At 41.3% G+C, this 144,179-nt stretch overlaps 1 protein-coding gene across 1 annotated transcript; it reads left to right on the forward strand.

Annotated features, from left to right (window-relative positions):
- The first annotated feature begins 38,732 nt into the window (after positions 1–38,732).
- On the forward strand, positions 38,733–114,128 carry TNFRSF21 (TNF receptor superfamily member 21). The gene is made up of 6 exons (XM_023212977.1): positions 38,733–39,292; positions 61,366–62,017; positions 63,516–64,010; positions 90,910–91,175; positions 110,372–110,600; positions 112,705–114,128. The coding sequence occupies exons 1-6, from the start codon at positions 39,197–39,199 to the stop codon at positions 112,932–112,934; spliced, it is 1,968 nt and encodes a 655-aa protein (XP_023068745.1). The 5' UTR covers positions 38,733–39,196; the 3' UTR covers positions 112,935–114,128.
- The last annotated feature ends 30,051 nt before the right edge of the window (positions 114,129–144,179 follow it).

Below are 144,179 nucleotides of genomic sequence, written 5' to 3' on the forward strand. Positions count from 1 at the left end.
GTACATGCAAACCCAAAAGAATACTCATTAGAACAGTAGCCTGACTGTATATTACCACAGTGCTGTAAATAGATAAGGACTAGGGGAGTCCTGCATTCCACTTAAAATACTCCACTGGCTATAACTGGCAGCAAAATTCATAAAAAGTCTGAAAATCATCTTCAGAAAAAGGTGCTTTAGGTAAAACAAAATCAAATGAATTTTTTTTTATCCCCAGAGAAGCTACACTTATTTGTCTGTATGTCTTTTAAAATGGACTCCAGCAAGAAGGACTCAGATCCTTAGTTCTGCCCCCCGCAAGTAGAGTAGTGATCTACCCTCACCTTATTCTGATGCCAAAAAGGGAGGTGGACTATTTAGTTTTCCTCATGATAGGTCTAAACTTGTTAAGTTTTATTTTCTCCAAATAATAAGGCAGCACTCACTTTTGGAAGGATTCTCCTTTTCTAGTTCATTTAAACTCATACTTTCACATAGGCCTGTAATGATATGTCACACCACAAAAGATAGGTCAGTTTTATCTTACTACTACCAGTCAGAAAGAAATATGGATTAACTGGCAAGGGGGTGTTGATTGTGAAATCTAATCTCAAACCTTTAAGTCACAGTGGATGATTTCATGGATATATAACCAGTTTGTTTCCCCACAATTCACTGGGAAAAGAGATGCTTTTGATTTTTCTGGGCGCAGGAAGCTGAGTGTCCTGCTTGATAGAAATGGACACTGAGTGCCCTTTCAGCTTCCATGTCATAATGATCCCTAGGAAGCCAATCACTCAACCGGCTTCAGATGTCCAAACTGCTGAGGCTCTTGGGCCAAGGACTTTGCCGTTTTCAATGTAATACGAATGTCTATGAAGAGCTTATAGCCTTCAAAGGAAATTAAAGCAGTTATATTCTGGCTATTATGTAGAGGTCATCGTTCTGCACATTTAAATCAATCTAGTTACATTTAAGTTTGTACAGTTAATATCTGCCAAGCAGCAGCTATGAACAAAACACTATGGCAAACCCTTAAGAAAAGCTGTTTTCACAGAGGGAGGAACATAAGAGACTTGGGGAGCTTCATTTTTCTTCTTTTTAAGAGCTTCGTTGAAGTTTAATTCACATACCATAAATTTGCCCACTTTAAGTGTACAATTCAATGATTTTTTAGTAAGTTTACAGAATTATGCCTTGTCACAATTCAATTTTCGAACATCTTCATCATCCCAGGAGCTTTAAAAATGCTAATGCCCAGGCTTCACCTCAGAACAATTAAGTCAAACATTTTGAGGGTGATTCAAGCAGCTTCCCAAGTGGTTACAGAATGCAGCACATATTGAAAAGGACTGTTGTAGAGGATACAAACACGAGTGGTGCCTAGTTCCTGCCCTTAGGAAATCTGTCATTTATCGGCATGGTTTCTCTACCTCAGCACTATTCACATTCGGAGCTGGATCATTCTTGTGAAGGGCTGTCCTGTGCATTGTGGAATGTTTAGAAGCATCCTTAGCCTCTAGCCACTGAATGCCGGGAACACCTCCCCTACTGCCTTAAACAGTAACAAGAGGGAGGATGAGGAGGAGGAAGAGGAGGAGGAGAAGGAGAAAGAAATCTTGTGTGTGACCCAGTGTGGTATAGTGGCAAGATGGTGGTCTTTGAGGCAATAAAGGTTTTTACTGATAAATCCAGTTCTACCATTGTCTGGTTTTATGATCTTGGACAATGTAGCTATTTTTTTTTTCTTTTGTATGAAGTCTCACTCTGTTATTCAAGTTGGAGTGCCGTGGTGCCATCTCGGCTCACTGCAACCTCTGCCTCCTGGGTTCAAGTGATTCTCCTGCTTCAGCCTCCCGAGTAGCTGGGATTGCAGGCACATGCCACCATGTCCAGCTAATTTTTGTACTTTTAGTAGAGACAGGGTTTCACCATGTTGGCTTTTTGAGACAAGGTCTTGCTTTGTTGCCCAGGCTGGAGTACAACGGTGTAGTCACAGCTCACTGCTGCCTTGACATCCTGAGCTCAAGCGATCCTCCCACCTCAGCCTCTCACGTAGCTGGGACTACAGGTATGCACCACCACACCCAGCTAACTAAAATGGTTTTGTTTTTTTAGCGATGGGGCCTCACTGTGTTGCCCAAGTTGGTCTCAAACTCCTGATCTCAAATGATCCTCCCTCCTTGGTCTCTCCCAAAGTGCTGGGATTATAGACATGAGTCACCACACTCAGTCAAGGCAGTCAAATTTTATGAGCCTGTTTTCTCATAGTAATTATTCAACACATGTTAATTTAGTGTTATCTGTAAAATGAAGATAATGATATTTAGCTTGTACCTTTGGCAGGGGGAAGAGATAATGTGTGTCAAATATTAGCAAACAGTATAATATATTGTGTATACAGGCGGACATTGGGCATTTACTCTGTGCCAGGTATTGTGGTAAACGCATTACACAGTATCTCGTTTCCTCCTCCTAACAATCTGGTTAAATGGATACAGTTATTATATCCACTTTACAGATGAGGAAATTGAGAGTTAGAGAAGTTAAATAAACTTAGCCAGGTCATGGAGCTTGGTAAAGAGATTCAAGAACTTTGCTATGTGGTAATGCTTTCTAAACTTGCTCATCATAATTACCACCTGGCATATTGTTAACAATGCACATCTCAGGATTCAGAAATTCTGGGGTAAGATCACAAATCTGTATTTTCTACAAACATCATAGATGAATCCTATGACTGCCCACGTTTAGAAATGGTTGCTATGGTGCTTCTCATCAATATTGAATCAATATTAAATAAAAAATAAGCTAACTACAAATTTTGGTTTGGAGGATTAGGGAAATGTGTAGGATTTTGACAGAAATGAGAAAGACCAGGCTACTGAAGGAAGGGATAACATGTACAAAGGTAAGAGGCTTAATGTGTGGGTTGTGCTTAGGAGTTTCAGTAACAAGAGCTAACATTTACTTTGCACTTCTTGGAACCAGGTACTATCCTGAGTATGTTACCTATATTATCTTACTTCATCTTTGCACACAGTTTTGCGAGGTGATAGCGTTATTTTTCTCATTTACAGATGCAGAAACTGAAGGGCAAAAAGGGAAAGCAAGTTGTATAAGAGCACACAGGGCCAGGCGCGGTGGCTCAAGCCTGTAATCCCAGCACTTTGGGAGGCTGAGGCGGGCGGATCACGAGGTCAGGAGATCGAGACCATCCTGGCTAACAAGGTGAAACCCCGCTTCTACTAAAAATACAAAAAAAAAAAAAAAAAAAAATTAGCCAGGCGTGGTGGCGGGCGCCTGTAGTCCCAGCTACTCAGGAGGCTGAGGCAAGAGAATCATTTGAAACTGGGAGGCGGAGGTTGCAGTGAGCCGAGATCCCGTCGCTACACTCTAGCCTGGGCGACAGAGTGAGACACCATCTCAAAAAAATAGCACACAGCTAGGAAGAGGTCAGGCCAGGATTTGAAACTATACAACCCAATGCCTAGCCTGCCTCTCCTAACCCACATGCCACATAGCAAGGGGAAACCATGGGAGGAAATTCTGGAAAGGCAAACTTGGACCAAGCTGGTAATATTAGCTGTCTGCTCTGTTAGAGCATGTTCTATGGGCCAGCTTCTCTCTGTGGATTGCATCCCACCCTCATAACAACCAAATTAAAGTACTGAAGCTCAGGGGGTGTATGGAATTTGGCCAACATAGCCACTCTGTCACAAGGATTAGATTGAAACCTTGGTCTGTCTTTACTCTTCAAATCCTTATTTTTCTATTATTTCACAACTGTCTTACTTCAAATTGTGAGGACCTTAAATACTGTAGCTTCATAATTACTTTAAAGATAATTTATTTCATGCTTGTCTGTTCTGTAGGGGGAAAATCTACCCCCAAAGCCTGAGGAAGCTGAGAGGTTGAAGAAGGAGGCTGAGAAGTCTTGTTTCTTAGAAAGAAACACTTAATAGGGATTTACAAACAGAAGCCAGGTCTGAGGGCAAGACAAGATGGTGGATCCCAGCACCATAACCCACTCTAAATCCAGGGCATATATACCACAGGGAAAGACCATGTAGGACAATTGAAGTTGACCTGCTAGGGAAGGGCAAGAATACTATGTCTTAGCATAGAATTTGACTAGGGGCAGGATTTATAGTCAAGGTCATTTTGACCTATGGGCAGGATTTTTGGCAAGTACATGCTCTTACCCAAGGAGCAGTAGATAAAATAGAAATCTTAGAGGCACTCTCAGAACTGAGGTTAATCAGAAGTCATCATGTGGACTAGCATCCAAGATGGAGTCACTTCAGCCTCCACACCATCATTCATTGAATGAATAGTCATGTAGACCATGCACTGGGCTAAAGATACAGAACTAAAGAAAACAAAGGTGTGGTCATGTCCTGGTAGGGGTCACAGCCTTGTGTGGAGATAGACACATAAACAATTAATTCTAATAGCAGGAGAGTATTAAAAAAGCACTCTATCTAGAGAACAGGGAGAACTAAATTTTCCCTGAGAGAGCAGAGAATTAGAGACGGTGTCTGAGCACAGACTTAAAGAATAAGCACAAGAGACATGTTGCTTAAGATTAATGGGGCCGGGCGCGGTGGCTCACACCTATAATCCCAGAACTTTGGGAGTCTGAGGTGGGCAGATCACGAGGTCAGGAGTTCGAGACCAGCCTGATCAACATGGTGAAACCCCATCTCTACTAAAAGTTCAAAAAATTAGCTGGGTGTGGTTGTGCACGCCTGTAATCCCAGCTACTCAGGAGGCTGAGGCAGGAGGTGGAGGTTGCAGTGAGCCAAGATTTGCCACTGCACTCCAGCGTAGCAACAGAGCAAGACTCTGTCTCAAAAAAAAAAAAAAAAAAAAAAAAAAAAAGATTAATGGTAGGATGAAAAGTTGAAGTTGATTGAGAGGAGGCAAACTATTAGTCTAGTCAGCAGGCAGGAAGCTATTCTGCTAGTTCGGGAATAAGATGAGGGAGACACCGAGATCCCAAATTAAGGCTGTGAGACTAAAAGAGAGAGAAGGAGTGGAGAATATTGTGCACGGTGAACACACAGTTATCAGGTCCTTCTCTGTGTTCTCTCCCAAACTGGAGGATTTATAGAGGAAAAGGGTGTGAGGGTGCAAATTTGAATCCTTGTAATTTACTCCCTGATCCAGCAGGTTGACCTCTTGTGCATAAAAGTACTCCACCCAGACTATCTTAATTACTTAATTTACAGGTCTTTTAGGGTTTGAAGGTTCCCCTTTGGCAAGCAAATGCTTTGGGGAGAGTGATTGATGTCTGGGAGGTAATGAATGAGAGGTCAAGACAAATTTTCCCAAATGTTTAGTGTTGCTAAAGCCTCTGACAGCTTATAAATGAAAATTCTTTGAGAAACTCTTTTATTATAAGTATGCTATTTTTATTTCCTTGTTTACATTAAGTAATCAAGACTCAGTTCTGAAAACAAGTACAAATATTTACATCTTTCCCTTTCCTCATTTTTCCCCTTCTCTGTTCCCCTCCCCCAACAAAGTTGTTCAGACTCTTCTATGAGTTAAGCATGAGCTGGGTCATTCCTGGTCACAAATTATAGACATGATTGTCTTGAACCCCTGTTCGCAGTCTGAAACCCACCCTAAGACGACTGCATTCCCAGGAGACTTACAATGTGTTCCAGCTCAAACTCCTGCTTTTCCTCAGTTTGTAGGTTGATTTATCATTGGCAAAACTCGCTTCTTCCTGCTTAATAGGGAGTTCAGTCCCTTTCGCTTCAAGCATGTGGCATAGGACTCACTGAAGACTGAGGGACACAGAAAAGGGTTTATGTTGCAGGAAGACAAATATCTTCAAATCTAAAAAGTCATCCAGCCTTCCCATTAACAGCGACTTTTTACTGTCATATTCTCTCACCCAGAACAGACTGCCAGTCACACCACTTTCTTCTCGACCTCCTAGTGTCTTTTCTCCTCCCTTAAATTCTCCTGTTTGTTTTATGGGAAGGTATCCAGTTTCCAGCAGCCTATTCTCTCAGATCCATTGGATATCAAAATGACCCAAGAGTCCAACAGAACAGCAGGGGCTCTTTATTTAATAGAATCCAGCTTCTTAGATGGGAATTGGCGGTTATAAATAGCTGGTCTGCTACTTCTACCCTGTCTACCCATCATTCTCTGCTTCTGTTATTACATGATATCTTCTCTTTAGGAGATTCTGTCTCTTGGGAATAAGAGATTTGTAATAAAGATTTGTAAAATGTGGTAAATGGACACCAGGAAAGAAGCAATTTGTACCTAAAGGGAGTTGTGGGGGTTAAGAGGAAGTTCTTTCATTCGTCAGTCCGTCCATCCATCCATCCATCCATCCGTCCATCCATCCATCCATCCATCCACCCACCTATCCACCCACCTATCCATTGACAAAAACATTATCTCCTTGGCTAAACTCTACTCAGGCTCTCCTGAGCTCTTTTCTCAACTAGGTCAACTTTTGGGCTTCTGTGTTCATCTCTGTATTTTACAGTTTTACAAGAATTCTGCTAAGTCATTTTAACCACAACTGCCTACCCTCGATATATGATTACCCTCAATATCCCCCAGATGATGTCTGATATCCTGGCCTGCCTTCAGCAAGAATCCTGTTAGGTCAGTTTAGCCAGAATTCTTCCTTACCTCAATGTTTCCTCTCAGTAGATTTCCATTCACTGACCTCTCCGCTTCTTAGCTATAAATTGCCACTTTTCCTTGTTGTATTTGGAGTCAAGCCCAATTTCTCTGTCCTTCTGTAAGACCCCCATGTAGCAGCTCTCCTGTATACTTATTATAATAGCCTCACTTGACTGCAGTTCACCTTACTGTTCTTAACACATGTCAGAATGAACAATTTTTTTCTTTAACACCAGCCATCCATCCAGCTAACAAACACTGACTGAGAGCTGGCTAAGTGCCAGACACTGCTCTAGCTATTGGGTATATCATGATGAACAAAACAGCAAACGTCCTGTCCTATTGGAGTTTATATTCTAGTTGGGGGGATATAAAGCTTGTTTCATGACTTGAGGGAAGGATAGAAGTTCTCTGTGTAGGTAAGAGAATCAGGATTCTCCTAACAGAGAGAAGAGAATACATAGAAGCACAAAGGCAAGAAATAGCAAGAATATAACTAAACTGCCAAAAAATGTAGTATAGTTAGCTCATGCCATGTGCAGTAGGAAGGCAAGGATGAGGGAGATGAGGTAGGGCCAGTCATGCCTGCAGCTGGGAGTTTGGGTATTTTCCCATGGCGAGGGGAAGGTCTGATAATTTGTGCAATATCTCTGCCTTCCTTCTTCCTGCCACTGTGCCCTCTCCTTCTTCTATTTCAGTCAGATGTGTGCTTGTCATCCCCACCAAATGAGTCAGATAAGATGACTGTATTAATTTATTTGAGCAGACATATGTCTACATCATTTGGAGAAAAGGCACCAGACCCACTTTGTACTCTCAAATAATGTGATTAGGGCTAGGTCGAAAGCAGCAAACCTCCGCCCCTCCTAATCAGTTCTGCCTGCTTCAGCCCACTTCACTTCTCAGTTTGTCTTCTCAGCAAATTCTTACTTCCTTAACTCCCCACTCCTCAGGCCCTTTTGCCCATCACACACATACTTTGCCCACCTTATAGATTTATAGGTCTCCTGTTCTTGTTATTTGTTACGGCAAATTACAATATTCGCTGATTTCTATAATGAAGAAGGGATACATTTTTTAGAATCTCTCTCCCTTTATGTGGGGGAAGTTACTGTAATATGAAATATGATCCAATCCTAATCTCCTCACACCTTACATTCGTGGAATTCCAAAGACAAGATTTGGACACGACTTTAGAGACTGTTTTGTCCAAATGCTTCATTTTAGAGAAATCTTTTTCAGAGAAACTTATCTAAAATTAACAAGCTCTGGAGTTAGAAGCAACAGAGGCACATCCTAGTTCCCTTAGTCATGGGTGGGTATGTAGGGGAGTGTGTGTGTGTGTGTGTGTGTGTGTGTGTGTGTGTACATGTTTGGGTGTTAAAGGGGATGTGTGGTGGCAGGTCCTGGTCTAGACGGGGAAGTGAAGAAGGTCAGCCACAATCCCATGTACTGGGATTTGTGGCTGCTGGCACACTCCTGCAGGAGTTGAGACAGCAGAGGATCCAGGCCATCTGGCCACAACCCCAGCAGCAGGGATCCCTTCCTCTCTGCTCAAGGGTTAAGATTTGCCATGTTCCTGCTCCTTTCAGTCTCGGCTTTTACTGCTCCTGCTACTTCTATGGACGCAGAAGGTTAATAACTTGAAAGAAACCAACTAATCAGTGTTTATGGCTTCTGCTGACTCTCACTTTCTTCTGGTTAAGGTTCCTGCCTTCTGGTTCCCTCCGTGGTTCCTTCAGCTTGTGCCCATTGCTAACTCTCTTTCCTTCTGTCTATCCTTCACACCCCTGAAGAGAGAGGGATTGGTTGGTTCATTTAGTTTCACAGTTATTTCTTATGGACAAAGTTCTTGTGCCAGACTCTCCTGAAGGCTGCCACCGGGCCTGTGGATCAGTTGTCCTGGGGCCACCCCATGACCAGGGTGGCCATAGTCTGCCTTCATCAGAAGGGACTATGGAGATGGCAGGCCCTAACACGTGTCAAACCTTCTCTCCAAGCAGACTCTGTTAGTGACTATCAGTGACTATGGTGGAGCCTAAATTCAGGCATTCACAGGCCTCATTCGCCCGCTCCCTAGTTCTGCGTATCTCTTCCTCACCAGTGCCCTGCCTCTTAGCTCCTCATTCCCCTGTGGCACCCTGTTGTTTCTCCTCCACTGCAGAGCAAGGCCCCCTCTCCCAGATTTTGGTATTATTGAACAGGATCTACTTAATTAATTATAACAGAAAGTGGCTCACTCTGTTTCTTTGGGTATTTACATTTTTAATGATACCTTAAGCTGAACAAATTCTCCTCTAATGTGATTATTTCAGACAGCTAGAAGGAAAGAAAGATTTGGGAGGGAGCACATTTCCCCGGACTACTCCAATTATCATGTAAACAAACAGTCATTTATTCTCTGTGTCAATCAATGCAGTTCCAAACTTCTATTAACTGTCTCACTACCACCTATATTTCTTGATGATGATTGAGACATTAATGATTTTTTTTTGTGAGACACACAGAATAGGGATGTTGAGACTGGAAGAAATAATCACATTTTATGCTCTAAAAGAGGCTCAGAAGAAACAAAATAAAGGACAGGAAAATCTTTTTATAAGGGGGAAATGTTTCTAATTTAAGGACTCTCAAACTTGCCATCACCCATTGCACTAAAGCAAAGCTAAGTTGTCATTCACGTATCTGGAATTAGTTCTGTATTCTCAAGGAGTTATTCTTTTTTTTTTTTTTTTTGAGACGGAGTCTCATTCTGTCGCCCAGGCTGGAGTGCAGTGGTCTGATCTCAGCTCACTGCAAACGCCGCCTCCCGGGTTTACACCATTCTCGTGCCTCAGCCTTCCAAGTAGCTGCGACTACAGGCGCCCTCCACCTCGCCCAGCTAGTTTTTGTATTTTTAGTAGAGACGGGGTTTCACCATGTTAGCCAGGATGGTCTCGATCTCCTGACCTCGTGATCCGCCCGTCTCGGCCTCCCAAAGTGCTGGGATTACAGGCTTGAGCCACTGTGCCCGGCCAGGATTTATTCTTTAGTCAATAATTATTATTCTAGTGTCTACTATAGACTGGGTGATATCCAAGAAATGTCAATTAGTATCTTATACTGAATAAGGAGCAGCCATGGAGATACCCATTGTAAATATTTTTATTTTTACATTCATTTGCATTTGTCTTAAATGAAATAGAGAATATGTTTATGTACATGTATGGGTATATATTTATTAATAGTCTATCTTAACTTCAAGTTATATTAGCAAGATTTTTATATAAATAAACATGTAAAAAGATGTCATTCTCAAAAGATAGTATTCTGGTGACTATATAATATTCTATCATTTCAATAGACATGATCATTCCTCCTGTTAATATTAGGGTTGTTTTAATATTTTCACTATCGCAATGACACTACAATTATCCTTCTATATAAATCATTATTTACATTGATTATTATTCCTTAGAATAGATTCTCAGATCTGGAAGTACTGGGCCGAAAAACATGAAGGTTTTTAAAGTAAGAAAGTTATCTTTGATTTTAGTTGTAAAGAAGTTGCAATGGCAGACATAGAAGCAATGCCAGAACCCTTTTCTCAAGTGGAGAAAAATGCATTAGTAGTATTGAGTTTTCTCCATGATGGGAAGGAAGTCTACTTTTAAGAAGTGACTTCCAGCTCATGCCTGTAATCCTGTAATCCCAGCACTTTGGGACTCTGAGGAGGGTGGATCACCTGAAGTCAGGAGTTCAAGACCAGCCAGGGCAACATGGTGAAACCCCATCTCTGCTAAAAATACAAAAATTAGCTGGGCCTGGTGGTAATCCCAGATACTCAGGAGGCCAAAGAATGAGAATGACTTGAACCCAGGAGGCAGAGTTTGCAGTGAGCTGAGATTGTGCCATTGCATTCCAGCCTGGGCTACAGAGTGAGACTCCATTTAAAAAAATAAAATAAAATAAGTGACTTTCACTTTAGCCTACACTTTTTTGTTCAAGAAACATGTAACTGGGGTTTGGAGTACTTTAATATCATTAACCACCTTCCGCTGCCACATTAACAGTATTCTCCTGTAAGTCGACTCTGTCTACTCTTAGGATAAAATCCCGAGGCCTTTCATGACTTGAAACATCCACAAAATCTGGCCCCTGCCTGCCTTTCCAGCCATGTTGTGACATTCTCCCCTTCCTTACTCTGCAACCACACACTCCTCCTTCAGTTCCTGAGTGTGCCAACCTTTCTCAAAGGCCTTAGTCTAGTCATTTCTGTCTGGAATGTTTTCCCCTCATGATCTTTACGTGGTCTAGCTCTTTCTTTTCCTACAGAATTCAAGTACTTTTTTCTCTATTCTTTTTTTTAATTTCAGTAGCTTTTTGGGAACAGGTGGTGTTTGGTTACATGAATAAGTTGTTTGGTGGTGATTCCTGAGATTTTGGTGCACCCATTACCCGAGCAGTATACACCGTACCAAATGTGTAGTCTTTTATCCCTCACCACCCCCATCCTTTCCCCCGGGTTCCCAAATTCCACTGTACCATTCTTATGCCTTTGCATCCGTATAGCTTAGCTCTCACTTATGAGTAAGAACATGTTGGCCGGGCACGGTGGCTCAAGCCTGTAATCCCAGCACTTTGGGAGGCCGAGACGGGCGGATCACGAGGTCAGGAGATCGAGACCATCCTGGCTAACCCGGTGAAACCCCGTCTCTACTAAAAATACAAAAACTAGCTGGGCGAGGTGGCGGGCGCCTGTAGTCTCAGCTACTCGGGAGGCTGAGGCAGGAGAATGGCGTAAACCCGGGAGGTGGAGCTTGCAGTGAGCTGAGATCCGGCCACTGCACTCCAGTCCAGGCGACAGAGCAAGACTCTGCCTCAAAAAAAAAAAAAACAAAAAAAACAACAAAAAAAAAAACAAGAACATGTTTAGTGTTCCATTCCTGAATTACTTCACTTAGAATAATGGTTTCCAACTCCATCCAGGTTGCTGCAAATGCTATTATTTTGCTCGTTTTTAAGGCTGAGTAGTATTCTACTGTATCTGTATATACCACAAGTTATTTACCCACTTGATTGATGGGCATGTGAGCTGGTTCCATATTTTTGCAATTGCAAATTGTGCTGCTATAAACATGCATGTGCAAGTATCCTTTCCGTATAATGACTTCTTTTCCTCTGAGTAGATACTCAGGAGTAGGATTACTGGATCAAATGGAAGTTTTACTTTTAGTTCTTTAAGGAATTTCCAGAGTTTTCCATAGTGGCTGTACTAGTTTACATTCCCACCAGCAGTGTAAAAGTGTTCCCTTTTCACTGCATCCATGCTAATCTCTATTATTATTGTTTGATTTTTGGACTATGGTCATCCTTGCAGGAGTAAGGTGGTATCACATTGTGGTTTTGATTTGCATTTCCCTGATCATTAGTGATATTGAGCATTTTTCATATGTTTGCTGGCCATTTGTATATCTTTTTTAATGCAAATTATCTATTCAGGTCTTAGCTCACTTTTTGATGGAATTGTTTGGTTTTATCTTGCCGATTTGTTTGAGTTCCGTGTAAATTCTGGATATTAGTCCTTTGTCAGATGTATGGATTATGAAGATTTCTCCTAGAGTAAACATGCCTGTTTACTCTGCTGATTGCTTCTTTTGTTATACAGAAGCTTTTAGTTTGGTTAAGTCCCATGTATCTATCTTTGTTTTTGTTGCATTTGCTTTTGGATTCTAGGTCATGAAGTCTTTGCCCAAGCCAATGTCTAGAAGGGTTTTCCCCATGTTATCTTCTAGAATTTTTATGGTTTCAGGTCTTAGATTTAAGTCTTTGATCCATCTTGAATTGATTTTTGTATAAGGTGAGAGATGAGAATCCAGTTTCATTTTTCTACATGTGGCTTGGCAATTATTGCAGCACCATAAACTCTGAAATTCCTGGAGACCAGCAAGGTGACTAGCATGTAGTAGTAGACACTTGATAACTATTTGTCATTACATTTCTAGTGAATTTTACCAGTTGTGGCACTGGGACAAAGTGTCCTATAAGATGAGATATTCAATCTAAAGCCAGATTTTAAAGGGAGAAACTTGGCCTTCAGGCCCAGGGTTGAAGTTGATCTGTGTTACCTGGTGTGGTAGCTAAACAATGTCCCCAAAAAGACTTCCATGTCCTAATTCCTGGAACCTGTGAATATCTCAGAATGAAACACTGAGGTTTGCTTGGCCAAACAGCCAGTCAACAACCCACCTCAGGGGTGGAGTAGCTGTGACCTAGGTGTAAAGGCCTGAACTCCAATTTTCAAGTGCCTGTCTCAGAAGAAGTCTGAACTGCAGAAGGCACAGCATCCACTGAAGCCCAAATAAAACCAGTAGAAGAACCTTTGTGATTACATTTATGGCCCACTGGATAATCCAGGACAGTCCCCCCATCTCAAGGCTCTTTACTCAGTTATACCTGCAAAGTCTCTTTGGCCATATAAGATCAGATGCTCAACTCAAATCTGGGTATAAATCTGAAATGGACTTCAACATGTGCTTTCTGTGAGCTGGTTGTTAGAGAGTGGCCTAGAGTAATTGAAACAACATAGATGATGGCATCAGCCTTTGGTTTGAATCTAAGATTAGGCATTTACTAACTAGCTACGTGGCCTTGGACCAGTCATCTAACCTAGCTGACATATAGTTTTCTTACCTAAAAAATGTCAGTAATATCTACCATGCAAGATAGTTGTGGAGATTGGAAAGTCCATTAATAATGTGCTGAGTACATAGTAGCTTTGCAAAGTAGCGATTATTATTATTACTGGGGTCTCTTCCAGGAAACCATTGCTAGAGTCATGGATCAGGGACTAAGATTTGTCTTAGGTTGGTGTGCCTGCTCCCCAACCCCAAATACCAAAGAAAGAAGCAGATATCAGAAAGGGAGATACTAAGGGATTATGTCCATTACTCTGCCCCCTCCCCTACTCCCGGTCTCAAACCCTGTTCAGCACCATCAGGCAAACCATAAAATAGGAAATATGTGTATTTCCTCACCTGGTAGAAAGCCTATGAAACTTCTGTGCAAAAAGTTACCTTTCAGTCCCATTTTCTTCACCTCGAAAATAAGGTTAATAATGGTACCTCCCATACAAGATTATTGTAAACACAGAAATTAGATAATGCATGTAAAACACGTACCAAGGAACCTGGTATAAGGTAAGTGCTCGATCAATGTTAGCTGTTGCTGTGGTGGTAGTGGCAATGGGATCCTGGAGGTGCTAATAATGAGGAGGAGGATGGTGATGATGGTGATTCAATGAGAGTGGCTAGTTTTCCTGGTTAAATTCAGCAGACACCTTGGCAATTGACAGCTCTCACATGGCCTTAAGGCAGAAAATTCTCTCTCTCTCTCTCCTTAAAACAACACAAATTTATTCTCTTACAGTTTTAGGGGTCAGAAATTCGAAATCAATCTTACTGGGCTACAGTCAAGGCATAGGCTGGGCTGCATTCTGTTGGAGGCTCTAGGGAAGAATCTCTTTCCTTGCTTTTTTCAGCTTCCAGAAGCCACCTACATTCCTGGCTTCATAGCTTTCCTCCTCTGTCCTCAAAGGGCATCAATCTTGTTGCTGCTTCCATCAACAATCTTCTTCTTCCTTTGACCTTCTGTCCCCCGTCTTATAAGAACCCTTGTGATTACATTTATAGTCCACTAGATAACCCAGGATAACCCAGGATAATCTCATCTCAAGATCCTAAGCTCAGTTACACCTGCAAAGTCTCCTCAACTCAGTTACACCTGCAAAGTCTCCTTGGCTATATAAAGTAACATTCATGGGATCTGGTCATTTAAGACTTGAATATTTTAGGGGGAGGTTATTCAGTTTACCTCAACCATCCATGGCCTGTCCCCACTTCCACACTTCCTCAGGTAGACTTCAAAATCTGTCTTTGTGAATCTTCCACTGCATACACCCTTAACACCCTTGCCCTTCCCTCTTTCTGTTGTAAGCTTCACCCCTGGATAACCTAGCCCTCCACCTACTACAGGTCTGCACCCAGGCAGCTCAACAAGTCTGGACTGAAACACAGTTGTGCCAGTGTGTCCCACCTGACATTTTAAACCCCAGATCTCAGGCAGGTTCTCAGTGCTAAGGCAGAATTCTTGACATAGGCAGGGCACAGACAGGCTGGGGTGAGGTAGAATAATTCAGGCTTGAGATAATTCACAAAGCCAATGAATGACAGATAGGAAGTGTTAAACAGGGGTAGGAAAATCCCATGTGGATTTAAAAAATGAATTTTGAGGAACATTTGCTCTGATTGTGAAGACTTTGTGTGTGAAGACTTCTTGGTGATGAAATTCTAAGGCAAAAAAAATTGTGCAGTCAGCCCAAAACAAAGGAATCAATTCTAAGTCTGCTAAGAAGCTTGTGGGAAAAGGTCTTGCAAGTACAGGGCTTAACTTCTTATGGGGGAAGACAGAAAATGATAAGATAAACACAGAAAGAAAAAATGTAATGCCAGGTAGAGAAAAATGCTGATAAAGGCAAAATAGGAAAGTGGATGGAGAATGACACGGATTGCTCTTTTAGAAGGCGGGCCAGAGAGGGCTTCTCTGAAGTGATGACTGTGAGTGCAGAATATAGTGAAGGAGTGAGAAAAGAGGTTGGCAGGCAGAGAGAACAGCAAGCGCAAAATCCTCAAGGCAGGGTTTGTTTGGCAAGTTTAAGGAACAGCACGGAAGTCAGTGTGGCTGGAGCAGAGTGAGCACAGAAGGGAGTGATACATGAAGTTGGAGGGGATTCCAGAGGTCACACCACGGAGGGGCTTTGAGGACTTCACGTCATTGTTTGGCTGCTCCTTTGATGTAGGAGGCAGATGCCCTTCTCCCTGTATCCACTGGAGAGTCATACTGCATTCAGCAATAGCCTGCTCATGTGTCACCTCTGCCGAGAAGCCCTCTGGTATCTCCTAGAGGCATTACTGACAGGCCTCCTGCATTCTCGCCTGGCTCTGGGAGTATGTGATGGAAAACCAAGTGTTTTTCTTACACACCCAATGTAGAATACGTCACCTCTGGTCACCAGAATGTGTGTGGGGATTTTTTTTTTCTCACACACCAAAAGCAATTTTTCAGAGAACACTGCTAAAGCAAACTAACTATGGGCTGAGAAGGACTCCGTAATTTTATATTTGAGACCTGGTGGATGAACTGTAACCTTATTAAGATAAGCAGACAAGACTGAAAACCTAACTTAGGAGTATGTGCCTGTAACAATAGCTGAGTCTTGACCAATCCCAGAGGCCATACTTCAACCACGCATAGACTGCTAAGTGATCAAACTGTGTTCAAATAAGGCAAACACCAACCTGTAACCAATCCAGCTGTTTCCGTACCTCACTTCTGATTTCTGTACGTCACTTCCCTTTTCTGTCTGTAAATTTCTTCTGACCATGAGGCATGCTTGGAGTCTCTGAATCTGCTGAGTCTGAGGGCGGCCCTATTCGCGAATCATTCATTGCTCAATTAAACTCCTTTAAATTTAATTCAGCTGAAGTTTTTCTTTTAACACCACCAACTGAGTGTCTTATAATTTAATTCAATAATGACACTATCTACCTGGAATTAGAATCAGATTTCACAGGTTAAGAGCGCAGTCCCACAAAACTGCCCTCCAACTTCAGATGCCCGTCACAACTAGTAGGTCACCTATACTTCTGACCAAATGGCTGTAAATCAGAGCTCCTCCTCCTTGAGTGTGATTAATTTGCTAGAGGCTTACAGAACTCGGGGAAACATCCTACTTAATCTACCCATTTATTATAAGGGACATTACAAAAGATACAGATGAAGAGCCAGATGGAAGAGATGCATACATAGGGCAAGGCGTGTGGGAAGGGACACAGAGTTTCCAGGCCTTTTCTGGGCAGGAGCCTCTACCTATTCAGCCACCTGGAAGCTCTCTAAACCATGGTCCCTTTGGATTTATATTGAAGCTTCATTACATAGATATAATTGATTATATTTCTGGTCATCGAGGATCCATTCAAACTTCAGCCCCTCTTGCCTCCTCTGAGATCAGGGGATGGGGCTTAAAGTTTCAATCTTTAGTCATATGATTGGTTCCCCTGGCAAACAGCTTCCATCCTGAGGCTATCCAGAAGCCCACCAAAAGTTGCCTGCCTCACTAAAACAGAAGATGCTCCTATTACCCAGGAAGTTCTGAAGGATTTAGGAGCTCTGTATCAGACACTCCTATCACTCAGGAAATTACAAAGGGTTTAGAAGCTCTGCGTCAGGAACTAGGGTCAAAGACCAAATATTAGAACAAAAGATTCTCCTAGCACCTCTATCTATAAGATAGAGCACTTCTATCCAATCAGGAACAGAGACCAAACACATGTTTCTAACTAGATGGCAGTATCGCAAGTCTCTTACCTTGGCGGACGTTAACACTTCTCAAGATCACAGTCTCTGGATAGGACAAAGTTACCTTCCTGTGAGAGTTGAAATGACCCATTCCTCCCCAAGCCCCAGTATCTGAGTCACCACCATGTAATAGGATCTTTTAGAGGATTTGTTTTTTCCTCCTTTATTTGAAAAGCAATTTTGCTTCCTTCTCCATTGTCTGGTTCTGTTTACATCTCATATTTTTGCCTTTTTACATAATTCACATTCTTGGCATTTGGGGTGGTAAGGAGTTCACAAGTATAGGAGGGGTCAGGTAGGAGGAGGAGTGAGAGAAGAGGGAGGAGCTTGGACAAAGAAGCTGAGAGCATAAGATCAAAAGAAGAGTAAAGAAATACAATAGAAAAAAAGAAGGGGCAGTCTGATCCCTGGGAAGTCAGCTCTCACGCCATTGCTGTCTATGGGAGTGGGCCTCCTTGACTCCTGCCTGCTGTAGCTAAAATGCAAGAGGGCTGGGGGGCTCATATTTGAGGATATGAAGGGTGAAAATAAGCCTCATGTTTTAAATGCAGTCATTAAACTGGTTAACATCAAGGACTAAAAAGGCAAAACCCAATGTTAAAAATAATAAAGATAATATATAACTTTTTTTTGGATGGATCTCATCACTCTGATGTATTTTTTTATTATTATTATACTTTAAGTTCTAGGGTACATGTGCACAACATGCAGGTTTGATACATAGGTATACATGTGCCATGTTAATTTGCTGCACCAATAAACTCGTCATTTGCATTAGGTGTTTCTCCTAATGCTATCCCTTCCCAAGCCCTCCACCCCCAACAGGCCTCAGTGTGTGATGTTCCCCGCCCTGTGTCCAAGTGTTCTCATTGTTCAATTCCCACCTATGAGTGAGAACATGCAGTGTTTGGTTTTCTGTTCCTGTGTTAGTTTGCTGAGAATGATGGTTTCCAGCTTCATCCATGTCCCTGCAAAGGACATGAACTCATCCTTTTTTATGGCTGCGTAGTATTCCATGATGTATCTGTGCCACATTTTCTTTTTTTTCTTCCATATCTTGGCTTTTATTAACAATGCTGCAAAGAACATGGGAGTTCAAATATTTTTAAACATATTGATATTGTATTTGCTTTGTATATATACCCATGAGTGGGATTGCTGAATAACATAGTTCTTTTTTTTTTTGTACTTTTAATGTGCAGGTTTGTTACATATGTATACATGTGCCATGTTGGTGTGCTGCACCCATTAACTCGTTATTTACCTTAGTTATATCTCCTAATGCTATCCCTCCCTCTTCCCTGCACTCCACAACAGGCCCTGGTGTGTGATGTTCCCCTTCCTGTGTCCACGTGTTCTCATTGTTCAATTCCCACCTATGAGTGAGAACATGTGGTGTTTGGTTTTTTTGTCCTTGTGATAGTTTGCTGAGAATGATGGTTTCCAGCTTCATCCATGTCCCTACAAAGGACTCGAACTCATCCTTTTTTATGGCTTCATATTATTCCATGGTGCATATGTGCCACATTTTCTTAATCCAGTCTATTACTGATGGGCATTTGAGTTGATTCCAAGTCTTTGCTTTTGTGAACAGTGCTGCAATAAGCATACATGTGCATGTGTGTTTACAGTAGCATGACTTATAATCCTTTGGGTGTATACCCAGTAATGGGATGGCTGGGTCAAATTGTATTTCTAGCTCTAGATCCTTGAGGAATCACCACACTGTCTTCCACAATGGTTGAACTAATTTACACTCCCACTAACAGTGTAAAAGCATTCCTATCTTTCCACATCCTCTCCAGCATCTGTTGTTTCCTCACTTTTTAATGATTGCCATTCTAACTGGCATGAGATGGCATCTCATTGTGGTTTTGATTTGCATTTCTCTGATGACCAGTGATAATGAACATTTTTTCAATATGTCTGTTGACTACATAAATGTCTTCTTTTGAGAAGTGTCTGTTCATATCCTTTGCCCACTTTTTGATGGGGTTGTTTTTCTTGTAATTTGTTTGAATTCTTTGTAGATTCTGGATATTAGCCCTTTGTCAGATGGGTAGATTGCAAAAACTTTCTCCCATTCCGTAGGTTGCCTGTTCACTCTGATGGTAGTTTCTTTTGCCGTGCAGAAGCTCTTTAGTTTAATTAGATCCTATTTGCCAATTTTGGCTTTTGTTGCAATTACTTTTGGTGTTTTAGTCATGAAGTCCTTGCCCGTGCCTATGTCCTGAATGATATTGCCGAGGTTTTCTTCTAGAGTTCTTATGGTTTTAGGTCTAACATTTAAGTCTTTAATCCATCTTGAATTAATTTTTTTTATAAGGTATAAGGAAGGGATCCAGTTTCAGCTTTCTGCATATGGCTAGCTAGTTTTCTCAGCATGATTTATTAAATAGGGAATCCTTTCCCCATTGCTTGTTTTCGTCAGGTTTGTCAAAGATCAGAGGTTGTAGATGTGTGGTGTTATTTCTGAGGCCTCTGTTCTGTTCCATTGGTCTATATATCAGTTTTGGTACCAGTACCATGCTGTTTTGGTTACTGTAGCCTTGTAGTATAGTTTGAAGTCAGGTATTGTGATGCCTCCAGCTTTGTTCTTTTGACTTAGGATTATCTTGGAAATGCGGGCTCTTTTTGGTTCCATATGAACTTTAAAGCAGTTTTTTCCAATTCTGTGAAGAAACTCATTGGTAGCTTAATGGGGATGGCATTGACTCTATAAACTACCTTGGGCAGTATGGCCATTTTCACAGTATGATTCTTCCTATCCATGAGCATGGTATGTTCTTCCATTTGTTTGTGTCTTCTTTTATTTCACTAAGAAGTGGTTTGTAGTTCTCCTTGAAGAGGTCCTTGACATCCCTTGTAAGTTGGATTCCTAGGTATTTTATTTTCTTTGTAGCAATTGTGAATGGGAGTTCACTCATGATTTGGCTCTCTGTTTGTCTGTTATTAGTGTATAGGAATGTTTGTGATTTTTGCACACTGATTTTGTATCCTGAGACTTTGCTGAAGTTGCTTATCTGCTTAAGGAGATTTGGGTCTGAGACAATGGGGTTTTCTAAATATACAATCATGTCATCTGCAAACAGGGACAATTTGACTTCCTCTTTTCCTAATTGAATACCCTTTATTTCTTTATCTTGCCTGTTGCCCTGGCCAGAACTTCTAACATTATGTTGAATAGGCATGGTGAGAGAGGGCATCCTTGTCTTGTGTCAGTTTTCAAAGAGAGTGCTTCCAGTTTTTGCCCATTCAGTGTGATATTGGCTGTGGGTTTTTGACAAATAGCTCTTATTATTTTGAGATACGTTCCATCAATACCTAGTTTATTGAGAGTTTTTAGCATGAAGGTTGTTGAAATTTGTTGTAGGCCTTTTCTGCATCTATTGAGATAATCATGTGGTTTTTGTCATTGGTTCTGTTTATGTGATGGATTACGTTTATTGATTTGCATATGTTGAACCAGCCTTGCATCCCAGGAATAAAGCTGACTTGATTGTGGTGGATGAGCTTTTTGATGTGCTGCTGGATTTGGCTTGCAAGTATTTTACTGAGGATTTTCACATCGATGTTCATCAGGGATATTGGTCTAAAATTATCTTTTTTTTGTTGTGTCTCTGCCAGGCTTTGGTATCAGGATAATGCTGGCCTCATTTTATGAGTTAGGGAGAATTCCCTCTTTTTCTATTGATTGGAATAGTTTCAGAAGGAGTGGTACCAGCTCCTCTTTGTACCTCTGGTAGCATTCGGCTGTGAATCCATCTGGTCCCGCACTGTTTTTGGTTGGTAGGCTATTAATTATTGCCTCAATTTCAAAGCCTGTTATTGTTCTATTCAAAGATTCAACTTCTTTCCGGTTTAATCTTAGGAGGTTGTATGTGTCCAGGAATTTATCCATTTCTTCTAGATTTTTAAATTTATTTGTGTAGAGGTGTTTACAGTATTCTCTGATGGTAGTTTGTATTTCTGTGGGATCAGTGGTGATATCTCATTTATCATTTTTTATTGTGTCTGTTTGATTCTTCTCTCGTTTCTTCTTTATTAGTCTTGCTAGCGGTCTATCAATTTTGTTGATCTTTTCAAAAAACCAGCTCCCAGATTCATTGATTTTTTGAAGAGTTTTTTTTTTGTATCTCTATCTCTTTCAGTTCTGCTCTGATTTTAGTTATTTCTTGCCTTCTGGTAGCTTTTGAATGTGTGCTCTTGCTTCTCTAGTTCTTTTAATTGTGATGTTAGGGTGTCAATTTTAGATGTTTCCTGCTTTCTCTTGTGGGCATTTCATGCTATAAATTTCCCTCTAAACACTGCTTTAAATGTGTCCCAGAAATTCTGATACATTGTGTCTTTGTTCTCATTGGTTTCAAAGAACATCTTTATTTCTGCCTTCATTTTATTATTTATCCAGCAGTCATTCAGGAGCAGGTTGTTCGGTTTCCATGTAGTTGTACAAGGTTTTGAGTGAGTTTCTTAATCCTGAGATCTAATTTGATTGCACTGTGGTCTGAGAGACAGTTTGTCGTGATTTCTGTTCTTTTATATTTGCTGAGGAGTGCTTTACTTCCAATTATGTGGTCAATTTTAAAATAAGTGCAATGTGGTGCTGAGAAGAATGTATATTCTGTTGATTTGGGATGGAGAGTTCAGTAGATATCTATTAGGTCTGCTTGTTGCAGTGCTGAGTTCAAGTCCTAAATAGCCTTGTTAACCTTCCGTCTTAATGATCTGTCTAATATTGACAGTGGGATGCTACAGTCTCTCATTATTATTGTGTGGGAGTCTAAGTCTCTTTATAGGTCTCTAAGGACTTGCTTTGTGAATCTGGGTGCTTCTCTATTGGGTGCATATATATTTAGGATATTTGACTCTTCTTGTTGAATTGATCCCTTTACCATTATGTAACGGCCTTCTTTGTCTCTTTGTTGGTTTAAAGTCTGTTTTGTCAGAGACTAGGATTGCAACCCCTGTTTTTCTTTTTGCTTTCCATTTGCTTGGTAGATCTTCCTCCATCCCCTTATTTTGAGCCTATGTGTGGCTCTGCACATGAGATGGGTCTCCTGAATACGGCATGCTGATGGATCTTGACTCTTTATGCAATTTGCCAGTCTGTGTCTTTTAATTGGGGCATTTAGCCCATTTCCATTTAAGGTTAATATTGTTATGTGTGAATTTGATCCATCATTATGATGTTAGCTGGTTATTTTGTCCATAAATTGGTGCAGTTTCTTCATAGCATCAATGATCTTCACAATCCGGCGTGTTTTTGCAGTGGCTGGTAATGGTTGCTTCTTTTCATCTTTAGTGCTTCCTTCAGGAGCTCTTGTAAGGCAGGCCTGGTGGTGACAAAATCTCTCAGCATTTGCTTGTCTGTAAAGGATTTTATTTCTGCTTCACATATGAAGCTTAGTTTGGCTGGATATGAAATTCTGGGTTGAAAATTGTTTTCTAAGAATGTTGAATAAGAATGTTGAATATTGGCCCCCACTCTCTTCTGGCTTATAGTATTTCTATCAAGAGATCTGCTGTTAGTCTGATAGGCCTCCCTTTGTCGATAACCTGACCTTTCTCTCTGGCTGCCCTTAACATTATTCCTTCATTTCAACCTTGATGAGTCTGACAATTATGTGCCTTTGGGGTTGCTCTTCTTGAGGAGTATCTTTGTGGTGTTCTCCATATTTCCTGAATTTGAATGTTGCCCTGCCTTGCTAGATTAAAGAAATTCTCCTGGATAATATCCTGAAGAGTGTTTTCCAACTCGGTTCCATTCTCCCCATCACTTTCAGGTACACCAATCAAACGTAGATTTTTGTCTTTTCACATAGCCCCATATTTCTTGGAGACATTGTTCATTTCTTTTTACTCTTTTTTCTCTAACCTTGTTGTCTTGCTTTATTTCATTAATTTGATATTCAATCACTGATACCCTTTCTTCCACTTGATCAAATCAGCTCTTGGAGCTTGTGCATGCATTACAAAATTCTCGTGCCATGGTTTTCAGCTCCATCAGGTCATTTAAGGTCTTCTTTACACTGTTTATTCTAGTTAGCCATTCATCTAACCTTTTTTCAAGGTTTTTATCTTCCTTGCAGTGGGTTCAAACATGCTCCTTTAGCTTGGAGAAGTTTGTTATTACTGACCTTCTTAAGCCTACTTCTGTCAACTCGTCAAAGTCATTCTCTGTCTTGCTTTGTTCTGTTGCTGGCGAGGAGCTGTGATCCTTTGGAGGAGAAGAGACACTCTGGTTTTTAGAATTTTCAGCTTTTCTGCTCTCATTTCTCCCCATCTTTGTGGTTTTACCTACCTGTGGTCTTTGATGTTGGTGACCTACAGATGGGGTTTTGGTGTAGATGTCCTTTTTGTTGATGTTGATGCTATTCCATTCTGTTTTTTAGTTTTCCTTCTAACAGTCAAGTCCCTCAGCTGCAGGTCTGTTGGAGTTTGCTGGAGGTCCACTCCAGACCCTGTTTGCCTGAGTATCACCAACGGAGATTGCAGAACAGCAAACATTGCTACCTGATCCTTTCACTGGAAGCTTCGGCCCAGTGGGGCACCTGCCTATATGAGGTGTCTATTGGCCTCTGCTCAGAGGTGTCTCCCAGTTAGGCTACATGGGGATCAGGGACCCACTTGAGGAGGCAGTCTGTCCCTTCTCAGAGCTCAAACACTGTGCTGGGAGAACCACTGCTCTCTTCAGAGCTGTCAGACAGGGACATTTAAGTCTGCAGAAGTTGTCTGTTGCTTTTTGTTCAGCTATGCCCTGCCCATCGAGGTGGAGTCTATAGAGGCAGTAGGCCTTGCTTAGCTGCAGTGCCTCCACCCAGTTCGAGCTTCCTGGCCGCTTTGTTTACCTACTGAAGCCTTAGAAATGGTGGACACCCGTCTCCCAGCCAGGCTGCCGCCTCGTAGTTAGATCTCAGACTGCTGTGCTAGCAGTGAGCAAGGCTCTGTGGGCATGGGACCCACTGAGCCAGGCATGGGGGAGAGTCTCCTTGTCTGCTGGTTGCTAAGACCTTGGGAAAAGTGCAGTATTTGAGTAGAAGTGTCCCATTTTTCCAGGTACAGTCTGTCACAGCTTCCCTTGGCTAGGAAAGGGAAATCCCCTGACCCCTTGCACTTCCCGGGTGAGGTGAAGCCCTGCCCTGATTCAGCTTGCCCTCAGTGGGCTGCACCCACTGTCCAACCAACCAGTCCCACTGAGATGAACCAGGTACCTCAGTTGGAAACGCAGAAATCACTCATCTTCTGCATCGATCATGCTGGGAGTTGCAGACCAGAGCTGTTCCTATTCAGCCATCTTGGGACCAATTGACCCACTCTGGTGTATTTTTAAAAAACAGTATAAGGCCAGGCACAGTGGCTCACACCTGTAATCCCAGTACTTTGGGAGATTGAGGCAGAAGGATCACTTGAGGCCAGGAGTTCAAGACCAGCCTGAGCAACATAGGGAGTCTACATCTCTGCAAAAATTTTTAAAATTTAGCTGAGCATGGTGGCTCACACCTGTGGTCTCAGCTACTGTGGAGGCTGAAGTCAGAGGATTGCTTGGGCCTAGGAGTTTGAGGCTGAAATAAGCTGTGATTGAGCCACTGTACTCCAACCTGGGCAACAGAGCAAGACCCTGACTCAAAACAAAAACAAACAAACAAATGAAGGACACAAATTTGCCAGTCAGGCAGACCTGGCTTCAAGTTTTTTTTTTTCCTTTTAAAAAATTATTTATTTATTTGTAGAGGCAGGGTCTCAATATGTTGACCAGACTGGTTTTCCACTCCTGGCCTCAAGTGATCCCCCTGCCTTGGCCTACCAGAGTGCTAGGATTACAGATTTGAGCCACTGCACTGAGGCTTAAATATATTTGTTATTAAATGACTGATAAAATTGTATGTATTTTTATTTACAACATGATATTTTGAAGTGTATATATATACACAGACACATGTCTGTGTATGTATATACATATATGTATACGTGTACATATAGGTGTGTGTGTATATATATACGCACACAAACACAAACACGCACACATGTATATACACAGTGGAATGGCTAAATCCAGCTAATGGAACATCCATGATCTCACAAAGCTGTCATTTTTGTGAAGAGAATACATTCACACTCAGCATTTTTCAGGAGTGCCATATATTAATAACTGTAGTCACCACGTTGTACAATTGATCTCTTGAACTTATTCCTCCTATCTAAATGAAATTTTGTATTCCTTTACCAACATTCTCCAATCCACCCTCCCCCACTACCCAAGGCCCTGGTAACGTGTATAACTTTCCACTTATATGAGATCAACTTTTAGGTTCCACATATGGGTGAGATCATGCAGTATTTGTCTTTCTGGGCCTGATTTATTTACCATAATGTCCTCCAGCTTCATTTATGTTACTGCAAATGATAAGATTTTCTTCTTTTTTATGACTTAATAGTTTTCCATTATGTGCCTTTATTTTCTTTATGCGTTCATCCACTGATGGACATTTAGGTTGATTCCATATCTTGGCTGTTGTGAATAATACTGCAATAAACATGGGAGGGCAGACATCTCTTCAACACATCGATTTCATTTCCTTTGGATATATACCCAGTAGTGGCATTGCTGGGACATATAGTCATTCTATGTTTAGTTTTTTAGGGAACCTCCGTGCTGTTTTCCATACTGACTGTGCTAATTTACATTCCCTCCAGCAGTGTGCAAGGGTTTCCTTCCTCCACATCTCAGCCAACATTTGTAATCTTTTGTCTTTTTGATGCTAGCCCTTCCAACAGGTGTAAATTGGTGCCTCACTGCAGTTTTAATTTGCATTTTTCTGATGATATGTGATGTTGAGTATTTTTTTCATATGCCTGCTGGTCGTTTGTATGTCTTAAGAAATATCTATTCAGATCTTTTTGACCATTTTTAAATTGGGTTGTTTGTTTTCTTGCTATTGAGTTGTTTGAGGTCCTTAGATATTTTGGATATAAACCCTTATCAGATGCATAGTTTACAAATATTTTCTCTTATTCTGTAGGTTGTTTCTTCACTCTGTCGATTGTTTCCTTGGCTGTGCAGAAGATTTTTAGCTTGATATATCCCATTTGACTATCAATTTTTGCTTTTGTTGCTGTTACTTTTGAGGTCACATCCAAAAAGCCATCACCCAGACCAATGTCATAAGACTTTCCCCTAAGTTTTCTTCTAATAGTTATATAATTTCAGGTCTTACATTTTAGTGTTTCATCCATTTTGAGTCTACTTTTGTATATGATATGGGATAATAATCTAATTTTATTCCTCTGCATAAGGATATTCCATTTTCCCAGCATCATTTATTGAAAAGAGTGTTCTTTCCCCTTGTGTGTTCTTGGTACCTTTGTCAAAAATCAGTTGCCTGTAAATACATGGATTTATTCCTGGGCTCTCTATCCTGTTTCATTGGTCTATATGTCTGTTCTTGTGCCAATACCATGCTCTTTTCATTACTATCTCTTTGTAGTGTAATTTTGAAGTCAGGTAGTGTGATGTCTCCAGCTTAGTTCTTTTCGTTCAAGACTGCTTTGGCTATTTGGGATCTTTTGTGGTTCCATATGAATTTTAGGACTGTTTTTTGCTATTTTAGTGAATAACGTCCTTGCTATTTTGAGAGGGATTGTACTGAATCTGTAGAATGCTTTGGGTAGTGCAGACATTTTAACAATATTAATTCTTCCAGTCCATAGAATATATTTTCATTTATTTATGTCTTCTTCAATTTCTTTTATCAAGGTTTTATAGTTTTCAGTGTAGAAGTCTTCAACCTCTTTTGTTCAACTATTCATAACTTTTCTTGCAGCTATCATAAATGGGATTGTTTTCTTGTTTTTCAGGCAGTTTGCTGTTAGTGTGTAGAAATGCTGTATGTTGATTTCATATACTGCAACTTTACTGAATTCATTTATTGGTTTTAACTTTTTAATGGTGTCCTTAAAATGTTCTATATATAAGATCATGTCATCTCCAAGTGGGGCAATTTAAGTTCTTCCTTTTTAATTTGGATGCCTTTTATTCTTTCTTTTATTTAATTGCTCTGGCCAGGACCTCCAGTAGTAAGTTGAATAGAACTGGCAAGAGTGGCTATCTTTGTCTTATACTGGATCTTAGAGGAAACGCTTTCAACTTTTCCCCACTGAGTACAGTGTTAGCTATGGATTTGTCATAAATGACCCTTGTTTTGTTGAGGTACATTCCATCTAAACCTAATTTGTTGGGTTTTTTTTTTTTTTAATAGTAAAAGGATGTTGAATTTTATCAAATGTCTTTTCTGCATCTATTGAAATGATCATACGGTTTTAGTTCTTCATCCTGTTAATGTATCACATTTGCTGACTTACATATGTTGAACCATTCTTGAATCCCTGGGATGAATCCAACTTGTTCATTACATTTTTATTACTTAAATGACTCTGGATCCAGTTTTTTTTTTTAATTGCTAATAAAGCTGTTTCTTGTTCATTTGTCAGAGGCCTTAACTGATGCCCTTACCAATTACAAAGGCTAACAATAGTGCTCAAGAGGGTAGGTGTAGTACCTGTTTACCCACAGGATCTTCTACAATAACCAACAACCAACAACCTATTACTGTGAGGCAGTTCTCCATGCATTAGCTAAAGAGATGAGCTATATAAAGCCACAAGACTTCGGTTTAAATTTTGTCCCCATCAGTGCCTTATGTTTGTCACAAAATCTCTTTAGGCGTCAATTTGCCCATCTACAAAATGGGAATGATGATACTAATAACACATATTGCAAAAGTTTGCTGTGTGGATCAAATGAGATAATGTATGTAAAGGACTTATATGGTGCCTGATACATAGTAAATGTTTCATATATGTTGTGATTAGTAGCACTTCAAACTATAGTGTCCTAAAGCTTTTTCTAGATCTCATCATAAATGGAGTCAGATTTGTTCATTTGGAGTTAGCAAAAGGGAAAAACTACTCCTTTGTTTTGCAAAATGTCTAATTGAAAGGCACGCTCCATGGTATCAAGACAAAGGAAGCCAAGGAACTCTGTATAACAAAGTAAAACTTTATTTTCTAGTATATGAAGGTTTTTCTATACAAAATAATTTGGAATTTTCTTGGGACAGATCCCAGAAAGGTTTGGCGAAGTCCTGGATGCTGGGAAGAAGAAAGATGTGAGGTAGAATTCTATAGAGAGGGCAGGCTGGAGAAACACTGTGAGAATCTTCAGGAGAGAGAAGGTTGTTTCTTCCAGGCTCTCTTTATCAGGCAGATGGTTTTCAGAACAACAGCATCTAATTTAATTTTCTGTCAAACCTGTGGTCTTAACTACTAGACTGCAGAGCCTCTCTCTGCTGGAAATCTGACTACTTCTTTAGGCTTTCCCAGGTGGTATCTCAGTTGAACGAATCCTTACTTCATGTACACTGGTATTGCACTATTTGCATCTCATAAAATACTTAATTATTTAATCATTCTACAAATCTGTATTGCATAATCTCTGTGCCAGGCTCTATGCTAGACATTCATTACAGAACATGAAAATATGAAGATACTTATATATATGGCTGTCTTCCTAATATTGTTTCCAGTGCTCAAAGGTATGAGCACACCTCTGTATGGCACACATTGCATAGAAAATCCTTAATAAACGTTTGCTGAATTGAATGGAATCAATAATAGAGAAATATTAAAGAGAGAAATGGCCGGGTGCGGTGGCTCAGGCTGTAATCCCAGCACTTTGGGAGGCCAAGACGGGTGGATCATGAGGTCACGAGATCGAGACTATCCTGGCTAACACGGTGAAACCCCGTCTCTACTAAAAATACAAAAAAATTAGCCGGGTGCAGTGGCAGGCGCCTGTAGTCCCAGCTACATGGGTGGCTGAGGCAGGAGAATGGCGTGAACCCGGGAGGTGGAGCTTGCAGTGAGCCGAGATTGCGCCACTGCACTCCAGCCTGGGCAACAGAGCAAGACTCCATCTCAAAAAAAAAAAAAAAAGAGAAATATTAAAATGAGTTTTGCTTGATAATTTTAACTGGTAGAGATTCCACACAGAGAAAATGGACTAAACAAAATCACTTAGTAGGAAAATGCAAGGTATTCTCTGGGGACAGTGAGATGTTCATGGTTTCTGTAGCTGAGAGTGGTGGATAATGAGTTTGAAGCTATATTGTGAAGAGCCTTGAATGCTACCTTGACAATTTCATACATAGTTTTCAATCAATAGGGAGCTATTGAGGGTTCTTGAACAACTGTGAGAAATAATCAAGTCTGTTACTTAGGAAGATTAATTTAGCCATGGTGTTTAAGTGTCTTAGAGGAGAGGGACTAGTGAGGAGTAGCCCACGTATAAAGCTAATGAGTTTAACTAAGCAACGTTGTTCAAAACTTCAATGAGTTTGTTGCTAGAAAGAAATGGAAAGACATATAAAGATGTTAAAGTACAGGTCTTAGCAGCAGAGTAGAGGTAGGAGGTATGAGAAAGCAAAGAAAAGGAGGACTCAGAGACAATTCTGGGAACCAGGCCTATGAGTGGGGAAGAAATGTGTTGTCACTAAAAACAAACAAACCAATGAAAAAACAAAACAAAACAGAAACAGTGATCGCAAAAAGAGCTGTGGGTTTATTTAGAGCTGTGACTTTGTTAACAGGAGAATGGCTTCAGAGATGTTGAGTTTTTTTTTTTTTTTTTTTTTTTTTTTTTGACGTAGTTTCATTCTTGTTGCCAGGCTGGAGTGCAATGGTACAATCTTGGCTCACCGCAACCTCTGCCTCCCAGGTAGGTTCAAGCGATTCTCCTGCCTCAGCCTCCTGAGTAGCTGGAATTACAGGCATGCACCACCATGCCCGGCTAGATTTGTATTTTTTAGTAGAGATGGGGTTTCTCCATGTTGGTCAGGCTGGTCTCAAACTCCCGACCTCAGGTGATCCACCAGCCTCCGCCTCCCAAAGTGCTGGGATTACAGGTGAGAGCCACTGCGCCCGGCTGAGATGTTGAGTTTGAGGGCCATTTCCATATTGCAGAAGTGGCATTGAGCAAACTGCTAGAAATGAAAATGGGTCTTGACTGAATGATAGAGCCAAAGGTGAAGAGTTGAGAGTTAAAGGAATAGAAACAGCTAAAACTGTGATAATAAATACATAACCAAGGAGAAGGCATGGAGAGAAAAGGGCTGAAAAAAGAACATCGGGGGATTTTTAGGGAGAAAGAAAACTGAAACAAATAATAAGGCAGAAACAAAAAGAGAAAATTAGACACCTTAAGGTAATGCTACAACAGCAAAAGCCAATAGGTGGCAATGCATACTCAGGAGGGAAGATGGATTCAGCAGCACAAATGCTGAAGGATCTGTGGAGCAGGAGCACTGGGGACATGACATGACAGGGGGTAGGGGGTGGGGACTGTGATTTGATGAAAGGAAAACCAAATTCAAGAGAGATAAGAAAACTGACTTGGAAGAAAACAGTTACTTTTCCAAAATGTTGATTGCTAAAAAGAAGAGGAAAGACCAAGGAGTAACTTGAAGAGGTTGCAGGGTAAAGTGTAAGGGATCTTACACTTTTATTTGTTTACATGCTTGTTTATTTATTTATTTATTTGAGATGGAGTCTTGCTCTGTCACCCAGGCTGGAGTGCAGTGGTGCAATCTTGGCTTACTGCAACCTCCGCCTCCCGGGTTCAAGCGATTCTCCTGCCTTAGCCCCCTGAGTAGCTGGGATACCAGGTATGTGCCACCATGCCCAGCTAATTTTTTCGTATTTGTAGTAGAGATGGGGTTTCATCGTGTTAGCCAGGGTGGTCTCAATCTCCCCTCCTCCTGATGCACCTGCCTTGGCCTCCCAAACTGCTGGGATTACAGGCATGAGCCACCATTCCAGGCCTACTTAGACTTGTAAAGAAGGAAGTGGAGGGAGCTTACATTATAGAATCATGATCATCAAGATTATCTGATGAGAGTGAAAGGGCAAAGGAGTGTGGGCAGAGGAGTTGAGAAAAACAGAAAGAGGTTGGGGCAATCAGCATAACACAAAAGCTTGATTGTGGCTGGGTGCAGTGGTTCATGCCTATAATCCCAGCACTTTGGGAGGCTGAGGTGGGTGGATCACTTGAGGTCAGGAGTTGGAGATTGGCCTGGCCAACATGGTGAAACCCTGTTGCCGAGAGCAGCTTGGTCAGGGGGACCCTAACCCAGTGGCACTAGAGGAATTAAAGACACACACAGAAATTTAAAAGTGTGAAGTGGGAAATCAGGGGTCTCACAGCCTTCAGAGCTGAGAGCCCTGAACAGAGATTTGCCCACATATTTATTAACAGCAAGCCAGTCATTAGCATTGTTTCTATAGACATTAAATTAACTAAAAGTATCCCTTACCGGAAAACGAAGGGATGAGCTGAATTAAAGGACTAGGTTGGGCTAGTTAACTGCAGCAGGAACACACCCTTAAAGATGCAGATTGCTCATGCTTTTGTTTGTGGCTTAAGAATGTCTTTAAGCGGTTTTCCGCCCTGGGTGGGCCAGGTGTTCCTTGCCTTCATTCCTGTAAACCCACAACCTTCCAGCTTGGGCTGGAAGGCCATTATGGACATACCAGAATGCTGCAGAGATTTTGTTTATGGCCAGTTTTGGGGCCAGTTTATGACCAGATTTTAGGGGGCTTGCTCCCAACACCACTTCTCTACTAAAAATACAAAAATTAGCCAGGTGTGGTGGTGTGCACCTATAATCCCAGTTACTCTGGAGGCTGAAGCAGGAGAATTGCTTGAACCCAGGAGGCAGAGATTGCAGTGAGCCGAGATTGTGCCATTGCACTCCAGCCTGGGTGACACAGCAAGACTCTGTCTAAAAAGAAAAAAAAAACACTTGATTTTCACAGAGCAGTGAGGACCAAGTTCAGTTAAATAGCATGGAGTTCTGTTAGTGTAGACAAGACTTCTTTAACAAGCCTGAATGTTCACAGGGTAAGATCTGAGAAAATAAAGGCAGGGCTATGCCAACCGGGATGAACCTTGTAAGATAGGAATGGTAGGCCACAGGGAGAGGACTTGTAGTATGGCTCTGGGGCAAGTGACTTGACAATAGGAGAAGGGATAACTAACAGGGAAAGCAGAGAGGTAGATAGATCAGAAACCATGATGAGAACACATGTCAGACTCAGCAGGGCTGAAGGACAGAGAAAAGGGCACAGTGTTTGGTTAGATAGGAAACAGCTTAGAGTGTCAAATGGCAATGTCATGTCTTCTTTGTTTCTGCACCTGTGCTTATTTTGCTTCATTGGCTCAGAAACCCAACTGATTTCTTCCAATACAAAATTTCTTCATATTCAAGAATAACTATTCTGCCTTGCCTAAGTACTCCAACCCTCAATAATCTTTTTTTTTTTAAATCCTTCTCTATGCATATAACTTGGGTCACATATCTCGGTACTAAATTATGGGTCTGTACCATATGCTTTCATGTATGTTAATCTCATCAATCTGGTTTTGTTGAAAGCTTCTGGAAGGCAAAGACCTTGCCTGATATTCTGCTTGCAACTCTGCCTCTTAGCACAGCACTCGGCCAAAGCAAGCCCTCAGTAACTACTTGGCGATTGAGCAGATGAAAGGAGATCAGAGAGAGATAACAAGTAAAAAGTTTGGAGAAGACTTGATAACTCCTGAACTGGACAAACAGCTCCTGAACAGAAGCTAATTATGTTCCATGATCCCTCTAAACTTCAAAGCATCTGCTTGGACCTCCCACTCCCCAAATAATTCCTTCTTCAATCTACTCTTTTCCTACTTCAAACAGCCCACAATTCTCATAACCAAGAGAAATATACCACATGATCCAATTAGTATCCTAGCACTTCAGTGACAGAAAAGGATCATAAAAGATCATTTAGTCCACTTTTATCATTTTTCACACAAGAAAGCTTAAAAATCCAAGCAGGTACAGTGAAGTGCAGCGACTTGTCCAAAATCACACCACTGGTTAATGCCAGAGCCAAGACCAGAAGTGAGATCTCCTGGCTATTACACCTTTTATGACACCACATTGCATCAATATCAAAGTAAGCAATTTTTCTATTTATCATAACCCTAAATTCTAATGTGAAGAAGTTTCTAACTTTCCAACCCAATGTTTCTTCTTTAATCAGAGTAGTTTATAAAAGACTATACTTTCAAAAAGGGATTCCAGAAAGGAAGGTTAATTTATTGAGTAAATACTAAGGGACAAGTCTTGTGCTGGAAATTTTATAGATTTTGTCTCATTTATTCCTCATATCTCCACTATGAGATAGTTAACTGCCTTACAAGTGAAGAGATGCAAAAAGATTAAGATACTTGCTTAAATTTACACAGTTACTAAGTAGTATAATGGAGATTTGATCCAATACCTGGTGGCTCCCCAAGTCCACTGCCTTTTGAGTAAACTGTTAAAATTTCTTTTAGCTAGAGCAGGGAAGGGTGAAGAACAAGGTCTATTTTCACACCAACTCTTGCAGTAAGGGACAAATTATTTAGGACTGCGAGAAAAGCTTATGGCAAAAGGAAAACATTACACATATGGACTCCAAAGCAGATGGGGAATGGGCAATTCCAGATGAGCTCCCTTTTCCACAGTGCTTTATATTTTGCAGCTTCTTTCCTAAGAGAAGGGAAATAAATGGCCCCACTGTTCTTGGGAGTGGGACAGAAGTATCTTATCCTCAAGGGACTGGCCATCTTAGTTTTCAAATTATTCCTTTCTTATCATCCAAGAGAGAAGGAAGCTTCTGGAACTGTGCCTGCTTTGCAATTCTATCCCCATTTTATCTTATCCAAGAGTGCCATCTTTGTAGCATGTCACCATGGAGACTTGATCAAACGCATGCTCATGCACTTAATCTTGCAATCTGTTGCTCACTGACTGATGTTCCTTCTTAGGCCAAAGAACAGCAGGTTCTTAAATGAATTCTTTTAAAGAACCAGACTGCTGACAAATGTTTAACCCAAGTCTTGTACATAGCACTTTAGTAATACACAATATTAAATCTGTTATTGTTTGGATAGCACAATTCAGGATGTTTGAATTAAGACTTGGAAAAAGAAAAGGCACATCATGTGTGTTAACTCTTACGCTGCTTGTCAAACTTTCCAAGTTTGTTTCATTCAGCAAACATGTATTGAGCTAGGTAACTATCTCAAACTTGAGTATGGATATATGAAGATAACTAAGACATGAACTTTGACCCCAAAGAGCTCAAAGTCTGGCTTGTGACACACAGAAATAAAGTAACTATAGTATAATATCACATATGCTATAACAGACACACATGGAACTCACGAGAGGAACAGCTAGTTCCAAATGGAGGTAGAATAGGTGAAGAGAGAGCATTAGGAACGGTTTCTCAGATGAGGTGCCATTTGAGTTTGATCTTAAAGGGTTGATTCATGCGAAGGGAAATGAAAAGAAAACAACTCCAACAAAGGCTTGGAAGCACAACAGGAAAAACGTACTTAGGAAACAGAATAATCAAATCAGATTAGTGTGAAGAATTTGGGGTAGGGATCCCCGGAGACTGGCAGGCAGTGGGGATGGAAAACTAAACTGGATATAGTAGGTAAAGGCTCTATGTGCCATATTGTAGCAATGCGGACGGTTGAATCATAAGCAGTGATCAGAATATGGGTAGTTTTATTAGGACTTTGAACTTCATATTGAGAATAATGAGGACTCTGCTGGATTTTTGGTGAGAGAAGAACATGATCAGTTTTGGATTCTGAAAAGCTCATTTTCCTTAGCATATGAAGAAGAGATTTTTGCAGGACTAAGAGGTCCAGACAACACTAGAGGCAGGGAGAACAATCATGAGGTTTGTGTACTCATCTAGGAAAAAGACCTAGGGCAGAAGGGATATTGTGAAGGGGCAGGGGACGCAACTGGTAGAGATATAATTAAATTAGAATCGATTGACATAAAATTATCAGGTCTCGGTGACACATGGAATGAGAGGGATAACGGATAATTAAGTCTTAGCCAATGAGAAGGCTTCCCAGAAGGCACATATGACAATTCAGCTTGACCAGAACTTCAGTCACATGGCCATGCATAGCACAATTGGAAGCTGGGAAATGTAGTCTTTTTTTCTGGGGAGTCATGGGATCAGCTGAAAATAGGTATACACTTACCAAGTGGGATAAGGGCAATCTCTGCCACCCGTATCTGTATTATAGCTGCAGTATTTGAATCATCCTTTTATTTTCTCTCCTCTGGAGATGTTGAAGATGAGACTCTTCAAGGGGAGATATTGTATCTGCAGTAGCCAATAGTGCCCGGCACACAGCAGATACATAGATACTTAGTATGCTTTGCAATGAAACAATCTTGCCACTGCCTAGATACATATCTTTTTCTTTTCTCTTTTCTTTTTTCTTTCCCTCCTTCCCTCCCTTCCTCTCTTTCTTTCTTTCCTTTTCTTTTCTTTTCTTTTTTTGACAGAGTTTCACTCTTGTCGCCAGGCTGGAGTGCAGTGGCACAATCTCGGCTCACTGCAACTTCTGCCTCCTGGGTTCAAGCAGTTCTCCTGCCTCAGCCTCCTGAGCAACTGGAATTACAGCTGCTTGCCAGGATGCCTGGCTAATTTTCGTATTTTTAGTAGAGATGGGGTTTCACCATGTTGGCCAGGCTGGTCTCGAACTCCTGACCTTCCAAAGTGCTGGGATTACAGGTGTGAGCCACCATGTCCAGCCTTGCTTAAATTTGAGCTTAAATTCAGCTAATTAATGCACCTTTTGTATGCTCACACCTTTTCCCGTCAACTTTCTGTCATTCCTTCATAGATCGGCTCAGGATGTTTGTCATGCAGCAGTCACTTCTCAAAATGTGGACAACTGTTGTTTTCATGATAAAGAATGAGTACTTAGATTTTTTAAAAATGAAATTTTACTAGCGCCTCTGAAAGTGTGCAGGATAAGTTAAAAAAAAAATAAAAAGGTAAGATGGTAAATCTGGTGATTTCTTCAGTATCCAGATGTATATATCAGGTTTTTAACAAGAAAGACAGATAAAATAGAAAAAAAAATGAAAGGTTAGAAGAGCGTTACTTGGAATGCACTAAGGAAGAGGAAAGAATTAGCAATGATTTTTGGCCGGGCACGGTGGCTCAAGCCTGTAATCCCAGCACTTTGGGAGGCCGAGACGGGCAGATCACGAGGTCAGGAGATGGAGACCATCCTGGCTAACACGGTGAAACCCCGTCTCTACTAAAAATACAAAAAACTAGCCGGGCGAGGTGGCGGGCGCCTGTAGTCTCAGCTACTCGGGAGGCTGAGGCAGGAGAATGGCGTGAACCCGGGAGGCGGAGCTTGCAGTGAGCTGAGATCCGGCCACAGCACTCCAGCCTGGGCGACAGAGCAAGACTCTGTCTCAAAAAAAAAAAAAAAAAAAAGAATTAGCAATGATTTTTAAGGCTGGAAAGCTAGGAAAATTGTACAACATTGGCAGAAAGACAGAAAGTCCACAGTTAGGATGGAGGGTGGAGACAGAGTCATTTTTATGGCAAAGATGACATTGGATTAACTCGCTTAGGCCTTACTTTAAAATTTAGCTATAATTATGATTTATCAACACATATCTCCTCCTTCCTTGGAACTTGGGAAGGAACTTCCTTACGTATCACTGAATTTTTATCCTTTCCCAGAAAACAGACATGTTAAGTTACCATATCGAAAATGTGGTAGTGAGTTATTCAATGGTTGCAGCATTGTTACTTCAAAATGGAAGGCATTTATACATTTCAGTTCAAAATAATAAAATTTCACACTGCATCTACATTCAAATTATCTATAATCTGTCACTCTATAGAGGGACACGTATTTAAATGTTAGTAGTAAACAGAATTGAGTTTTTTCATCTCTCAAAATGTATATTAAATTTCAACTTGATGTGATCAATGGAACACCAGGAATTCATGAAGTTTCAAAGTGGTCCAAGCACAAGTAAACCATTTTTTTTTTTAGTTTTAGGAAGATAAATAGTTGAGAACTTCTTATACCTGCATAGTAACCCAGACACTAAACTCTAAACTTGCTCAACATTTTAGAGCAAATTCACCAGATATTACCATGAAAAATGTGAGTTTGGATGCAAGGAGTAAAATGGACTAAATAAAAACGTATTTGAAACTCCTCCTCCTCTTTAATACCTATGTAACTTCTTAAAAAAAAAAAACAACCTTTTAATAGTATTGGCCAGTCATTTGAATCTTTGGAGAAAAAATTGATACTGTTATGCATGAAAACACAGCACCTATCCCTCACTCTTTCAACTTCTGAAAATAGCTAGAGAGTGGCAAGTGCAAGCATCATCCTCTCCCCCAAACTCCATATTTAGTGGTAATATTTTCTAAAACTTCTTTGAATTTCACTACAGGTTATATATTGTAGCTTTTTTCCCACTCGAACATTTATAGACAATACTGACACATGTTTGAAATAATAGATTGGAATTAACACTCATATTAATTTTAGTTTCTTCCAAAGTGTGCATAGAACAAAGAACCAAAGGACAACATGCTAACTAATAAAGTAAATCGTTGGTACTTACGACTTAGCAAGTTACCTTCAGAAGCACTGGGTGTTGGATCTTGAAGCTGATAGCTTAAAGAGTGTGATTCTTTTGAAATGGGACCAAAGAAGGCTAAGATAAGCCCAGCACCATAGGGCTCCCAACTTAGGGGTGTCGACTGGACGGCTGAAGAGGTAATATCAATACAGTGTGCCGTGCTGTCAGTACCTAGATGATGGATAACACTATACTAGAAATGGTGGCCACAGTCAGGAGACTCGGCCTTCCTGAGGTGAAACAAAGAAAGGGATAATAAGTGCTCTCTCACATTCAGAAGTGTGTGAGATGCCAAGATCCACGAGAATATTCCATTTCTCCTTCTGAAGCAGAGTGCTACCTCTTCTACCATCCACATCCTGACAAGGCCTTTGGAAATCAACTCAAAAATTTTTAGCATTATTTTTTGGGGGAAGTTTGATTTAAAAAAATCTCAGTGATAATCCAATTCTAAATTCTTGATTTTTAAATTAGGAACATGCATCTTTTGACACATTTCAAGGAGCCTCTCCAAGACCATCCATGGACCCAAAACCACTGACTCTGGGTTTTAAATCCTGGTAGTTTGGATTTCTTTAATTGCATTCATAAGCCCAGAGGTTCTCAAACTTTGCCCCATATTAAAATCACCTTGAAAACTTAAAAGACAAACCAACAACAGCAACAAACCTCAATGCCCAGGCCAGGTCATGTCCTGTTCCAATTAAATCAGAGTCTCTAGAGGTGGGGCCCAGGAATAAATATACATGTTTTAAACTCTCCAGGTGATTCCGCAGCGCAGCAAAGTTGGGGAAGCAACGCACAGGTCTCCTTTTTTGTCACGCAGTTGATGTAAGTGCTCTGTGGTCTATTCACCATCGCTGTCTGATTTAGTCATCGTGTCCGAAACAATGGAAAGGCGTCTGCAGCTGAAATAATTTAGTTGGAATTATCTTGGAAAAAAAGAAGTAAAGTTAGATTAGGGATGTAATGCTTTCTCAGCGCTTTCCCTGGGCCAACAGGCGAGTGCAATTCCCTCAGCGAACGCCAAGGGGCACCCTCTCCCTCCCCGCTGTACCTGGAACGCCTTCCTCTTTCCAACCGCACAAAGAGCCCGGCCTCCTCCCGGGTGACATCACAAAGGGCCGGTCCCCCGCCCCTTCGGCGCCACCACGTGTGTCCCTGCGCCCGGTGGCCACCGACTCAGTCCTCGCCGGCCAGTCTGGGCAGCGGAGGAGGGTGGTTGGCAGTGGCTGGAAGCTTCGCTATGGGAAGTTGTTTCTTTGATCTCTCGCGCCCAGCCCTCCTCCCTGGTTCTCCACAGCCGCTGTCGGAGGACAGCACCCGGAGGCGCGGGCTGCAGTCGCGGCGGCTTCTCCCCGCCTGGGCGGCCGCGCCGCTGGGCAGGTGCTGAGCGCCCCTAGAGCCTCCCTTGCCGCCTCCCTCCTCTGCCCGGCTGCAGCAGTGCACATGGGGTGTTGGAGGTAGATGGGCTCCCGGCCCGGGAGGCGGCGGTGGATGCGGCGCTGGGCAGAAGCAGCCGCCGATTCCAGCTGCCGTGGGGCCGCGCGCCCCGGGCGCCCCTGCGAGTCCCCGGCTCAGCCATGGGGACCTCTGCGAGCAGCAGCACCGCCCTCGCCTCCTGCAGCCGCATCGCCCGCCGAGCCAGAGCCACGATGATCGCGGGCTCCCTTCTGCTGGTGAGCGCTTGCGGGAACCGGGGGTGGCGGCGGCGCCGGAGCAGAAGGAACCGCTCTCCGGGAGCAGGGCGGATCTCCGGGCCGCGGCTTCGGGAGGCGCGGGGCCGGGCCGACTGGGTTACGGGCACTGAGGGGTTTGCAAGGGAAAGCAACATACCGGAGGGCCTCGACTAGGTTATTTGGGGGAATCGCAGGGCTCAGCCGGGGCTGGGGAATGAAGACGAATTGTTTTCCTTGCAGTCTGGCTTTGCTGGAGGAGGCGCTAGAGGTGGCCGCCCGGCTTCTGCGCATTTGAGGGCTTTTCCCCCTACTTGGCCTACCTCGAGCTCCCCACGCCCGCAGCCACAGCCCTCCACCCATCGGCCACTGCCCCTCTGCGTGGTGTGGGGCCGAGGCCGCGGTGTGGGGCTCCGGGGGCCGGCCGAGCCCGGCGCTTTGTTGCAGCTGCAATGTCATGTCGGGATGCTACCGCAGTGGAAGAGAGTGGTACCGGTGCGCGCCGGACACCGGAGACCTCCGGGTGCTGCCTCGCGGTGCATTCCCAAGCAGGGCGCAAGCAGCCCCCTCCTCCATCCCTTTACCCTCTCTCTTCCCTCTTGGCTTGGGTGGGGTCTCAGGTTCTGCAGGCCGAAATATCACCCTTAGACCCACTCTCCGGCGCCTCCGAAGAGCCGACTTCCAGCCAGCCAGCGCGCTGGCACTCGAATGGGGGGAGGGGGAAGGAGATGTGTGTAAAGGAAGATGAATTTTCTGCGGTCTTTCCGATCCCTCGTTTACCTGTGGCTAGGCAGGTGACCCTGCAGGGTGGTGCAGTCTCCCTCATCGCCCAAGCTGCATCCATATCTCGGGTCAATCATGTTGACCAAAAACTTACCCTCAACTTCCCCCAAATTCCCTCCTTTGATTGCCAACTATTGGGGTGAAGGGGCAAGTTAGATGAAAGAAAATTTGAGATCAAACCCTTAAGCTTCCCTTGCCTATCTTTTATCCCTGCGGGAAGGATGGAGATTCTTAGCTAAAAACCAAACAAAAACAAAAAACAAGAGCTTGTTTTCATGGCAGGGCTGTGTAAGGGAAAAGCAGGCTTGATGTCTCCTTCCTAAAAAGGGCTTAACGCCTGGCCAGCCAAGAACTGCTTAGATCTCAGGGCATTGCAGTTGCTATGGCCTGGGAATTCATCCTACAGACACTCTGGTTCCTTGTGTGTGTGTTTTAAGAGGAAGAGAGAGACTAAAGAAAAGTTTGTTACTCTTAGCATTTATAAAGAAGCAAGTCACAGTCTCCCTTCAGAAACTCTTTTCTGCCCATTTATTAATGGCATGGCCAAGGTTTAGATCTTTGAAACGAGTGTGGTGGATGGTAAGCAGTAGTGGGGGAGTCTCTTGGGACAATGAACCTGAATTGACAGTCTTGGTGTGGAGAGAAACACATCTAGGTCCATGGGAACACTGATCCTAGTTCAGTGGAGTGAGAATTATCATCGGTTCCTTTTTCACGGCCTTAGATCCACTACTATGCACTACTATGTTTCGGGTGCTTCCAACACATCTGATTATTATATGCCTCATAGAGTCCATTCCCAGATTAAATCTTAAGTCATTGTGCAATACTCCATTTATTTTACCTTTTAGCATGAGGTAGGTAATTAAACAAAGGTCTTGATGTAATCAAACGGTAGGTTGCTTTAACTGAGAAAGGGCCCAGCTCCTTTTTTTGAATCATCAGGCTAGGCGCCCTGGCTCACGCCTGTAACCCCAGCATTTTGGGAGGCCAAGGTGGGAGGATTGCTTGAGTTCAGGAGTTCGAGATTTTCCTGGGCAACATAGTGAGACCCCATCTGTACAAGAAGTCAGGTGGGTGTGGTAGTGGTGTACCCCTGTATGCCCAGCTCCTCAGAAGGCTGAGGTGGGAGGATTGCTTGAACCTAGGATGTTGAGGCTGCAGTGAGCTGCGATCATGCCATGGCGCTTCAGCCTGAGTCACAAAGTGAGACCTTGTCTCAAAAACCAAAATAAAAAATAAGTCATCAAACTCAACCTATCCTAAAAATTTTGCACTGGATTTGCAACTAAAGACCTGACAATTTAAGTTTGGCTGCTTTGAAAAAAATAAAATTTATAATGGGGATTAAGAGCAGTCTCAAGATGATAACCAATACAGGATTCCTTATTCTTCTGCTAGCTATGCTAAAAAGACTTCAGTTAAATTCATAGAATGGCATGAGGTTGAGCCCTTCATCCTGAAGGGTGACTGGAGGGTGTGCCAGGAATCAGCAGAGACTATGTTATAATCCCCATCCAGGGTGGGGAGGAAATGCCTTTTGTCTTTCACATTCTTACTCTGCATGCCCAAGTCCACAGGACAGACTTTGCTAATGTGTAAAATGATGATCTCATGATACTGTTCCAAGAAGTATTTATCCCATTGGGATCATTGGCCATGTGAACGTGATGGACACCAGGTACTGGAGCCTGGGTACACATGGCAGGGTACTCAGAACACTACTGGGGGAGGTGGGCAAGTTAGTGGCATGCCCACATATTGCAGTTAGATTTAAAAAGTAATAATCCAAATAAAGTGTTCTGTTTATTGTGTCTTCTAACACTCTTCTTTCAAATACTTCCGTTTTTGTGTGACAGTATTTATTGTCGTCATTTTTGTGTTGTGACTTTTTGTTTGTCATGACTGGCTAACTGCATGAAAGATAGCTTACTATGAGCTTATAAAAATACAAATATACATGCACACAATATGATATAATATAATATATAAACACACATATATAGCAATTGTATATGTATAGAGAGAGCAATTGCTACATGCCAGGTGCTTTGTATATGATATCTCACTTATTCATAGCATCTTTGTGAAGCAGGTGATATTATCTCCATTTTATAGTTGAGAAAATGGAAGCTCCCGGAATTTCATTGTTTTGTCCCAGGCCACACAGTTTGCATGTGATATTGCTGGGGCCAGAACTCAGGACTGCCCGGCTCTTCAGCTCATGTCCTCCTTTAGCCCTGTGCTACACTGCATGTTTCTCAAGTCCAAATTGCTTGGTAATAAAACGTAACAACAGAGAAGTTGTTGTTGGGGAACAGTTAAGATGGCGGTTTAGTTCATTACAGAACATGAATGAGAATTACAGGAATGCTTTTGGAAGGAAGTAGTCTTGCTGCTTGTACTTCTACTTCTGATGAGTGTCTGCATGGTAATAGGAAATAAAACATACACTGAAAGACAAGAGCTGGGTTCAAAAGTCTGGGGCTCAGGTGGACAAAACGTTCTTGTTGCTCAACACCCAGTAAGTCTAATGTGCATGGATATGCTTTGTCTTCAGAATCTAAGATTACCTTCCACCATCTTGACTTTACCAATTGTACTTTCCTGCCTGAGACACTCACCCTTGCTATATCCTATCTCTGTAAGGCAGAGACAAGACCTTTAGGTTTGTTCCACTGGTAAGGAATGCTCTAGAATGGCTTGCCAAGCATGACAATACATAGTCAGAGACGCCTCTTGCCCTCAGGGAGCTCGCTTTAACTGCATAGATAGGATGTTTGCAGTGAGGCAGTCAGAAGAGAAGGGAGCCATAACTGGTAAGGGTATCAGGTGTGAAGTTCTAGAAAACACTCTTTTGCAAGCATTATGAATTCCAGATAGAGGACTATTTGCTGTTATAGCCTGTCTAGCTGTGTGTTTGCCTAGAAAGTGCCAAGTAATAGTGTTTTTCTGTTACTGAAACTAGACATGTAGCTTAGTGCTACCTCCTGATCTTCATTTATCAAAGTACATTACCTGGCACATTGGCAATTCACTTTGACTGTTTAGGCAGGCGTGGAGTGGTCTGGTGGGGGCTGAAGTTCTGAATCACGTCAAGACTTGGTGGCAAATTCAAGCAGAACTTTAAATTAGAGCTGATATTATATCCAAAAGATTTTCTCCCTCCTATATATCTTAGCTCTACAATCCTAGAATGAGAAAGCTGGAAGGGAGCATAAAAAATACTGATTTAACACCCTATATTTTTTGGTTGAGAGAAAAAAAAATATTCTATTGGGGAAGTGACTCATTTTTCATGTTTACAAATGAACCTGCATGGAGCACCCTTTCTAAGCGAGGCACTATCCTGGGCAGTGGGAACCCAGGGATGAACTGGGGTTTGGATCTTGCCATGAAGGTACAATTTATATGGTATATAAAATGAACATGGCCATCACTAGTGCTGGTTGGGTTTTACTTGCTCATATGGAATCAGTGGATGAAGGTACTATACTTACCGTAATACACAAGATATGATTGATGTTAAAATCTTTAAAATACCTGAAGTAACTTTGGCTGTTAGTCTGAGAATCAGAGAGAAAAAAAAAAAAAAACACTTTCAGATCTGAGAATGACATACATTAGCCTCAGTAGAGAAAGCAACTTCTAATCAGAGGAATGGGGAGTGCAAAACCTGTGCTGGAATGCAGGAGTCCTGACCGACCCCATGAGTTATCATTACATTCAAAATGTGTATAACGGAGTTGAGCTCTCTCATCTGAACTGTTTCTGAAGACACGTGTTTGAATCTTCTTGAAGTCCAGTCCAAAACAAACAAACCTCTAGTGTAAAGTAAATAAACTACACAAGTAAATCAAATCAGCAATAAAAAAAAGTTCCTTGTAAATGGGATTTAAGGACTACCTTAAGTTGGGAAGGAAAAAAAGGGAGACTTGAAAAGGCATATATCCACCTAATGCCTGTTTGACATGTTTTAGTGTGGCTAAATGTTGACAAAGTCTATCAAGCAGGATATGGTAAGCACAGTTAATGCTATATTTTCTGGGGCAGTTTGCAGACAGTCCTTTTCTCCAGGTATGCTCTCATTGGGTCGGAACAAATAGGTGTGAGCTTCTGGGCTGGCTCTGGCAGATGGTCTTTGTCCTTTCTGCATTGTAGACCAGAATGTGGAGACATCACACTTTAACTTTTCAGGCAACTATATCCACAAAGATGAGAGGTAAAGCCTCTTTGGAGGCTGCATAGACAGTTTACAAATTAATTTTGTGCTCAGCTGGTCCTTCATAAAGCAGGTAAACTCTAATTGCCTTAAATAAACATGTTTTTTTTTTTTTTTTTTGGTTTGGTTTTTGGTGACACAAAATGGTCAGGTGTATTATCGGACCATTACTATTCAGGGGCTGGTATGAATTGAGTGACTTTTCCTCATGCTTATTTTCCAGTAAGCACTAATATTCTGTTGGCTTTCTTTCCCCAAGCAGGCCTGGCAAATTCCGATGATACCAGGTCATCAGCAACTTCTTGGCAAACTCAGGTGCTTCTTTTCTGTGACAGGAAGAGCCCAGGTTATCTCTGAGCTTTGGGCTTGTGTCCAGTGATCACTTGGAGCTGACTCAGTGTGGACCATTAGACAAAGATATGTCTGTTTGACAGAATGACAATAGGAGCCATAATAGGAATCAATTTGGTCCCCAAAGTTGGATCCTCATTTAGCATTAGCAGAAGGCTGGGTTTTGTGGCTGTAGCAGCAACAGCTGCTGAGCTTTGATTATTTAGGATGGGGCAAGATCATGAATAAATATTGGCCTTGCCCCAGTGTTTGTGTTTGTCAAATACCAAAAAATAAAATAGGAATCCTAAATTGACTTGCACGCTGCCACCTGGTTTTCTTACCACCTTCATTTCTAGCCTGAATCCAAGAGGGGAGGAGCTTGGGCAGAGGTTATAACCTGAGAGGAACCTGGCAGATATCAGTGAGTACAGGCAGGACTGAGGGCTATCTAGAGGTGGGGTTCACTGATATTTAGGCTGCTGACTCAAAGCAATAGTGAGCAATAGTGATCTCAGTGAGATCAGTGGGCAATAGCAATCTCACTGTTCTTGAGAGGTGTTAAAAGCCACCAGAAGATTTTCTTGTCAGTATCCTGGCTTTGAGATGACAGATGTGTGGGGTGGTGGGAAAGTTGCACTCAGAGAGATCTCAGGCAGGTGTGGGGCTGAGCGGGGTGTGGGTGGGGATCAGGACGTTGCCCTGTGGCTTCATATTTAAAAATTATACCTAAGACTTTGTGCTAAACCAAAATAAAAACAAGAAAAGTAACGGGGGCACTTAGTAAGCTAAGTCATAGCAAGGCTCATTATCTAATCTTTATATACTTTTCTATTTGTTCCGCTGCTCTCAATATTGCTGTGTGGCTCTGTTGCTTGGCTCCCTTGCAAATCTATCTGTTTTGGGAAAAGGAGCATGAGCTTAATGGATTCAGGAGAGAGGAGAGGAGTGAGTCCATGAGTCCTGGAATCAAATGAGAGCAGCTGTGGATTCAATAGGGCTTCAGCTCTGAGAGCCCAGAGGGGAGGAATGAGCAAGTGGGTGTTCATATTAATCATTGATATTACTATCACTTATTTATTGAGTACTTATCTTTGATATTGTGTTGAATACCTTCTACAAATGATCTCAATACATCTGACAAGTCTATGAGGTAGTAGCATTAGCCCCATTTTACAGATAAGCGAATGGAGTTTGAAAAATCTTATGGTCATGCAGTTGGCAACTGCAGGAGAGAGGATTTAAATCTAGGTCAGTGTGGCTTTGTGCACACTGCTTTTTCTGAAAGTTGTTGGTAGGAGAGAGGTCACCTTAATTTACCAGAATTTTGTTTTCTGTAAAGAGAATGACTTTACCCTAGAGTTGAACATTCTCTTTCCAGAAATTTAATGAGCAGTTCTGCTCCATGATGGTACTTGGAAGTTTTAACTAAAACTGCTGGTCATAAAGTGAGAGCAACGATTGAAAGGGGAGGGTATGCAGTCATTGGTAAGCTTTTTCCAGCATTTTCCTATGGTGTGACTCTGACAGGCAATGGTGCCATGGCTAAGATGGAAAGATACTCCTGTAAATTGAAATGTTATAAATAGGGAATGAATGCTTTGCTTTCCTGCTACTTGGGTCATTTTGAAAAATATTTGTTTAGTGAGTAACGGTGTGACATGGGTTCTGCTTAGCAATGTAGTTTCAACTCACTTATCCTGAGAACTTGAGGACCTTTTAGGGTTTTCTTTGCTGCCAGCCTAGTTATTTGTATAGAATAAGTGCACGGGCTTGTACCATCTGTTATTAGTATTTCCTTTTTTCACTTTTCATTTCAGGTCTCTTAGAAACCGGTTTAACTCCATGATTTGAGGGGTGTCAGAGGTCATGTGTTTGTGTGTGGCTTATCATACTGACTGGTAGCACTCACTTAAGTAAGCTTTTAAACATCGCTTTGTAGGTTGTAGAGACTGAGTAAACTAGGAAAAGGTAAAGGGTGAGAGGAAATTATTTAATCATTTGTCCTGGAAAACAGGTTGGAATTCTGGTCTCTCAAATAACCTTTGGGACAAGACCATTGTTTGATTTCATCCTATATATGGCCAGCTCAGCTTACCCAGGATGAGGAGAGGTGGGAGTGTTGGGAAGGAAGAAAGAGATTCCAAGGCAAATGGTAACAGGTCCCCAGAATAATTTAGCTGGATATTTTTGTTAATCCGTTTTGTGATGCTATAAAGGAATATACAAGACTGGGTCATTTATAAAGAAAAGAAGTTTATTTCACTCATGGTTCTCTGCAGGCTGTACAAGAAGCATGGAGTTAGCATCTGGTTGGCTTCTGGTAAGACCTCAGGAAGCTTTTAGTCATGGCAGAAGGGAAGGGCGGCTGGTGTGTCACATGGTGAGAGAGGGAGCAGAAGAGAGGGAAGGAAGTGCTAGGCTCTTTAAATAACCAGGTCTGGTAGGAATTAAAAGAACTCAGTTATCACCAATGGGACAATGCTAAGCCATTCATGACAGATCCACCTCATGACCCAAACATCTGCCGTAACACTCCCTCCAACATTGGGGATCACATGTCAACATGAGATTTGGAGAGGACGTACATCCTAACTATATCATGATTCAATCTTTGCTGTTCCTTTATGTGTAGAAGTCCATGACTCCACTCTCCTCTTGGGTTTAAACCTTGCTGACCTGGTCAAGGAAAAATAACAAAATAGACAAGGTTTGTGTGTGTTTCCTCATTTGAAAAGCTCAGGGCTAATACTGTTTTTCAGCTTCTCAAAGATAATATGCTCTTCATCTTTGTGTTTCTGGCTCAATGTCCTGAGACATAGCAGTTAAGCAATAAATGATTAATGAATTTCAGAAGGATCTTGATTTAAACTAACTGTTCATTCATTCTAGACAATTTAGAGGTTAGTTGGAGCTAGAGTTACATCTCAGTCCTTTGAACTACAACTGAAGAATAGTTGACTTATTAAGAAAGAACAATTTAAACTTATGTAAGTTGGCAGACTAGAAGAACCTACTGGGTGTAGAATTCTCTTTATGTGTCATTTCAATTCAATTCCCTTTGTTTACAGTATTTATGTATAGTTAAAACTAATGTGTATGTACCTGCTTGTGTTCTGCTTTTCTTAGTGTAGATATTTTCTGTTATCTTAGAGAGATATATTTATATTTTATCCATTTAATAAAATTTATGGGGCATCTATTAAATGTCAAGCATTGCTAGACTTTGGGTATATGATAGTGAAAGGCTATTCATGGGCTTTCTTTCTTGGATGCCATAAAAGCGGTGATGCTTAATAAGAACAAGCCATTTAAAGAACAGAAGGAAGAATATGCCAGGAGGAAGGACGGTATGTGGGATGGCCCAGAGGGAGGAAAGAGCCTACATGTTCAGAGAATAGAAAGAAGATTACGGTGGTTGGTGCTCAGTGAATGGGGACAATGGATCGAGCTTGAAAAGGCAGGCAGAGGCAAAATCACACAAGATCCTTTAAGGGATCACGACATCACACAGAGTGCAGTGGGAAGCAGGGTAATAATATGACTTGAATGCAATTAAAAAAAAAAAACTCACTGGCAGCTCTGTGGAGAATGAATTAGAGAAGGGGAGCATAGAAGCTGGAGGCCAGTTAGCACCTTTTACAGTAATTCAGGGCAGAGATGATGGTGCTGGGGCAGTGACAATGAAGATGGGGATTACTGGATAGAAATTTTGGAGAGATTTGCTGATGGCGAGATAGGAAGGAGCAGGTGATATTGAAACACAGCAGTGATCAAGGCTGATTCCTAGGTTCCCACATTGAGCAGTCTATGGTGGTCTGATTACTTTGAAAGGGAAGGCTTGGGGAGCAGTGGGTGAAACTGAGAGGCCTTAAGTTTGGATACATATTGAATAAGTTTGAGGTGCCTGTGATTCACTCATTTCAAGCCTTTATGGCTGCCACTTTTTAATAGCTCTATCCCCTCCAGTTGGCACTGTGTTGAGCCATTCTACGGTTGTTGGATGCTTGGCTTGCTGTCTCTTTGGTCTTCCAGTACAAGCAGCACTAATGAAGTTGTCCCTGTATAAACCAATGGCTCTTTTTCCTTTTTGGTTTTTCCCCAAGCTGTGTTCCTCAAAGTGGAATTGCTGGGTCAAAGGAAATGAATGAACAGTTTTATGGCTTTTGCTGCACATTGCCAGACTGTAGTCCAGAAGAACTGAATTAATTTAGAATGCCACCAGCCACCTATAAATGTGCTTTCTAGCCCACAAGACTGCCAGTATTGGAGTTTATAACTATAATTTATTTACACTGCTTTAATTATAGATATATGAGGGTCCTTGGTTGTGCAAATTTGAATTTCAATAGCTCCTAGGGATATCAGACATTTATCCATAGGATGATCACCTTTGTAATTATGTACTCATGTAGCCCTCTGTCGTAACGATTGAGTAGGAGTTATGTTAGCCACATTTGCATGAATTCTTTATATACATTTTCAGTTTTATAAGCTTTTATTAGCAGTGTATGTCATATTTTTACATTCTACTTTTAATATTCTTATATTTAATAACATAAAAGTTGAGATTTATGTTTTTATTTTTGAGATAGAGTCTTATTCTGTCCCCCAGGCTGGAGTGAAGGTGGCACGATCTCGGCTCACTGCAACCTCTTCCTCCCGGGTTCAAGCGATTTTCCTGCCTCAGCCTCCTGAGTAGCTGAGATTACAGCGTGCACCACCCTGCCTGACTAATTTTTGTATTTTTGGTAGAGGCGGAGTTTCACCATGTTGGCCATGTTGGCTGGTCTCAAACTCCTGACCTCAAGTGATCCTCCTGCCTCAGCCTCCCAAAGTGCTGGGATTACAGGTGTGAGCCACTGCACCCAGCTGAGACTTATATTTTTAAACCTTTTTCTTTGTTTGTGTCTGAAAATATTTTGTGTCTGAGAATATTTTCATTTTATTGGTGCTGTTCATTTTAACAGAAATTGATCTCTTTGCAGGTGCAATGAACTATTCTGATAACTTTGAATTTTCTATGTGATGTTTCAAATGTTGGGTTTATTGACTTTTTGGACTTCAGTGTCATATTTGTGGTAAGAACTACATTAGTATGTTCTGCAAGACAGTAATACTCATTGCATGAGGAAAGGGTTTTATGGTCAACTATGTTTAGGGAGTGCTAGGTTCAACTAAGTCACCATTGCTGGCAGCTCTCCTGCAGGGCCTGCTGGCGCCGTCAATAGGTTAATATTAATTGCGGCTTTCTGAGAGAAGGCTCTAATCAGGAGCACTTTCTAAAGTTTTAGGCCAGGGGCTGGTAAACTTTGTCTGTGAAGGACCAGATAATATATATTTGCAGCTTTATGGGCCATGTGATTTCTGCTCTAACTACTTAATTCTGTGTTTGAATGGTGAGAGCAGCCCTAGGCAATACCTAAGAGATTGGGTGTGGCTGTGTTCCAATAAAGTTTTATTTGTGGACACTACAATTTGATTGTCACATCATTGTTATATGTCACAAAATATGATTATTTGTTGGATTTTTAAAACACTATTTAAAATGTAAAAACCAATCTTAGATTGTGAGCAGAAACAGGCAGGTACTGGAACTTACTCACTCTTTTAAAATTTTTATTTATTTATTTTAATTTGGGACAGGGTCTTGCTCTGTCACCCAGGCTGGAGTTCAGTGGTGTGATCACAGCTTACTGTAGCCTCAACCTCCTGGGCTCGAGTGATCCTCCTACCTCACTCAGCTTCCTGAGTAGCTGGAACACCACCATACCTGGCTTTTTTTTTTTTTTTTTTAATTTTTTGTAGTGACGGGGTCTCCCTGTGTTGCCAGACTGGTCTCAAGCTCTTGGGTTAAAGCGATCCTCTCCCCTTGCCCTCCCATGCTCACTCTTTTTTAAGACCATAGAATCATTAATATCGCATGGGACTAGATCAGGGAAACTCACTGTGGGAAATGCTTACTTAAATTCTTCTCCAGTTATCTAAAGTACTTATTAACAGTAAATCCTTTCTGCTCTCTTGTGTTTTCTCATTTGCTGTATACCAAGTTTTTATTGTAAATGTTTTGAAAATGCTAGTGGACCCATGTTTCTCTTTTAACTCTTTGCTGTGCAGTCTGTATTTTTTGTTTTGTTACTTGCTCTTAGTCCGGGATGGTTTGTTTCAGGATTATAGCTTTTAAAAATCTAAAGTATTTGATACACTTCTCAGGAATTGAATACTTGCATTTTAATTGGGGTGTTTTAAAAGATTGTCTTGGCCAGGTGCAGTGGCTTACATCTGTGATCCAGCACTTTGGGAGACCGAGGCAGGCAGATCACTTGAGGTCAGGAGTTCAAGACCAGCCTGGTCAATATGGTGAAGTCCCATCTCTACTAAAAATGCAAACATTAGCTGGGCATGGTGGCACACGCCTGTAATCCCAGCTACTGGGGAGGCTGAGGCAGGAAAATTGCGTGATCCCAGGAGGGAGAAGTTGCAGTGAGCCCAGATCGTGCCATTGCAATCCAGCCTGGGTGACAGAGCGAGACTCCGTCTCAAAAAACTCAAAAAAAAAAAAAGTAAAAAGAGAAAGGATTTTCCATCACTGGTTAGAAAATTTGAAAAATAAAAGTAAAAAACTAAAAGATTGTTAAAATATAGTACATCGTTAAGTTGGCGGGATTGATAATTAAAATAACATTTATGGAATGCTTACTATGTGTCAGACACGTTTTGCCTGCTTTATCTGTATTAACAATTCTCAAAACAGTCTTTGAAGAGTAGGTATTGCTAATTAACTCCTTTATACTAATGAGGAAGCAGAGACACAGAAGTGAGTCATTTGCCAAGACCACCCAGAATTAAGGATAAAAAAAATCCAACATGTTTTTCTACTCGCACACAAGGCTAAATACAACACCTTTGACACCAAATTCTCCAGCAGACACCAATTGAGTGCCCTCTAATTCAATTGAGTTCTGACCTGTCTACCTGGAGGTAGGGTCGGATCCCACAGTTTAAAGACTCAGTCCCAGGGGACTGCCCCCAACATCTGATGTCAAGCACAAGCCGCAGATTATTTTGCCTGTGCTTTGGCCTGACCAGCTGTAAATCAAGGTTCCCACAAACCCTTCCTCAGGTTTGATTAATGTGCGAGAGCGGCTCACAGAACTCAGGGAAACACTTTACTTAGCCTCCTGAGTTGCTGGGACCACAGGCATGTACCACCATGCCCAACTCCAGTTTCTTAATAAAGGATACAAATGAACAGCCAGATGGAGGAAATGCGTAGGGCAAGGTGTGTGGGAAGGGGCATGGAGCTTTCATGCCCTCTCTGGGTGCGCCATCCTCCAGGAATCTCCAGGATTCGGCACCATCTGTCTTGTTTTTCTAAGACCACCAGAGCGAGCACAAAAGAACCAGCAAGTAGGCAAAGGTCAGGCGCAAAACTGCACGTTTATTTTGGTAACCTAAGGTGTGCGGGAGAAGTCTGTCGGCCTCCGGCAAAGGAGGCCGGCAGAGTCCCCCCGCGGTGGGGCTCTCGGACAGACTTCCCACAGTCCCGACATCCCGACAGGAGTGGGGCTGCAAGAAGGCCGCGCGGCTCAATGGCGGAGAGCGGCTTTTCTAGGAGTGGGAGGGCAATAGGCAGGGCACAGGCGTGTCAGGGGCGTTCCGCAGGTGCGACCAGGTAAATCTTGGTTTCTTCGGATTGACGTCACCTGGCGCATGCCCAGTTGGTCTGCACCTTCCCGGGCACCGGCTGCATTCTCGCGCGCGCGGGAAGAGTTGGTGGTGAAGAAGAACCCGGAAGTGCACCATCTTGCCTCCATTCGTCCAGGAATCTCCAGGTGTTCAGGTGTTCAGAAGCTCTCCAAACCCCAGTCCTTTTGGGCTTTTATGGAGACTTCATTACTTAGACATGATTGATTGTATCACTAGCCTTTGGTGATCAGCTCAACCTTCAGTCCTTCTCCCCTTCCCTGAGGTTGGAGGTGGAGTTGAAAGTCCCAACCCTTCAATCATACCTTGGTCTTTCTTATGACCAGCCCCTATCCTGAAGCTACTTAGCAGCCCCCAGCCACCAATCATCTCATTAGCATACAAAAGACACTATTATGACTGGAGATTTTAAGGTTTTAGGAGTTGTGCACCAGAAACCAGGGACAGAGACCAAATATATAGTTATTAGATCACACTATCACACCTAGCTAGTACCTGGTAGATCTGGGCTGCTCAGCACGCTATAGGCTAAAATATTAATAGGTTTTGTTTATGTGTGCTTTTATGCTGGAGTTGCTGCACTGGCTGGAGTCATTGGTTTTGCCTTGGTTCATATGCTTTTCTTTAAATCCTTAGTGAGCACAGAGTAACATTCCTTCTGCATCTTTCCTCCTGTCTTGCATGAAATGCCAATTCATTTACTACTTAGTAACTAAATAAATGGGTAGCCTACTCTTGGCTTCTTCATGTATGCAGAAGTCTTAGAAATAGTTATTTCTAAGGACATGGAAGGAGATGAGGTTCTGTGGCCCCAGGACTGAGTGCTGCTGAGTGTACACTCTCCTGCATTGCAGGTTCCAGGGAAAACAGCACCTGGGTTAACTCTCTCATGGCTTTTCCTTTTTCCAGTGTCCCCTGAGCTTGCCTCCTTCCAGTCCTGCAGTCAGCACATTCTAGCCTTGGCATCCTCTATATTCGCCAGCTTTAAAAACGGTCCCTGCTTTTGTCTTAGCAACAGAAGACTTTTTTTTAAATCAGAGAGGATAGTAGCAAATGCAAGAGTTGACCAAATGTATATAACATAACTGGGAACAGTTCTGTCTGGGATTTGTGGAAGCTCTGTCCTTGAAGCCTTCCTCTTTGAGCGTTCCTTTTCCCCCACTTCAAATCTACAGAATTCTAAGCAGCCAGTGTCTTGATATTACACATTTAATATGATGCTCAAAATAAAATGATAAGAAATTCTGAAAGGTCTAGCTCTGCCTGGCTTTTGCCTTTTGATCATCTGTTATCATGTTTTAGATTCACCATCTCAGGAATAACTTGGTTGCATCATCTCTATGGTAACAGGTTTCCTCTTCAAAATATTAGTTTTATGCAGCATTAAAAAAATTCTACAACAAACTCCTAGGCAGTCTCTCTGCCTGTCCTTTATGAGTAGAAGAAAAGTGTATCGCTGCCTTGACTTTGCTGATTTTCCACTAAAAATTATTAGAGTTTGATAGGGAACAAGAATGACAAAAATATATTGTAACCATCAGCTGTGAGGAATCTTTTGTTTGTTTGAAGGATGAGGTCATGGAGTAAGAATTGTTAAAGAATAAATAGGCATCAACATTCTGACATGTCTTTGCAGATCTGGGTGCTTCCTGTCCTTAGTCAGGCCCATCTCTGTGTCCTAGAATAGAAGTGACAACAGGAGATGTGTGATGTGGCTCACCAGGGTGAATGCTGAGACCCTGGGAGTCTTTACAGTTGGTTATTTAGAGCTACCTCCTCCCTTTTTTGAAATTTGTGTTGTTCTGGGTTTACTTTTTAATCAATCATTCAGTAGGCATTTTATAGTGCTCATAAATCCTGTACAGTTTGGAATGGCACACTGATATTTAACTCATGTATCCATTGTTGGTGAAATAAATGTCTTGGATAAATGAAATTTTCCAAATAACTAAAGTTTAAACTAGGATAGGGCATAGATAACTTCCAGAGGATAATCTTATTATGCTGTTTATAATTCTAATCACCAAGTTAGTATTACCTTTTGTGAAGAAATAAGAGGGGTGGCTCATGCCTATAATTCCAGCACTTTTGGGGACTGAGGTGGCAGGAATGCTTGAGGCCAGGAGTTTGAGATCAGCCTGAGCAACATAGTGAGACCCCCTGGCCCCCCTCAAAAAAAAAGAAAGAAATGAGGAGGGAATGTTTTAACTCTTTGATACATTTGCTTGTCACCTTAAGTACCCTGCAGAGTGTAATTCCTGTAAGCCATTTGTCGTTCTGTTAAAACAGAGTGATGTCCTCAGGGTCTTTGGAGATGAAATGAAGTATCTGTCCTTGTACTGAAGGGTATAAGGCCAGACTGCTTTATCTCTTGAGTTATTGTGGCTACATTGTGGAGGCTTTGGGTTTTCTCCTGCTTGCTTTTAAACCTGCACTCGGCCGGGCATGTTGGCTCACGCCTGTAATCCCAGCACTTTGGGAGGCCGAGGGAGGCGGATCACGAGGTCAAGAGATGGAGACCATCCTAGCCAACATGGGGAAACCCTGTCTCTACTAAAATACAAAAAATTAGCTGGGTGTGGTGGGGGGCGCTTGTAGTCCCAGCTACTCGGGACTCTGAGGCAGGGGAATAGCTTGAACCCAGGAGGCGGAGGTTGCAGACAGCCTGGAGACAGAGCAAGACTCTGTCTCAAAAAAAAAAAAAAAAAAAACACAACAGCAACAACAACAACAAAAAAAACCTGCACTCATCTTTAGCAACCTCCTCTACCACCACTTCTAATATGCTTGTTCTAATTATTTATGGTCTGTAAGTCCATTCATTCATTTATGCAACTAACACTTGTCAGATGTTACCATGAGTCGGGTCCTTGAGGGCATGGATAGCACCAGTAAATGAAATACACTTGATCCTTGTCCACATGGAGCTTGTGATCCATAGGGGAAGACATGCTAAACAGAAAAATGGGTAAGTACAAAAATGTGGTAGCCATACTGGGGGAAAAAATGGGAATGAGGGGATCTTGTGAAACTTGTTTTTATTAGTGGAGAGGTGGTCGGGGTGGCATTCCAGAGAAAGTCCTATCTTTGTTAAAGACTTTGCCTTTCATCCTAAGTCATGTGGGAAGTGATTGAGAGTTTTAAGCAGGGGATGAAAGGATGAGATTTGGTGTGTGAGTTGGAGTGGGTGTCAAGAAAGGAAGCCAAGATCTCAGTACTCATTGCTAAACTCTCAGAGGTCTGACGATTCCTGTGAATGAGCTTCTGCTCTCTGTATTTTTTGACATTTCTTTTGACTGCCCTGTGCAGGTGTTGACAGACTTTCTCTATAAAGGGCTGGATAGTATATTATCCAGCATATAGTATATATGGTGTATTCTGTAAAGGGCTGGATAATATTTTAAGTTTGCAGAACATAAGGTATCTTTTGGAACTATTCAACTCTGCCACTGTAGTATGAAAGCAGCCATAGTCAATACCTACATAAATGGCTGAATTCCAATAAACGTGTTTATAAGAACAATTGGCCTGTGGGATTTAGTTTGCTGACCCCTGGCTTGGAGAATGCTTTGCTTCTTATTCCCATGATCTTCATTATTGAGGTAGTTGTGCAAGGGAGGAAATGCAATCTATGTGGTCGTCCCTGGCCTTGAGCTGCTTGTAATCATTATGGGAAGATAAGTATATATACTTAAGTGGCCATCAGCAAACATCACAAGACAATATATAATTAAGGACCAATATGATGAACAGAAACAGGAAATGTGATGAAGAGTTCATTCATCTGCTTGGAATCTGGGTGTCTAGGAATAATTTTAAAGGCTTTACAGGGAAGGTGGAACTTGACAGAAATAATTGTAAACACTTAGAGGGTTAGAGGTGAATACAACCTAGTCCAACTTGCAAATTTTAGTGATGCAGTGTTAGAAGATGAACAAAAGCAAACCACAGAACACTATGTATCGACAGTCCCCTTGGATATGTAAGACAAAACAAAACAAAAATCAATGGGAACAGCCAATTTAAGGTATGCATGCATGTGCGTATGTATTATGTGTAAATGCTCAGAAAAGGGTCTGGAAAGATGTGCACCAAAATTAACAGTGAGTCTCTCTGGAAATGAGTGGATTTGAGCAGAGACTTAAGTGTTTTACTTTATAGTTCCTAATTGTTAGAATTATTACATGAATGTTTATTTTCATCATAAAAATATTAATTAATACAGGGCAATATTAAAACAATTAAAAGTGCCAGATTGGTTAAGAGAGTGGTGCTGAGAGTGCGATTGGGCTGTCTCCAAAATGTGTCTCAGAACCAGAGATTAGAGCCCTTAGTTCAGGGTATCCACAACTTGGATGGGCATCAGAATCACTTGGAAAGCTTAAAAAGAAAATGTACCAAAGCTAAAAACAAATAAATTCCTGGCCCCATTGCAGACTCGTAGTGATCTCAGATGATGGGGCTGGGATGTGATTTTTTTAAAAAAGCTTCCCAGGTAATTTTGATGCTACCTTTGAGACCTGAGGCTTTGGTGAGCCTCTGATCTAGTTTATCCAACTCTGTACAAATGAAGGAATTAAGGATCTTGACCAGGTAGGACTCAACCTCAGATCTTTTGGCTCCCACTCTCTTGTACTTTTCAATGATTGCGTCCCCTAATTCAGGTGTTTTCCTAGCATTAGCTTTGGGTGGCATCTCAACTTGTTGTCGTGTTATACAGAAAACATTCTTAAATGCCACTTTTGAATGGGGTCCACCTCATCCCCATTTCCCATTGCTTCACTCCCAGATCATCATTGGGAATAATTTCTGCAGTGTTTTAATTTTCTTAGAAAGCAGAGGGTTGCCACCAGGCTAGTGGGAAAAGCCCAGTTTTAGATCATGAGTTGACTAAAAGGCCTTAGGAATATGGCTTTTCTCAGGTGCCATCTGAGTCTCTATAAAGAGAAAGGGATATTGCCAAGTCTTCCTCTCAGCAGGGTTTCACTCAGGCAAAACAGTCCATGGAACGGTCCCTCCAGCTTTGTAGCACGGTTAACTGTTTACTTCAGAATTGGAAGAGGCCTTCGAGGTCCCTCTAGTTCAGTGATTTTCAGACTTGTTTTAGGAATAAACCCCCTGCAAATGAATTCTTACTTGGAAAGCCATATTAGCAAATTGGTAAAGTGGAGATGGTTGGTTTAGGCAGAGATGGGGGGCTTGGAGCTTACCTCCCCTCCTCCCTGGTCTAAGGGGCATCCTGAGAGCTGTGTTCTGTCCAGTGCTCTCTTAAGTCCTATTTGAAAACCACTGATTTCTTCCTCTTTCCCCTTCCATAAGTAATCGTTCACCAACTTCAGCTAACCTGAGCGCTCAAATCTGTTACTTTCTCTCCATTTCCACATCCACCACCCTAGTCTGAGTCACTACCACCTTCCATGTTGGTTTTCACCCTCTAACTGGGTTTTCTCGTCTACTTTCCCATATACCCCTTTCACCCTCTGCTCTGAAGCAGATAGCTTTTTTATTCACAGGTGCAATTATATGCCTCCTCCCCCCACCTATCATGTAAACATTTAATGACTTCTCATTGCATTTTGAATTAAGATCAGCATGTGGAGGCTCTTCAGATGTAACTCTGGCCCCTCTGTTGCATCTTGAGATAGAGCCACGAGCTTTTTAGTTCCTGTACTGAACTTCCTTCTGCTTCACACTTTTGCTCTGGTGTTCCCTCTGTCTAACCCCCTTTCACTGCTTCTTACCTGGAGTTAATTTCTGCCTCTCCATCCTTAAGAGCTATATCAAAATGTTTCTCTAACTTCCCTGAGCTGGGAAGCACCTGTTAAATTCCCTGTCATAGGATTCTATATTTCTCTCTCTCAGCAGTGATCTCAATTCTAATTGAGTAATTACTTTTTCTTGAGGTCAGGAGTTGAGAATTGAGTATATTCTTTTTCTATTCATTCCAACCTAGAATGTAAACTTCATAAGGGCTGGAATAGAGTTCTCAAGGTTCTATTCGCAGCCCATGGCATGGTGTCTTGCACACACCTATTAGATCTTCAGTAAGCATTTGTCCAATGAATTCATAGTGTCTAGTTTTTGCCATATCTCATTTCTAGTGTTCAGCCCGCACACGACTGCGGAAGGATCATTGTTTGTTGGCTCTGCTTGTGGGAACTGGAATTGTCTCTTGTTGTGTGAGGTAATTTAAAGGTTCTTTTTTAGAGACACATTGTGTAAAGTGGGTTACCCAGTATGATACAGTTTAAACAGGGCCGAGTTTTGCTTTAATTAGAAACTTGATCTATTATTCCAAATGAACAAAGAACTCTAAAATCCACTTAAAGTCTGAGAAAGAGTGTGGAGGCTGTGGCGTTGGGAGGTGGGTTTTATGTACAGCTGGGAAAACCTCTTTGGTAACTCAGTAATCAGGGTTCCTTACTTTAGATTTAGAAGTGCATATCTGGGGGGAAATATAGAGAGCTGTAGGAAGCCTACCCCAGCTCCATACCCAAATCCACACATGCTTGCTATTCATGACCTCCTGTGCTCGTTCTGCAGAGCCACCCTGGTGAGTGTGTGTGGGTGTATCTGACCGCCCATCCTCCCACATAGGTAGGGAGGCTGACTTAGATCACACAACGCATCAGAGTGATAATTCATCGTCGACCACCACTCCCTGCCCAGATCTTGGGTTCAGTTCTCTTCTTTCATTAATTGAAGCGTAATAAGCTGCCATTTGGGTTACTAATACAGCTTTCAAACTTTCAGAACACCGCAGCTATCTAAAACTGCTTTTGCATGTAGACACGCCAGGAAGTACAGAGCAGAGCCACTTTTGCAACCTCTTGGGTTGGGTCTTTAGTGGGGAGATAGGGTCTAATCCCGTCGTTGGTATTCTTTTATTTCTTCTTCTTCTTTTTTTTTTTTTTTTTTTGAGACAGAGTCTGAGTCTGTCGCCCAGGGTGGAGTAATGTGGTGCAGTCTCGGCTCACTGCAACCTCTGCCTCCCAGGCTCAAGCAATTATCCGTCCTCAGCCTCCTGAGTAGCTGGGATTACAGGAATGCGCCACCACATCTGGCTAATTTTTGCATTTTTAGTAGAGACAGGGTTTCACTATGTTGATCAGGCTGGTCTCGAACTCCTGACCTCAAATGATCTACCCACCTTGGCCTCCCAAAGTGCTGGGATTACAGGCGTGAGCCACTGTGCCCGGCTGGTATTCTTGACAAATGTAACTTGGGCTCCACAGGATGGTTCCTTTTATCCGGTGCATCTGCTGTGCTCGGAAAAAGGTGACTGGGGCTTATTTTGCAAATAGAAGGGACAAGAAAACAAAAGGTAAAGTCAGAAGGGAAAAGGGAAGACATTACAGATTTTATCATCAAGCAGGAGGTTTTTTCCAGGCTCTAAGATGAGGTTAAGCTTGTTCACAAGAGAATCAACAACTGTCCCTTTTTTTTTTTTTTGGCGGAGGGGAGGGTCTTGACAGAAAAAATGAATATACCGTCATAAGCTGAAAATTAGTTTTCAATATTGTCATTTAACTAGATGGGCAGCTCTGGGATAGGGGAAAGGGACTTCAGGGAAATACTTTTGATTCAAATAGTTAAATTTTGGGGTGGGAGAGAATTGAACCTTGAATTAAGTGTCAAGGTGCTAAAAAGACAGAAACTGATCACTATGAAAAAAATTTTTGATTTATTCTCTTAGTCACTGCTGTAGCAGCCAATTTAGAGGGAATTTGCCCTGCTGGGTAGCTGGTAGTTTGGGGCAGCCATTATTGCCCTGACACATAAACTTTGTGCATTTCATAAAGGATAGTGAAAACTGTTGGAACTTCTCAATATTGATTAATGCAGAAAAACTTCCTCTTAATATTCTTATTCTCCCCCACTGTCTTCTCAGAAGGACCTCAGGATTTAGTCCCACAAATATAATTTCCTTTCCCCTAAGTGCCTGTTGACTCCCTCTTGCTGGGTCTAGCTTTGTGCTTCCTCTCCTGGGTGGCTGCAGGCCCATACTTTCGTAGCTATGGTCTTCAAAGGCTGAACAAACAGGGTGTGAATGTGAATCTAAAAGCATCAACTCTGTTGTTTAAAGCACATCACAAAAATGCCAAAGGCCCGCCTCTGTTTTGACAAATAAATAAAAGTTTAGCTTCACGTAGGCAAACCGTCTGAAAAAATCATGCCGTGACTGTCAGGTAATGCCAAGCAGTCAATCTGGTGCTGTGGAAGTGGCAGCTTGAATGCATGCCTTCCTGGTTCTCAGCTGCCTTGTCCTCCCACCATGAAATGACAGCTTAACATTGGGGTTGGAGAAAGGAAGAGAACTATTTAGCAAGTTATTTTCCTTTTGCATTTGGATTTTGTCTAGCATATAACTTTTTTTTTTTCTTTTTTTTGAGACAGAGTCTCTTGTCGCCCAGGCTGGAGTGCAATGGTGCGATCTCGGCTCATTGCAACCTCCGCCTCCCGGGTTCAAGCGATTCTCATGCCTCAGCCTCCCGAGTAGCTGGGATTACAGGCATGTGCCACCACGCCTGGTTAATTTCGTATTTTTAGTAGAGACAGGGGTTCACCATGTCAGCTAGGCTGGTCTCGAACTCGTGATCTCAGGTGATCCGCGTGCCTTGGCCTTCGAAAATGCTGGGATTACAGGTGTGAGCCACTGCGCCCAGCCGTATATAACATTTTAAATCTCAGCTACGAAGTGTTTTCACATCCATATTCTCAACTGATTTTTATAATCAATTTGAGATGCATTGTAAGTTTCATTTTACAAATGGTAAAAAAGGAAGCTGAGGCAAAAGTCAGGCAATGAAACCAAAGCATCACAGCAAGTAGATCAAGCTGTAGGATGGGATCCACGTCTTCGTTTCTGTAGTTCTACTGTGTTGCAGCACGCTATCAAGAGGATGCAGTCCTGGTCGGATCTTTAACAGGAATGATGATGGTGGTGCTGGAATTGTTGACCCTTTTTCTCCTCTGCTCCTATGTAACATCTTCTTGCTTTTTGTTCCTTTCCCTCCCCTTCTGTTTCTTTCAGCTTGGATTCCTTAGCACCACCACAGCTCAGCCAGAACAGAAGGCCTTGAATCTCATTGGCACATACCGCCATGTTGACCGTGCCACTGGCCAGGTGCTAACCTGTGACAAGTGTCCAGCAGGAACCTATGTCTCTGAGCATTGTACCAACACAAGCCTGCGCGTCTGCAGCAGTTGCCCTGCAGGGACTTTTACCAGGCATGAGAATGGCATAGAGAAATGCCATGACTGTAGTCAGCCATGCCCGTGGCCAATGATTGAGAAATTACCTTGTGCTGCCTTGACTGACCGAGAATGCACTTGCCCACCTGGCATGTTCCAGTCTAACGCAACCTGTGCCCCCCATACGGTGTGTCCTGTGGGTTGGGGCGTGCGGAAGAAAGGGACAGAGACTGAGGATGTGCGGTGTAAGCAGTGTGCTCGGGGTACCTTCTCAGATGTGCCTTCTAGTGTGATGAAATGCAAAGCATACACAGACTGTCTGAGTCAGAACCTGGTGGTGATCAAGCCGGGGACCAAGGAGGCAGACAACGTCTGTGGCACACTTCCGTCCTTCTCCAGCTCCACCTCACCTTCCCCTGGCACAGCCATCTTTTCACGCCCAGAGCACATGGATTCCCACGAAGTCCCTTCCTCCACTTATATTCCCAAAGGTAACTTAACCTCATGAATTATTTATTTGAGGAAGGCTTTGAGCCCAGTGGCGGTACCAAGAGTGGGCTTGTACCAAAGATGTTTTCTCCACTTTGTGTATTCCAAAGTCACCCCTTGGAGAAGAGGCCTTCAAATGGTGGCTAATTAAATCTGGCTTCTTTGGACTTATTAGAAACATGTAGACTCAGAATTTTTCTATTAGGGGAGATCAAATATCTAAAAACCAGGTCACATCAAGCTATAAAATATGAACCAAGAGAAACAAGGACAGCGTGTGACCTTATGTAAGTCACTTAACCTCTTCAGGTCTCGGTTTCAAACTTGTCAAACAAATGAATGATTTAGATGTTTCAGGTTCCTTCCAGATTAAAAGTTTTCCAACATGGAGTCAGTCCCAGGCAGACACAGGCAGGAGCAGAGAAAGAGGGAGAAAGGGAGAAAATATCATTACATCTGGAAGTGAGGGACGAATTTTGAATCCAGGTGGGGCAAAGAATGGGTAGGAAAGTTAGGAGCATCAGGAAATAGGCAAATTTGTATCAGATTGAAGGTAACTAGCAGTCATGTCTGGAAAATAATAACTTTATTTTTTCCCAATGATTTTAACTTTACTCCTTGTATGAATTATTCAAGTTTTCCATCAGAACCTCTAGCAAAATATAAAATTTATCCTTTATTTTCAAATTCTTTTTGATTGAATGTAATTTTCATGAGATGATGACCCACTTTAGTTGTTCCTCCTAGTGTCCTCTCATGCATGATTACAACCTTCATGATAACCCTGTGGAGACAGCCATCTTACAACTGCCAATTGAAATGAAGAAACAGCCTCCAAGAGCTCAGATGGCCACTCCAGCTTTTCTTAGGCCAAGTCCTGTCTCTAGGGACTCAAAATTCCCATCTCTCATACTTCTTAATGAGGATTACTTGTGGAGACTTCTCTGAGAGAAGTCCGCTAAGCTGCCAGCCCAAATCTTGTTTAATCTCTTGATAACAGATGCTCTTAATCACTGACCTGTCCCACCAAGTCTTTCACTAGTCAAATTTGCATTTGATTTCTTTTCTTTATCTTAGTCATATTCTCAGTTTTACCACTGCATCATAAAATAGTCGAAAGGTGGGAGAAGGAAGATGGACCAAAGAATTAAATTTGAACTGGTTCTCTGAAAACTGAAAATAAGAATTGATTAGATCTCTGCACATGTATGTGCCTGCTCAGTATATGAAGTACAGGAGAAGCAGTTGTCAAGCTCAGCTGTTGGATCCTTAAGGATGCCCTTGGTTTTGGAGTAAGAAAGTGAGTTCAGTGGTTCAGTTCCATTTTTGCCTTCCACATAGGGTCTTTATGAAAATGTGCAACATAATTTATTCTTAAGCCCCAAAGGTCATCTCATCTTTGATTATCTGGCCTAGCTTGGAGATGACCTGGGAAAGGAGGGAATGTGTAGATCCCCAAATATGGAAAAGCTCTTCCCCCCTCCTTACTCTTTTTTCTAGGCATGAACTCAACAGAATCCAACTCTTCTGCCTCTGTTAGACCAAAGGTACTGAGTAGCATCCAGGAAGGGACAGTCCCTGACAACACAAGCTCAGCAAGGGGGAAGGAAGATGTGAACAAGACCCTCCCAAACCTTCAGGTAGTCAACCACCAGCAAGGCCCCCACCATAGACACATCCTGAAGCTGCTGCCGTCCATGGAGGCCACTGGGGGCGAGAAGTCCAGCACACCCATCAAGGGCCCCAAGAGGGGACATCCTAGACAGAACCTACACAAGCATTTTGACATCAATGAGCATTTGCCCTGGATGATTGTGCTTTTCCTGCTGCTGGTGCTTGTGGTGATTGTGGTGTGCAGTATCCGGAAAAGCTCGAGGACTCTGAAAAAGGGGCCCCGGCAGGATCCCAGTGCCATTGTGGAAAAGGCAGGGCTGAAGAAATCCATGACTCCAACCCAGAACCGGGAGAAATGGATCTACTACTGCAATGGTCATGGTGAGCCTTCTGTCTTTTCTCCTTGCTCCCAGATCTCTCTGCTGCTTTTTCCCTAGTCCCTGTTTTCTGAAGGAATGGGAATGCATAGTTTGTGGAATCTCTTTTGTAGACCAAACACTACTTGATCTAGTCGTGTTATAGAAAAAGAGATTGACTGTCTTATTAGAAGTAATACATTCAGAGAGAATAATCTCTCTTCCTCCTTTTCCCCTGGTACCTTTAAAACAGAAGAATGTTGCAGAATCAGAGACCTGAGTGACCCCTAGGGACTTTGTTTGACCTTGTCATTTAACAAATGAGGAATTTGAGTTCAGAGAGTTTTGGCAACATTGATCCAAACAAGAGGCTAGTTGTTTCTGAGGACAGATAGGACGAGACTCCTGACTGTTGGAGCACTTGCTTTTTCTATATGATTAGGCTGTGAAGCAAGTGAAGGGGACAAAACCCAACTTGTCATAAGTTTGCCTCCTTCAATCAGAGCCTTGCTTTTAGATTCCTAACAATTTCCTCACATATATGTTTTCCTCACTTAACTTTTTAGGATCCCATGTCTGTCAGGAGGGTAGGATGGTCTTTTGGATTGTAGACCCCAGAAGCATAATAGGTCGGTCATCATCTGAGGCTCAGTATTACTTTCCTGGTAGTCAGCATGTGTTGCATACAGGCTGGAATATTTTGGCCTTTCCTCTTTTAAGGGCAAAAAAATAGCTTACAGAACTTGTCCCAGAGCTCAGTTTGATCTGAAGACTGCGGTTTTCATACTGTGCAGTAACTTCCCTTTCTTTAAATCCTAAATGAAACTTCAGTCCAGTTTTGATAACCCCATTCAGGTGTGTCCTCTCCCCTCAAAGAGAAAGGGGTGTATCTACTTTTCTAAAAAGCAGTTTGGCTTTTTGTAGTGTTACAAATATTGATACCATTTGGCATGGCAATTCCATTCTTGTGACTCTATCATAAAGGTATAATCAGAAATATTGAAACAAAGTTATAAGCACAAAGATCTTAAACTTTTAAACCAACATCATGTCTCATAGAAATTGAAAACAACAGAAGGACAGTTTTAGGGAAATAACTAAATGAATTATGGTGTATTCATAGAATGGAATATTATGTTGACATTCAAGATTTTATGAAGTTTTTGATTTTAGCCAGGAAAGTGTTTATACTAGGTTAAAGGAAAAAAACAAACACCAAACTGCATACTTTATAGAATACATTCCCAACTCTCATAAAACTTGAAAATAAGACTGAATGGAAATATGCCAAAGTGACATTTTTTTCCCCCAGTGTGGTGGGATTTATGTGTGGGTTTCTTTTTTCTTTATTAGTTTTCTGTACTTTCCCCAAGTTGTCTGTACTAAGTACATGCTACTTCTATAATGAAAAATTTAGGAAAAGTTAAAGTCTTGCAACTCATTTTGCTTCCTCTTGTTGATTTGTGCAAATCAAGTTTGTCCAATCCCTGACCCAGGACAGCTTTAAGCTTTAGCTTTGAATGCGGCCCGACACAAATTCATAAACTTTCTGAAATCATTATGAGGGTTTTTTTGTTTGTTTGTTTTGTTTTTTGACAGAATTTAGCTCTTGTTACCCAGGCTAGAGTGCAATGGCATGATCTCGGCTCACTGCAACCTCCGCCTCCAGGTTCAAGCAATTCTCCTGTCTCAGCCTCCCGAGTAGCTGGGATGACAGGCATGTGCTACCATGCCCAGCTAATTTTGTATTTTTAGTAGAGATGGGGTTTCTCCGTGTTGGTCATGCTGGTCTTGAACTCCCAACCTCAGGTGATCTGCCTGCTTCGGCCTCCCAAAGTGCTGGGATTACAGTCATGAGCCACCTCCCCCAGCATTTTTTTTTTAAAGCTTATCAGTTATTGTTGGTGTATTTTATGTGGCCCAAGACGATTCTTCTCCCAGTGTGGCTTAGGGAAGCCAAAAGATTGGACACCTATGATGTAAATGGTCAAAAGTCAAGTGAAAGTCGGACAGAAGCAAATATCCTAGTTGGGTCTTAGCAGTCTAATCCTGCATAAACTTGAATAAGACAACTATTTACTGGAAGCCTGTCTGGGGAAAGCTTCAATTGCCCCCTTCTTTTTAATTAAAAAAAAAATCTTTTTATTTGTACATATTTCCAAACTTTTGAAAAGTTGCAACAACAGTACAAAGAATACCTATTTACCCATGCCAACGTTTACCTATAATTAACATGTTGCTCTTTTGCTTTATCGTTTGCTCTCTCTACATAAAAAATACACCTATAGGGCCAGGTGTGGTGGCTCATGCCTGTAATCCCAGCACTTTGGGAGGCTGAGGCACGCAGATCACCTGAGGTCAGGAGTTTGAGACTAGCCTGGCCAGCATGGCGAAACTCCGTATCTATTAAAAATACAATGATTAGCCAGGTGTGGTGGCACACGTCTATAGTCCCAGCTCTTCAGGAGGCTGGGGCAGGAGAATCACTTAAACCTGGGAGGCAGAGGTTGCAGTGAGCCAAGATCACGCCATGCACTCCAGCTGGGCCACAAAGTGAGACTTCATCTCAAAAAAAAAAAAAAAAAAAAATTCACACATAGATTTTACATTATAAAATATGTATTATAGAATAGCTTATTATACATTATATAACATGTAATATATAATTATGTGCATATATACACATACATACATGGGAGAAATATTTTTTCTTAATTATTTTATGGCCTTTTATCCCCTGATACTTTAGCATGTATTTCCCGACAATAAGACTATTCTCTGCAGAAAACATACTACAGTTTTCAACCTTAATAAATTTAGCAGGGTTACAATCCTTTGCCTTTCATTTGCCAATATTGTATGTTGACGCAATAAGGCCCTTGGTAGATAATATACTTTTTTTCTCTAGCATAGGATCCAGTCTAGGATCAGAATTGCATTAAACTGCCCTGTAAGTGGCTAGTCAGGATATTTGTTCTGTTGCAGATTTACCCAATTAGTAGAAAACAATGTGAACATCCTGGTAGATAATTAAATATCTGGAACTGTCCTCTCATTATTCACTTTATTACAAAAGCAACTCCATTCCTTTAGTAGTTGCTTTTATAGATTAGATTATGATCAGCTACATTTTAAAACTCTCTTTTGCAGTCTGGTTTTTAAAATTCTTGAGAACACAGCAAGTGGTAGAGTAAAAACTGGTCCAGCAGCAGAAAGCAATTTAATATAATAATCTTAGACGTTCTTATGACCATGGTAACCTTATAAACTACTATGCCTGTGTCCTTAAAACAATATCCTACTTTGTAAAAATAATGGAAGTGCCAAATCAAACAAAGCCCGATCCTACCCTTCTGTGAAAGCAGTACCTCAGCAATGTGCTTTTCAAACTAAATTACAGTAGTTTCATTGAGGCATAACTATCTCTTCCAATAGTTTAGGCTTGTTCCTCAGATTTTTGCATTGGGATATTTATATTTAAGGTATTTTTCTAAGGAAAGTCTTTTCTTTCCAAATTGCTAGTCTCAAACATGGAACTGGGTAAAATCCTATTACAAAGAGAGGTTCTGTTTAGTAAAGCCATTCCAGGTGCTCGGAGTGGCTTCTAGAAACAGGGCTTTGTTGGTCTGATTGCACTGAGTTCTGGCCAGCAGATAATCCTGTATAATAAGATCTTTTCCTGGTCCTTGTCTATTTCACACTGAATTGTTCATGAGGATAAGGTGGGAAGGAAATGGCTTAGCCTTGGGTTGTTTTCTATCAGAGGTCTTCTAAAATCTCACTTATCCCTGCCTACCCTCAGTAGAACAAGTCATGCTCCTGGATGCCATATAGATCCTCCGAACTCTGAAGCTAGGCCATTGGTTTCTGTCTTTCTTGCGAACAGAAACCTCTTTTATTATTCAGCTCTACTCATCCATCTTCATCTACCATGGACTTATAGTTTTTAAAGTTGAACTCCAGAAAGCTACAATCGTACTTCCATGGAGTCCTAGTATTGGAAACATAAGATGAGGCCTCACATGGCTAGGAGATGGAAGAATGAGGGTGCTGTGGTATTTTGTATGCTTTCTTCCTTTCTGAAGTCAGAGCAATTTTATGTTTGGTAGATTTTGGTATGCGTTTCGGGACTGGACTGTGGTTTCATGTAGTGTATCTACTTCAGCAACAGGAATTGGAAGTACTTCAGAATGTTTATATACAAAATTGTAGTTAAGAGATTGAAGTGTCAGCAAGATAAGAATATTGTTAATACTCAATTTGTCATGATTTTATCATTTTTTAAAGATGTATTTCTTTATGTTGTATAACCTCAACGTAATGGGGTAAGTGACGGGGAAGTGTCCAAAAAGTTCAATTTAATTAAAAATTAAGGATGTATGTGGATTCACATTAACCACCAGGTTACATGGACAACATTTTTTTTTTTTTTTTTTTTTTTTTTGAGGCGGAGTCTCGCTCTGTCGCCCGGGCTGGAGTGCAGTGGCCGGATCTCAGCTCACTGCAAGCTCCGCCTCCCGGATTTACCCCATTCTCCTGCCTCAGCCTCCCGAGTAGCTGGGACTACAGGCGCCCGCCACCTCGCCCGGCTAGTTTTTGTATTTTTAGTAGAGACGAGGTTTCACCGTGTTAGCCAGGATGGTCTCGATCTCCTAACCTCGTGATCCGCCCATCTTGGCCTCCCAAAGTCATTTTTTTTTTTATTTGATCTGTTTTGTCACAAAAGAACAAAAGTAAAGATAGTAGAACTTAATCCCTATACAATTGGCCATACATGGCACTGAGAAAAGTCACCAATGATCTAAAAACACTTTGTTCATTTCCTTATAGCTATGGAGGCTACAAAACTGTATTCCAGTCCCAAGTGAAAAACAGCATAGCTGAGAAGAGAAACCAATTGCTGTTCGCTCATTGCTGTTTTTAATTTGTGCCCTTACTATTTCCCTTTTCCTTCTTTCTTCCTCTTCTTCCTCCCTTCCCTCCCCATTCTTCCTCCCTCCTTAACTATTTGCAAAAAGTAGGAAGTCTTGTTCTCAGCAACGAATTGGCCTGGAAATTTAGAGGGAAAGTTTGAAAAGCAGGTGAGCAGTAGGAATTGTCCTGAAAGTACTTATGGACAAAGAAGCTCTGCAAAGTGACAAAAGGAACAAAACATCGGCAGTTTCTGGCTTGGATCATATTTCCTTTTTCCTTCGGACTGTGAAGAAAAGTGAGGGAAAAAAGGTGAGAGACAAAGGAATTGGATATACCTAGTTTAAACCTGCTCAGTTTCTGATTAGCACATTCTTCAGTGCTCTGCCTTGAGGAGACACTGCAGTAAGCATTTGTTAGAAACAGTGATCCCTCTCCACTTAGTTACATGAGGCACATGCTGTAGATAGGCAGCATCTCCTTTAAATCAGCTGCAACAGGGATTATGAAATCAGTCGGGGCAGGCACTGTTTCTCAAGCAGATTGTTTTGTACCCACTACAGCAAAAGGGCAAAGGTCTTATCCTGTAGAACTGGATTCTAAGATGCAATTTCTTCATTCCTTTAGCTCTCGCCATCTGTCACTGTTTAACTCTTTGTGGCTATGTGGTTTGTCTCCCCACATAGCTTCTAAGTTCTTAGAGAGAAGACATTGGGTCTTACTGTGTGTTTCCCTATGCCTAGAACAGGGCTCGAGGAGGGGTGGTCCAGAGCTGAGCTGGCACATATGGTAACCACTAGCGTCATGAGCTATTTAATTTAAAACTAAAATTAACTAAAGTTAAAAATTCAGCTCCTCAGTTGCACCAGCCACATCTTAAGTACTCAGTAGCCACACAGAGCTTGTGGTTACCATATTGGATAGGACAGATAGAGAACACTGCCATCATCATACAAAGTTCTCTTGGATAGCACTGGTGTAAAGCACCCATAAACTAACTAATCTACATATACTTTTTAAGGCCGGATTGTTTCAAAGGCATTGCATTGGTTGTTTTCTTGTTGACTTATACTGATGTTGGTGTTAGGGATTTAAACATAGAGACCTTCAGGTGGGTTCTTTATACTAAATTGCCATAGATGATAAGAATTATTTTTCAGAGCTAAAGGAGGCTTCCATAACAGCACTGCTTTAAAATACGCAAAAACTGACTAGGAAAAGATTGCTGACATCCCTTATCTGATTTGCTTATTTCAAAGTGAAACACATCAGCCAGTGGACACTGGAGAGCAGCGTGATGCCAAGAGAGAGAACCCTGCTAATTCAAAGGCCAAGGCAGCTTTGTAAATGCTTGGGTGCTTACGTTTAACTAGTGTGGAAATGGATTAACCTTCAGTGACTTTAGACTTGGATGTAAATATATGCCGTCCAAAACAATATTTTCCCTAAGCTATCTATACCACAGGTCAGCAAGGTATTTTACCAGGTATTTTAAGAGAATCTAGGAGATTTTTAGGATTACAGGTTGCAACTACTCCACTCTGTTTGAAAGTGAGTAGTATGAAGTGGCCAGAGACACCATGTAAATGATGGGTGTGGCTCTGTTCCAGCAAAGCTCTATTTGCAAGAACAGGTGGTTTGTCCTGCAGGCTGTTGTGTACCAGCATCTGGTCTACACCATAGACTGGTCATCTTTTAGCAGCTTCTTCTCTTTCACCTTCTGCTGGTTTGCACAGCTTGGATAAACAGTCTGATTCTTGGAGCCTTTCTCGAATTTCAACAGTTCGAGCTCAGTTTTTCCTCTAGCAGTAACTGTTTCTAAGTCTGCTGAAGGGTTAAGTAACAAAGGAGAACCATCAGCTATGAGTGGGAGCGAGGAAAAGGTGGCAGCTGTCCTTGCATTTTCCCTTAAAAATTGTTCTGTGCTTCCTCCATCTCCTAACAGATGTTAGCTTTCACCAGAAGAGCTCCATCTTCTGTATGGGTCCACCTCACAGGTGTACCTGCCATGTACCTGCTACAACTCATCTCTTTGCCAAACTGGAGCCATAGAGAAGAGAGAGGGGGTCTGGGAGAGCTGAGGTTCAAATCTATTCTGCTACTAAAAGGTTGGATGATCTCAGGCAAGGCACTTCCTCTCTTTGGATCTCATCTTTCTTTGCAAAATCAGGAGACTCGAACCCATCACAAAAGGGCCACCAGATTTTGATCAGTGTGACAATTTATTTGTGCCTTACCTGAGTGTGCCTACTGTCTTGCTGGTTTCTATCAGGAAAAACATTGGCCTGAGGGGTCCTGCAATGTGCTGTAGGGTGGGGAACACCGCGCTGCTAGTCAGAGGGAAGAGACCAGGCTCAATGCCAACCTGATGCCACAGAAGGATTGTGTGCTCACTGCAACATGAAAGAGCTTTCCCCCAGGTTTATAAGAGTGTGAGGGCAGGTTAGTGAAAATTTCTATTTAAATTAGGTCACAAGGTTGGGGGAAAACCAAGAGAATGTGTAATAACTCTGTGTGCTTTTATGGAGAATGTGAGATATTTTTTTTTCTTTTTTTAAAATTATACTTTAAGTTCTGGGGTACATGTGCACAAAGTGCAGATTTGATACATAGGTATACATGTGTCATGTTGGTTTGCTGCATCTATCAACTCATCATTTACATTAGGTATTTCTCCTAAAGCTATCCCTCCCCCAGTCCCCCACCCCCCAACAGACGCCAGTGCGCAATGTTCCCCTTCCTGTGTCCAAGTGTTCTCATTGTTCATTTCCCATTTGTGAGTGAGAACATGCAGTGTTTGGTTTTCTGTCCTTGTGATAGTTTGCTGAGAATGATGGTTTCCAACTTCATCCATGTCCCTACAAAGGACACAAACTCATCTTTTTTTATGGCTACATAGTATTCCATGGTGTATATGTGCCACATTTTCTTAATCCAGTCTATCACTGATGGACATTTGGGTTGGTTCCAAGTCTTTGCTATTGTGAATAGTGCTGCAGTAAACATATGTGTACATGTGTCTTTATAGTAGCATGATTTATAATCCTTTGGGTATATACCCAGTAATGGGACTGCTGGGTCAAATGATAATTCTAGTTCTAGATCCTTGAGGAATCGCTACACTGTCTTCCACAATGGTTAAACTAATTTACACTCCCACATTAGGAGTGGGAATATAGGAATGTAAAAGCATTCCTATTTCTCCACATCCTCTCCGGTATCTGTTGTTTCCTGACTTTTTAATGATTGCCAATTAAAAGACACAGACTGAGAAATTGGATAAAGAGTCAAGACCCATTGTTGTGCTATATTCAGGAGACCCATCTCATGTGCAGAGACACACATAGGCTCAAAATAAGGGGATGGAGGAAGATCTACCAAACAAATGGAAAGCAAAAAAAAGCAGGGGTTGCAATCCTAGTCTCTGACAAAACAGGCTTTAAACCAACAAAGATCCAAAGAGACAAAGAAGGCAATCATTAAAAAGTCAGGCAACAACAGATACTGGAGATGATGTGGAGAAATAGGAATGCTTTTACGTACACCAATCAAACGTAGATTTCGTCTTTTCAAACGTAGATTTCGTCATTTCTTTTTACTCTTTTTTCTCTAACCTTGTCATCTCACTTTATTTCATTAATTTGATCTTCAATCACTGATACCCTTTCTTCCACTTGATCAAATCAGCTATTAAAGCTTGTGCATGTGTCACAAAGTTCTTGTGACATGGTTTTCAGCTCCATCAGGTCATTTAAGGTCTTCTCTACACTGTTTATTCTAGTTAGCCATTTGTCTAATCTTTTTTCAAGGTTTTTAGCTTCCTTGCAATGGGTTCGAACATGCTCCTTTAGCTCAGAGAAGTTTATTATTACTGACCTCCTGAAGCCTACTTCTGTCAGCTCATCAAAGTAATTCTCCATCTAGCTCTGTTCCATTGCTGGCGAGGAGCTGTGATCCTTTGGAGGAGAAGAGGTGCTCTGATTTTTATAATTTTCAGCTTTTCTGCTCTTGTTTCTCCCCATCTTTGTGGTTTTATCTACCTTTTGCCTTTGATGTTGGTGACCTACAGATGGGGTTTTGGTGTAAACGATCTTTTTGTTGGTATTCATTTCTGTTTGTTAGTTTTCCTTCTAACAGTCAGGTCCCTCAGCTGCAAGTCTGTTGGAGTTTGCTGGAGGTCCACTCCAGACCCTGTTTGCCTGGGTATCACCAGCGGAAGTTGCAGAACAGCAAATATTGCAGAACAGCAAATATTGCTGCCTGATCCTTCCTCTGGAAGCTTCATCCTAGGGGGCAGCTGCCTTTATGAGGTGTCTGTTGGCCTCTACTGGGAGGTGACTCCCAGTTAGGCTACATGGGGGTCAGGGACCCTCTTGAGAAGGCAGTCTGTCCCTTCTCAGAGCTCAAATGCCATGCTAGGAGAACCACTTCTCTCTTCAGAGCTGTCAGACAGGGACGTTTAAGTCTGCAGAAGTTGTCTGTGGCCTTTTGTTCAGCTATGCCCTGCCCACAGAGGTGGAGTCTAGAGGAAGCAGACTTTTTGAGCTGTGGTGGGGTCTGCCCAGTTTGAGCTTACTGGCTGCTTTGTTTACCTACTCAAGCCTCAGCAATGGCAGATGTCCCTCCCCCAGCCAGGCTGCCACCTCGCAGTTCGATCTCAGATTGCTGCAGTAGCAGTGAGCAAGGCTCCATGGGTGTGGCACCTGCTGAGCCAGGCACAGGAGAGAATCTCGTCTGCCGGTTGCTAAGACCTTGGGAAAAGTGCAGTATTTGGGCAGAAGTGTCCCGTTTTTCCAGGTTGTCTGTCAGGGCCTTCCGTTGGCTAGGAAAGGGAAATCCCCTGACCCCTTGTGCTTCCCAGGCGAGGCAACACCCCGCCCTGCTTCAGCTTGCCCTTTATGGGCTGCATCCACTGCCCAACCAGTCCCAGTGAGATGAACCAGGTACCTCAGTAGGAAATGCAGAGATCACCCATCTTCTGCATGGATCACTCTGGGAACTGCAAACCGGAGCTGTTCCTATTCGGCCATCTTGATCCCACTTCCGAATGTGAGATATTTTTGTAGTGATTGAAATTGAGCAGTTATTATAGAACTAGTAATGTCTTGAGTCTTTCATTCCCTTCAAGTGTGTAACCAAAAATTATAATATTCCAGCATGCAGCCTGATTGTAAAGGAATGGAAAAGTTCTATCCAAAGGTTTCATCTGTCTCTGAATATTTATGATGAGGGACACTTTGGTTTCACATGAGCCAAGGAGCCCTAGCCATAAACAGAACTCCTGAGAACAACCTTGCATTGGTCACAAGGGGGGTCACGAGGTATTTACATACCTAGTAAATGCTTTACTTGCTTTGGAAAAGTTGCTCAACTCTTGTATGGGCTGGGAAGAGGTCAGCAGGTCATATCCACCTGTAGAGAGTAGCCAGCTTCTGGGATACACATGTCCTGGAAGTAAAACCCTCCCAGTCTATTAAGTATTAATAAATAGGTGCAGGTTTTGGCTATACTGAAAATCCTTCTTAACTTTAGTATTTCTGATCATGGCTTATTAGTGTGAACATGACTCTCCCCAGTAAAAACTCTCTTAAATTACATGTTTACCACAGATCAGTGAATCTTTGTAATTTGTTGGGACTACGTGCTTAAATTTTACAAGATAACATAAAAATGATCTTGCGAATGGAGAAAACTGTCACTCAGTTTTCTGGGTGGAGGCTGGGGGTATAGAAATAATTTATTTCACTTCTAGAAAGGCAATGTCCACGTCTGGTTTCATATGCAGGTTACAGGCTAAGTGCTCTGCTGGGAAGAAGGTGGCTTCCAGGGACCCAGGCAGACCTCTTGTCCACAGGATATATTTTTAGCTATGACAACCAAATTTCTTCCTGGAAAAATGCTTATGAGAGATATTAAATAAGAGAGGAATTATTCTCTGTCTTAGATGATATTTCTCCCTCTTTGTTCTGCTTTTTGGTATATTATCTCTTGATTGAGAGTTATTGTTATCTATATGTTGCATTATTTGCCTAAATAGAAGCTAAATGGTCAGTCTTCCCAATTCTGAATTAGTTGGAATTTGGCTAAAGCAGGGAAATACATTATATGAAGTAAACATGCTATCCTACTCTGAAATGATGGAGGGAAGTTTGGGATAAGTTTGTAACCAGGTTCACTCTTAAGGGATCTCAAGGCAAAGGAAAAACTAGAAAATAATCTTTAAAAAGACTTGTTATTCAACTGCTTAACTTGTGATGTTTTTATTTAGTTATATACATTTGAACACCATGTTCAAGGCACTGTTCCAGGACTAGGGCTTACTAGGCTTTAGTAACATAGTGTTTGTTTTCATTTTATTTTTTGGAAAATTTACAAGTTGGAGAGCAATGAAGATCATGGGGAATGTGTGTGTGTGTGTGTGTGTGTCTGTGTGTGTGTGTTTGTATGTAAGTCAAGGTTAGAAGAGATTCACTTAGTCCAGTCCTCTCATTATACTGAGGATGAAGCTGAGGCACAGGAAGAAAGGGTGACTTGCCCAAAGTCACATGGCCAGTAGGGTTAGAGGGAAGCCAAGGCCTGGCTCTCTAATTCCCGAGACAGTGCTCTTTATATTTGACATGTTGCTTTCCTGGTCAAAGGACTGCAGGGTTCTTCTGCTCAGTGCAGAGGACATTCTGGTTTGTAAACAATTACTCAAGTTTCCTGAATGAGAAAACACACAGGTGATGCAAAAACCTAGAAGATAAATGAGGATACTGGAGACTGAGGTTGGGGAAGCAAAGGAATGAAGGAACATAGCCCTTTGGCCCTTATCAGGGCCATAGGGTAGATGAGGAGGCAGGGATGGAAGGCGTGTCTCAGAGCCTGACCTGCTGTCTCCCCCTGGATAACCTGGGTGACACTGGTAATGGTTCCCAGATGATAATCAAGCCGGAAGGGGAAGCGGTATGTGTCTACCTTTGATGAGCATCTTTTACCTGGATGATATCAGGCTGCGGGAGGTGAAGGAACTGGTAGCTGTGAGATAAATTAGGCGATCTTCGCTCCAGGTGAAAGCAACTTAAAGAAATTCTTAAACTCTTTCAACATGCATGAAACCTTCCCACCTTTCTCTTGAAGAGACAAAGGTATTCTTCTTCATGTCTCCTTTCCTTGAACCCTCTTAGAGACTTGAGCACCTTTCTGGCTGCTTTTGACATTCTCTGACTTTAACTCAGTTTTACTTGAAAATCTATAAGAAAGTTCCTCTAGGAGAGTCTTATTATTGGTGACGGAAGGGAGAGAATAATACTTCTTGTTTGCTGAATGCTTATGATGTGCCAGGCACGGTTCTGTGGGATTTATATATATATTCTTGTTGAATTCTCAGAATAACCTTATGATGTCAGGATCATGCCAATTTTACACATGAGGAGCAGTGGCACAGAAAGATAAAGTAAGTTGACTAAGGCCACACCACGAGTCAGTGGTGAGCCAGGACTGGCTCTCAGGCATATGGCTTTGGATCTGGAGCTGGGAACTAGTGCATACACTGCATCTCACTCTTACCCTTCCATCCTTTGGTGAAGGAGGAGGGGAGGTGTGGACAGACACTTGAAATCTAGACCATCACAAATACACTGTTGCAACATATTTCTCCTCAATTTCTACTTGTTTGCCTTTCTAGGACCCCATGATGAGGAGTGGGGGTTGATGGAGAGACATATTCAAGAGATTTATATTCAAAGAAGCAACCAAGATTCAGAAAGATGGGGTTGATAATTGTTTACTTCACCCTGGGAGGCAGCATAGTGCAGTGAAAGGTGAGGGCTCATACGTCAGATATACTTGGGTTTTGAATATCAGTCCTGTCTATGCCATGGTACCAAGCCTGTGTCTCACCTGTAATGTGGGTGTGACTCCTATCTCATGGGATGTCTATGCAGATTGATTGATATAATATGTAGTATTGATAACATTGCCAGGTTGGTTGCCCCTTTTTCTTCCCCACAAGGTCAGGGAGATGAGCCATACTGAAGCATTCATGGAGAGCTGAGGTCAGGCAGAGGGACATTATATCTGATTTTCAACCCAAGTAGAAATCTGTCTAGGGTCAAAATTTATAATGAGTCACATAGGCCAGAAAAAGTGGTTGCAGAGGCAACAACTGCACTAGGAACTTTTACTGTAAAATGCCTTAAAGATTGACCAGTATAAGAGTGGAAAAGAAAATCAGAGTGTGAGGCCAGGTGTGGTGACTCACGCCTATAATCCCAGCACTTTGGGAGGCTGGGGCCTGATCACTTGAGGTCAGGAGTTCGAGAACAGCCTGACCAACATGGTGAAACCCCATCTCTACTAAAAAATCCAAAAATTAGCTGGGCGTGATGGTGCGTGCCTCTAGTCCCAGCTACTCAGGAGGCTGAGGCGGGAGAACCACTGGAACCTGGGAGGCGGAGGTTACAGTGAGCCGAGATCTCACTACTGCACTCCAGCCTGGGTGACAGAATGAGACTTCATCTCAACAAAAAAAAAAAAGAAAAAAGAAAATCAGACTGTGGCATGGGTAGTCTAACTCTAACAATATTAGAGGCTGGAAGGAAGGAAATTTACTCACACTGGTCTGCTCTTGTAGGATGGGTGGCACCTGCTAAGTTGATGGGTGCAGCCTTGGGAGGCAATAGAAGGGAATATTCTGTGTACCAGTGAAAAAGCAAACCTGCTCATTGGGAGATGTGTGGAGTGGGGCAGCATTGGCTCGGGAGGGAAGCTGTGCAGAGGGAAGGACCCCGTAGGCCTGATTTTGCTCACCTTAATGATAAAGGTCTTGGATTCAAATATTTGTAATGTCTCTTTTCATCTTAAAATCCTTCTCTTCGGAGATGCAAAAACTGAAACTTGCCGTTGAAAACAGCCTACAACCAAGCCCTTCTGTATTTTAGGATTGAAATTCAAATACTAAGTTAAAGTACAGACCAGCTGGCTTGGTGGTCGAACCTCTTATTAGCATAACTTTGATGTCTCAATTTGAATGTAAAGACTGTTCTTTGGGGAAATAACACTGCTTAACAACCAAGACATAATTTGCTTAGCATACTTATTTATATACTGAATTAAGTTATATTTTAGGACTTGAGTTTCTGGTTATAACATTTTTTATTTCTTCCATTCTATCCCTGATCCACAATGTACTACTCAAGCAAAGCAAATCATAACATCCCTCTTTCCCTAGCAAACCAGCAAAAATGGTTTTACTCAGTAACAGCCCAGTTCAGAGTTCTAAGTTCCTATGAATCCCAACCACAGGCTTAGAAAAAAAATGTTTCCTTCCTTCCCCAAGTGTGATTCCTCTTTTAGGATTGGTCAAATGTGGGAGAATTTGTCTTTATTGGGGGTTGTGAACAAAACCCATCTCCCAGACTCAGAACCCTGCAGACTTCTTCCTCTTTCTAGGGTAAGTAGTAAGGGCCAGTCCAATAGTGGGAGTACATTGGCAATGCAGTGCAATTGTAGGAGTGGAATTGCATGGTTCTTATACAAAGATTTCCTAGAGGTTTCAGTGGTTAGGTGACAGAAGTCAATCAACTGTAAGCTGTGCTGTGGATATATTTGAACAATATTAATAAACTCTTCAATCAAGTATCAGGAATAGCTTAAGAAAACTTTCATCTGAATCATTAAAACCACCATATGCAGTGTTTGGAAATGAACGAATCAAGTGTGTTAGGGATGATATGTTATGTTAGCACTTTGCCACTTTGGTTTTGCTTAAAATGAAGTTATGGGGTGTTTGTTACCACCGGCATAGGCAAGATCAGGAGGTGATTTGGAATGCAAAGATGACATAAAATGTGATTACTATGATATACATTTTTAACCTTTATAGGAAAGGCTCCTTCTGCTACATTGTTTTCACATTCTACTTTTCTTTAACAAAGATTGATATGCTTCCTGAGTGCCATGTCCTGTTCTAAGTTTTTATAAATATCAACTCCATTTTCATAACCCTATAAGGAAGGCCACTACTATTCCTGTTTTAACAGATGGGGAAACTGAGGTTTGAAGAGTAACTTCTGCAAGGTCACATAGCTAGGAAGTAGCAGTGCCAGGTTTTAAAGTCAGGCACTGATCTGACGCTAGACACTGTCCCTTAATGATCAGAATCTGCATTTTCCCATAAATTACTTGGTGCTAGAAAGGTCTAACCTTTTGTGGTTGATTTAGAAAACAAAACAAAACAAAAAAAACCAAAACTGTGCTCAATCAAGAAAAAAATTATTTACCTTAGCAAAGCCCAGCTTGTTCTGAAATAAAACGCCTACAAAATTGTCATCAGCAGTACATTTTCCTCTGTAGAAATCACTCAGATTTCCTACTTGTTCATAAATTGCTTGAAAAAGAAAAATTCTAAAGCCAGACACCCAGTGGCTGAAGGCTCTACAAGGCTGTTTTAAGAAATAGAGGCTGTTTCAAGTCAGAGGTAATGGAATCCTTCTAATCTGAACTCACTTCTATTGAACTTGATGTTTTTCTCAGCACCAGACAGCAGTGGCAACAGCAGCAGCAGTTGCTGCAACCAAAGAAGCTTTCCCTCCTTTGCCAGGTAGACTTTTTGACTAAAAATTCCAGACAGTCATCCTGTCTGTCAGCCCGAATTTCCTATGGGAAGTAGGCTTGAAGTGTAAACAGCAGGAAGCCAGGCTGAAAGGAGCAGGTTATTCCCTTTAAGAGGCTGCTGTGTCCTAGTGTTCCAGCTCCAGGCTGACGGCCGCAGTCATTTTCCAGAGGCGGGGTTGGACTGTTCTCACCCCCACCCCCATCCCACTGCCTTTTCCACCTCTGAGTCCAGGAATGCCATTTCCAGAAGACAGCACCTTTCTCTTTAACCTCTTAGGGTGTTTGAGGATTATAAAGCACACAAAACTGTTGGCAGGAAGAAAAGCCTCTTATGGTTGTATCCTAAAAAGCATTATCTTATGCACAAGGTGGCCAGAGGCATGGCCTTTGACTTTGGGAGTCAGAGACTGTTATTCTCCTCAGACCCGCCCTCTAGTGACTTTGTTCTCTAGCCTTTAGGGTGAAGCTATTAATTTATTTATTTATTATTTTTTGAGATGGAGTCTTGCTGTATCGCCTAGGCTGGAGTGCAGTGGCGTGATCTCGGCTCACTGCAACCTCTGCCTCCCAGGTTCAAGTGATTCTCCTACCTCAACCTCCTGAGTATCTGGGACCACCATGCCCGGCTAATTTTTGTATTTTTAGTAGAGACGGGGTTTTGCCATGTTAGCCAGACTGGTCTCAAACTCCTGACCTCTTGGTCTCCCAAAGTGCTGGGATTACAGGTGTGAACCACTGTGCCCGACCTAAGGTATTTATTTTTAAAATGTATATTTCACTCTCTGTTTTAACTAACAGCTCTTAAATTTAAGCTGTTTGGGATATTGAAAAGCAAATCAGCATTTCCCCCACATAGGACTCAAATACAAATAGAAAAATTACTTCTAAAAATGTATGTCCTTGAGTCAACCTGGTCAGGTATTACATAAGCAGATTTTGCAGAAGAAGAGGAATTTCTGGAATTCTGCTGATGTTCTTCATGAGTAATTGGTGGTTAACATTGCAATGTATGTATAGAATTTGACATATTAGGCTTATTGATGATGTGTCAAATTTTAACGAATAGGTGAATTCAAATGTATAAGTAAAAAAAACCTCTTACTATATTTCACCAAATCTGAGACACAGTTAATTGTGAGACATACCACTCTTTTATACACCACTAAGGAGAAAAAGGAAACACTACAAACAAATTGTGAAAAGGCATTGATTAAAATATACATTCAGGTGTCTTAGAATTAGTAAATATGGCGATCTTTCAGCCGCAGTCTCACCTTTTTTCCATAGTCTGACAACATGGTTCTAACGCCACTTTTCCTCTGCTTGGCCTATTGGGCAGCAATTGACACTCTTACCTCCCTTTTCCTTGAAACACTTTCTTCCTTTTGCCTCCAAAACACCACATTGTCCTGGTTTTCCTCCTCCATCTGGGGCTGTTTCTTCTCTGTCTCCATGGCAAGTTCCTCCTCATTTTCCTGACCTCTAAACAGTGGAGAGCTCCAGGACTCAGTGCTTGCACCTCTTTTCAATGTACACACTCTCTCCCTTGGTGACCCACAACTTTAAATACCATCTATCTGCTGGTAATTCCCAAGTGCATATTCCAGCCTGGATCTTTTACCTGAACTTACTATAGAAATATGCTCCTGCCTGCTTGACAGACCCAGATGTTTAACGGGCACCTCATGCTTAAGATGTCTAACACCAAATTCCAAACGATACCTCCACATCAATTGCCCATCACAGAAAGTGGTCCCCTGCCTTCCACTTGCTCAGGCCGAAACCTTAGCATCCTTGATTCCCTTATTACATTCTCGCCCCATATTTGACTCATTAGCAAATCCTGTCTGTCAGCTCTACCTTCAAAATACATGCAGAAGTCCACCATCTCCCATCACCTCCATGGACACCACTTTGGCCCAGACCATTATTACCTCTGCTGGATTACTGCTGTGGCCTCTAACTGGTTGCTCCATTTTTATCTGGGCCCCCTTCAGTGTATTCTTGACCCAACACCTGGAATGATATCATTTAAATGTAAAGTCAGATTGAGTCATTTCTCTCCCCAAGGTCTCTAGTGACTTTCTATTGAATGCAGAGTAGCAGCTTAAAGGCCAGATGTGATCTGCACTCTCCCAACTCCAATTTTTTCTCTCTCTATGACTCCTACTGGTCCCTCTGCCTGGCCCACTTGCTCCAGCCATGCCAGCCTTCCTGCTCCATCTTGTCCATGCCAATACCCTTCCTGCCATTGCACCTGCTGCTCCCTTTGCCCAGAACCCTCTTTCCGCAGATAATCTGCACAGCTTTCTCTATTAAGGGCTTGATGCTACCTCTATGAGGCTTCTCTTAGATGTGACAGCCCCATCACCTTCTACCCTATCCTCTTTCCCTGCTTTGTTGTTCTCCTTAGCTCTCCTCCCTATCTAACACAGTTTATGTTTTATTACTTCCCCACAATGGAACGTAGCCTTCACAAAGAAAGGGATTTTGTTTCACTTGGCATTTGTTCACTGCCATGAAAAGTGCCTGTACCTAGAAAAGTGTCCGGCACAAAGTAGATAGATGCTCAAGAAATTTTTGTTGAGTGAATAAGTTAACAGCTTCAGGTATTTGGGATAGCTTCAAAAACAGACTAAGATAAAGAGGAAGGAGGGATGTTTTTGTTCTGTTTTTTGCCCAGTGGAATGAAATAAAAGATTATTCATTTTCCTCGCAGTATCAGTGATATTTCTTCCATTTGGAAAATTGTCTACTGTTTTGATAGTCTATCATTGGAAAACACGTTGTCCATTTACTTCAAGAGATCTTTGCACAGTGTTTTTTGTTTTTTCTTTTTCTTTTTCTTTCTTAATAGTCGCCAAGGTTCATCTGAGCTTACGGTTATTGTCTATTAAACCTTCAATCAGATAGTGATAAATTCTGCTTCAGAAATAATTTTTTTGCAGCTAAAGTAAAATCTAAACAGATCTTCTAACTTTTACACCTCAATTAGGAAAGGACTATTTTTAACCTGGGGCATACATAGTTCCCAGCACTAATAAAGCAGTTTCCTCTGTAGTGGACGTACTGGAAGTTACTGCTGTTGGTACACAAATTTTTAACCACGCTATATGGTATACTGGTTACTATGAATCACAGGTACATGTGGGTATGTTGCTTTTAGGAACACTTACTCTGTTATTAGGCCGGAGAGACCACAGCTTGGACAGCTGATCTCAGCAGAAGGATTCTGCTGCAGTGGGAGAATCTGGGAGAACTTTCCCGCTTGTGAGCTTTGACCACTCAAGTGGACGCAGTGGATCACTCTCAATGGGAAGAGGGCACTGGCAGAGGGAGAGGCCCTTGTATAAGAACGCGGTTCCTGGGAGCCCAAGTTTCACCCATTGGTGAGCACAGAACACCATAGAACCGTTGTCCTTTCTTCTCATTATTGTAGAGGCTGGAGATCTGGCAGGGCCACAAGGCTAGCGTGTGTGTGGGCCTGGGGCCACTCAGGTTCTCAGTGGCTTAGGTTACAGAAGCTGATGAGATGACAGATGGTGAGGAAACTCAGTTAAGAGGATAGAGATGACAAAAAAAAAAAGAGGCTGTCATTCATTCATCCAAAGATATTTGTGGTATTCCTCTGATAAGTTCTGGGGATACTGCTAGTCAAAGCAGTGTGGACTTGGGCTTGGCCTCAAAGGCACCTTTGAGGACATGACCATTGTATGTGGAACATCAATTCCAGTAATGTTAAAGCCAGGCTTTTATTCCAATTTCTGACTTTGACATATGTTGCTTTGTGTATTTGCTGTATGTGCTGTGGCCATCTTTGTCCCTGTATCTGCAGCTTGTAAGGTTATGGACACAGTGCTTGCCTACGAGGAGCATGTCTTTTGAGGAGGTTCGGGGGGATGTTAGAAGGGAGGTTGTCTTGAGTTCATGTCTCCCATCTTCCATGTGTACATCTCAGGAGACTGCTGTGTGTGTGTTGAGAAACTGGCACAGGGATAACTGTGGAGTCATCTGTCCTGGGAGGAGGTTGTGTATTAATTGCCTCCCTGGGAATTTTCTCATTATTTAACCCTTTACAACTCTCTTTCTAGAAGAATAATGAGAACTGATATTACATGTAACAAAATGTATTGGGGGTGCTTGAATCTTTTTATAGGATGAGTTTGATACCATCAAAACGTTTATAAACCTATCTCTTAGATGCACCCATTCTGTGTGAAGCATGGTTGTGCAGCATGAAACTGAGTGCTATGTTGTGTAGTTCTGGGCAGCCTTTGCTTCCTCCGGCTTTGTCTTCACTGTCCTTTATACTTCTTCCAAGGAAGGCTTTGATATGGGTTCTCAGTGATGACATTCATTTCAGATATTTATCTCCACAAGGAAAACAGCCTTCATATTTTCTCTAGTTATAAAGGTCAATTTGGGTTTTTATTAAAAGAGAAGGAACCCATTTTTGCATCCTGAAGCTGATATTCAGCTTTTAAAACATGAGCTTCAAATTAGGATTGTCCCCCAGATAATGTGTAATTCAAGATTTTGTACTGCACTGGAAATTGCCATTTCTTCCATAATAGCCCAGTTTATCAGCCCATACCTCAGTTCTTGAGCTCTCCTGCTGAGGATCAGGTCAGTACCAGCTCGCTTGGAAGAAGCCATTGAGTATGGCTGTGATGGCCTGCATGTGGCAGAGGGGGTAGCAGCAGCATGTTTCCTTCCACATTTCCCCTCCTGTGGATGACTTCAGTGATCTCCTAACGTGTACGTGTGAGGTTCCAAGAAATACAGGATGCCCGGAGCCTGGTGCTTGGCTCCATTGTTTAGCACCAGTAATCCCAGTGCTAAAACCTGTGTTTGTACAGAACCCTTCCCATCTTTTAGGTTCATTGGCCCAATGACACTTGTCCAGGCAGAAATGGAGGGTCAGGGGAAGGAGAGCTGAACTGTACTGACGTGCCACCCTAGGAGTCTTTAATGCTTGATCGCATAAATCTCCTTAACCACTCTACCAGATAAGAGGTGGTGTTTCTATTTCACTTAAGTGAAAAGTGAAATCTGAGAGGTTGCCATTTGCCCAGGGTCATGCAACCAACAAGTCACAAAGCTGGAGTTTGAAACCATGTCTTGCAACTACTACCGATGATCTTCCCACTACCTGATCCTTCCCATCCTCATACTTTTCTCCTGGGGCCAGGGCCACCTTCTCAGACAGTTCCTGACTAGTACAGCCTCGGATGTATAGGGCTTGACTCCTTTGATGACCTCCCCAGAAACTTCATCCATTCTCCAGAACTCCAGGATCTGGCACTAAGGGAAAAGGCAATGTTGGCAGGGCACGGTGGCTCACACCCGTAATCCCAGCATTTTAGGAAGCCTAGGCAGGTGGATCACTTGGGGCCAGGAGATCGAGACCAGTCTGGCCAACATGATAAAACCCTGTCTCTACTAAAAATACAAAAATTAGCTGGGCGTGGTGGTGCACACCAGTAGTTCTAGCTACTCGGGAGCCTGAGGCTGGAGAATCTCTTGAACCCAGGAGGTGGGGGTTGCAGTGAGCCAAGATTGCACCACTGCACTCCAGTCCAGCCTGGGTGACTGAGTGAGACTCTGTCTCACAAAAAAAAAAAAAAAAAAAAAAAAAAAAAAAAAAAAAGGCAGCATGGTGTTCTATGCCCCTGTCTATCAGCCCTTCAGTGGGTTGAGGGTTGTGCTATTTTTCAACATAAGGAAAAAGACACTTGGCACCACATCCAGTTAAACAATTTAGATCAGTTCAACACAGCAACTGTCACCAATTTTGATGAAAACCCTGGGAACTCCAATGGGACAGATGACTGGGCATCCTGCCAAGCAGAGAGTGGTCTCCATGTCACTGTCATTTCACATTGAGGTTAATAATTGGGGTGGGAACTTTCATTGTCTTCTGAGTGTGGTTTCTTTTCTTTTAATGAAATGCTTTTCTAAATCTTTATGCTATTTGACAGTCCTACCCAAGGTCTCTTTAAATTGCTGTAATTGCAGGGGCTGGAGAACTACAGCCCGTGGGCCATATCCAGCCTACTTTTTTTGTGAATCGAGTTTTATTAGAACACAGCCACATTCATTTGTGGTGTTGGTGGCTGCTTTCATGCTCCAACAGAGATGGGGAGTCATGACAGAGACTGTATGGTTTTCAAAGCCTCAAATATTTACTGCTGTCCTTACAGGAAAAGTTTGCTGACTTCTCTCTTTCTCTCTCTTTTTCTCTTTCTTTTAGGGTATCATAGATTTAAAGAAAGGAAATAAAAGGTGCGGTGGCTCACGCCTGTAGTCCCAGCACTTTGGGAGGCTGAGGTGGGCAGATCACTTGAGGTCAGGAGTTTGAGAGCAGCCTGGCCAACATGGCGAAACCCCGTCTCTACTAAAAATAACAAAAATTATCTGGGTATGGTGGTGCGCACCTGTAGTCCCAGGTACTAGGGAGGCTGAGGTGGGAGAATCTCTTGAACCCAGGAGGCAGAGGCTGCAGTGAGCCAAGATCACAAGAAAAGAAATAAAGTCCCTGGGGAAGCTGTTCCAGTGTCTATTAGGTGGTGCGAAAGTTACTGTGGTCTTTGCCATTTTGGTGACCAAAAAAAAAAAAACACAATTACTTTTTTTTGAGACAGAGTTTTACTCTGTTGCTTAAGCTGGAGTGCAGTGGTACAATCCTGGCTCACTACAACCTCTGTCTGTCAGGTTCAAGCGATTCTCCTGCCTCAGCCTCCTGAGTAGCTGGGATTACAGGTGTGCACCACCACACCTGGCTAATTTTTTGTATTTTTAGTCGAGACAGGGTTTCGCTATGTTGGCCAGGTTGGTCACGAACTCCTGAATCAAGGGATCCACTCACCTTATCCTCCCAAAGAATTACAGGCATAAGCCACCCGCCCAGCCCGCGATTGCTTTTGCACCAACATATACTTGGTCAATAATAACAGATCAGGAGGCAACACACACACTGTAGCCAGCCTTGAGTGCATTCATCCTAGGCTGGATGGCCATTCCTAAGTAGAGTAATTCCAGCAAATAATAATGTTCCTCCACTACATCATATTCCCTGTTAACCATATTGAGGCACCACTAACTGGGTGGGTGACCTGGACTAGTCACCAACCCCTCTGCATGCAATTTCCTTGCCAACAAAATTGAACACTTAATCGTGTGTATTTATAAAGTATATATAAACACATCTTATATATGTGTATGTTATATAGACAGTTTAAAAAGGAATAGTAAAATAAATCTCAAATAAAAGTAATAACACAAAAAGAAAACCCATTTCTCCACTGTCTAGCCTAGGAAGCAGAACTTTATGAATACCTTTGAAATCCCTTCTGTGCTCCTTCCCCTCCCCAAAGAGGTAACTGTCTCTATTTGGCAAATGATCCTCCTGTTTTTCTGTGTGGTTGATTGTTTTCTTTTGCCTAACACTTTTTCCTAAACAAAGAAGGCATTCAAAGCCCCAATCTGGTCTCCTCACTGGGGTTTTGTGATCATGTGCTAGACTAAAAGGTTGGTATCCCCTGAGGGAGTCATTGATTTATCTTTGATTTATCAACTCCATGGAGGGAGAGGACAGCAGTAAAGAACATTGGCGACCCCAGTCAGGTCATAGAGTTGACCTCATGTTTTCATAGTAGAGAATCTAGTTGAGAGAGAGAACAAGATGAAACCTGATTTGTAGACCTTAAATTTAGCTTCCAGTCCATTTTAGTTTATGGGAAATCTCATTGTATCTATTCTTTGTGGGTTTTTTTTTCTTTCTTTCCTTATTTTGTGCCTTAAAAAAAGGATAAATACAGTACTGGGTTTTGGAAGAAGGAGTGGTTGTTAAACTTAAACCTTTTAAACTCTGTAATTACTTCGTAAAGGCCATGTATTTGCATCTGAAATGTATTGAGCCTTAAGTTTAGTGCTCCGTATATGGAGCTTTCATAATGATGGGCGCACTTCCAAAAATAAATTAACTCTATAGAAAATGTTAATCAGCTTATCCCCAGTGACTCTAGTGAGTTTCTCCATTGTACACATGAGGAAATGGACATGACAGTTAGAGGTTTGCCCAAAGCCACTGTCATTGGCATTATGAAGATTTAAGCAATGGTCCTACTTACCAGAAAACGCGGTCATGTTTTCATGTAAGACACTGTGGGCCTTAGTCAAATTGATCTAAATTAAGATTCAGGGACTAACAAGACTTTTGGTGTTTGGAAGAGTCTACCACATCAAACACAAAGAGCTGGCTTATTCCTTAAAGCTACCTGCAGGGTTTTAAATCGGATATGGGTTTTCTGAGGAGTCTATTTGCTTGAAATCAAAAACTCTGTATCTGACTAAACATTGCTCAGAAAACTGAAAAGCAATTGGTTCAAGTAACGTCACACTGCCAAGGAAAACTGTGAGAAATACAGTAATGACTCAATTTGTGGCGTCCTTTTTTTATTTTTTGTGGCATTCTATTTTTTTTTTTTTTTAAGATAGAGTCTCCCTCTCTTGCCCAGACTGGAGTGCAATTGTGTAATCTTGGCTCACTGCAACCTCCATCTCTGGGGCTCAAGCAATCCTCCCACCTCAGTCTCCCAAGTAGCTGGGACTATAGGCCTATGCCACCACACCTGGCTAATTTTTGTATTTTTTGTAGAAATGGATTTTCACCATGTTGCCCAGGATGGTCTCAAACTCCTGGACTCAAGTGATCCACCTGCCTCAACCTCCCAAAGTGCTGCATTACAGGTGTGAGCCACCCTACCCAGCCAGCATTCTACTTTTATAGTTGACAAGAAAACAGCCTTCTACTAGGAACTTATTTTTGAAAACCATTTTCAGTGGATTGATTCAGGATGTATATACAGTCTTCCACATCATCTGCCTCAACAGGATTGCTTGGCAGAGTAAGAATGCATGTTGAGGAGCCACAGTGTCCTTCGTTTTTATAGAAACTTTTATAATTATTATTGTTTTTACTGGCAATAATTGATAGCTCATTTTATAAATATTTTCCTGAACAACTGATGGATGCAAAAAAATTTCTTTTTCTAGGAAACCTTTGATTCAGAAATCAGAACAGTAAGCCCCTCTTTATTCTTCTTTTTTCCTTTCTCTCCTAAGCCTCACTTGGGAATGTGACCATATTTTTTTACTAAGTAGTAAATATTTTTAAGATATTGTTAACTATAACAGCTATGTTATCAGGGCAAGTGAGCATGGCCTCATTCAAAGACATGATATTGGCCAGGTACGGTGGATCACACCTGTAATCCCAGCACTTTGGGAGGCCAAGGCAGGCAGATCACCTGAGGTCAAGAGTTTGAGACCAGCCTGGCCAACACGATGAAACCTCATTTCTACCAAAAATACAAAAATTAGCTAGGTGTGGTGGCAGGTGTCTGTAATCCCAGCTACTTGGGAGGGTGATGCAGGAGAATCCCTTGAACTCAGGAGGCCTATGGTTGCAATGAGCTGAGATTGCGCCATTGCACTCCAGCCTAGGTGGCAAGAGGAAAACTTCATCTAAAAAAAAAAAAAAAAAAAAACAAAGACATGACATTGATTCAGAGGACTTACTCACCCATTGTAGTAAAATACCAGAGGCCTTACTATAAGGGTGATATTTGCACCCCACATATAAATCCTGGCAAAGCCGATGGTAATTGTAGAGAGAAGATGCCGTAAAGAGAGAGACACCAAAGTGAGCTCCTCAGGGAGAGCCTCACCTCACGAAGGGTTGGTGCCAGGTGCTTATCCTGAGTTTTTGGATCTTGAGATTTGATTTTTGCAATTCACCAGTTTCATCATCACCATTTCATCTGTTCATCAGATCTGGGGACCACAAATGCACACTCACTGGGGTGACTGCTGAGCCAGAATAACAATATATTGAATCACTGGGGACAGCTGTCTGTCAGAATAACCAGTCATGGTCATTTATAAGCCAAGGCATTTCCTTCCTCTTGGAATGTGCCATCAGTATTGTCACATTTCATAGGGGTTACACATACAGGATTTCAATCGCAAACCTGGTGAGTTGGGTTCAATAACCAACTCAACTACCTTTGTGATATTGGGCCAGTAGCCTAACTTTTCTAAGTGTATTTTTTTTTCTTACCTGTGTAATTGAAATATTAATGCCTTATAAAGATGTTCAGTGAGCTAATGCCTTAACATAATACCTAGAAGATAACAGCTATTGTTATTACACTGTCCCTTTGGCTGCTGTCTTCATTATAACTATGCAAGTCAAGTTGGGAGACTGAATAATGAATTAGAAAATTGCTTGTTGAACATGACTTTGAGCACAAGTTAGGAATGCTTCCATTGGCCTGGAACAGGTGAGCACACTGTCAGTTGATATAAAGGACACCATTCCCAGAATTTGAACACCTTTTACCTAGACAGTGCTGGTTAAAGTCCATTGCAGTTTTAATTTGCGGCTTCCCTTTTTCTAAATGCCATGAAGTCACCATGTTATTTAGATGGGAGCCTCTAACTTACTTGGTTACTGTTGTATTTAGTACAGTAGTTAAGTTTTAGATTATGCACTATTCTGAGTAATGTGATCAAATCTCACGGTCCTGTACCATCCTGCTCTGTCCTTCTGGGGAAGGGAATCATCCCTTTGTCCAGCATATCCATGATGGAGACCTCACTTGCCTGTGAGTCACTTAGTAGCCGTCTAGATTATCAGATTGACTGTATCGGTACTGGTACCACAGTGCCTATGTTCAAGTCACCCTTATTTTACTTAATAATGGCCCAAAGCTGGAGAGGAATGATGCTGACAATTTGGATATGCCAGCGGCCATAAAGTGCTTCCTTTAAGTGAAAATGTGAAAGTTCCCCACTTAATAAGAAAGGAACTTAAAGTATAATAATAATAATAATAAAAAGGAAAAAAAAAGCCAATTGTATGCTGAGGTTGCTAAGATCTACAAGAAGAAGGAATCTTCTATCCATGACATCGTGAAGAAGGAAAAAGAAATCCATGCATAGTGTGTAAAGGGCTGTGTACCATCCATGGCTTCAGGCATCCACTGGGAATCTTGGAACTTATCCACTCCTCTCCTTCAACAAGGGTGGATTACTACAGTAACAGAGAAATCACTGTGAATACCTTATTTGGGTTTGGCTTTCAAAACATCTTTTTGGGTCTGATTTATTATAATTCCATGATCGCTCTTTCTTCTGATTCCGCACTCACGAAGTGAAATTTGTATGAGGGTACCAGCTAGTCCACAAGATGAGCTGCTTGTGCCAAGTGCTTAAGGGAGGCAATGCATTCCTTTGACATAGGGCGATAGGAAAGTGTGCCTCTTCTAGTTCATTCATTAAAACAGAGCTGCCTTAGATAAGAAGCTTTCCTTACAAGCCCTCATTTGTTTTTTATTTTTTCTCTGGTGTAGGTATCGACATCCTGAAGCTTGTAGCAGCCCAAGTGGGAAGCCAGTGGAAAGATATTTATCAGTTTCTCTGCAATGCCAGTGAGAGGGAGGTTGCTGCTTTCTCCAACGGGTACACAGCCGACCACGAGCGGGCCTACGCAGCTCTGCAGCACTGGACCATCCGGGGACCCGAGGCCAGCCTCGCCCAGCTAATTAGCGCCCTGCGTCAGCACCGGAGAAATGATGTTGTGGAGAAGATTCGTGGGCTGATGGAAGACACCACCCAGGTAATGGAGCCCTAGTTGTGTGTCTTTACCACTGACCTATTGCCCCTATGCTTCAAATTTTATCAGTTGTATGGGAACAGAGAAAAATAACATTTGGTGGATAGGCGCACACACACACACACACACACACCCTAACTTCTACGATGGGGGTTCTCAGTGGCCGTCCATTGGAATCATCTAGAAAACTTAAAAAAAAAAATACTGATGCTTGGACCCTACCTGCAGAGCACACACATCAGAATCTCCAGGGGGCAGAGTATGAATCAGTGTTTTTAAAAGTTCTCTTTGTTACCCCATTTACCATATCCTTTTGCGTGGCACACTTTGAACAAAACCAAGAAAATACGCTTTTTACGACACCCGCCTCTCCTCCAGAGGGTGTTTTTGTGAAGTGGCTTATGAAGGCAGCATTCTCGCGTCCTGAGGATGCAGGTGGTGCTAGCAGCAGTTGATGACAGAACTGATTCTCCTCCTTGGGTTATTCCGTGGAGCACATCAGATGGGAACTGAGGGGACCCAGGAGTGTGATTTCTTTCTAGCCAATGAACCCTGGCTTTGGAGCCAGACAACACTGGATTTGACTCCTGGCTCTGGTACATATTAGCTTGGGTGACGAAGGGTAAGTTACTTCAACTTTCCTTGCCTCTGTTATTCACGTTTTCAAGCCTGCTATAGAAGATTAAGATGAGAAATAAAGCATATAAAATGCCTGACTCATTGCAAGTGTTCTACAAATGGTAGTTACAACCATGATGCAACTCATTTTACTTAACCTTTCTTTAATTGTATGTACTTCCCTGAAAGGCCATGAATAAAGATTTGGATATTGAATCATATTTTCCACAGACTTCGATTCAGGTTTCAGAACATATTCCCAAAGTAAAGAAAGTGCTACCACTAAGACTTGATAAAACCCACTTAAGATTTAAAGGGCCAGGCCGGGCGCGGTGGCTCAAGCCTGTAATCCCAGCACTTTGGGAGGCCGAGATGCGCGGATCACGAGGTCAGGAGATCGAGACCATCCTGGCTAACACGGTGAAACCCCCATCTCTACTAAAAAATACAAAACACTAGGCGGACGAGGTGGCAGACGCCTGTAGTCCCAGCTACTAGAGGCTGAGGCAGGAGAGTGGCCTAAACCCAGGAGGCGGAGCTTGCAGTGAGCTGAGATCCGGCCACTGCACTCCAGCCTGGGCCACAGAGCAAGACTCTGTCTCAAAAAAAAAAAAAAAAAAAAAAAGAAGAAGAAGATTTAAAGGGCCGGTCTGTGTTATTATTCCGGTGGTCCAAATTTGTTACCTAAAAGAGCTAGGTAGAGGTTTTTTATGACATCAATTCAATTTACTATCATTCTATATCACATTTTGTGTATCAAAGGATTCCATTTTACATACTTTATACTTATGCATAAGTATACTTTATGTACTTAAGAAGTCCAAATACTTTTATCTTTTTATACTGATAGCCCAATACTTCTTGACAATTGATGTAACCATTTATCAGGTGAATCTTTTATCCAAGTAACTGGATGATAATAATTTATAGGTGCTAATTGACTTTGAAGGTGGTCTTTTAAAGCTCCTGGCATATTTTTAACTTCTTTGAAATGTGGAATTTCAGAAAAAATGCTTATTAATAGACCCAAGTGATAAACATTCAAAGGCATACACCAGTGTCTTACGACTTTCTAAGAAATAATTTAGGTGTGAAATATTATTCAAAACTAAAACTAGGCTTTATGTAGCTGGATTTGGGGAAAAGTAAGGGAGATGTTAACCCTCCAATTAGGTAAAATGGCTGCAGTTTGAATACAGGGAGTTTAGAGGCAAAGCATTGCCATGCATTCTTAGAGACTGGGTTTAAGGAGAGAGCTGGAAGACAAGCCTAAGGTTCAAAGAAGGATTTAGATATGTGAGAATAAGTCACCTAATGTCCTTGATGATGCCTAAAAGAAAGCTAACACGGCCAGGCACGGTAGCTCACGCCTGTAATCCCAGCACTTTGGGAGGCCGAAGTGGGCAGATCATGAGGTCAGAAGATCGAGACCATCCTGGCTAACATGATGAAACCCCGTCTCTACTAAAAATACAAAAAATTAGCCAGGTGCAGTAGCGGGCACCTGTAGTACCAGCTACTCGGGAGGCTGAGGCAAGAGAATGGTGTGAACCCGGGAGGCGGAGCTTGCAATGAGCCGAGGTCGCACCACTGCACTCCAGCCTGGGCAACAGAGCAAGACTCCGTCTCAAAAAAAAATAAGAAAGATAACATACGACTGATGCAGGTTAGGATTTGGTTAACACAAACCTATGGTGGGCCCATGGAAAAATAAAAAGGGGAGAGTGCGTGTCAAAAAGAGTGATTCATAATAAAATCATTAGGTCAACAAATAAGAGAACAAAGCACCTTCTTCTTAAGTGCCAAATTCTTGTCACTTTAATCCTTTCCTTCCCCTTATCTCTTCTATAATACCAAAAGATTCTAATAGTAGCTATTTTTTGTTATTTATTTTTTGAAAACAGTAATGTCAAAGCACTGTACAGCTTTCTCTGTGGTTCTGCTATAGCCTGTGAGTTATGATGGAGGCTGAGAAGGCAATATTAAGTTTTTTATTTCATGTTTTAATAATGTCTAGCAGCATTTTGGATCCAGCTCTAACTCTAATTTTAATAGCCAATGAACATGGATTTCTGGCTGCCAGTTCTTATTACAGGTTGACTATCCTTTATCTGATATGCTTGAGACTGGAAGCGTTTTAGATTTTGGATTTTTTCAGACTTCAGAATATTTGCATATACATAATGAGATAGCTTGGGGATGGGACCCAAGTCTAAACATGAAATTCCTTTATGTTTCACATATACCTTATATACATAGACTGAAGGTAAGTTTATACAAAATTAGAAAAAGTGTGTGCATGAAGCAAAGTTTGTGTTAAGTACTCATGTGTGGAATTTTCCACTTGTGGCATTATGTTGGCGCTCAAAAAGTTTTGGATTTTGAATTTGGGGGTTAGGGATACTCAAGTGGTAATTGCACAGTATGTTACTCTCTGTCCATAGTTTATTTCTGAAATTTGTCCCGTCTAACAAGAGCATCAGAAGGCAGGGGGCTTAATTGAGACTTCTTATTCTCATCCTGTGATGGGCTTGTACTCCCTCTGCATGGTGGTACTGCTGGGGATTTGGGCTTTGCCCCAGGAGTTAATGATCTTTTAATGGGTAAAAATGACTATTTTTTTTTTTAATGGTCAATGTTTTTTCTCTTCATAAGCCTGAAAGTGCCTGTGTTATGTTTCACTCAAAGGATTAACCCTGGTGTGGCTTTTAGTTGCCTCTGTCAAGAACAGCCAGTTCATTATTAACCATGGTGGCCAAATTACACCCATTCAGAGTCTGACTCTTTATCTGAGGTATGAGCTGTATTTTTCAGCACTCTCTTCTTTCAAATTCAACATCTAAACTGAACCCAGCCTTCCAGAATCATAGCTATTCTTCCTTTCTGGGACATGAGCATTTGGAAGAAGCAGCAAAGCAGTGGGATGATAGTTGGAAGTTATTGCAATTTTGCCAAATCTATTAAAAAACAAAACACTGCCCTAATACAGTATTCCAATTTGTATGTTATCTCTTTTTCCATCCTTTTACTTTGATTTTTTTTCTCTATCTTTATTTAAAGAGTGTCTCTTGTAAGAAGCATATATTTCAGATTTTTTCCTTGAATCTAGTCTGATAGCTTTTAACAATTAGAGAATTTCAGTGTGTTTACATTTTTATGTAATTATATAATTGCTTTTTAAATGTAATTTTACAAATGTAATTACTGAAATATTTGGGTTTAAATCTGCCATATCTTTGTTTTCAATGTGTCCTGTCCTCTTTGTTTCCTCTCTCTCTCTCCATCTTTTCTTGCTTTCTCTTGAAATAATCAAGTATTTTTTTCTTATTCCATTTTTCCTCATCTGTTAGCTTGTTAATTTCACATTTTTACTTCACTTTTAATGAATACCCAAGGGATTACAACACACGTACTTAAATTATGACATATAGGTAATAAATGTACTTCTTACGATTTTACAGATACTACAACAACCTTAGAAGGCTTGAATCCTATTTATCCTCCTCTTACACTTTGCTTTTGTTTTCATGAATTTTCATGTTACACTTTTAATACTGCTAAAAGGCAGAGTTGTTACGGTTTTACACAGTCAGGAGTCACACGGATTTATCCGCATATTGATCTTTTCTGTTCTTAATACCTTCCTCCTGGAGCTTCAACTTCTACTTGAGATAATTTTTCTTTTGCCTAAAGAATACTTCTCTGTATAGGTTTCCAGCAGTAAACTCTGTTTTTCTTGGTCTGAAAAGTGCCCTCTAAATAAATAAATAAATTGCATTATTTCCCCTTAGTTTTTTGAAGGATAGCTGGAAATAAATTTCTAGCTTGCCAGTTATTTTCCTTTAGTCCTTTAATGCCTGCGTTTAAGTTTCCCCTGCTAACCAGCAAAGGAGAGGATGTGATTTTATTTTTAAATCTATATTACATAACAAATTTTGTGCACAATATTATAACAGGCACTTTGGGCAATGCAAAGATGAGTAAGACAAAGTCAATTGCCATCAAGGAAGCTTACATTTGGATGGAAGGAAGAAATTTACACATACTTAGATAATCTAAAGGAGTAAATCCAAGAGGTCAGGAGGAGGAATGTGCTGGATCCCCATCTAACCAGCCAGTAAGGCTCTGATCAAAACATCAGTATGGAGACGTGTGCAGGGTTAAATTCCTGTCCTGGCAACATAGTCACTTTGGGGACCTGAGTAAATTACTTGACCTCTCTGCCTCAGTTTCTTCATGAAGAAATAGGAACAACATGAGAGCCTGTCCTATGGGTTACTCTGAGAATGAGGTGATTGTGTCCCACTGTAAGCACTTGTCAGATGTTGACTATTAATATTGCAATTGTTTCCAGGCTCTGGAGGCAAAAGAGATGGAAGAATGTTCCTAACTAGTTAAAACTCATACACATAATGGGTCTTTTAGATGCTGAATACTGAGGGTCACTTAGTGTTGGGTGGGGATGTTCACCCAATTCCAGGACTGCTGAAAGCAGATGGCCGAGCAGGAAGGCTGCTATCTGGGTTCAGTGCCCCAGAGCTGGAAATCCCAGCTAACTGTAGGTATGTGTTGCTTACTGCCTGAGCACATGTTCCTAGGCTGGCTGGGATGTTTTCTCTAGCAAGGGAGATAATGGTCTGCTTCCTCAATAGCTGGCAGAAAAAGAGAAACGAAATTGAGCAAGTGAATTTCTGGTTTTCCTTATGATTTGGTTTTCCAATTTTTTTTTTTTTTTTAGCTCCCTTCTTTTATTTTACAGCCTTTGTATGTGCAGAGAGACTTAACCAGTACACTCTTTCCCTGAGCTTTGGACAAGGTGGGAGGAAGGGAGTCTGTTTCTTCTCCATAGGAAACCCTGGGCAAACAATTTCTCTAACTCTGAGATTTTTCCTTTTAAAATGGAAATTACAGGACCTGCCCTTCACACTCGGAGTGGTTATCAAAATTAATTTTAATAATCAAATTACTGTGGGCCGTACTAGAGTGAGATATTAAGGTGATGTTTAGCAGCTAGGTTCAGAAGTATTATATCTGTGGTTAGAGTTTCAGCATCCCTTCATTGCTTCATGAGAGAAAGGGGCAGAAAAAGAAGTTTTATAGATACTTAAAAAATGATGATATTAAAAACAACCACAACAATTTAAAATATATAAATTGTTCCTTTAGCTGTCTGCTTTGATCAGAGATTCACAAATATAAAGGACTGATGTTAACCAGGCCATGGAGTGGAGAATCCATGCTCTACTTCTTATCTCTCCTTCCATAAGATTCAGTAGATTTTAACTACACTATAATTTAACAGCCAGTGGACCCACCGCCAGTGTTTTGTGGTAGTTGTTGTTGATTTCTATATAATAGAATGATTCTTTGTTAGGGTATTTTAGTACTTTCCAGAACCACATAGGAGACCTATGTCTCAGGAACAGAGCATTTGTGCACTTAGGCACTCTCTCTCTCTCTCTACTATAGTAGACTCTGTGTTGGAGCCTGGATGGCTTTGCTCTGTATAATCAACTCGGAGAATCCCAACAGCTAGAGAAGTACTGGCCCTTCTATTTTGGTGAGAACAGCACGCCTGCCTCTGCTGCAGAGGGAACTACAGTTACTGATTTTTTGCTTACCAGCTGCAGGATGCAGCTGTCCTTATCTACGGGTCTGACTGAGACCAGCTATTTTCAGAAATTTAATACAGTGAGGGCGAGTTGAAGCCACTACCAGCTGTACATTAACTGTTGACTTTTTGCTTGTTCAAATTAGTCTTTGTCATTAATTTTCCTATTTGTCATCTCTTAGAAAATAGGGATTCTTGTCCTAAGACCTGAGGACCTAAAGTAACAGCTAAACTTGCATGTTACCTAGCAGCTGCCCTCTGCCATGTTACTACAGCTTGGAGGGTTATTTAAGGTCAAGTTACTTAATTCGTAGGGTGTGATTGTGGGCTCTAGGGAACTTCTGGGGTGGTGGTGAGAAGAGGACGTTATAAAGGGATTGCTGACTGACACACTTAGAACCAGGAACATTTAGTGATGCTTGTGTTTAAAGTTGTCATTGTGCACAAAAGAGCAATGCTTATAAATAGCCATTAGATTTTTTATGACATTTCAGGCTGTTCTATTTATTATCATAGTCCAAGGTTTCATTCAGTTAGTCGACAACCTTTTGTCAGACACCAGCTGTGTGCCTGGTACTGGGTAAAGAAGAAAAGTGGTCAGTGCCTTTCAATAACTCACTTGTGGCAATGGAGATGCATGTGCAAATAATTATCATTGAAGTGTGCATGAGGAATTATAAGCATCAGAGTGAAAGAGTACTCAACCTGCCAAAAAAATATGTAGAAAGCTAGAGCAGATATATATTTGTCCATTTGAAAGTCATTTAAAAAAAATCAGACTAGTTTTTTTTCAAGACTATATTTTGGCCTTCTTTCCTGAAACGTTCACATTTGGTTTCCACCTAGGAAGCCCCACCTGCTTTTTCATATTAAGGACTTCTCAAATCTTTGACTCTGCAAAGAACATCTGTTTTACTTATATCCTTGTTTTGCTCAGTAGCAAGCTTTTTAGAAACCCTTAACAGTTCTGTAATATTTAAGGCATAGAAGTAAGGTTTTCATATCCCATTTCACGTCACGTGCTAGAGATCGCACTTTGAATCTCCAGGAACTACTAGAAGGAACTGATAAATTCAAGAATTTGACTTTGTCCCTCTGAATTGGGTTTGAATTTTGCTTTTGCCACTCACTATGTGACCTTGGGCAAGTCCTATAAAGTCTCCAAGCCTCAGTTTCTTTGTAAGTGTCTTGGAAAGATCTTGCTGAGAACTAGAGGTGAGTGTAAATGCCCAGTCCTGCACTTGACATAGAGTAGAGGGCTCAGTAAATCTTAGCAACTATTTTCTGTGTTGGAATTTGAATTCTACATCGTCCTTTTTTTGACTTAACAGCAAATGCATCGTGTTTTCAATAAGTGCACATTAAGTTGAAAGTGGACCAGCATTTGCTAAGTATCTGTTTCGTCCCAAACACTGTCGGGGTGCTCTATAACTGGTTTATTTAGCAAGCGTCATGGTCCTGAGAAGTACAGGTGAAATGGTTTGCATCTGTGTCCCTGCCCAAACCTCATGTTGAATTGTAATTACCAGTGTTGGAGGTTGGGCCTGGTGGGAAGTGACTGGATCATGGGGGCAGATTTCCCGCTTTGGCACTGTTCTTGCAATAGAGTTCTCACGAGATCTGATTGTATAAAAGCGAGGGGCGGCCGGGCGCGGTGGCTCAAGCTTGTAATCCCAGCACTTTGGGAGGCCGAGACGGGCGGATCACGAGGTCAGGAGATCGAGACCATCCTGGCTAACACCGTGAAACCCCGTCTCTACTAAAAAATACAAAAAAAAAACCTAGCCGGGCGAGGTGGCGGGCACCTGTAGTCCCAGCTACTAGGAGGCTGAGGCAGGAGAATGGCGTAAACCCGGGAGGCGGAGCTTGCAGTGAGCTGAGAACTGGCCACTGCACTCCAGCCCAGGCAACAGAGCGAGACTCCGTCTCAAAAAAAAAAAAAAACAAACAAACAAAAAAAACGAGGGGCACCTCCCCCTGTCACCACTGCTCTGCTGCTCTGACCATGTAAGACATGCCTGCTTCCCCTTTGCCTTCTGCCATAAGTTTCCTGAGGCATCCCCAATCATGCTTCCTGTACAGCTTGCAGAACCGTGAGCTTATGAAACCTCATTTCCTTATAAATTATCCAATTTCAGGTATTTCTTTATAGCAGTATGAAAACTGACTAATACAGATATATTACTATATTTCATTGAATCCCATGTCAATTGTAAGATGTACCATTGTCATTATGTATTACTGAGAAAGAAATAAAATACTGCTAATTATAATTGTAAGAGACATCCCCATTTCAGAGATGTTAAAATATGAAAAAAAATACGCATCATAGAATTAAAAAAATGTAGTAGTTGAGCTTGCTGTATGCAGATCGTAAGGAGAAAAATCTAGGAAACAGATTCTTGGGGTCTTTATATTAATGTACACTCCCTCCCCAACACACACACACACACACACACACACACACACACACACACACATTCTTATTAGTATTGCTTTTAAGGTTGAGATAATTTAACACAGACAATTTATTTGATAGATTAACAGAGCACCCATTATGTATTGAGCCCTGTACCAGGCACTGAGATACTAAATGAAACAAAACAAAATACAAAACAGAATCATCCCTTAGGATTCTGACAGTTTTATAGGAGGGATAGATATGTGAGCCAGACTTGAGAATATATTCTGTGAAGCTGCTATACAGAGGGATTGAAGTGGGCTTTAATTTTTTTCTGAGACAGAGGGTCTCACCATTCAGAAAAGGCTGGGTCTGTTAGTGGATGACATTTCCCACCCCTTTAATCTACACCCTTACTGCCTTTCTCATTGTGAGGAAATCAGAAACAATACTGTGAAAAGAAACTTATTTTCTCCATCAATTACCAGTGCAGGAGAGCACATTTTCATTTTTTCTTTTTAAAGCCAAAGCACCAATTTGGATAAAGTTGAATAGCTTCCAGCTTTGGCCTAGCTTCTCTGCTCTGTGTTTGTGAAAGTGTCCCTTATTCTGTTATAACCCAAGTGTCAATAACAGATACACTTGCTGATGAGGAATTGCATCATGGTCAGCAGTAGGTTTTATTTTATATCAGTTAATTTCAAGGTTTTCATCATTTATTTGTCACCATTTTCTTGGGAGAAACTAATGTCATTCCTGATTTTTTAATAAACAGTTGCCAGAGAGGAAACTTTGATTGATCTACAGTTGGACTTTCAGAGGATGACTGAAATTAAATGCCCAACAACTAAAATAACTTATCACCAAAAAAGTATTAGAAAAAAAAACTTGAGGGAAATGTTTTGTTTTTATAATCACAACAGTAGAGAATAACATAAAACACAGAAGTCGTACAAGAACAATGCAACTACTTAACAATAAATACACAAGCCAGAAAACACTATATGCAAATCAAAAGACAAAATAATCACAGGTAGAAATTGTTTGAAACATTGGGTTAAGTTTCTTGAAAAATAAGGAGTTTTTACAAATTAAGAAAAACATGTGCAGTCTTGTGAACAAGACAGTTCACAGAGAAGGAAAACTGAAGACTTTTTAAACATGCAGATTTTTAACCTCTCAGGCTGGCACAGAGACCTATGATTCCACATCTAGGAAGATACCTTACACAGGTTCACATGCATTCCGAATGATGCAAGTACACGTGTATTCATTGTAGTGTCATGTGTAATAGCAAAAGAATGAGGAGATCTACAAATGCCCTTCACTAGAGGACTGGTTATGTAAGCTATTGAACATCCATACAGTGGAACAGCATGCACTTGTCCGAAGAAGTGAGTCAGCTCTTCATGTGCTAACCTCAAGAAGGGTTAAGCGAGAAAAGGCAAGGTGAAGAGTAGTATGTAGGATGGGGCACAGTGGCTCACACCTGTAATCCCAGCACTTTGGGAGGCCCGGGTGGGTGGATCACTTGAAGTCAGGAGTTCGAGAACAGCCTGGCCAACATGGTGAAACCCCATCTCTACTAAAAATACAAAAATTATCTGGGCCTGGTGGCGCATGCCTGTAATCCCAGCTACTCAGGAGGCTGAGGCACAAAAATCAATTGAATACGGGATGTGGAGGCTGCAGTGAGCTGAGATTGCACCACTGCACTCCTACCTGGGAGACACACAAAAACAAAACAAAACAAAAAAAACAACAGTATGTACATTGTGCCACCATATTGCAAATATATATACACACACAGTATATACATAGATGTTAAAAATTGTTTTAAAAAATAAGGGGGGTGGAGAATATATGTAGTTATTTGTTGGTATAAGTATAGACTATCTCTGGACGAGTATATTGTGACTTGGTAACAGTAGTTACCACCATGGAGGGAAACTGAGTTGCCGAGTCTTGGAAGTCAGAGGTTAAAGTCAAAGGTAACTTGGACTTGTAGACCATATGCATTGTAATTCTAATGGCATGAATCTAATTAATGGACTTATGCAATGCTAATTTAATCAGATTTGTTGAGTTCAAAATGCCTGAGTCATAAAGATGAACTTAAGCCTTCTTACTTCAAGGTCTTGAGTTTCCTTTGAAATTACTTTCCATCCTCCACAGTGTCTTATGGCAAACTTTAAAAAGGTTTGTGAAACTTTTTCTCATGGATAGGATTATCGAAAGGCTTTTTTGTGGGAAAGATTTTCCAATAGAAGTTTAGGGAAACGTAAGGAATTTCCAACGGAGCATGATCTCCTCATGTTCTGATGGTGCTGAGCTCTCAGAAGGCTTGGCAACATATTCTAACGTGAGTGGGCTCCAGCTCTGAACCAAGAGAACCCACTTATTCACTGTCCTCACTTCCTCTTTTTGAGAAAGCTAGTCAGTGAGTCAGCTCAGGGCTGCAACACCATTACCGTTGATGTCAGCAGCCTGGACAGCTTGCAGACACCCACGCCGGCAGCGGGGCGGGGCCGCTCCCCCCTTTTCCCTCCCTCTGGAGCCAGCTGGTTCTTACCAGCTTTGGCAGCTTTGTGCAGCACTATTCGTTGTGGCTTTTCTCCTGTACATACAGGAAAGGCACAGCTCTCTTGCTTAGGGCAAGGATTGGCTATTGATACTTCGACTTAAATGGGGGTGGATTTATAGACTTTGGAGCTCAATTTTGAAATTAACTCTTAGAAATGAGAATTCTAAGACAAGGTAGATACAGACAATTATAGCCAACTACCTCGATTTGAGTTTGGGGTATTTAAGCAAGAAACCAACCGTGACCAGCTAACCTAGGCTAACTTCATATGCCTTAAGTAAGGTTGCAGTTGAAACAAAACCTTTTCATTATTTTGTGTTGAACAGATCTAGGGTGAGTGGGAGTTTTTAAAAATAATTCCCCAGTAGTTTTGGCATTTTTTTGGCCAGGTTAATCTTGAGATTCCCCTGATGGTGGGTGAGTTTGTTCTGCAGGCTCTGCATTGGCTTCCAGCTTAAGGTTCACTCACCTATGCCATCTCTGTGGTCTGGCTTGAGGGCTCCCAAGGAAGTTGAGCAGAACATCTTGGTGTTGTACTGTTCCTTCTTCCATCCCATGACATCCAGTGATCCCAGGGAGCTCTAGACAGCAGATGGCCCTCGCTGTCCACTTGGCAATTGACAATTTAGATTTAAGTGTTGGTGCTGTTCCCTACTTATGCAGTGGAAGCACCTCCTTGCTTCATGTACTAAAGTCTGTGCTGCACAGGAGAAGAAGAAAGAAGGAAAGAAAACAAGAGGTTTTAACTCAACGATCAGAAGCTCAGGAAAAGTTTGGGGAATTTTTGTTTTAAAGTTACTTGACTCTTGGCCCTTCTCTTTAATTTTTTAAAATAACGTTTTAAGAGAAGACTTACAAAGCAAAGAAAATTTGGAAGCACATTACCACGAATAATAAATCTACCATCTAGATTCAATAGTTATTCACATTTTGGCATATTTGCTTTATCTATGTATGTATACGTTTCCAGTCCATATTCCCGTTTCGGAGACTTTCCCTAAATTTCTTATAACTGATAATCCTTCTTTCAAGCATTTAGAAATCAGCATTTTTCCATTTGCCTCTTAAGATTTTTGTTTGCAAAAAAATTTGAGTATATTTGGGTTCTACTTGCCAAGATCCCTTACTCGGGATTGAATTGAACAAGAATTCACACTCAGAAGATTAAAATCATTGTCTCTCATCATTTGAAACTTTTTCTTTTTAGAGTGATGTATTTGTTTTTATTTTTTTAAGGGAGAAACCATTATATACAAGTATTCTACAGTGTTGGGACTTAGGAATTGAATAGATTCAGATAAATTGTTTTGTGATCAGGCTGGTAACCCTCATTGTATGAACCCTCATTTATATCTGAAATCCTGGAACCACATAGATTTGAATTAGAAAGCATTTCTTATTATCTGAATTCCTCTTCTCTAAAGACCACATAGATTCAGATACCAAGAAATACTTTTCTGGCAAAGGAAATATGCCTTTTTTGTCCTCCCAGAGCCCAATCTTATATGCCTATATAGGCCTATAGAAGGTCTTGAAATCTAATTTGATTTTGATTATGTGGGCAGCTGGGAAAGCAGGGGAAACAGGCTTGAGATAATATCATGATTCTTAGATAGTTGTAATTTTATATTTATTTGTGACTATAATTCCTTTGAGATAAACTTTTCGTAGAAATTGAATTTTTTCTTATTTTTTTTAACCAGCCACTGGTCTGTTGGGATCTGAAATATTTTCAATAGAAAACAAAGTTATTGACTACTGTTGAGGTATCTGGTATTTACAGAATCTTTCATATTTATCTCAGGGCAGTCATCCAGCTGGAGTGTAAATCTGGCATTGAGTCCCAGGTACTTACAGATCTCACCTGTACCCCCTTCACTCTGGCAGAGGGGCTCAGGCAATGCCTTGTGGTCATGTGATTGCTTGTAATCAGATTACACGGTTTGTCAATTTTCTCTAAATGCTGTGGGATCCAGACAGGGAAGTGACTTGGCAGCAAAGAGGGTAACTTTGAAATTAGACAGACCTGGTGTAAGAATCCTGGTTCTATGGCTCGGGGCAAATTATTACCTCTTAGAGCCTCAGTGTCCTCATCTATAAAATGGGGCTGATACAGCTTCCTTAGCAGCAAATGAATCACAGCTATTTTCTGCTGAGTCACCTAGCACAGTTCTGGCAATGGCTTATTTCTTCGGGTCTCTTTTTGTTACCTCATGTGGAATAGCAATAAGTTTCAGTTAGATTTAGCAAAGGGCTTTTAAAAACCATTATTAAAGTGATAGAGATTTTCACAAATGTAACATAGAACTCTTCTTTCTAAGTGTTGAATGAGATCTGGAGGGAAAAGTAAATCAAAACAGTGACTTTACTGTAAGGAGCTTTCTGCTGGGGACAGTCAGGCATATCTGGTTATATTACGGAAAGGGGGCCTGGTGTTATTGAATTGGGTAGTGTCAGGAGCCAAGGGGTTCAATTGAACCATGTTAGCAGGCTGGCAAAGAGCATCCATGCTGGGTAATTAATACTTCATTTCAGGGGGTTACTGATGCATCAAAGTCATTAATTAGTTTTATGAAAACAGATTGTGCAACCACAGGGAGATAGTAATTGGGTAGTAATTAAAAATAACTTTGTGGTAAACTTTAGTTGAGTAGGTAGTTCAGTTGGGGGTAACTTGGAAGGGGAAAGAGAATTGGAGTGGGGAATTAGGGTATGAGGAGAATGAAGTAGCAACAGTAAAAGGAGCAATAAATAAGACATAATTTGAATGGAAGGAACACAAAAGTGACCTGGTCTAACCTGTTTAGGTTAGAAATGAGACCACAGGTCTGATGAGGGAAGTGGTTTTCCTAGCACCACACAGCTAGTTAGTGTTATGTCTTCTCTCTTTTCTTGCAATGCTTTTTCCAGTATTTTCATGACTTTGATTTTTAGGAGCTGACTATGGGGAACATGAAGTGCATGCCACACAGATGGTAGCTGAGGCTGGAGTTCTCGCCCATTCCTGCTCTCAGAGTCTACTCAGGAATGCTGCCAGATCTTGCTGCCTCGAAATCTTATTTCATTTCTCTACCACCCTTGTCATGAATAAAACTTGGAAGGATTTTCCTTTACCATCCATGGCTCTGCCATCCCCAGGGCCTAGGGGAATACTGCAACCTTCACCAGTGTGTCATCTCAGGAAAGGCCAGTCAACAGGGAAGTGATTTTTCAGTTTGTTATTAGAAGTGGAGAATTATTTTTGAGCTAAAGTTTCTATTTCTTTTTCTTTTCTTTCTTTCTTTCTTTTTTTTTTTTTTTTTTTTTTTTTTGAGATGGAGTCTTGCTCTGTCGCCCAGGCTGGAGTGCAGTACGATCATGCCTCACTGCAACCTCTGCCTCCCGGGTTCAAGTGATCCTCTTGCCTCAGCCTCCTGAGTAGCCAGGATTACAGGCATGTGCCACCACGCCCGGCTAATTTTTGTAGTTTTAGTAGAGACAGAGTTTCACTATGTTAGCCAGGCTGGTCTTGGACTCCTGACCTACAGTGATCTGCCCATTCAGCCTCCCAAAGTGTTGGGATTACAGGTGTAAGCCACTGCGCCCGGCCTCAGTTTCTGATTTGGTTGAGCACCCAGAGTGAGTACTTCAGTTTTTTAGAATTCTGGTTGGTGCGGGAATGTAGGGTTGGCAAGGACACAGCTGGAAATGGGGAAGGGCAATGATGACAGTCATGGCTCATTGCGGTACAATCCAGATGTAAGTTAAATCATTATTCTCATAAACACTGCTACCAAACTCAGTAGCCCAGAGATGTTCAGATGCCCAAATTTCCAGCAGCAGTCTGTTTACCTAATCCGTTTGGATGGTTCCTTGTACTCAGTGGTAGGGATGCTCGGAAAGGAAAATTGTTAGGTCAGCAGCAGAGCTTTAGGTGTGACTCAGCCTTGAGTAAGTTGAACCATTTATCTTTCTTCCCTTATCAGTTTGGACTAATAAGTACCTGGAAGGACTAAGTGTGTTTGCATGGAAACTAATCAGAAGGACATTTGGGACTTGTTTGGCCAAAAGAAATGCCACGTTCTTGAAGTTCACAAAATACAATTGTTCTCTTTTGGGCTGCTTTGGGAGCCCTCCATGCCTCCTGCCATTCTGGTCTATTTACTGTCCCCACCTCACTTCTCATGTGAGTCTTCCAAGTTAGGATTACGTCAACGGCAGTAAGCAAAAAGAACTGTAGTTTTCAAGTTTCTCCAAAGGAGCTTCAAAAAAGTGACAGATACGTTGCCTTTACAGGACACATTTTCTTAATATCTGCCTCATTGAAATAAGTTGGGGCATGTATGAATGCCAAGTCCATGAACATTTCACAAAAGTATAGAGAGGAGCTCAGCCACATTGATAATCTTCCTGCTACCCTGTTTCTTGGCTACCCATATAAATAAGAGCTGCTGCGGTCACAACATTTTCAAGGTAGTGGAAGGAAAATATACTTATCAGTGGTGACTGCTTTTAAAAGCATTTATTGATTGTCTAGCTGTAAAAGTTAGTAAGTTTATATATCTGTTTTTCTTTTTTCTTTTCTTTCTTTCTTTCTTCTTTTTTTTTTTTTTTTTTGTTTGAGACAGAGTCTCCCTCTGTCACCCGGGCTGGAGTGCACTGGCACGAGCTTGGCTCACTGCAACCTCCACCTCCCGGGTTTAAGTGATTCTCCTGCCTCAGACTCCCAAGTAGTTGGGATTACAGGCGCATGCCACCACACCCGGCTCATTTTTGTATTTTTAGTAGAGACAGGGTTTCACCATGTTGCCCAGGCTGGTCTTGAACTCCTGACCTCAAGTGATCCACCCATCTCGGCCTCCCAAAGTGCTGGGATTACAGGCGTGAGTCACCGTGCTCAGCCTAATATATCTTGACAGAGAATTTGGAAAGCTCAAAGAACCTTAGAATATAAATTATTTTATTTTATGAGTATCTTGGTAAGTTTATGCTCAAAGTTTTTATAAGCGGATCCTCTTCTCTGGAAATACGGCTTTCTTGTTTAGAGTATTTGTCTTCTCTTTAGTATCTAAATCTTATTATAGGTGTTCTTCATTGGCTGTAAACTCAGAATACTGAACCATGAACTTTCAGAATTAATAAAACAAGGAATTAATTTATTCCATGTATTCTGATGACTCAGTGTTCTGATTAGAAAGCAGAAGTAACACAATGCTTAGTACAGTAGCAGTACTGCCAACCGGCTTTGATGGATATTGTATATATTATGGTAAAGCGAGGAAAGAAATTTCTATGAGCATTATTTTTTCTTTTGGGAAAGAATGAAAACAACTTAAATGAAGTCAGAATGCAACCAGCTACCGTTGCACAAATTAAGAGGTACTTATACTTCGTAACTGAGTAGATTTTCTAGAAAGATGATTTTTAAATGGTCTCTGACTTTGGCAATGCTTGTGAGCTCTGTTGTGATGCTAATATCATTTGTAGGGGCATTTTCATATTTACCTGATTCATTGCTAATTACAGGAGAGCATCAGTTCAGCATTCTGTCTTTCCAATTATGTTGTCATGTGCTTAATTTTTGCTTTTGGACCTTTTGGCAAAATTAGGGGGAAAATTAAACATTTAAAGTTTTCAAATGAATTTAGGAAATAGGTGGGTGGACTTTTTGGTTTGTTGGCATGTGATTTGTGGGTGGGAATTTCCTTTTTAAGCAAGAACAGTGTACTATGTTGACCGACCATGTCTTCCAGTGTATTGTCCCCGAGAACCAGAATGTAGACAAGTGTTCTTTGTCTAACTGAATGAATTTAAAAAGTGTGTTGGAGGTCAGGAGATTGAGACCATCCTTGGCTAACTCAGTGAAACCCCGTCTCTACTAAAAATACAAAAAATTTAGCCAGGCGTGGTGGCGGTCGCCTATAGTCCCAGCTATTGGGGATGCTGAGGCAGGAGAATGGCGTGAACTCAGGAGGCGGAGCTTGCAGTGAGCTGAGATCGCGCCACTGCACAACAGCCTGGGGATGAGAGTGAGACTCTGTCTCAAAACAAAACAAACAAACAAACAAACAAACAAAAAACATAAAAAATGTTGGCGTAAATGGCCATGTGCATTTTCAAGGAGGAGGGGCACGTGCCAGGGTCAATGGAATTAAAATTTTACAAGCGTATACATAACGTTTGTCTGTAGATCAGAAAGGGACGGCTAGGTATGCATGTTTCTCAAGTCTGAAACTTGCACTGGAAGCAGCAGCAGGGCGTGGGTGGTGGTTCAGAGGAAAAACGCTGTTGGAACATTAGACATGTGCAGTCATCAGTTGTCTTTCACAATCTGAAATCAGTTGCAAGAATTTCTCAGGCCTTAAAATTTGTAAAAGAAGCAGTTGTGTTTGGTTTGTGCTTTACATAACTATTCCATGTAATACTCTTGAAATATCAATATCTTCGTCGAAGAGCTTGAAAACATTTTACTTGAAGTGTGTGAGTGAAGGGCTGAGGATTCTGAGTGGTGATTAACAGCTTGGGGAGACTGCCCATCATTCCCTGAACCCTGCTCTGTGTGATCGGGCCAGCTGGCTCCCAGGATTTTTAATCCATGTCGGAAGAGCCAATAAAAAGATAAAAAGATAAAGTCAATTACTAGGAGAGGCCACAAGTGCCTGCCAGAGTTCTGATGTATTTTCTCAAATGAAAGGGAAAATCATCAGAGTAATCATCAGAGTTCTGATGTATTTTCTCAAATGAAAGATATGTCAAGCAGGCCTGAGTTGCTTGCTTTCTCCCAGTAGCTGTGTGCTCTCTTTGGGCCTCAGTCACTTCACTGGTAAAATGAGGTCACATCACCTATCACTCCCCGCTATCTCCACTGCACGCCCCAGTACAAGTCATAGTCATACTGTATGTAGCCACAGTAGGAGCGTCCTAACTGCTCTCCCTACTTTGATTGTTGCCTCCCTAAAATCCATTCTCTACCCACCAGCCAGAGTGGTGGTGAAGCTCACCATCTTTATCTGAAACCATCGTGTGTGTTTGCTGTTGTCTCTCTGACCTCCCCACTCCAGAATGCAATCTTCACAGTCTCTGTTCTGTCCTTTCAGTCATTACTCTCTCCTCCCAGCCACTGGCACCTCTCATTTTCTCCTGTTCTCTTTCTTAATTTTAGCAGTTTTTTTTCCTGAGCTAGTTTGAAATGAGAGTCAGAAAACCTGGGGTCTAGTTTTAGTTCTGTGACTTCCCTGTGGCCCTTAGTTAAGAAAGTCACTTCACTTCTCCAGGCCCCAGTTTCATTCCCTGTGAAGCTGAGCGTAAGAGTCAGCGAGCGCTGTGGTAACAAAGGACCGCAGACTGAGGGCTTAAACAACAGAAACTGATCTTCTCACAATTCTGGAACCTTAGAAAGCTGTCTTCTGAGGTCTCTCTCTTGCCTTGTAGACGGCTGCCTTCTCACCAAGTCTTCACTGTGTCTTCCCTCTGTGTGCATTTGTGTCCTCATCTCTTCTTTGTATTAAAGACACCAGTTATAGGAGTGTAGCCAACCCTAATGACCTCATTTACCGTAATTACCTCTTTAAAGGCCCTCTCTCCCAATAGTCACATTCTGAGGTACTGGGGGTCAGGGCTTCAACATGGAGGGGCATAATTCATCCAGCTCATAATACTAAATTATATCTAAGACTCCTTTCAGCTCTACAAAATTATATTTTAAATTGGGGATCTTTCCCCTTACACTCATGTTCCCTTCTACCCCCCTGAAATAATAGCTTGGTTCATATGCCTCCCAGTTTTTAGTACTCATGTATATCCTCACTGTAGTTTTGAAGGGTTTAAAAGTCTGTGTGTATGTCTAGTAATCATATAAATAAGTTATGGTCAACTGAAATGGGAGGATGTATATATAAAATATTAAATGGGAAAAAAATAACCTCTGAGGAGGGATTTTAATTTTACTGGTTTTTTTTTTTTGGTCTATATATAATTAAAAAAAAAAAAAATGTTCCCTCCTACAGCTGGAAACTGACAAACTGGCTCTCCCAATGAGCCCCAGCCCGCTTAGCCCGAGCCCCATCCCCAGCCCCAACGCGAAACTTGAGAATTCTGCTCTCCTGACGGTGGAGCCTTCCCCCCAGGACAAGAACAAGGGCTTCTTCGTGGATGAGTCGGAGCCCCTTCTCCGCTGTGACTCTACATCCAGCGGCTCCTCCGCGCTGAGCAGGAATGGTTCCTTTATTACCAAAGGTACAGGCATCTCAGCAGACCTCACACACGCACTTTAAACCCCCCAAAGAGCCCCTGGGATTTGTCCCTCCCCTTCCACAGTTCAGCTGTAGTTGAGAGGTGAGTCATCTGAATTACCTGCCCAGGAAGACCAGTCCAAAACTTCAAGACACGCTGGCCCGAGAAAAACCTCGCGATTGGCTGGCGAAGACACGCCTCCGAAATCTTCACAGCTCACACTGCCTGGTGGAGAGCTATGGGCCACCCTTTGGCCTCATGATGCTATCAAATGTGTGTTTCGGGGAAGGCCTGATAAAATGTAGTCTGGCAAGATTTTTGAAAATTATTTACCAAGCTTGCTGTATCCAAAGATTTAAAGTTGAACTTATCTGAAGAGTCAGAAGTACAGGTTTTAGGCCGAGCACAGCAGCTCATGCCTGTAATACCCGCACTTTGGAAGGCCGAGGTGGGCCAATCACTTGATGCCAGGAGTTCGAGACCAACCTAGGCAACAAAGCAAGGCGTGGTCTCTACAAAAAATTAAAAATTAACCTGTAGTCCCAGCTGCTCCAGAGGCTCCCTTGAGCCCAGGAGTTTGTGCCACTCTGTTACCTGGTAACAGAGCAAGACCCTGTCTCAAAAGCAAACAAAAAACCCCTAAACCAAAAAAACCTATTTCGTTGAAATTTAACTTGACTACTGAGTTTTTTGGTGCCACCTTAAATTTTGTACCAGGGGCAAGTGCCTCATTTGCCTCTTTATAAGTCCAGGCTCTGGCTGTCACCATATCCAGATGGTAGGCACAATGTCCAAGCTTGAGCATCTTTGATAAAGTGGTTCTAGCCGGGTGCGGTGGCTCACGCCTGTAATCCCAGCACTTTGGGAAGCCGAGGTTGGGGGATCGCTTGAGGGCAGGAGCTAGACATCAGTCTGGTCAACATGGTGAAACCCCATCTCTACTAAAAAATAGAAAAATTAGCCCGCTGTAGTTCCAGCTACTCGGAGGCTGAGGCAAAAGAATCACTTCAACCCGAGAGGCAGAGGTTGCAGCGAGCTGAGATCGTGCCACTGCACTCCAGACTGGGTGACAGGAGCAAAACTTTGTCTCAAACAAAAAAAAGAAAACTACAGGTTTTAGTGACTTAAAAATACCCTAAAATTCACTTTGTTAAACTACATTGCAAATACTAATATTTTAAACATTATGGATTGGTAGTTTTGGCAAAGAATTTGCAACTTTTAATTTTTAATATCGGTTAGGGAATTAGCATACACTATGACAGTTTTTAAAGAAATTTTCTAGTTTTGGGTAATTCCAGTTATATTTTAATGAAAGGGTTATATTTGATATTTTATGTATTTATTAAATGTTTTATTTACATATTTATAATTTATATAATTTATATACTTTATATATTTATATTAATCTCTTTTACATTTACATAAAATATTTATATTTTAGTTTATATTTTATGTTATATATTATATTTTAGAAAAAGTGCTTTATAATAGTAATAAAAGTTATAGTTCCTCATCCCAATGTAAGGTATGACCTGAGAAGAAATAATGTTTTCTTATTTATGTGCTTTTACTCTCTCAGCAGTTTAGTTCTAAAGTAACACAATGTAATCGGAAAGTCAGATAAGTAGACTACTTTGTCTTAGAATTTTTGATCATTTTGATTGAGGGCCTATGTATATCTTAGTTTAGTAAACACATTACAGATAGGGAAAGTAGTAAAGGTTTTTTAGTTTTGTGTTTTGTTTCTTTGGTTTCTTTATGTATCTCACCATTCACCTTCTGAATTCCAAAATAATTTAGAAGTTAGTTAAGTCTAGGCAAATGTCACATTAATGATACCTCAGCAAGCCATTCAAGCAAGACCTTGTCTGATCTCTATCAGGCAAATCTTGTTTGCTATCTTACACCTGCAATGCCAGGAAAAACTCTTGTGTTGTTTCGAATGTGCCAGAGGGTCACTCACTCCCTCACTGTAATGGAGGAAGGAGAATAATAGGCTGGGGAGGAAATAGATATATCTCTCTCTAGGACCCCGTCTCCTTCCCCCAGGCCTTGCCAGTACAGTCACCTTACAGCTCTCTTTGCTTCCCTCTCTTCTCTGCAGAAAAGAAGGACACAGTGTTGCGGCAGGTACGCCTGGACCCCTGTGACTTGCAGCCTATCTTTGATGACATGCTCCATATTCTAAATCCTGAGGAGCTGCGGGTGATTGAAGAGATTCCCCAGGCTGAGGACAAACTGGACCGGCTATTCGAAATTATTGGAGTCAAGAGCCAGGAAGCCAGCCAGACCCTCCTGGACTCTGTTTATAGCCATCTTCCTGACCTGCTGTAGAACATAGGGTTACTGCATTCTGGAAATTACTCAATTTAGTGGCAGGGTGGTTTTTTTAATTTTCTTCTGTTTCTGATTTTTGTTGTTTGGGGTGTGTGTGTGTGTGTGTTTAACAGAGTATATGGCCAGTGCTTGAGTTATTTCTTTCTCTCTTTTTTTTCAAATAACTCTTCTGGGAAGTTGGTTTATAAGACTTTGCAAGGTGTAACTGTTGTGAAATACCCACCACTAAAGTTTTTTAAGTTCCGTATTTTCTCCATTTTGCCTTCTTACGTATTTTCAAGATTGTTCTGTGCACTTTAAATTTACTTAACTTACCATAAATGCAGTGTGACTTTTCCCACACACTGGATTGTGAGGCTCTTAACTTCTTAAAAGTATAATGGCATCTTGTGAATCCTATAAGCAGTCTTTATGTCTCTTAACTTTCACACCTACTTTTTAAAAACAAATATTATTACTATTTTTATTATTATTTGTCCTTTATAAATTTTCTTAAAGATTAAGAAAATTTAAGACCCCATTTGAGTTACTGTAATGCAATTCAACTTTGAGTTATCGTTTAAATATGTCTTGTATAGTTCATATTCATGGCTGAAACTTGACCACACTGTTGCTGATTGTATGGTTTTCACCTGGACACTGTGTAGAATGCTTGATTACTTGTACTCTTCTTATGCTAATATGCTCTGGGCTGGAGAAATGATATCCTCAAGCCATCAGGATTTGCTATTTAAGTGGCTTGACAACTGGGCCACCAAAGAACTTGAACTTCACCTTTTAAGAATTGAGCTGTTCTGGAACACATTGCTGCACTTTGGAAAGTCAAAATCAAGTGCCAGTGGCTCCCTTTCCATAGAGAATTTGCCCAGCTTTGCTTTAACATATGTCTTGTTTTTTATATACATATAGTCAATAGGTCCAATCTGCTCTCAAGGCCTTGGTCTTGGTGGGATACCTTCACCAATTACTTTAATTAAAAATGGCTGCAGCTATAAGAACCCTTGTCTGATATATTTGCAACTATGCTCCCATTTACAAATGTACCTTCTAATGCTCAGTTGCCAGATTCCAATGCAGAGGTGGCGTGGACTCCCTTTTTGTGGGCGGGGTTTGTGGGTAGTGGTGAAGGACCGATATCAGAAAAATGCCTTCAAGTGTACTAATTTATTAATAAACATTAGGTGTTTGTTACTTAAGTAGTCCGAGTGTATTTAATCGTTAAATCTCTTGCTTTGTACATTTCCTCTAGTTGTGTGTTGATTAGTCTTTTGCAAAAGTATGTGTCTTCTAAAAACCTCAGTCATTCTAATCTGTAAATCATGGAAATTTGCAAAGGTTTGTGTTTGGAAAGGTACCTGGAGTTTTGTAGGGAGAGACTTCAGTGAAAACTACCAAGCATGAAAACTACCTAGTCTTTTGGGTTAAATCTGAGAATTCAGTTTTTGAGATTGTCCTTATTATAGGAAATGGGTAGATACCTCATTGTTCCTCAATAAGTTCAGAGGACTCTTATGGTCTTGAGGCAGGGTGAGATCTCACCTTGGTATTCATTGCATGTCTCCCTTTTCTTGGGAACCATGGCTCTACAGAATTCCAACAATCAGAACCTCAGCAATTTTAAGTTCCTCTTTCCATGAGAAACTGGAAGTGGATGCCTTGCTTGAACATTTGGACACCCACGTCAACGACATTAAAGGGTTTTTCTGGTTTCATCCACTTCCACATGGTTGGTTTCTAGAGAACTATCCTGGTATTTAATTACACTGGTTCTTACACCAGCTTTCCCCTTCTTTTGTCGATAAAAGACACAAACTCTGTCAGGAAGGAAAGCAAACTAGAATCGGTCACAGATGGTAGTGGAGGAGACAGAGTTTGCATTTCAGAGGATTTCAGAACTGCCACTAATTTCATGTGGGGGTAGAAAACACAAAGAATGAACAAATTGTTATTATGGTTAAGTTTGTGGATTATTTGTACCTTGTATCTTGTGATGCTTTCATTAATAACTCACATTTACACAGGTTTATACTTTACAAAGTAATTTTTATATTACTTTATTGAATCCTCACAACTATAGGATAGGTACTATTGTTGTGTCCATTTTATAGATTGAAAAACAGGCTTATAAAGGCCAAATAACTTGTCTAGGGCCTATAGCAAAGTTGTAGAGATCAGACTTGAATCCATGTCTTCTGACTGTCTGTATCCAAGACTGAGTGTTCCATGTATATAGGACCAGTGACCAGAAATTCCTTATTGGCTGAAATAGTGGGCGGAGACCACAGTGATGAAATTTATTTGGGTTATAAGTAAAGCCCTATATGCAAGTTCAGTCGGTACTTGTGAAATTGTTGGAATGAGGTGACATCAGTTGATGACCCATAGGGAAGGAACATAGGACATGCGGTTAAATGAAAGCTTAATATTGAACTAACATGACATATATCTTTTCTAAAAAGAATGCAACCTCCAGCTGCATTATTAAAAAATAAAAAGTTCTGATCAGAGCCGATGATAGTGTCATTTTTATACTGTGTGACTCACTTCAGAGCTTTCCTCTAGCTTTGGGCTGTCTTACTTTGAGGAGTATGGCTGAAGTGAAAGGTTTCCAGTGTGTCAGGGGGATATAGTGGGATACCAAGAAGAGTAAGAAACAGAATCAGGAGCAACTGTCAGCAAATCTAAGCCTGACAATGAAGACCAGGCAGCAGGAGAAAGATGAGCTTCAGTTATTTGAAGGTCTAAGGAAGGGATGATGTAGTTTTCTCCAGAGGGTAATATACTTTCCTCTAGGCTGATGTAGGCTAAGTGCAATTAGACTGAGCTGCTTTTCAAATAAGAGAATGATTCCTGCTCTGGGAAAAAGTTGGGCCTGCATCAGTGGTTCTCAAACTTTCATGTAACTAATCACCTGGGAATAAGCAGTCAATTAAAAAGGCAGTTTCGGAGAGAATTCGATTCAGGTTTGTGGTGAATTCCAGAATGAGTTTCCCACACTTAGAGAAAGTGCTTTAGATCCTTGCCACTGTGGATGAGGACGGCAGTATCCATAATACTAGGAAGCATTGTGTTAGGAATGCAGAATTTGAGGCCACTATGTTGTGCTCCCTAAACTTGAATATGCAAATGAAACACCTAGGTATCTCAAAGGTGGGACTGGGCTGAAGCTGCATTTCTTTTTTTTTTTTTTTTTTTTTTTTTTTTGAGATGGAGTCTCACTCTGTCACTCTGTCACCCAGGCTGGAGTGCAGTGGCACAATCTCAGCTCACTGCAGCCTCTGCCTCCCAGGTTCAAGCAATTCTGCCTTAGCCTCCCAAGTAGCTGGGACTACAGGTGCCCGCCACCATGCCCGGCTACTTTTTTTTGTATTTTTAGTAGAGACAGGGTTTCACTATGTTGGCTAGGCTGGTCTCGAACTCCTGACCTCGTGATTCGCCCACCTCGGCCTCCCAAAGTGCTGGGATTGCAGGTGTGAGCCACTGCAGTCGGCCTGAGGCTGGATTTCTAACAAGCTCCTGGGTGATGTGGATGCTCCTGGTTGTCAGATAACACTGGGTAGCCTGAAACAGGCCAATTATGCCTCAGTTTCATGCAAAGGGTAGCACTAATATGGGAGATTATACCACTTCCATGTGAGAGAAGTAAACAAATTCTGATGATCCAAAGAGATTTCCAGAACCAGACAATCTTGGGCAAATTCTACAGTAGTGGGTCTTAATTCTGACTGCACATTGAAATCAGTGGGAACACTTTGAGAGACCCAATGCCCAGGTCATACACAAAACCAACAATGTCAGAATCACAGGAGATACGACTCAGGCAGCAGCACTTTTATTTCATTTTAAATTTTTTAATTTTTTTTATGTGCAGGGGGAGCTTTAAAAAAAAAAGGTTTACTTTAGGTTCAGGAGTCCATGGGTGGGTTGTATATATATATATGTGTGTGTGTGTGTGTGTGTGTGTGTGTGGTATAAACTCTTGTCACAGGAGTTTATTGTACAGATTATTTTGTCACCCAAATAATATACTAAGCCTAGTATCTGTTATTTTTCTGATCCTCTCCCCCCGCCACTATCCAACCTCAAATAGGCCCCAGTGTCTTGTTCCCCTCTTCGTGTCCATGTATTCTCATCATTTAACTTCCACTTATAAGTGAGAACATGCAGTATTTGGCTTTCTGTTCCTGCATTAGTTTACAAAGGATGGTGGCCTCCAGCTCCGTCTGTGTTCCTGCAAAGGACATGATCTCATCCTTTTTTATGGCTGTGTAGTATTCCATGGTACCACATTCCACACGTACTACTTTTTCTTTATCCAGTTTACCATACATGGACATTTAGGTGATTCCATGTCTTTGCTACTGTGAGTAGTGCTGCAATGAACATATGTATGCATGTGTCTTTATGGTAGAATGGTTTATATTCCTTTGGGTATATACCCAGTAATGGGATTGAGTAGCATTTTTTAAAGCTCTCCAGGAGATCCCAATGTATAGTCAGCTAAGAGAGCTCAGAAAGAGAGCCTTTCTCAAGCTTCACCCAAGATCTGATGAACAAACCTCCCAGGGAGTTAACCTGAAATCTGTAACTGAAAAGTGATTTTGCTATAGCCTACTTGACTCTGCATGTTTGCTTTAGGACCCATAACCTTACTGTAAGATTTATATGATTATGCTAAGAATTGATACACACCAAGCACTGATGAGGCAACACCTTCAAGCTCAATTGCGTTGATGAACCTACCTGCAAGTACAGTAATCAATTCTTCACGGTTTTTAGCAAAATGTGTAGGATATCATTAGTCAAGAATATTTGGGAAATGATGTTATTATGATTTAAGTTACTGTATTTATATTTGATAGAATGACAATTTTCAAAGAGATATAGTGAAATATAATGAGTCATGAAACTGCCCTGACTACATTAGAGTCTCAGATTGGGCCATTTGGAGCAGCAATCCATTGTACAATACTACAGATGCAACAGGTACCTATACTGGCCTTTGACTGGAGAAAAAAGATGTGATCTCTTGTTGAGCAGAATTGAGGTCCTTACATTGGAAGGAGCTGTGGACATCACCTGGAGAGCCCTGTGGTTTTCTGGTGGAGGAGCTAGACTCACATCTGCTAGTTAGTGGTGGAGCCTGGTCACCTTAGCCCCTGTCAGCACTCTTTTATTATTCCAAGCTATCTCTTTTTGCTTCTTTCTTACTACCTTTCTTGAAAGTAAGTAGAAAACAAAATCCACTCATCTGAGTAAGGATTGAGTTTTAAAAAGGCTTTTATTGTACTTGACTTTGAAGTAGCTGTTTACATGAAACACATTTGGATTCTGGAGTCTTGGATTTCCAATATAGATATTCATAGAATAACTTGCCAGGATTCATAAGAAACATGCCAATGGGTGCCTCTAGGAAGGAAAATGGGCTAGCAAGGAGACAGGAGGCAAAGAAGGACATGTTCTTGTCGTGATTTGTTATTTTGAGCAATTTGAATTGTACAATATTTTTATATATTATTGAATTCAAAAAGTTGCAAATAAAAACTGTAGAATGTTTCTATGCCTTCCAGGAAATGTGCACTGATGAAGCCCAAGGTAAGAGTCATATGCACTAGACTTAAAATGCTAGCAATAGCTTTCTGAGGAGCATTTTAGTAAAATCTGCAAAGGGAATCAGCCTCTTGCCCTGCTCTCCAGGAGAAGTGGCCACCTTCCCCACCCCTCCACATCCTCTTCGTGAGAATTTGACATCCTTTTCTTGGGCTTAGATCACAAACACAAAAGTAATACAAAGTTCAAATGGAGAGAATTCAAAATTTGAAATTTAGGGAGATGGGACAGAGTAGCTAATTTCTGGCTAAAACATCTTTTTATATTTCTTATCACAGAAATCTCTCATAATCAGGCCGGGCGCGGTGGCTCACGCCTGTAATCCCAGCACTTTGGGAGGCCGGGGTGGGTGGATTACCTGAGGTCGAGAGTTTGAGACCTGCCTGACCAATATGGGGAAACTCTGTCTCCACTAAAAATACAAAATTAGCTGGGCCTGGTGGTGCATGCCTGTAATCCCAGCTACTTGGGTGGCTGAGGTGGGAGAATTGCTTGAACCTGGGAGGCAGGAGGTTACGGTGAGCCTAGGTCGTGCCATTGCACTCCAGCCTGGGCAACAAGAGTGAAACTCCATCTCAAAAAAAGAAAAAAGAAAAAAGATATCAATCATAATCAATGTCTCTGTGAGGAAAAATATCAAAGATTTCTTAAGGATCCTTTAGCAGTTCATCTCTCCAAAGAAGATACTTCTGTTCTGCACTGGCACTGTCTCATTGTCACTCATCTACTGCTTTATCCACAACAACATGCCAAACAGGAAATTTCATGGGAAAGGAAGAGGCAGAAAGACAGCTCATTTCCAAGAATCCTATGACAATTGTTTCTCACTGCTTCCAGAAACTTAGAACAATTTCATAGCATGGGTTTTTTGTTGTTGTTGTTGCTGTTTAAATATAGTACACTCTCCCACAGAAGCATTCATTCCATCACTCTACTCATCTATCCATGAAACATTTGAGCAACTACAAGGCACTATGTTAGAAGCTATAAGTACAAAGAGGAATGTGATACAAGATGGTAACTACCAATGAGAACAAGGCATTAGTTCACTGCTGTATTCTCAGCATCTAGACCCATGCCTGGAACATGGTAGGTGTTCAGTCACTATAATGTTGAATAAATAAATGAATGCATGATCCTGGCTGCAAGAATTCACAGCTTAGAAAGAGAAATAGACTTATGAACATCATCAAATGTATCCGAGTGAAGTGATAGTAATATGAAGAGGATATTAGGAAAGCAAGAAACTAAAATATGAATCAAGGAAAAATATTGCAAGATCCCCTACTGTAAACCTTCTTTCTTATTAATTTTAAAGAAAATTGTGTCAAAAACAAAGGACTGACAATTGCAGTTCCATGCATTTCAAAACTTGAGGAAAGAAGATGAAAGGCGGAAGAAAACAAAGGGAAAAATATAAGAATACGGTAGACATGATTTTATAAGCAAGGATTTCGTATCGTTTATAAATTGGTTGTTCCACCATTTCCTGGACTTATAGCTTACCATCACTACAAGATAAGACGTGAGGCCCAGTCATTCTATTCCTTTGCGCATATCACACACTCAGAGGATAGAAAGGATATATGTCCCCTCATGGACAGACTCTTCCTATAAAGTATTGAAAGCACTTGGCATTATTCACTCTTCAATCCTAACCTGCATCTTATGATGTGGGGTCTGTTATTTCCATTCTACTAATGAGGAATCTGAGGCGAAGAGAGACAGTGACTTTCCTAAAGTCACATAGCTAGTAAAGGCTATAGCCAGGAAGGCTTGTTGTAGAAATGAGTGAGCCAGGCATGGTGGTAAATCCTGGAGACAAAATGGCAAATAAAGTGGATCTGATCCCTGTTTTCCTGTTTTCCTAGAGCCTTTCACCTGGACTCAACTGAAATTGAATTTTGGAGTAGAGGGCTTTTTCCTTAGTAAAACATTTTGTACTTTCAAATAATTTAAGGCATACAAGTTTCTTTCTTTTTTTTTTTGAGATGGAGTTTCGCTCTTTCTGTCCAGGCTGGAGTGCAAAGGTGCCATCTCGGCTCACTGCAACCTCCGCCTCCCGGGTTCAAGTGATTCTCCTGCCTCAGCCTCCCTAGTAGCTGGGATTACAGGCACATGCTACCACGCCCAGCTAATTTTGTATTTTTAGTAGAGATGGGGGTTTCTCCATATTGGTCAGGCTGGTCTCGAACTCCCGACCTCAGGTGATCTGCCCGCCTCTGCCTCCCAAAGCGCTGGGATTATAGGCATGAGCCACCGCACCTGGCCAACACACAAGTTTCAAAAATACCACAGTGAGTTTCTATTTCCTTCACCTAGGTTTTTATTTTAATAGTTTCTCTATTCTTCACACAGATTTCTCTAAGAATAATATCTTGTGTAGCCATAGACATTATCAAATTCAGAAAACTGACATTGATACAAAATTACTAACTAAAACTACAGATCAGAGTTCATGTTAGCTTTTAACCTGCACTTTCTTGGGGGTGGACATGAAATGTTATCACATCTATTGATTCACTTGGTAACCACCACCATAACCAGGATATAGAACTATTTCTTCACACAAAGAAACTTCCTTCTGCTAACTTTATACTCATACCTCACTTTCCACTGTAAACCCTGGCAACCATGTCCATTACTATAGTTTTGTGGTTTAGAGAATGTTAAATAAATGGAATCATACAGGATATAGCCTTCTGAGATTGACCTTATTTCACTCAGCATAATCCCCTTGAGATCTGACTACAATTGTTTTGCATATCAGTACTCCTTATTCATGATTTTGAAATTCTTCACCTGGATGGGGCTGGAAACAACTTGATGCTTTCCCCAGAATGAAGAGTCCCAATTTGTATATCAGTGTTAAGAAGAAAACAAAACAAACACCTAAGGTGAGATTTTCGTGGACTTAAAACAAACAAACAAACAAAAGCTTAACTTTTAAGTTCAGGGGTACATGTGCAGGTTTGTTATATAGGTAAACTTGTGTCATAGGAGTATGTTGTACAGATTATTTTGTCACCCAGGTATTAAGCCTGTTACCCATTAGTTATTTTTCCTGATTCTCTCCCTCCTCCCACCCTTCAACCTCCAATCAGCCCCAGTGTGTGTTGTTCTCCTCTATGCATCCATGTGTTCTTATCATTTAGCTCCACTTATAAGTGAGATCATGTGGTATTTAGTTTTCTGTTCCCGAATTCGTTTGCTAAGGATAATGGCATCCAGCTCCATCTATGTTCCTGAAAAGGAGATTATCTTGTTCTTTTTTGTGGCTGAATAGTATTCCATGGTGCACATGTACCACATTTTCTTTTTGTTGTTGTTGTTTTCTATTGAGATGGAGTCTTGCTCTGTTGCCCAGGCTGGAGTGCAGTGGCATGATCTCGGCTCACTGCAACCTCCACCTCCCAGGTTCAAGTGATTCTGCTGTCTCAGCCTCCCCCAAATAGCTGAAATTACAGGTGTGTGCCACCATGCCTGGCTAATTTTTGTGTTTTTAGTAGAGATGGGGTTTCACCATTTTGCCCAGGCTGGCCTCAAACTCCTGACCTCAAGTGATCTGCCCACTTTGGTCTCCCAAAGTGCTGGGATTACAGGCATGAGCTACTGTGCCTGGCCTTTATCATAGAATGATTTGTATTCCTTGGGGTGTATACTCAAGTTATGGTGTTACTGGGTCGAATTGTATTTCTGCTTTTAAGTCTTTTAGGAATCACCACACCAATTTCTACAATGGTTGAACTAATTTACTCCAACCAACAATGTATAAGCATTCCTTTTTCTCCACAATCTCACCAGCATCTGTTATTTTTTAACTTTTTAGTAATAGCCATTCTGACTGGTGGGAGATAGTATTTCATTGTGGTTTTGATTAGTATTTCTCTAACGATTGGTTATGTTGTTGAACTTTTTGTTCATATGATTGTTGGCTGCATGTATGTCTTCTTTTGAAAATGATCTGTTCATATCCTTTGCCCACTTCATAATGGGGTTGTCTGTTTTTCTCTTGTAAATTTACAAAAACAAAAGCATAGATCAATGGAACAGAAGAGAGAACTGAGAAATAAGGCCACACACCTATGACCATCTGATCTTGGACAAAGCTGACAAAAACAAGCAATGGCAAAAAGACTCCCGATCCAGTAGATGGTGCTGGGATAACTGACTAGCCATATGCAGAATATTGAAGATAGACCCCTTCCCCACACCATATACAAAAATCAACTCGACCTGATTAAACACTTAAATGTGAAACCCAAAACTATAAAAACCCTAGAAGACAACCCAGGCAATACCATTTTGGACATAAGAACCGGCAAAGATTGCATGGTAAAGACAAAAAAGGTAATTGCAACAAAAGCGAAAATTGACAAATGGGATCTAATTAAACTAAAGAGCATCCATACAGCAAAGGAAACTATCAACAGAGTAAAGAGACAACCTACAGAATGGCAGAAAATGTTTGCAAACTATGAATTTGAAAAAGGTCTAATTTCCAGCATCCATAAAGAACTTGAACAAATTCCACATACTATTTTAAAAAGTGTGTCATTAATATAAAAACTATTTATATTAGCAGTATGTAATCATATGTAATCATTATCACCTGTAAAGAAAAAGAAAAATAGAAGGTAAATGTTCTTACAGAGAGAGCAGAGCTTTAAGATTCATTTTCATTTTAAGTCTATTTTATTTTGCCAGTGTATTAACATTTATAGGTCTGTTACACTAACATTAATTATTAATTTTTTCATTTCCATAATGGTTAAGAGCTTTTTCAAGCACTCATGTCTGTAAAAAATATTTTAAAGTTTCTTTTGTTGTAGCAGGAAAAAAACAGAAAAACAAAGTTTGTTCTTTTTAATTGCTGAGTAGCATTCCATGGTATAGATGTACCATAGTTTGCTTGACCATTCAAACTTTGAAGGACATTTGGACTGTTTCCAGTTTCTGGCTATTATAAATAAAGCTATGAACATTCACATACAGGTTTTTGTGCAGACCTAAGTTTTCATTTCTTTAGGGTAAATACATTAGAGTAGGATTGTTGGGGAATATGGTAAGTGTATGTTTAACTTTATAATAGACTGTCAAGCTGTTTTCACAGTAGTGGTACTATTGATACGGCTCTGATCAGCGGAGGAACACCAGGGGTCTTGTCTCCAGTCTAATTGGAAAAAACAACACAGACACACTGCGGAGTGGTTTTAAGGAGCGTAGAGTTCAACAGGCAAGAAAGAAGGGGGAAGAAAGAAAGAAGACTGTTGCCCTGTAAAGAGACAGAGGGAGGGGGGCTCCAAAGCTGAGAGAGGCAACCCTAAGTGCCACTGCTACCAGTCAGTTTTATGAGTAGGCTGGAGGAGGCGGTGTCTGATTTGCATAGGGCTCAGGGGATTGGTTTGACCAGGCATGTTATTCACGTAGCCAGTGAAAAAGCTGGCACTCCCACTCTAGCCTTTTAATATGCAAATTGAGGGCGTAATGATCTTCTACACACGTGGGGGTATGTGGGGTTGGGCATGTTGCTAGGAACACGTGGGGCAAGGGCAAGAAGGCGGCGGCAATTGCCATGTTTGGGTGGACCCAGTTTCTAATGGCCTGTATTTGCATAACAAAGGTTGCTGGCCTGGCTCTAAGAGCTGATTTAAAAACGAAAACTTCCCTAGGATCCCTTTTCCTCTCTATCTGGCTAAAATAATTTCTGAATAACTACTACAACACTATCATGTAATATAATTCCCATATTGATGTATAAGAGATTCACTTGCGCTGTATCCATGCTAGTCCTTGGTATTGTCAATGTTCTTTATTATTGTCATTCAACTAAGTGTCTAGTGGTACAAACTTAAATTTATAAAGTTATGGGCTTGGTGCAGTGTCTCACACCTGTAATCCCAGCACTTTGGGAGGCCGAAGCTGGATGATTGCTCGAGTCTAGGAGTTCAAGACCAGCCAGCGCAAGATGGCGAAATCTTGTCTTAACTAAAAATACAAAAAATTAGCCAGGCATGGTGGCGCACGCCTGTAGTCCCAGCTACTTGGAGGACAGAGGTTCAAGGATCCCTGAACGTGGGAGGTCGAGGCTGCAGTGAGCGGAGATTGTGCCCCTGTATAACAGCCTGGGCAACTGGAGTGAGCCCTTGCCTCAAAAAATAAAAAATAAAAAAGTTATGAAGACATGCAACTAAGTAAGAATTTAAAATTGAAAAGTACTATCTCAGCCGGGTGTGGTGGCTCACATCTGTAATCCCAGCGCTTTGAGAAGCTGAGGCAGGCGGATCACCTGAGGTCAGCAGTTTGAGACCAGACTGGCCAACATGGTAAAACCTCATCTCTACTGAAAACACAAAAATTAACTGGGCGTGGTGGTGGATTGAGGCATGAGAATCGCTTGAACCTGGGAGGCAGAGCTTGCAGTGAGGCGAGATTCTGCCACTACACTCCAGCCTAGGCGACAGAGCCAGACTCTGTCTCAAAAAAAAAAAAAAAAAAAAAAGAAAGAAAGAAAAGAAAGAAAAGGAAAGTGCTCTGATGCTTACTTCTATTTACTTACTACAATTTCATTCTTCTTTATTTTCTTAAAAAAATTCACTTATGTGTGTTAAGAACACTTAACGTGAATCTACCCCCTTAAAATTTCAAGTTTACAATATAGCATTGTTGACCATAGGCACAATGTTGTACTGTAGGGTCTCTAGAACTTATTCATCTTGCTTAACTAAAAATTTAGACCTGTTGATTATTAATTCCCCATTTCCCCTTGGAAACACTATTCCAGTCTTTGCTTTTATGAATTTGACTGTTTTAGAGTCCTCATATAAATGGAATCATGCAGTATTTGTCTTTCTGTGACTATTTCACTTATCATAATGTCTGCAGGGTTTATCCAGGTTGTCACACATTACAGAATTTTCTTTTAAGGCTGAATAATATTCCATTGTCTACATATGCATTTTCTTTATCTATTCATGTATTGATGGACATTTAGGTTGTTTCTATATCCTGGCTATTGTGTGAATAGTGCTGCAATAAATATGGGAGCACTAATATCTCTTCAAGATCCTGATTTCAATTCTTTTGGATAGAGACCCAGAGGTGGGATTGTTGGATCACACAATAGTTCTATTTTTAATTTTTGAACCTCCATACTGTTTTCTATAGGGTTTGCATCATTTTGCATTCCTATCAATAGTGTGAAAGGGTTCCAATTTCTCCACATCCTCCTCAACAATTACCTTAAAATTTTCCGTAGCAGTCATCTTGACAGATGCAAAGTGATATTTCATTGTGGTTTTGATTTGCATTTTTCTAATGATTAATGACATTGAACATGTTTTCATATAGCTGTGGACCATTTGTATGTCTTCTTTAGAGAAATGTCTCTTCAAGTCTTTAGCCCGTTTTTAAATTGGGATATTAGTATTTTTGCTATTGAGTGGTAAGGGTTCCTTATATATTTTGAAAATATATAGTTTGAAAAACTCTTTGTTGGATAAATGGTTTGCAAATATTTTTTCCAATCTATAATTTGCCCTTTCACAATGTTGATGGTTTTCATTGTTCTGCAGAAGCTTTTTAGTTTGATGTAGTCCTACTTGTCTATTTTTGCTTTTGTTACCTGTGCTTCTGGTGTCATATCTATACAGTGATTGCCAAGAACAATGACAAGGGGATTTATCCCTATATTTTCTTTTTTTTCTTCAACTTTTATTTTAAGTTCCGTGGTACATGTGCAAGATGTTCAGGTTTGTTACATAGGTAAACGTGTGCCATGGTGGTTTGCCGCACAGATTAATCCATCACCTAGGTGTTAAGCCCAGCATCCATTAGCTAGTCTTCCTGATGCCTTCCCTCCCTCCCCCGCGTGTGTTGTTCCCCCAATGTATCCATGTATTCTCATCCATCAGCTCCCACTTGTCAGTGAGAACATGTGGTGTTTGGTTTTCTGTTCCTGTGTTAGTTTGCTGAAGATGATGACTTCCAGTTCCATCCATGATGATCTCCATCAGATCATGCAAAGGGTATGATCTTGTTCCTTTTTATGGTTGCATAGCATTCATGCTATATATGTACCACATTTTCTTTATTCAGTTTATCATTGATTGGCATTTGGGTTGATTTCATGTTTTTACTATTGTGAATAGTGCTGTAATGAACATATGTGTGCATGTGTCTTTATAATAGAATAATTTATATTCTTTTGGGTGTATACTCAGTAATGGTATTACTGAGTCGAATGGAATTTCTGCCTTTAGGTTTTTGAGAAGTCACCACACCAGTTTCCACAATAATTTAACTGATTTACACTCTCACCAACAATGTGTAACCATTCCTTTTTCTCCACAACCTCACCAGCATCTGTTATTTTTTGACTTTTTAATAAAAGCCATTCTGACTGGTGTGAAATGATATCTCATTGTGGTTTTGATTAGCATTTCTCTAATGGTTGGTTATGTTGTTGAACTTTTGTTCATATGATTGTTTGATGCATGTATGTCTTCTTTTGAGAAATGTCTGTTCATGTCCTTTGCCCACTTTTTAATGGAGTTGTTTGCCTTATTCTTGTAAATTTGTTTAAGTTCCTTGTAGACTCTGGATATTAGACCTTTGTCAGATGTATAGACTGCAGAAACTTTCTCCAATTCTGTAGGTTGTCAGTTCACTCTGATGATAATTTCTTTTTGCTGTACAGAAGCTCCTTAGTTTAGTTAGATTCCATTTGTTAATTTTTGCTTTTGTTGCAATTGCTTTTGACATTTTCATCACGATATCTTTGCTCTTGCCTATGTCCTGCACAGTGTTGCCTAAGTTTTCTTCTAGCATTTTTATAGTCTTTGGTTTTACATTTACATCTTTACTCTGTCTTAATTTTTGTATAAGGTGTAAGGAAAGGGTCCAGTTTCAATTTTCTGCATATGGTTAGCCAGTTCTCCCAGCACTATTTATTAAATAGAGATTCTTTTCCCCATTGCTTGTTTTTGTCAGGTTTGTTGAAGATCAGATGGTTGTAGATATGTAGTGTTATTTCTGAGGCCTCTGTTCTGTTCCATTGGTCTATATATCTATTTTGGTACCAGTATCATGCTGTTTTGGTTACTGTAGCCTTGTAGTATAGTTTGAAGTCAGGGGATGTGATGCCTCCAGCTTTGTTCTTTTTGCTTAGGATTGTCTTGGCAATATGGGCTCTTTTTTGGTTCCATATGAACTTTAAAGTAGTTTTTTTCCAATTCTGTGAAGAAAGTCATTCTTTCTAGCTTGATGGGGATGGCATTGAATCTATAAATTACCTTGGGCAGTATGGCCATTTTCACAGTATTGATTCTTCCTATCCACGAGCATGGAATGTTTTTCCATTTGTTTGTGTCCTCTCTGATTTCCTACAGAAATGATTTGTAGATCTCCTTAAAGAGGTCCTTCATTTCCCTTTTTAGCTGTATTCTTAGATATTTTATTCTGTTTGTAGTAATTGCAAATGGGAATTCATTTATGATTTGGCTCTCTGCTTGCCTGTTGCTGATGTATCGGAATGCTAGTGATTTTTACACGTTGATTTTTGTATCCTGAGACTTTGTTGAAATTGCTTATCAGCTTAGGAAGTTTTGGGGCTGAGATGATGGAGTTTTCTAGATAAGGGATTATGTCATCTGCAAACAAAGATAATTTGACTTTCCTTCTTCCTATTTGAATACTCTTTATTTCTTTCTCTTGCCTGATTGCCCCGGCCAGAACTTCCAATACTATATTGAATAGGAGTGATGAGAGAGGGCATCCTCGTCTTGTGCCAGTTTTCAAGGAGAATGCTTCCAGCTTTTGCCCATTCAGTTTATTGGCAGTGGGTTTATATATATGGCTCTTACTATTTTGAGGTATATTCCTTCAGTACCTAGTTTATTAAGTGTTTTTAACAAGAAGCAATGTTGAATTTTATCAAAGGCCTTTTCTGCATCTATTGAGGTAATCATATGGTTTTTGTCTTTAGTTCTGCTTATGTTATGAATTATGTTTACTGATTTGCATATGTTGAACCAAACTTGCATCCTGGGGATGAAGCCAACTTGACCATGGTGGATAGAAGTTTTGGTGTGCTGCTGGATTTGGTTTGTCAGTGCTTTATTGAGGATTTTTGTATCAATGTTCATCAGGGATATTAGCCTGAAATATTTTTATTTGCTGTATCTCTGCCAGGTTTTGGTGTCAGGATAATGCTGGCTGCATAAAATGAGTTAGGGAGGAGTCCTTCCTTTTCAGTTATTTGAAATAGTTTCAGTAGAAATGGTACCAGCTCCTCTCTGTACCTCTGGTAGAATTCATCTATAAATCCATCTGTTCCTGGTCTGTGTTTTTGGTTGGTAGGCTATTTATTACTGCCTCAATTTCAGAACTCATTATTGGTCTGTTCAGGGATTCAGTTTCTTCCTGTTTCAGTCTTGGGAGGGTGTATGTGTCCAGGAATTTATCTATTTCTCTAGATTTCTCTTGCCTAGTTTATGTGCGTAGAAGTGTTTATAGTATTCTCCGATGGTTTGTATTCTGTGGGGTCAGTGGTGATATCCCCTTTATCATTTTGGATTGTGTCTATTTGATTCTTCTCTCTTTTATTCTTTATTAGTCTAGCTAGTGGTCTATCTATTTTGTTAATTTTTTTTCCAAAAAATCAATTCCTGGATTTGTTGATTTTTTGAAGGGTTTTTTGTGTCTCTGTCTCCCTCAGTTCAGCTCTGGTTTTACTTGTTTCTTGTCGTCTGCTAGCTTTGGGGTTTATTTGCTCTTGATCTTCTAGTTCTTTTAGTTGTGAAGATAGGTTGTCAGTTTGAGCTCTTTCTAGCTTTTTGATGTGGGACATTTAGTGCTATAAATTTCCCTTTTAATACTTCTTTAGCTGCATCTCAGAGATTCTTGTACATTGTCTCTTTGTTCTTATTAGTTTCAAAGAACTTCTTGATTTCTGCCATGATTTCGTTATTTACCCAGGAGTCATTCAGGAGCAGGTTGTTCAATTTCCATGTAGTTGTGTGGTTTTCAGTGAATTTCCAGTTTGAATTCTAATTTGATTGTGCTGTGGTCTGAGAGACTGTTTGTTATGCTCTCAGTTCTTTTGCATTTGCTGAGGAGTGTTTTACTTCCAATTATGTGATCAGTTTTAGAGTCAGTACCATGTGGCAATGGGAAGAATGTATGTATATTCTGTTGGTTTTGGGTGGAGAGTTCTGTAGTTATATGTTGGGTCCACTTGATCCAGAGCTGAGTTCAGGTCCTGAATATCTTCATTAATTTTCTGTCTCAATGATTTGTCTAATATCATCAGTGGGGTGTTGAAGTTTCCCACAATTATTGTGTGGAAGTCTAAGTCTTTTTGTAGGCCTCTAAGAACTTGCTTTATGAATCTGGGTGCTCCTGTATTGGGTGCATATATATTTAGGATAGTTAGCTCTTCTTGGTGATTCGAACCCTTTACCATTTTGTAATTTCTTTATTTGTCTTTGTTGATCTTCGATGGTTTAAAGTCTGTATTGTCAGAAACTAGGATTGCAACTCCTGCTTTTTTCTGTTTTCCATTTACTTGGTAAATTTTCCTCCATTCCTTTATTTTGAGCCTATGTGTGTCTTTGCATATGAGACGGGTTTCTTGAATACAGTGTACTGATAGGTCTTGACTTTTTATCCAGCTTGTCATTCTGTGTCTTTTAATTGCGGCATTTAGCCCATTTACATTTAAGGTTAATATTGTTATGTGTTAATTTGATCCTGTCATCATGATGCTGGCTGGTTATTTTGCAGACCTGTTTATGTAGTTGCTTCATGGTGTCACTAGTCTGTGTACTTCAGTGTTTTTTTAGTGACTGGTAACAGTTTTTCCTCTCCATATTTAGTGCTTCCTTCAGGAGCTCTTGCAAGGCAGGCCTGGTGGTGATGAATTCCTTCAGCATTTGCTTGTCTGAAAAGGATGCTTTTTCTCCTTTGCTTTTGAAGCTTAATTTGGATGGAAATGAAATTCTGGGTTGGACACTCTTTTCTTTAAGAGTGTTGAATATTATACCCCAATCTCTTCTGGCTTGTATGGTTTCTGCTCAAAGACCCATTTTTAGTCTGATGGGCTTCCCTTTGTGGGTGGCCTGGCCTTTCTTTCGGGCTACCCTTAACATTTTTTCTTTCATTTCAATTTTGGATAATCTGATGATTATGTGTATTGCGGTTGAACTTCTCATGGAGTATCTTACTGGGTTTCTCTGGATTTCCTAAATTTGAAAGTTAGTCTGTCTTGCTAAGTTGAGAAAGTTCTCCTGGATGATTATTTTTATTATTTTATTTATTTTATTTTATTATTTTATTTTATTTTATTTTATTTTATTTTATTTTATTTTATTCTTATTCTTATTCTTATTCTTATTCTTATTCTTATTCTTATTCTTAGTCTTAGTCTTAGTCTTAGTCTTATTCCAAGTCTCACTCTGTTGTCCAGGCTGGAGTGCAGTGGTGCAATCTTGACTCACTACAACCTCCACCTCTAGAGTTCAAATGATTCTCCTGCCTCAGCCTCCTGAGTAGCTGGGATTACAAGCACATGCCACCTCACCCAGCTAATTTTTGTATTTTCAGTAGAGACGGGGTTTCACCATATTGGCCAGACTGGTCTTGAACTCTTGGCCTCAAGGGATCCATCCACCTCAGCCTCCTAAAGTGTTGGAATTACAGGTGTAAGCCACTGCACCCAGCCTTCTGGATGATATCTTAAAGTACATTTTCCAACTTGGTTCTGTTCTCTCCCTCTCTTTCAGGTACCCCAATCAGTAGTAGGTTCAGTCTTTTCTCAGATATTTTGTTTCTTCCTTTTCGTTCTTTTTTCTCTATCTTGTCTGCCTGTCATATTTCAGAAAGATAGTCTTCAATCTCTGAGATGCTTTTCTCTGCTTGGTCTATTTGGCTATTGATACTTGTGTGACTGCATTGTGAAGTTCTCATGTGTGTTTTTAGCTTCATCAAGTCATTTATATTCTTCTGTAAACTGGCTATTATTTTGATTATCAGCTCCTGTAATGTTTTATCATGATTCTTAGGTTAGAACATGCTCCTTTAGCTCAGCAAAGTTAGTTATTACCCATTTTTGGAAGCCTATTTCTATCAGTTCAGCCATCTCAGCCTCAGCCTAGTTCTGTGCCCTTGCTGGAGAGGTGTCGTGATCATTTGAAGGAGAAGCGGCACTCTGGCTTTTTGAGTTTTCACCATTTTTGTATTAATTCTCATCTTTGTGGGTTTATCGATCTTCAGTCTTTGAGGTTGCTTACCTTTGAATGGGGTTTTTGTGGGGTCTTTTTCGTTGATGTTGTTTTTGTTGTTGCTTTCTATTTTGTTTTTCTTTTAACAGTCAGGCCCCTCTTCTGTAGAGCTGCTGTGGTTTACTGGGAGTCCACTCCAGATCCTAATTGTCTCAGTCCCTCCCACACCTGGAGGTATCACCAGTGAAGGCTGCAAAACAGCAAAGATGGCAGCCTGCTCCTTCCTCTGGAAGCTTTGTCCCAGGGGGATAGATCTAATGGGGGCCCAAACGCTCCAGTAGGAGGTGTCTGGAGACCCCTGTTGGGAGGTCTCACCCAGTCAGGAGGAGCAAAATCAGGGACCAGCTGAAAGAAGCAGTCTGGCTGCCCCTTGGCAGAGCAGGTACACTGTGCTGGAGGGGAACCCCATACTCTCCAGAGCCAGCAGGCAAGAAAGGTTAAGTCCACTAAACAACAGAGACCATGGCCGCCCCTCTCCCCAGGGACTTTGTCCCAGGGAGATCAGGGTTTTGTCAGTAAAATCCTGGCCAGAGTTGCCGAAATTCACACAGGGAGGCCCCTCCCAGTGAGAAGGGATGGATTGGGATCCCACATAAAAAAGCGGTCTGGCTGTGAACTGCCACAGCAACTGTGCTGTACTGTGGGGAATTCCTCATGGTTTGGACTGCCCAAACTCTCTAAAGTCAGCAGGCCAGGACCCCCAACTCGAGCTGCAGAGATGGCAGCTGCCCCTCCCCACTCTGGAACTCGGTTGTCTCAGATATTCTCCAGCCTACTGCCATTGGCTAGCTGGAATTCCAAGCCGGTGGGTCTTAACTTGTGAGGTGCCATGGGAGTGAGGTCCACAGAATGATGCCACTTGGCTCCTTGGCTTCAGCCTCCTTCCTAGGGGAATGCACAGACCAATCTCTTACCTCACCAGAATTCCTGGGGCCAGAGTATGCAAAAACTCCTGGGTTTCTGTGCATGCCTGAGAAGCTGCCAAGAGCCTGCACAACTCTGGGCATCAGACCCAAGGCCCTGGGGGTAGGGGACAAACTCACAAGGAGATCTTCTGATCCAAGGGTTGCAAAGATCTGTGGGAAAAGTGTGGTTTCCTGGGCAGGGTGGCACAATCACTCACTACCTCCGTTGGCTGGTGGTGGGGACTTCCCTGGCTCCGTGCCACTCCTGGGTGGGCTGTCGCCCCATCCTGCTTTTCCTGGCTCTCCGTGGGTCACATTGACTGCCTAGTCAGTCCCAATGCAAGAACCTGGATACCTCTGTTGAAAGTGCAAAATTCACTTGTCATTTTCATTCTTCTCCGTGAGAGTTGCAGCTGCTTCTAAATGGCCATCTTGGTCTGTCCTCCACTCCTAGATCCCTATATTTTCTTCTAGGAGTTTTATAGTTTAAGGTGTTATGATTAAGCCTTTAATCATTTTGAGTTGATTTTTGTGTGTGGTGTAAAATAAGGATTCAATTTCATTCTCATATTCAGAGATGTCTTGACCAACATGCTCTGTTTAGGTTCTGACAGAGGGAAATTTCCCTGTTCAAGTGGATCCAGGTCAGTGTCAAAGGATGGAGTTGAAATCACTCAGGATTTCTCACAAAGTATTATGGAAAAGTTTTGGCGAGATGTGTAGAGTGTTCTACAGGAAAAACTTCAGTAGGCCAATACATTTGAAAAAAGCTACGTACTCTGACCCCCTCCACCTTCCTTGAATATTATTATGCTCATTAGTAGCATATTAATGGAGTCAAAAAGTCCTGCCATGAAGTCACCTGCTTATCATTATTTACCACAGCATTTCCCAAATTCACATGATTGTGAAATACATACTTCCTAACTAATATAAACTTTACAATTATCAGTTTTTTTTTTTTTTTTTTTTAACCAAGGCCTGTTGTCTCATGGAATAGTTATTTTCTTCAGAACAAAGTCCAGTTGACACTGAGCTACATCATGACATTGAAATAAAGCTGGACTTGGGGTCAGAAGTCCTGGGCCCACAGCAGCTATTGGTTAAAGCCAGGAAGGTCAGAGTATATTCAAGCCAAATATCAGAGTAAGGTAATACCCCAGCAGCTAAGGAGACTCTGAGAGTTTCAAGGAAGCAAGAGGCATGAGACAGATACTGTAACCACAGTCAGGTCAAGCTCCAGGTCAGGGACCAGTGACTGGACATATAAGAAAGAAAACTGACACCAGAGAAAAGCAATTAGAAAGTGACGATGTGGTGCTGATAACTGAGGCAAGGCTTTGGCAGAGCTAGAGATTTCACCTTCACTTTCTCCTTGGGCAGAAACCAAGTCCAGGGTCATAAGTGAGGCTTCAGGCCTGGCAGGGGCTGGAGCTGACTGGGGAATTGTAGGATCATAAGCACAGCTTATCCATTGACTCAACGCGGTCTGAAGGTCCACATGCGAGCCTGGCTGGAGGACATGTGGGGCAGGTTCCAGAGGGCACATGCTAGTGTCAGGGATCTAGGACTTGATCCCTAGTCCCAGGGATCTAGGACTTGTAGGTTGCAAGGATCATTTCCAAGATCTCACAGTATAACATTCAGAGGTGACTCCAGGCAGGAATAGGTGACTCTCAGACAGCAGAATGTTAGTATCAAAAAAGCTGGTAGCATATATTGGGTAACTAGCGCCTGAAATCTGGAAATAGGAGGTAGAAACCCTCATAGTGGCAGTCTAAAGGTAGGAGGTTAAAGACAGAGATTCTAGGCTCTCAGTGCCCTCCAAACAGCTCTTCCTCTCTGTCTAAAATCACATCTATACCTAGAGTTGGGGCGCAATTGAGCTTACAAAATAAGGGTGAGAGTTGGGTGAAATGTGAGAGTTGGGTCAAGCAGGACAGTATAATCAAAGCCTAGAAAAACATGAGTTGAGGCCGGGCACGGTAGCTCAAGCCTGTAATCCCAGCACTTTGGGAGGCTGAGACGGGCGGATCACGAGGTCAGGAGATCGAGACCATCCTGGCTAACACGGTGAAACCCCGTCTCTACTAAAAAATACAAAAAAGTAGCCAGGCGTGGTGGCGGGCGCCTGTAGTCCCAGCTACGCAGGAGGCTGAGGCAGGAGAATGGCGTAAACCCGGGAGGCGGAGCTTGCAGTGAGCTGAGATCGGGCCACTGCACTCCAGCCTGGGTGACAGAGTGAGACTCCACTTCAAAAAAAGAAAAAAAAAAAAAAAAGGAAAAACATGAGTTGAAAATGAGAGAAATGGGTGAATAATCCCCTGACTTAAATGAGAGAACAAATGGGTGAAAATGATATCACGTCTGGATGCAGAAAAACTGGCATTGTACTGGAACAAGGTTCTTGGTGGATCATGAATCTGAATCTCATAAAGTGTGAAACTAGATCCCAGTATGAGCGAATGCTTCCCTTTACCATTCAAACTGATCATTAAATCATCTTCCAGAAGTTTTGTTAAGTTTTACTTTAAAAAACAAATGATCTATTTAGTAGCTCCAGACATCTGTGACTCAAGGACTAGAGTATTACGTAAATGGAATGTACATTAGAGGTCATTTAATCACATTTCTCACTCCAGAGCTCTCTAGTGCATACTGCACTGCAATCGAAATTTATGACCCCTGGAACTTAAAAACATTACCCATCTAGCCCTTGAGCTCTGAAACCAGTCAAGTGCAACAAATCAAGTGCAAAGTTTAGAATTTTTAACTGCCAAGCAAATGTGGGCAGTGACAATAGCCAGAACACATCATTCAGTGGCAATGATTACCTACACAACTCCAATTCAGCAGCCATTTGACAATACTAAATTTCATTTTGAGTTCTACAGATCTAGCTCAAAGTCTCAGCTACATGGTTAAACAGCTCTTGTGCCATGAACTGAACATTTCCAAGTAAGTTTCCACAGGTGCACTGCAGATACAGTCGACCTAATAAAAAACCAACCACCACAATAAAAATGATTATTTGCATTCTCACCCTCCCATCTTATAATTATTTTGCCTCTATTTCGTTATACGAAGTAAAACAAATCTGTGAAAAAAACATAAGGTCTAGTCTAATTTCTGTTTTGAAAACATTTTCTGGGAAAAGAAATGTTTGCAAACTAAATAAATATGCATGCCATGGATTTCCCCAGCTGACATACAAGTTCTTAATTAAGGAAAAATCTTTGAGGCAGGAAACAGTCTTTAGTTAATTATCAAAAAGATAAGTTAGTCTTGGGAGAATATGTTCTCACAGAAGATGATGTCAAAGTTGAAAAGTGCTTCGGTAAATTCAGGTGCTTGGGGAGTGCATCATAGTTATGTATCTTTAGCGTAGCAGAATTCCCCCTCTCTTCCTAGCTCGACTCAAACCATCTCCCCATGACTGCAATCAATATTGTTATCCAAGCTCTCAACTATGCTTAATTCTACATTTTCCACCCTCCTTGTTTTCTACCCCCTCTCCACTCAAATTTATTGGTCCAATCACATGGTGCATTTTTCAATTCTCCAAATGGACCCCAAATTCCTTCACAGATCCTTGCTGGAACTGCTGTTTCTGCCTTGAATGCCCTTACTCCATGTTCAACTGCTTGCTACCTCCTTTTTTTTTTTTTTTAATTGGCTAATTCATTCTTATTCTGCAAGACTTTCCTGCCACCTCTTAGTCCCAACAAGTCATCTGGATGTTCCCATCTCATTTTAACTTTGTCTACTGTATGCCAGGAGCTGTGCCCAGTAAATATGAGATTAATGAAAGGAAGTTATTAGGAAGTTAGGGGATTGGTAAGAAAGGAAGGAAGGACATTAAGAAGGAAAGATGGGAGGAAGGTAAGCCAGAAGTTATGTGGACCACAAGAACATACAACATTAAATCCAGTAAGAAGATAATGTGGATGCTGTTAACCAGGTGTTTCCAATTCAACTGGAGTCGATGAGGCAAACCCAAGTGAGATCCTTAAAGTTACAAATTATAGGGCAACATTTACAACAACAATGGTAAAGAATACACTGCATAAATATAAAGTGGGGAAGCAATTAAAATGCAGAATTAGTCACTTTCTGTCCATCCTGGGAACAGGGTGTCTTGCATTCCTTTTTCCTAGGTCTCATCCCTTGTTTTAGGAAAAGTAAAATTTATGTAAAATGTATGTTTCCCTACTCTCTTTTCTTTCTCTCTGAAATATCCTCATCAGGAAATGGTACAGTGTCTTGGATACGCTTTAAAATAATTTGAGTTTGGGTGAGGGGTGAACGGAACAAAGTTTAAGAGCTTCCTAAGCTTTTTCCCTTAGAAAATCTGCAAGCCTAGCTGTGAGTTGATTATTGCTGAATCTGAGTTACAGGTACACTGGGATTTGTTAAACTCTTCTACTTCTGTGTATGTTTGAAATTATTCATCATAAAAAAACACAAAATAAATCCTTAAAAGGACAATGAGTTCTGCTCCACTGGAGGCCAAGGAAGAGTAATTGAATGTTTATACATGGCTTCAACAAAATGTAATGCACACATGTAATGTATCAGATACTTAAGAAGACCTAAGATATTTACGATGATAAATGCAACTCTTCCTATGCTCCTGCTTCCCTCGCCTGAAACCTGGTTATCCTGGACCCTGAGTCAGGTTAGGGATGATTTATTTGGGGGGCAATGGCCCTATAGCTGAGAAATGGGAATAGCTTTCTCCTCTCATTGGATGCCACTGAGGGCCTCTTATATATTAAATATCCACCAAATATGAACACACTTACCAATGGGGTGCTCTATCTCCTTTCTTGTTTTCAGGCAAGTAATATTGGGATAATCAGAGTACATGTCTCTTAGGATTGTTGGAGGATTAAATGAGCTAGAACACAAAATTACTTACAATTTAGGCCAGCATAAGTTTTACTATCAGAGATAGTGTCAGCACTAACATTAGTAACATAATTGGGGTTGGTATGGGTATTGGAGTGCTATAACGACATTTGGAGAAGGGAGAGATGGATGTGCATTGGTAAAGAAGAAGGATTCGTGGAAGAAGTGAGCCACACTTTGCTGAATAGGTAACTTATTTTTAGACAGAGGGAGAAAACAGGACTATCTGGGTAGAAGAGTGGGGGAAGACACCACAGAGTCAGGAGGGAGCACAGAGTGCAAGGGACAGTAAAGTGGAAGGTGTGGAGGTGAGGGAGAAATGTAGGGTGGAGAGTGAGGCCGGGCTAGATTGTGGAGGCCTGGAATGGAGCAGCAAAGTTTAGACTTGAAGCAGGAGGCAGGATGAAGCCAGGGGAGTGATCTGATGACGGAGGGGTGAGATGAAAGCATACTTCGGGAGGGTTAGGCTGGCATGAGGCACAGGATATCTTGGCCTTAGGCAGGTTCAGACAAAAAGTTGACAATAAGTCCCTAAGGAACTGCCATATTCTGAGGTTTGGTCCTGCTTTGGACTCCAAGTTGCAGTTTTGGTGGCCTCCTTGGGAAGGCTGGAGTCTTCCGATGGACCTCACAGTCTGTTTTGGGTCTCATCTTACCATCAGCTTTTCCTCTAGGCTATGCTGTCACCTAACATTTATAGGTGATGTAAGCCAAAGGATTCTGCAGGCAGAGATTTTCAAAAGCACCTCCCAGAACGCGCCTCGTCTGGCTTTCCTCCCCTGTAGACAGGAGAAAAAGCGTCGCTCAATTCGGCCAGAGGCCTTTGCAGTCATATGTCCATGGCTGACCTTGGCTTCTCTTTGGCTCACCTTGTGTGCCCCTCTCCACTGAGGCATCCCTCTTCCCCACCTTTTCATACATTGCACTTATTTAAACCTTCTCTACCCACCTCTGATTCCCCTGTGGAGTCTCTGAGGAGAAGTTTTACTGCCAGGCCCAGTAGGGTTTAGAAAGACAACATGTACTGCCAAGCCCAGGATGGCAAGTTAATGAGAAGCTGAGTCTCACTGCTCCTGTATTTTTGCATTGGCAGTGTTTTATAGTACCAAGGAAGGCTCCCTGTGGGCATGTGTGCCCCACCCCAAGGTAGTGCCTGAGTGGCTGTTCTTGCTCAGCTGTAGCCTGCTTGGTCCATGCTCTGCACCAGCTGCAGGCTCCACTGCTCCATTTGTGCAGTGGGTGACTTGGGATTCTTGCTCTCTAAGTCCTTTCCAGCTCCAGCCTTTCAGAATTCCCCCTAGGACCTTCTCAGTCTCAGTGTGCTGGCCTAGGTGGAATCTTAACTCTAACCAGGGCTGTGGCTGCTCAGAGAGGTGCATGAAATCAATGGCCATGGAGGAGTCATTCTGCAAACAACACACACACACACACACACACACACACACCCCTGTACTTCCTGTGGCTCTGACTCCAATCTCTCTCTCTCCAGAGAGGGGGATTTTGACTTACATTTTGCCCAAGAAGCTTCAGGGTACATATGACCTGTATCCTTTTCACCTCCTGTACCTTGTTAAGATCCTGAGCTGAGACAAAACAAAGGGAAAATCTACATGGTTAACACACTCATGTCATCTCAAAGCCACAACATATCCTGGTCCTTATGCTCTTCCCTTTTCCTTGAATTGCCAGAGCTTCTCCTCTGCTTTTCTCTCTTCTACCTGCAGTGGAAACCCAGGGTGCTCAAGGCCCTGCCATGGCCCAGGATGCTGTCTCAGAGACTGCAATTCAAACTTCCAGCTTAAAAGAAGATTTCAGTTTGGTTAGGGAAGACAGGTAACCGTCCCCACAGAGAATTTATGTGGTAAGTTCCTAGTGAGGGGAGGGACTGTCAATGCCTCATGAGTTTTCAGGAGCCGAGGAGCTTCCTGGTTTGAAGACTTCCAGAGGGCGTGCCTGCTGTGGTAGAGATGCAAAGGCTTGGAAGGATTCTGGTTAGAGTGGTGGACACTGGAGACTTCCCAAGGGAACCTGAACCAATATGCACCTGAGAAAGAACAGGTCCATGACAAGCCTGAACTTTCCTGTTGGAGGAAGTGTTTCATGGGCAGTTGGACATAACGTTGGACAGAGAGAAGGGGGTCTTCAATGAAGGACACTGGGAGATAAGGTGAACAGTCAGTGCCTGGAAAGGTGGACCCAGGATGCACATGTAGCTACTGTGGCACTTAGGAGAAGTTCAGTCAAGTGTTGTAACTAGATTATGAGTAAACCGTACTAAGGAGTCCTGAAACAGCTGTGATGAAATGAGCTTTGATAAAAGATCAGTTTATTTTTTTCAGGCAATATCTTTCTTTAGAGTTGAAGTTTACCTTCCTTTATCACCATCCTACTCTCTACAGTTGCTTAAAGTGACGTTTCATGGACTTTGAACACAGGTTTCCTGTGGGCAGAACAAGCTGATCACAGTTTCAGGTGTGTGTGTGTGTGTGTGTGTATGTATGTGTGTGTGTGTGTATGAGAGAGAGGGAGGGAAAGAGAAAACATCAAGGAAGCAGAAGAGAAAGGATAGTGTAGTTTCTTACTATTGGTGCCCATTGGAAGTGTTTAATCGATGCTGTGGATTGAACTGAAGGAGAGAGCAGAATTAAAGAGCTGTAGCAGAGCCACCATGCACTCTCTTGTTCTGAAGCCTCTTTCACCAACCAAATCCATCCCATCTAGTTACCTCTGTAACAACAGAATGCTGGCAAAATGAGGGCAAACTGCTTGACAATTAATTTCTTTGGGGTGTTTCTGCTCTTTGTTGCCCTTAGGTCCTGTAGCTTTTCCTAGTCTTTGGATTCATTAACTTTGCTCTATAATACCAAGGCCATTGACAGTACCCATCATCCTGGGTCAGCCACCTTACCAAAGCAGGGATCCTCCTCAATAGGAGTTGTTTTGTGTTAAGTTGTCACCACTACTAAGAAGGTCATACAATGGTCTCCTGAGTTTGGGCCCACACTACCATTGTTGGTGATGAGCAGAAGGTGACATATGCCACCTGTCCTAAGGAGTTGAGCTTTTACTCCTATTAAATAAGCAACCAATTAATTGGACAAGTACTAATTGAATGTCCTTTATGCCAATAAATATTTGAAGAAAACCTCCCTTCCTTTGATGCCCCAGGAATTTTAACTCTGACTTGAGCTTTGATTTGGCCTTGCTCTGGAATCACTTGGTTTTTCTTAACTATTTTTGTTTCTTCCTCTGAAAACCAAAGAAATATCTCCAACCTCTAAGTGCTCATGGGGCAACTGGAGAACTTGGATAATTAAAAATCAATACAAGAAACTCTTTCCCTGCTTCAGCTCTCTAATACTTTTTGGACTATATGGATATTTTCCTCCTTATTTTAAATGTACAGCTCATGCCTAGAGAAAAGAATAGAGAGTAATATAGCAATTGCCTGGGTACCCATTATTCGGTTTTATTAAATATCATTATTTAGCCACAGTTGCTTCAGAATTTTGCTTTAAGAAAAATGGACCTTTGTATTTTAATCCCAATTATATTGGGATTAAATTATATTATGTGAGCTGGGGATAAGTCGTTTATCTCTTTCTGCTTGATATTTAACATGCAGTGAAGGCTGGGACTTTATTGAAGGGAAAACGGCAAAAATTCCAGATTCTACTACAGAAGAATTGTGAAATATGCTTGGTAGAAATTCCAAAACACTTAAAAACTGGAGCTTATAAGTTGTACTAGTCAAACAGAATGAAAGTAGATCTTAATTTTGTCAACTACAAAAATTTTTAAATTCAACTACAAAAATTTTTTTCTGTGAAAATGTTCAACAAGAAAAAATGTTTTAAGGTTTTGAAAATCCACCCACAACATAATAATTTATCCATCATTGTAGCTATTGTTGTTGCCCCCTTTAAATCAGCCTTTTTCAAATGATCATTGGGTGCTTAGGATTTAAGAATATGACTTCTTCCTTTGGTTACAGTCCCTAGAAACCCAAAAGTTCAATGTTACTTTTTCTAGCTTGGCTTGGTTTAAAAATTGCCTGGCATTCTTTGAAAAGAGAGCAATGTGTGAATAGATAACTCAGCTTCATTAATGAGTTGCTACATGAGGACTCAGCTTAAAAGTTGAGTTGTTTCACTTGGATCACAGAGTTGATTTGCAGAGTATTCATTCACATATATTGAATTAACCAATCTGATAATGACTTACAGAATTTAGAATATGGAAAGCATGTGAATCATAGTGGAGATACTTAGAAAAGTTAAAAATGACTAGCAAATCCTAAGATTTTTCATTTCCATTATAGATACGATTAACAATCATTATCTCTAAGGACAAAGATCATGTAATGTGCTTAAATCAATGCAAGACCAAGAGTAGTCAGTTAAATTCAATTTTATTGACAACAGTGCCCAATGCACTTAGTTGGGAACTATGAGATGTTTAAAAATGACTAATATGTAACTAGTTCATTGTCATCAAGTTGTGTAGTCTGGCAGACAGGTTTGTACAACTAAAAAGATTAAAAGGTAGTAAGAAGAAAGTGCTATAACAGGCACACAAAGGAGATGTCATGTGATCAGTCAGATGGGAACAGTTTGCTAATTCAGCAAAGATTTATGTAGCAAGTACGGAACAGTACATTCTAACCACCAGGAATGCAGGAAAGTTTAGGATATGATGGTATTTTACTTCGTCTCAAAGAATGGCTAGGATTTCAGTAGAAAAAGAAATTGGGTGTGAAGGGTATAGGCAAGATAGTGAAAGAAGCAAGAAAAGACGAAAATGGTCCAGAATGAACAAATAATATAAATATATGGTGTTTTAAAAAGATACCTGCACTCACTTGTTTATCACAGCACTATTCAGAATAGCAAAGACATGGAATCAACCCAGGTCCACATCAGTGGTGGATTAGATAAAGAAAATATGGTGGATTGGAGAAAGAAAACTCCAACACCATGGAATATTGCACATTCATAAAAAAAAGAATGAAATCATGTCCCTTGCAGCAACATGGATGCAGCTGGGGGCCATTATCCTAAGTGAATTAATTCAGAAAACCAAATGTCACCTCTTCTCACTTATAAGTGGAATCTAAACATTGGGTACACACAGACACAAAGATGGGAACAAGAGACAATGGGGACTACTAGAGTGGGGAAGGAGGGAGTGGAGTAAGATTTGAAAAACTACTCATTGAGTATTATGTTCATTATTTGGTGACAAGATCAGCGGAAGCCTAAACCTTAGCATTATGCAATCTATCCATAACAAACCGGCACGTGGACTCCCTGAATCTGAAGAAAATAATGGCATGTTTTAAATTTGCGTGATTTGTCTACAGTTCCAGTCTCCAGTGCCTCACAGTCCATTTGTTTCTCTCAACACTGACCTAGCCTTTGTTCACATCACTGACTCAAAGGGCTTTTGGTGCAGTCATTAGTGATTTCTCCATGGCTGAATCCAACAGACACTCTTTGCTCTCATCTTATTTGATATCTTGGCAACATTGACACTGTGGTCCACTCTTGCCTTCTCATACAGTCTCATCCCTTGGCTTCTGGAACACTTTGCTTTTCCTTCTTTTTCTATGATCTCTATTCTCAGTTCCCTTTTCTCTTTAAATCCCTTCTTGCCTCAAGTCTTCATGCATATATTTCTGTCTTAGTAGCCCAGTCCTTGACACACTATACCTGTATAATTCTTTTTTAACCCTCATGTATCAACTCAATTATTATATCCCTCAGGATGCATTTCCTACCTCCTACTCCCCAAACCTTGCTCCTAACCATTTAGGAGCCTTTTATTAAGTGTTCATAGTACCTACCTATCTTCCCAGATTAGTACTTGCCATACTTTACTTCCATTGCTTATAACATCTAAACCTAAACACAGATATCAGGTTTGAGTCTTAGGAAGATGACTCCAAGAAGAGCATGAAGGATGAATTGGAAGGCCATGAAAACTGGAGTGCAGAAAACAATAGGAGGAGATTTTATTTATTTGATCATAACTAGAGGGCTAGAGATGCAGATGGAGAAGAAAGTAGAAAGAAATCCATTTAAAAGGTGCCATTATAAGGTTTGATGACCCATCAGATGGAAGAGAGGTCTTGGGGCATACAAGTGAGGGAGCAATTAATACCCAGTGTTCTGTTGTGAACACATGGATTTATTTTTGTGCCACTAGCTAAATTAGGAAAAACATGGGTTTTGGAGTCAGATGGGCCTGAAGATCAATCTTATTTATGTTGAATTATCCATTAATTCTTAGCTAAGTTATGTGACCAGGCTGAGGTTTGATATTGTTCCCCTATAAAATAGGATTGATAAAATCAACCTTGCAGGGTTGTGAGGATTGAAATGAGGTCAGGTAAGAAACATGCCTTGCACAGGACCTGACACACACATGGTAGGCACTCAGTGAATTAAGATGATGATGGTTTGAGGCCTGAAAGTGCTAAATTCCAGATCCCTACAGAGCATCCCTGTGGACAAATTAGCTACCCAAAGAGACAA

The sequence above is a fragment of the Piliocolobus tephrosceles genome, chromosome 5 (genome assembly GCF_002776525.5).
Source record: "Piliocolobus tephrosceles isolate RC106 chromosome 5, ASM277652v3, whole genome shotgun sequence".
Classification (NCBI taxonomy): Eukaryota; Metazoa; Chordata; class Mammalia; order Primates; family Cercopithecidae; genus Piliocolobus; species Piliocolobus tephrosceles.

Coding starts and splice junctions, on each gene's coding strand:
- TNFRSF21 (XM_023212977.1), top strand. CDS start 39,197: ATGGGGACCTCTGCGAGCAGCAGCACCGCCCTCGCCTCCTGCAGCCGC. Junction 91,176..110,371: donor TGATGGAAGACACCACCCAG/GTAATGGAGCCC, acceptor TCCCTCCTACAG/CTGGAAACTGACAAACTGGC. Junction 110,601..112,704: donor TGGTTCCTTTATTACCAAAG/GTACAGGCATCT, acceptor TCTTCTCTGCAG/AAAAGAAGGACACAGTGTTG.